Source organism: Hypanus sabinus, chromosome X1 (assembly GCF_030144855.1).
Source record: "Hypanus sabinus isolate sHypSab1 chromosome X1, sHypSab1.hap1, whole genome shotgun sequence".
NCBI classification, from domain to species: Eukaryota; Metazoa; Chordata; class Chondrichthyes; order Myliobatiformes; family Dasyatidae; genus Hypanus; species Hypanus sabinus.
The window spans coordinates 45098538-45242716 of NC_082738.1; the positions used below are offsets into that span (position 1 = coordinate 45098538).

The 144179-nt window shown below is 41.3% G+C and overlaps 2 protein-coding genes across 3 annotated transcripts; both read left to right on the forward strand.

The window, feature by feature from the left end:
• The first annotated feature begins 58905 nt into the window (after window positions 1-58905).
• On the forward strand, window positions 58906-119491 carry dhx8 (DEAH (Asp-Glu-Ala-His) box polypeptide 8). Of its 2 annotated transcripts, XM_059956528.1 has the most exons (23): window positions 58906-59140; window positions 60988-61073; window positions 62774-62849; window positions 63056-63141; window positions 69533-69636; window positions 74689-75015; window positions 76095-76239; window positions 76412-76615; window positions 77426-77513; window positions 78414-78511; window positions 79128-79275; window positions 80718-80899; window positions 81504-81698; window positions 89791-89976; window positions 91221-91431; window positions 93866-94047; window positions 101227-101367; window positions 102000-102155; window positions 105749-105886; window positions 106715-106843; window positions 107408-107604; window positions 110870-111049; window positions 118042-119491. In XM_059956528.1, exons 1-23 carry the CDS (start codon window positions 58987-58989, stop codon window positions 118259-118261), a joined length of 3633 nt encoding a protein of 1210 aa, XP_059812511.1. In that variant the 5' UTR covers window positions 58906-58986; the 3' UTR covers window positions 118262-119491. The 2 variants fall into 2 exon arrangements, with proteins under 2 accessions (XP_059812511.1, XP_059812512.1); XM_059956529.1 differs by lacking the exons at window positions 58906-59140; window positions 60988-61073; window positions 62774-62849; ... (1 more) ...; window positions 69533-69636; window positions 74689-75015 and adding an exon at window positions 75048-75954.
• LOC132384904 (general transcription factor II-I repeat domain-containing protein 2B-like) lies at window positions 95465-97937 on the forward strand. The gene is made up of 2 exons (XM_059956530.1): window positions 95465-97509; window positions 97595-97937. The coding sequence occupies exon 1, from the start codon at window positions 95858-95860 to the stop codon at window positions 96842-96844; it is 987 nt and encodes a 328-aa protein (XP_059812513.1). The 5' UTR covers window positions 95465-95857; the 3' UTR covers window positions 96845-97509; window positions 97595-97937.
• Window positions 119492-144179: the final 24688 nt, after the last annotated feature.

Genomic DNA, 144179 nt, shown 5'->3' on the forward strand with positions numbered 1-144179 from the left:
GCATATAAGTAACCTTCTGCTTCCCCCATGTCATTAATTAGCAAACAGAGTATTTGACTGTCACGCAACTGTATTAAAACTGAGGAAACATTTCATCACAGCTGCCTAAATGAAATATTTCCTTTATTTTTCCATTGGAAGCAACATTTTGTTAGCTGTTCAGAGGAGTTCTAGTCACAAATCTTCAGGTCATTCACAAAACCAGCACTCTGTCAATTCATCACCCAAGGGACATCAGTGGTGCCAGACTGGCAAATTTTCCCAACTATTGGATATTACTCTTACTAATACCCAAACAGACTTCTATTTCATATTTTACACGTCACAGTAAAATGGATAAGATTCAACTGAATGGGGAAGATCCAAACAATCCAGATAAAGGTGCAAATGAAGACACAGGGAGAAAAGGTAATATGGGGCAATGGTGTTAGGGATCTCAGAGAACCGAGGAACTATGTATACTGTAAGACCACAAGAGGAAAGAGGATTTCATGGTGAAAAGAGAGGGAGCAAAAGGATCTCAGAGGGTGAGAGAAAATCTTTTGGTGGAGAGTAGGTGTCTCAGAGGAGAGAGTAGATCACATGACGAGTGGACCATGAAGCAAGGGGGAAGGAATTCTTATCCTTCGCATTCTAGACCCTAATTCTGTGTACGATTGCACACCAGTTCCCAACAGTTTGCCAGCACTCTGGACCTTGGCTCAGAAACTGGACTAATGGGTGAGGCACATACCAGATCATTAGAATTTGTGTACAATTGGATGCTGAATTATCAGAGTTTTGATGTATTACCAATCATTTTGGTAGCAGTTTACATTCCACCTCAGGCCAATGCCAAGCAGGCTCTAGATGATCTGAGCAATGGGATCAACATGCTCAAAACAGTGCAATCCGACGCCTTCGCCATCACTTTAGGGGACTTTAACCAGGCCAGTTTGTAAAAGTCACTAAGCAATTACCATCAACAAATTACTTGGAACGCCAGAGGGAACAATACACTGGACCATTGTTATACCACCTTCAAGAATGCCTATCATGTTATTCCACGCCCACACTTCAGAAATTCTGATCAACTGAATGTACTTCTACTCCCCGAGTACAGACAGAAACTGAAGATTGTAGCACTAGTCGTGAGGGCCAAGAAGGTTTGGACAAGGGAAGCACAGGAGCACCTACAGGACTGCTTTGAATCGGTGGATTGGACTATATTCAGGGATTCATCTTCAAATCTGGATGAGTATGCTGCAGTTGCTACCGACTTCATTAAAACCTGTCTGGATGAGTGAGTGCCTATGAAAACACTGTACATGTTCAAACCAAAAGGCATGAATGAACCAGGAAGTTAATTGTCTGCTAGGCATAGCTCAAATGCCATCTCTAAATTTGCTGATGATACAGCCATTATTGGTAGAACCTCAGATGGAGATGAGAAGGTGTACAGGAGTGAGATATACCAACTAGTTGAGTGGTATCACAGCAACAGCCTTGAACTCACAATCAGTAAGACAAAAGAGCTGACTGAGGACTTCAGGAAAAGTAAGACGATGGGACATGAACCAGTCCTTATAGAGGGATCAGAAATGTAGAGAGAGAGAGCAAGTTCCTGGATGTCAAGATCTCGGAGGATCTAACTTAGTCCCAACATATCAATGCAGCTATAAAGAAGGCAAGACAGCAAGACTCCTAGTTCACTAGGAGTTTGAAGAGATTTGAAATGTCAACAAATAAATTTGAAAACTTCTACAGGTATACCATGGAGAGCATTCTGACAGGCTGCATCACTATCTGGTATGGGGAGGGGGGCTACTGCACAGGACCGAAAGAATCTACAGAAAGTGGTAAAATTAGTCAGCTCCACCTTGGATACCAGCCTCTGTAGTATCCAAGACGTCTTCAAGGAGCAGTGCCTCTGAAAGGTGGCATTCATTATTAAGGACCCCCATCACCCAAAACATGCCCTCTTCTCATTGTTACCATCAGGAAGGAGGTATAGAATCCTGAAGGCACACACCCAGTGATTCAGGAACAGCCTCTTCCCTTCTGCCATCTGATTTCTGAATGGACATTGAACCCATGAACACTACCTCACTTTTTTATATTATTTCTGTTTTGAACTATTTTAACATCTAACTATTTAATATACATATTTACTGTAATTACTTTTTTCTTTTTATATTATCATGTATTACATTGTATTGCTGCTGCTAAGTTACCAAATTTTTACAATCAGTGATAATAAATCCTATTCTGAAATATCCAGACACTCTGCTTAGATGTTTGAGCTTCAGTTTCCAAAATCATATTTTTTTGCAAATTTCATGGTAAAAGGTGATTTTATGCTTTGCTGTTTGACTTGTGCATAAGACAACATTATACTTTCATGATAGTAATAGCAGAGGAAATTTAACAGATTTGTTTTACCATGGTGGAAATCAAATTGGTTAAGTTGCAGTGGTAGTTTTGTTAAATCCATCATCAAAATGGCTCTTTTTCTGCATGAAAAGTTACCACTGTACTTTGTATCTCAGAAAACTGTCACAAGTGTTCTGAAGTGGTCTGTGAAACAAAGAGTAAATTACCACCATTGAAATCACCATTTCAAAAGCAAATTCTTTGCAGTGAGTAGAAGTGCAGTTGTTGGATGAGAGACTACACTTGGCATCTTTATCTTCATTTCGATATGGTACACAGTGGGGAGATAGCCATTATAAAGCAGTGAGGGAAAGGGTTGGGATAGAGCGGGAAAGTGATAAATGGATACAGGTGATGAGGGGTGATTGGGAGATGGAGGAATGAAGAGTGGAAATCACCACAGAGACTGGGAGGTGAGAGGTGGAGGTAGCAAAGAGCCATAGATGATGGAATCTGAGAGAAAAGGAATTTAGAGCATCGCACCAAATGAGGGAGGTAGTGTGGGCAGATGGGAACAGTGGGAGGAGTGTGTGAACGATGAGCAGATGAAGTAGGTGGGGAAGGAGAAAGAACCTTGGTGATAGGATGGTGGGATGGGAATGTGGTTGGGCGTGGATGGGAGAACCTGGGTAGATCACAAGGAGATAGGAAGGGTAGGGAGAGGGGGGAGCAAGTTACCTGAAATTGGAGATTCCACTTCCCAGGTGGTATGTGAGTGTGCCTCCAATTTGTGTTGGACCTCATCATGCCAGCGAAGGAGGCAGAAGATAAAGAGATTGGTGTGGAGGGGGATAAAATAGCACACACTGAGCATCCGCTTTGCTGAGCACCTGCGTTCCATCTGCCATGGCCACCTGGAGCTAGCTGTATAAATTCCCCTCCCTAATTCCACACACCCTGCCCTTTCTTGGCTTTCTTCACTGCAAGGCTGAAGCCAAATTCAAAGTAAAGGAACAGCAACGCATAATCCACTTATGACAAGTGCACCACACATCATGTTAGCTTGAGTGCCTCATAGTCAGTTGGTATATCAGTCTGAAACAGTGTTGAAGCTCGTCATGTTATGTAGATTGGGTATTACGAGAGTTGTGGGGCCTTCAAGATGAAACCTGGGTTCAGCTGGGTGAATCTTATCCAGTGCATGCTTTGCTAGGCCGTCATGAGCAGCCTAATCAGTGATCTGTAAAGGGATTGACAGTGACCATTCTCAAAAAGAGAATTATGAGGCTATCAGGCAGGAACTTGGAAGCTTAAATTGTGAATAGATGTCCTCAGGGAAAGGTACAGAAGAAATGTGGCAAATGTTCAGGGGATATTTGCGTGGTGTTCTGCATAAGTACGTTCCAATGAGACAGGGAAGTTATGGAAGGGTACAGGAACCATGGTGTACAAAGCCTGTAGTAAACCTAGTCAAGAAGAAAAGGTTCAGAGAGCTAGGTAATGTTAGAGATCTAGAAGATTATAAGGCTAACAGGAAGGAGCTTAAGAAGGAAATTAGGAGAGCCAGAAGGGGCCATGAGAAGGCCTTGTTGGGCAGGATTAAGGAAAACCCCAAGGCATTCTACAAATACGTGAAGAGCAAGAGGATAAGACGTGAAAGAATAGGACCTATCAAGTGTAACAGTGGGAAAGTGTGCATGGAACCGGAGGAAATAGCAGAAGTACTTAATGAATACTTTACTTCAGTATTCACTATGGAAAAAGATCTTGGTGATTGTAGTGATTTCTTGCAGCAGACTGAAAAGCTTGAGCATGTAGACATTAAGAAAGAGGATGTGCTGGAGCTTTTGGGAAGCATCAAGTTGGATAAGTCACCGGGACCGGATGGGATGTACCCCAGGCTACTGTGGGAGGTGAGGGAAGAGATTGCTGAGCCTCCGGCGATGATCTTTGCATCATCAATAGGGATGGGAGAGGTTCAGGAGGATTGGAGGGTTGCGGATGTTGTTCCCTTATTCAAGAAAGGGAGCAGAGATAGCCCAGGAAATTATAGACCATTGAGTCTTACTTCAGTGGTTGGTAAGCTGATGGAAAAGATCCTGAGAGGCAGGATTTATGAACATTTGGAGGGGTATAATATGATTAGGAATAGTCAGCATGGCTTTGTCAAGGGCAGGTCATGCCTTACGAACCTGATTGGCTTTTTTGAGGATGTGACTAAACACATTGATGAAGTAAGAGCAGTAGATTTGGCGTATATAGATTTCAGCAAGGCATTTGATATGGTGCCCCATGCAAGGCTTATTGAGAAAGTAAGGAGGCATGGGGTCCAAGGGGACATTGCTTTGTGGATCCAGAACTGGCTTGCCCACAGAAGGCAAAGAGTGGTTGTAGATGGGTCATATTCTGCATGGAGGTCAGTCCCCAGTGGTGTGCCTCAGGGATCTGTTCTGGGACCCCTGCTCTTTGTGATTTTTATAAATGACCTGGATGAGGAAGTGGAGGGATGGGTTAGTAAATTTGCTGATGACACAAAGATTGGGGGTGTTGTGGATAGTGTGGAGGGCTGTCAGAGGTTACAGCGGGACATTGATAGGATGCAAAACTGGGCTGAGAAGTGGCAGATAGAGTTCAACCCAGATAAGTGTGAGGTGGTTCATTTTGGTAGGTCAAATATCATGGCAGGATATAGTATTAATCGCAAGACTCTTGGCAGTGTGGAGGATCAGAGGGATCTTGGGGTCCGAGTCCATAGGATGCTCAAAGCAGTTGCGCAGGTTGACTCTGTGGTTAAAAAGGCATACGGTGCGTTGGCCTTCATCAATTGTGGGATTGAATTGAAGATCTGAGAGGCAATGTTGCAACTATCTTGGACCCTGGTCAGACCCCACTTGGAATACTGTGCTTAGTTCTGGTTGCCTCACTACAGGAAGGATGTGGAAACCACAGAATGGGTGCAGAGGAGATTTACAAGGATGTTGCCTGGATTGGGGAGCCTGCCTTATAAAAACAGTTTGAGTGAACTCGACCTTTTCTCCTTGGAGCAAAGAAGGATGAGAGGTGACCTGATAGAGGTGTAAAAGATGATGAGAGGCTTTGATCATGTGGATAGTCAGAGGCTTTTCCCCAGTGCTGAAATGGTTGTCACAAGAGGACACAGGTTTCAGGTGCTGGGGAGTAGGTACAGAGGAGATATCAGGGGTAGGGTTTTTATTCAGAGAGTGGTGAGTGAGTAGAATGGGCTGCTGGCAACAGTGGTGGAGGCGGATACGATAGGGTCTTTTAAGAGACTTTTGGATAGGTATATGGAGCTTAGAAAAATAGAGGGCTATGTGTAAGCCTAGTAATTTCTAAGGTAGGGACATATTTGGCACAGCTTTGTGGGCCGAAGGGCCTGTATTGTGCTGTAGGTTTTTTATGTTTCTATGAATATTCAGATTTTATACTTAACAATCAGGCAGATGCAGAGGTCACTTTGTTTTTATAGCCCATTCAAGACTCAAGCAACTGAGGGAGGAACAGGCTACTTTTGTGCTTTACTTGTCAGTGAGCCGCAGAGAGGAGCCCCTTTCCCAGGGCAGCTTAAGTAAGCACTTGATAAAGGCTTAAACTTGCAGACTTTATGCATAGGCTATGGTTTGTAGAGTCATTGTCCTGTAAACTTTGCACTTGCTTGGGATTAAAGTCAATTTTCTCTATGGTAAGCTCTTGACCTGATGAAGATTCAAGAACTCTCTCTCTCACTGCAGCCTCTTAGGAAGTAAGTGAAGCCACAATGAAATATTATTCTTGCTGATTTGTGCAATATTTCTACGTATTTTCACTTCAGTTTTAAAATGACGGTATAATTCTCTCTCTGAAAGGCACATCGAAACTGCATCAAGAAATAAATACAATAAAGATGTTTTCCTTGAGGGAATTTTGTCATCATAAAATTTCATTGGCGGTAAAACTAGATTGCTTTGTACTCACTGTGATCAGCATCTGAGCACCACAGATCAAATATGGGCCCAGTTTAGTAAGGCAAATCCCCTCACTGTACTGCTCCAACAAATCTTTACAGATATCAGCTTTAAAAGAGTACTTGAATCTGCGGTTAGTGTGACATTTCTATTTCCCACAACAGCATATCATCATGACCTCAATTTAGTGACTGTCAATTTAGTGTGAAATGATATGCAGTTTTATAATATGAACTTCCACCCACCCGCTGATTTCAGTTTTCCCAAACTCATTTGGCTTGGGATCATTACAGCCCATGGGGAAGAGAGGAGATTTTCAGGGCATTAATTTGGTTAGGATATGAATACAGGCCCCGAGGTGACAAGACAATGTTTTAATGTGCAGCCCCAGCCTCCAGAGAGAGATTTGTTCTGGTCTTCAATCATGGACAGAGTCATTGCCTGTTGTACCAGTGATCATAAATTGTTGCAATCCCTACAACAGCTCTGAAGGTTTATCCACACACAAGAACTGCCTCACATTGCTGGCTTTTGGAGTGCATAGAATCCCTGGTTATGTAAGGGTTCTGTTCCTGAGAATTGCCTGCAAGACGATTTCCCCATTAGTCAGAAATGCCTGTTGTCCATAGTAACCAATATTGTATGCTCTACAAACATTTATTCTAATTCTTTCACTCCATTGAATAATCACACTAACACTACTGATAATTAAATTAATGCAATATATGTAGCATCTAGTCCATAATGAATACCATGAAAAGCATTTTAGTACTATTATTACTAGCTTGGAGACTGCTTTAAAAATGTAAGGGAGAATTTACGTAAAGTTCTATTTCTGAACCAGGCCATTTATAACCGAGGGAGCATCTGTCTAATCCTTCCTTAAAAGAGAAAATTATGAAGAGCATTTAAATGGAATTAGAATAAAGGGAAGAAGAAGATAAACATACACATAAAACGGATGGGTAAAAAAATCCTTTCATGTCATAACTGTAAATATCTGTGTCATCAGTCTAGGGCATATTTGATCATGTCTGTATGTAGTCTAAGAACCTTAAGTGAACCATCCATGCCTTTTAAACTCTCTGTGATATCCACTTGTTACTCTACACATTCTGCAAATTACCTCAGCATGGACCTGGAATCGCAGTAGCAAATACGTAACGCTGGATATGAGGCAGAATGGAAAAGTATTGAAGCTGTCTGAAAAAACGAAGACATTGCACTACATGGTAGCAAGGTGGTAGGGTGAGTCTGTGAACTCACAATCAGCCACAATGACTTCAAGATGCAGAGAAGTGGTAGGACTTGAGTTGACAGTCATTCACAGAAGTAAGAAAGTGTAGTGCACTGAGGCATGTATTTGTCCTAAGAGGCCACATGAGTGGCAGTGGTGCTCTGTACATAGAATGTGATAACACTACAAACATATAGACCATACATTCTGAATGTACTGTATAGACTGGGTAACCAGATGAATGTACAGAAAGCAATGCCCTATTTTGTATTTCTTTATATATTGCTCATGAATAAAGATCATTTTTGAAATTAAAATACCTGTAAGCTAAAATGGGAATAATGCAAAATGGGACCTCAACCCAATCCAGCGAGATTGGGAATCTTGGTAATTATGATAAAGCCTTCCTGTTAATGGAAGGCTTTCTGTTCTCTTTTGGGAGCCACAGCCAGCCTCTCATCAGGTTTCCACCCCAATCTAACAGTCAGACTGAGAGGCTGAATCAGGAGCTGGAGACAACCCTGAGCTGCCTTGTCTCTTCCAACCCCACGTCCTGGACTCCCAACTGGTTTGAGCAGAGACTGCCCACAACAACCTCCAGTCACCCTCCACTGGCATGTCCCCCTTCGAATGCCAGAAGGAATACCAGTCATCACTCTTTCCTGACCAAGAGATTGACGTTGGAGTTCCTGCTGCTGAACAGTTGGTCCAATGCTACAAGCGCACCCCCACTCCTCCTCCCGCTTGGTGCATGGGTCCCCAGTCCGTTATGTGCAGTGCCTCCTGGCATCTCTCTCGTTGTGGGGCAGGGTCTGGCTTCTAGTGGATTGAGAGGGCTAAGGAACATTTTTGGGTTTCAGTCCATAACATTCTGGACAAGTCTCTCAACTGGGACTTTGAGTCTGGGCACTCTTGCAAGAGGGCAGCTAAACAGGGTCAGCAATCACACTTGTGAGTATGCATGTTCCAGCCAATTATTGTTTCATTGTGGTTGTATTTAACTCCCTTTCTCTTGTTTCAGTCTTGCTGAATCTCGCCCAAGACATAGTGACGGCAATGCTCCCTGCTTCCTTAGCCTACATTCCGGTAAAGATTACAGTTTAGATTGACACTGAAAAGGAACAGTATTAGCTTAGTATTAAATTACTTTGTCTGAACCACAGTAACGATGTTGGATTTTAGTCTGAAAGTTTTAGTTAGCGCCCTGTTGGCCTAGCATTTATTATTTTTCCTTTGATTCTGTACAATTCTTATTAAACCTCAGTGAACTGCTCATACTGAAGCTGTGTCAATCCCTCTGCAATTGGGCCATCTCCAAACACTGTGTCACTTTTAAATCTTATTATAGACAAGGTCCCTGAAAAGCCCACTGCATTGCTGTGCTGCAACACTAACAAAGAATAAAATGAATGAGCTCAGATATGATACAAGACATTGACAATCACACTTATTTTGTTCCTGTTAGGCAGAGCATTTACATCGGTCACCAACCACAAACCATAGTTAGCTAAGTTTGAAACCAAGATTGTGAAAGCACCCTCAAAAATGCAGCAATGAGCCAACGTCCTGAACAAATATGAGTATTATATTCAATTTCAGATATTGAGGCCATATTACAATGATCAAGACTACAATGCAAAGATTCTGATATAAACATAGAGAACACAATATACACCTTACATGGAGTACAGAATGGAGACACAAGAGACCGCTGATACTGAAAGTTGGAGCAAAGCACAATCTCCTGGAGAAACTCAGCAGGTTGAGCAGCGTCTGTGGAGAGGATGGGGGTAAGGAAATGTCTATGTTTTTGGTCAAAGCACTGCATTAGAATGTAATGCGGGATTTCAATCTGAAATGTCTACAAATCCTTCAACCCTCCCACAGATCCTGTTTGACTTGCTAAGTTCCTCTAGCTTGAAATAGATAACAGTAATGAACATGGGGAAATTGATGTGAAAGAATCTAGTATTAAACCAAGTTTATGTATATGCTCTGAGTAGCTAGACCTATTTGGACTCATGTTTGGATAAAAATATAAAGTGTCTTCATTACAGACACAAACTGGGCTGCATCAAATGAGGTTCCAGAGCAGTTGCACTCAAAGCATGATGATGATGATGATGCAGGATTATAAAGAAACATCACTTAGGTTATTGGCTATTCGTATAAGTGCAGTCTTTCTGGTTGACAAAATAGGAATCTCGAAGACCTAGCCCACAAATGGACAGTCTGACAGGATTATACCAACCAGAACATCATCATGGACTGGCATACAAGGCCAGTCTTGTTTGCCCACATAGACCACTACGGGAAAGGGATGGGTAAAATTTTGGTGTAATCTTGATTAAATCTTGAGTAAAACAGTTTTAATCAAGAGTTAGATTTTCCATTGCTAAACTTGCCTTGACTAAGTATTAGTCATCAACAACAATGTATTATTAAAACAGGATTGCCTAACAGATCGAATTCCTCTAATCCAGTTGTTAGGACAACCATTGTTCTTGAAGTAAACAGTACCAATATACTCCTGTGACATCTTGGACGAAGCCTCAATGTCTCGTTAACTTCTTTCCTCTTTAAAAACCTATCATCTATAATTCCATTATCAGCATTCTTCCTATCTTCACTTACTCTGCCCAAGCAATTGCGAGAAGAAGATAGGAAAGGGTTTAAGCTTAACATAACTCAAAGGGAGAGTAATGGTTTCTCTTCCATGTTAACTGCTAAGGCTAACAAAATGGTTTCTCTGTAGTTTTATAATGAAATGGCTTCTCTGTAATGTTAATCAATGATGTAATGGTTCTTTGTAGCTGTAAATGTTTGGGTTATAACTACAGATAATGGAGAACTAACCAATAAATGATTGTTGTGGTGTCTTGTATAGGGGGAACCAAGAAAGAGTTCGCGGTCTTTTTGGGGAGGCGAGTGAAGAGGACGGACGTGTGTGGGAGCAGTCGGGGTCCCAGGACAGTGGGTACCGGAATTCAGCGGTTCGGAGGTTGTCGGAGGCTTGAAGATTGTTGTAGACGGATCCGGAGGCGTGAGCTCCAACGTATTCATTTTCTTGTGCACAAAACTGATAAACTTACTGAATTGGCATCTTTATTTTATTTGTTTCTACTAACCCATCACCAAGAAATAATTATAAAGTGTAATCATTTAATTGCATATGGTGCACTGTCTGATATTTTATGTTGTGAGCTTGTACCGGGGTGCATCACACTGTATCCACATCAACGTGATTACACTGTTGGCGGGGTCAACGCCTGTTTCCCCTAGACGAACATGAGTCAATTGGTCTCGTCCAGGATTTGAATTTTGTTTGATACTGTGTAATTCGCCTGGCTTAAGTTAGTGGAGATGGACCCAGATAAGATTGAATGCTGGTGTGAGATCGAGGAAGTACCGGTTAATCGTGCCTGCGTATTAGGTGGGGTGGATATGCGTACCTCGGAGGAAGTGTTAATTCGATGTTTGAGTATGGTTAAAGCTATCGGTAAGGTCGAAATCGTAGCCAGAAACTTTGGTAAAATGGCGGACTCAGGCTTTGTGTTAGTGCAGACTCGTGCTGACGTCACGGCGGTGGGACTGCCAACGTGTATCGCTGATGCACCATCAATAACTCTGTCTGAGACGTGGTCAAGATATCGGCTTTTATTGACTGGAAGAAAGAACAAGCAGTAGTTGACCACTATGCTACATCCTGGAGAATGAGGGCCGGGCTCAGGCCTTGATCACCTTTATACCGGGGTCCGTGGGAGGAGCCACATGAGCAGTCAGCAGGGGGTGTGTCCAGACAGGTATATGTAGTTCACCACAATCGCTGACCTCAGTGAGGCAGGGCCATGGGGCATACACATTGTCACAGAGGAAGGGCCTGATGGGTCTGATGGGTCATCAGAGGAGTTGGCAACCGTTGGGGGTGGAGATTTTAGAGATCAGGTCCTATTGTTCCTGAGGGATGAAGGAAGGGAGTGGTCAGATGTGGAAAATTTAATTAGTCCCCATACCCCACAGAAGGGTGAGGGCTCTGAGTTGGCATCAGGCATTAGCTCCCTGGTGAACAAGGCAGCGGGTCCTCGTCAGAGGTTGAGAATTTTCTCAGGGAGGACTCCCACCCCCGAAGGTGAAGATGATTATGAGACATGGGTGGAGCAAGTCTCTCAGCTCCCAGGTGAGTGGCAGTGTTCTGAGGACGAAAAGCGACAGAGATTGGTTGAAAGTTTGAGGGAGGTGGCAGCTGAGATAGTAAGAGGCGTGAACGTTAACCAGCTCTCTGCTTCTCTGACTGAGTATTGGAGGCTTTTGGTCTGATGTGGAGCATGGTGGAGCTCTTAGGGGGGCTTCGGAACATGCGTCAGGAGAAAGGGGAAAAGCTTTCTGAGGATCTTTTCTGGATATGTCGATGGTTAAATTGTTTGAGACACCGGGGGGTCATTTCGGGGACTGAGGTGGATCGGATAAGGTTAGACCAGGTAGCCAGGGGCACACAGAGGCATGAAATGATTGCTATGAGTCTCTGGCAGTCCCGTAGAATGCTTACCCCCCATTCCTTTGTCCAGTTGCTCAGAGAGGTGAGGGAGGAGGAGGACGCATTGGAGTCAGTACTGTGCAGTCCTCAGTAGTAGCCCCTTGTGGTGAAGTGACTGGGGCCAGCTCCAATCGGGAGATAGTAAAGGGGGTCGGGGCAGAGTGGAGAACAGAGAAGTTGGGGGGTCACGGTAGGTGGGGTCCCTCTGAGGGAGGGGGATAGCACAAAGCGCCCCTACCTGAAGGGACTGACTGAACAATGGCCCGTGGGAGGCATGGGGTCCTGCAAGATGAGGCGTGTGTTATAACTGTGGGGAAGAGGGGCACTTCAAGTGGGAATGTGAAAGGCAGGGAGCCCCCCCGGAGAGCGAGTCCATGGGTATCCCAGCAGCAAAAGAGGTCGGAAAACTTAGAGGAGACCCAGCCTGGAGTCTCTGGGAAAACGCGTTCCCAGCAATGTGCCATGGGACCCCTGAGAGGAAAAGACCCTGTCCCAGAAGGATTGGTGGGGCCCTGATCCAGCGTGTCGATACGGATAGAGGGAATAGATGCAAAAACCATACTTGACACTGGGTCGCAGGTCATGTTACTGTACCATTCATTCTACGATCAGTATTTGCAGCATTTACCCTTGACACCCTGCAGTGCACTGGAAATTTGGGGTATTTTGGGGTACTGGTGGTTACCCGTATGATGGGTATTTGTCCGTGAGGCTGGAGTTCCTCGAGGCCGAGGTGGGAGTGTCTGGGGCTCATGAGGCCTTGGTGCTGGTTTGCCCGGACCCAGTTGTGACTGGAGGTGTGTCAATTCTGGTGGGGACCAACACCCCTGTGGTGCGGAGACTCCTGGGGGCCTGCAAGGAGAAAGCGGGTGAGGACTTTTTGGGAACCCTGTCGGTGCACCCAGTGTTTCGAGCTGCTTTTGAGGAAGAGTGTGGCCGCACTAGGCTGGACACGGAATTTAAAAGAGGAACTGTGTGGTGTGCCCAGTCAAAGCCCCGGGTGGTACGACCCAGTGAAGTATCACGGGTGATGGGGACCCCCAGTTTCCCCGGAGTGCCTGAGGGTGAAGCCCTTTTAGTGGACACCCCAGAAGATCTTGAGGGGGAATCGAGATTTCCAGCTGGTGAGACCTGAGCTGCAGAAGCTCTCGGTGGTGCAGGCACGCCGGGTGGTGGTGAACGTCAGGAACACCACACAACGGGAGGTCACCTTTAAGCGAGGGATGCCCCTGGCCTTTTTGTTCCCGGTGCCGGTGTTGCACGGTGAGGCTCGCGGGGGGAGGGCCATTGGAAAACAGGGATAAGTTGACCGTTGAGGCTTTTAACTTTGGGGCCTCATCTGTGCCATCGGGTTGGAAACGGAGGCTGGTGGAGAAGATGTTGATGCTGAAAGATGTTTTTCCCTTTTGCGAGTTTGATGTGGGTTGTTCCAAGAGAACTCGTTACACCATCTGGGTGACTGAGGACACCCCGAATAGAGAAAGGTCACGGCGACTGGCCCCTGCAGATGTGGAAGACGTGCGGCAGCATTTGTGTAAGTTGTAGGAAGCTGGGATCATTTCAGAGTCCCGCAACCCTTATGCGTCCCCGATAGTCGTGCCCAGGAAGAAAAATGGGAAGATTCGTATGTGTATGGACTATAGAACTGTGAATAGGCGCACCATCCCTGACCAGTATACAGTCCCCAGGGTCGAAGACACGCTGGCCTGTCTGAGTGAGGTGAAGTGGTTCAGCGTGTTGGACTTGAGGAGTGGATATTACCAGATCCCGATGAGTGAGGCTGATAAAGAGAAGATGGCGTTTATATGCCCTCTGGGATTTTTCCCAGTTCAAAAGGATGCCCCAGGGCATATCGGGAGTCCTTGCCAACTTTCAAAGGGTCATGGAGAAGACGGTGGGGGATATGAACTTGCTTGAAGTGCTGGTATATTTGGACGACCTCACAGTGTTTGGATCCACCCTGGAAGAACACGAAGCGAGGCGAATGAAGGTGCTCAACCGGCTGAAGGATGAAGGGTTAAAAGTTTCCCTGGACAAGTGCCAGTTTTGCCAGATGTCTGTTAGCTATGTTGCACACATACTCTCGCGGTTTGGAGTAGCTGCAGATCTGGCTAAGATAGGGGCAGTGACCACCTGGCTGAGGCCCCAGACTGTGAGTGCTCTGCGCTCGTTTTCGGGGTTCTGTGGATATTACCGAAGATTCGTGAAGGGCTACACCAAGATGAGTCATCCCTTAAACCAGCTTCTGCACGGCTACCCTTCTTTGGAACAGAAAGGGAAAGGGAGGAGAGGACAGGAGGTTGGAGAATGTTTGAACCTGTCAGAGCCCTTCAGGCAGAGTTGGGATAACCAATGTGAAGCAGCTTTTAAGTCACTGAAGGAGATGCTGACCCAGGCGCCGGTGCTGGCTTTTGCGGACCCCGATTGCCCTATGTGCTACACATCGATGCCAGTCGGGAGGGGTTAGGGGCTGTCCTGTATCAGGATCAGGGCACTGGGTTGAGGCATGTGGCATTTGTCAGCCGGAGTTTGTCGCCCTCTGAGAGAAACTATCCCACCCACAAGTTGGAGCTTCTGGTGTTGAAATGGGCGGTGGTGGATAAGCTGAATGACTATCTCTACGGAGCCAAGTTTGAGGTGAGGATGGACAACAACTTGCTCACCTACATCCTGACCTCGGTGAAATTGGATGCCACAGGCCACCGGTGGTTGGCAGCCTTGTCTGTATATGATTTCAGCCTGAAGTACCAGCTGGGGAGCTGGAATGTCGATGTGGATGCTCTGTCCCGACGGAAGCATGAGGAACTGGAGAGGGACGAGGAGTGGGAGAGCGTTCCTACATCCGGGGTGAAGGCCATGTGTCAGTTTGCTATCACTGTGCATACCAAGGAAAAGGAGAGGCCAGGTTGTGCAGTGGACCCACTGGGGGCATCCGATGATGCCCTACCCCTAGTTTACTGTGACCTGACTGCTCTGAAGACCCCGCAGCTGCCAGCCTTGAGTCCTGGGGAATTGGCAGCTGTTCAGCGAGATGACCCTGGCGTTGGCACTATTTGGTACGCAGTTGAAAAGGGGGATGTGGCGTGGGCGGAGAAGAGAAAACACGGCTCAGTGTCTCTGTTACCAAGAGAATGGCCTCGGTTGAGGTTGAAGAACCAAATTTTATACCGGGTAATGTCACCCCCGGACCAACCTCGGTGTTGGCAGCTGGTCCTGCTTGAGAAGTATCGAAGGGTTGTGTTGAAGTCACTGCGTGCCGACTCTGGACATTTGGGGTGCAACGACCTATGGATTGCTCAAGGACCGGATTTACTAGCCCCGAATGAGGTCAGAGGTCGAAGAATACTGCAAGTCCTGCACTCGTTGCATACGCCGGAAGACGCTGCCTGTGCAGGCTACTCCGTTGTTGCCCTGGCAGAGTGTGGGGCCTTTGGACCTGGTGTGTATGGATTTCCTGGCCATAGAACCCGATACCAGCAACACGGTGAGTGTCTTAGTCATCACGGACCACTACACCAGATATGCTCAGGCCCTTCCTGAGGGTGACTATGGTGGCAAAGGTGCTATGTTGGAAGTTTTTCATTCATTATGGCCTTCCCAGGCAGATGCACGGTGACCAAGGACGGGACTTTGAGAGTAGGCTCATCAAAGAGCTACTTTGCTGGGAGCTGAGAAATCAAGAACCACACCCTATTACCCGCAGAGCGATCTCCAGCCTGAGAGGTTTAATTGGACCCTGCTGGATATGCTTGGGATCCTGGAGGTTAGCAAGAAGAGCTGGTGGAGTCAAGATATTGGGCACCTGCTTCACTGTTACTACTGCACACGGAATGAAGCAACTGGATACTCGCCATATTATCTGATGTTTGGGACTGACGAGGGTGGAGTGCCGCTGAAGTGTTATTTGAAGTATGTGTCTGATATGAGGAGAGAGCTGAAAAGGGCTTACGGATTGGCTGGGGCAGCGCCGCCAAGCAGGATCAAGGAAATGAGAGGAGGTACAACCAGAAAGTGAAGTTCTCCCAACTCCTGCTGGGAGACAGAGTCCTCATAAGGAATATGGGATTACCTGGGAGGCACAAGTTAGCTGACTGTTGGGCAGATGTGGTGGAGAGTCAGATGTCAAACTTGCTGGTTTTTCGCGTGCGGCCCAAGGACGGGAAGGGACCTGTCAAGATTCTCCATCGGAACCACCTGTTGCCCCGGGACAAGCGGTGCAGGTAGATCAGGAGCTTGACTTGGCGGCTGCCCCTAGTACCAGGACTCTGTGTACACATGGGGTGGGGAAAGAGCCCACACCAGAAGAGACATGGACGAGCCCAGACCCTGTGAGAGATATTGATTCAGATGATTGGTACATGCTGCCATTCTCTGATGCCCCCGTGATGGAGGAAGAGACTTCTGGCCCTTCCCCCACTGGGTTAGGTGAGGTAAGGGGGGCTATTGATGGGTAGTTGGTGGTACCACAGGGCGCTGAAGGAGGGGATGTGGGGCCTGAACAAGAGACGGAGGATTCCAGGGTGCAGAGGGGTTTGAGTGACTGTTCACGGGAGGGTTCACCCCGTAGCTCCACAGGGTCCCCCATAGTGTCTGAGGTGGAAGAGTTAGAAGAGGGGTTATGCACGTCTCATAGAATTAGGAACTCCCCAGATAGGTTGGCCTATGTAGCACCATGGTCCTGAAAAACGTTGTCTCGTTTTTACTGTGTACTGTATCAGCAGTTATGGTCAAAATGACAATAAAAAGTGACTTGACTACGTAGCACCTGGGGAACAGGGTGTGTTCTCCACTGTTTTGGGAAGCTATGTCAATGCTTTCTGCACTTGGATTGGGCTCTGTGCTTTGCAGGAAGGGTTGACAAATTACTTCAAACGTCACGAGGGCATGACTAAATTCGGTGAGGGGAGAATGTAGTGGTTTCTCTTCCATGTTAACTGCTAAGGTTAACAAAGTGGCTTCTCTGTAATGTTATAATGAAATGGCTTCTCTGTAATGTTAATCAATGATGTAATGGTTCTTTGTAGCTGTAAATGTTTGGGTTATAACTACAGATAATGGAGAACTAACCAATAAATGATTGTTGTGGTGTCTTGTATGGGGGGAACCAAGAAAGAGTTCGCGGTCTTTTTGGGGAGGCGAGTGAAGAGGACGGACGTGTGTGGGAGCAGTCGGGGTCCCAGGACAGTGGGGACTGGAATTCGGTGGTTCGGAGGTTGTCGGAGGCTCGGAGGTCGTTGTAGACGGATCCGGAGGCGTGAGCTCCAACGTATTCATTTTCTTGTGCACAAAACTGATAAACTTACTGAATTGGCATCTTTATTTTATTTGTTTCTACTAACCCATCACCAAGAAATAATTATAAAGTGTAATCATTTAATTGCATATGGTGCACTGTCTGATATTTTATGTTGTGAGCTTGTACCGGGGTGCATCACACTGTATCCACATCAACGTGATTACACTGTTGGCGGGGTCAACGCCTGTTTCCCCTAGACGAACGTGAGTCAATTGGGCATACACATTACAGGAGTAAGAGAGAAGTACACAAAAGGATACTACAACAACAGCTTCTGTTGAGCTCCCAGATCAACACAAATAGCATTGGTACAGTTATGAAGTCAATTTGAAACTCAGTTAATTGGTTTAATTTGTCAATTCATTTGAATTCCTCTCAATCTTCTCTTTTAAAGGGGCAAGCATTTAGTACATGTAAATGGGCATGATGACACTGTGTAATATATGACCGTTAAAAATCAGAAACAGGTGTAATATCACTGGCAGATGTTGTGAAATTTCTTGTTTTGCAGCGGCAGTACATTGTAATACATAATAGGAAGAAAACTATAAATTACATTAAGAAATATGTATTAAAAATTAAATAAAATAAGAAGTGTAAAAGATCTAAAAATAGTGAGGTAGTGTATATGGGTTCATTGTCCATTCAGAAATCTGCTGGAGGAAAGGAAGAAACTGTTCCTGAAGTATTTAGTGTGTGTCTTCAGGCTCCTGTTCCTTTATGGTAGCAATAATAAGAGGGCATGACCTGGATGACGTGGGCCCTTAATGCGGCCTTTCTGAGTCATCGCCTTTTGAAAGTGATGCACCATCAATAACTCTCCGAGACGTGAGGCGAGATATTGGCTTTTACTGACTGGAAGAAAGAACAAGCAGTAATTGACCACCACACTACATCCTGGAGACTGAGAGCCAGGCTCAGGCCTCAGTCGTTTTTATACCGGGGTCTGTGGGAGGAGCCACAGTCAGTGGGAGGGGCCACAGGAGCAGTCAGTGGGGGGGGCGTGTCCAGACAGGTATATGTAGTTCACCACATTTACCCCCCCCCCCCTTGTTTTAAAAGAGAGTCCCCATGGAGCGAAGTTTCTTACAAGTATATTTACAGGTCAAGTCTATCAGGTGGTCGAATCTATCACTGCGATCTATGTAGCACCGGCTGTGATTGCACAGATGTCGGTGGTGCTTGCACCGGAGACGGAGGTTGTGCTGGCTCCGGCCTGACTTGAGGTGTCAGCCCACTAGGCGTCAGTAACCCCTCATGCGTGTGCGAGGCGCCTGGTATATGTGCGTGCGAGACGCCCGGTATAGGAGTGTTGTGAGGAGTCTGTGTAGGGCCTGGTGTGCACGGTGTCACCTCGGGTACAGGGTTCATAGTTACCGGAGAGTGTTCAGGGTAGTGGTCTGCTGCACCTGCGGGCGCCAGGTCGTGGATGGAGACCGTGTCCTCCCGCCCATCAGGTAAGACCACGTAGGGGTTCGCATGTCGAAGGTGAACCCTCTCGACCAGCAGGGAGTATTTATTGCTCCTCACATGTTTCCGGAGCAGCACTGGCCCTGGGGATGTCAGCCAAGCTGGTAGGGTGGTCCCAGTGGCAGACTTCCTGGGAAAAGAGAATAGGCACTCGTGAGGGGTGGCATTGGTGGACGTACACAACAGAGAGCGGATAGAGTGGAGTGCCTCAGGGAGGACCTCCTGCCATCGAAAGACCGGCAACCCTTTTGACTTAAGGGCTAAAAGTGTGGCCTTCCACACTGTGGCATTCTCCCTCTCCAGCTGTCCATTTCCCCGGGGATTATAGCTCGTGATCCTACTAGTAGCAATACCCCTAGCCAGCAGGTACTGGCGCAGCTCGTCACTCATAAAGGAGGAGCCTCTATCACTGTGGATATAGCAGGGATATCCGAACAGAGTGAAGAGCTGGTGCAGGGCTTTTATGACGGACATGGCAGTGGTGTCGGGGCAGGGGATGGCAAAGGGGAACCGCGAGTACTCGTTGATAATGTTGAGAAAGTAGACATTGCAGTCGGTGGAGGGAGGGGGGCCCTTAAAGTCAACACTCAGTCGCTCAAAGGGGCGGGTGGCCTTTTCAGTATGGTAGAAGTGCGGTTTGCACTCAGCGTAGATTTGGCAGTCCCTGGTCATCGTCCTGATGTCCTCAAGGGAGTACGGCAGGTTCCGGGCTTTCATGAAATGGTAAAATCGGGTGACCCCCGGGTGGCAAAGATCTGCATGGAGGGCGTATAGCCGGTCAAGCTGTGCACTGGCACGCGCACCCCGGGATAGGGCATCAGGGGGCTCATTGGGCCTGCCAGGCTGGTACAGGATGTCATAGTTGTAGGTGGAGAGTTCTACTCTCCACCTCAAAATTTTATCATTTTTGATTTTGCCCCGCTGTTGGTTGCTGAACATGAACGCAACCGAGCACTGGTCAGTCAGCAAGGTGAACCTTTTGCTGGTGAGATAGTGCCTCCAGTGCCTAATCGCTTCCACTATGGCCTGGGCTTCTTTCTCCACCGTGGAGTGCTGAATTTCAGGGCCTTGAAGGGTACGAGAAAAGAATGCTACTGGCCTGCCTGCCTGATTGAGGGTAGCAGCCAGTGCGAAATCGGAGGCGTCACACTCTACCTGGAAGGGAATGGTCTCGTCCACCAGCAATGTCCCCTTTAATGCAGCTGAAGGCCGCACAGGCCTCGGCAGAGAGGGGAAAAGTGGTAGACTTGACCAGGGGGCGGGCCTTGTCTGCGTAATGGGGGACCCATTGGGCATAATAGGAAAAGAAGCCCAGGCCCCGTCTGAGGGCTCTGAGGGTGTTGGGAAGAGGGAGTTCTACAGGGGGCGCATACGGTCGGGATCAGGGCCAATGACCCCGTTCTCCATCCGAGTCGGGTGGTTCTGAACACACACTTGTCCCTGTTATAAGTAAGGTTCAGGGCTTTGGCCACTTGGAAAAATTGTTGGAGGTTGGCGTCGTGATCTGGCCAGTCGTGACCACAGATGGTGATGTTATCCAGATAGGGAAATGTGGCCTTCAGTTGGTACTGGTCCACCATCCGGTTCATTTCCCTCTGGAAGACAGAGAAACCATTCGTGACACCGAAAGGGACGCGCAAGAAGTGATAGAGCCTGCTGCCCGCCTCGAAGGCGGTGTAGGGGCGGTCCTCTGGGCAGATGGGGAGCTGGTGATAAGCGGATTTCAGATCTATTATCGAGTACACCTTGTACTGAGCAATCTGGTTGACCATATCTGCGATGCGGGGTAGGGGGTACGTGTCAAGCTGCGTGAACCTATTGATGGTCTGGCTATAGTCCACGACCGTCCTATTTTTCTGCCCAGTCCGAACAACAACCACCTGGGCTCTCCAAGGACTTGTACTTGGCTCAATGATCCCCTCCCCGAGCAGCCACTGCACCTCCGACTGAATGAAGGCCCTGTCCCCTGTGCTGTACCTCCTGCTCTTAGTTGCCACAGGTTTACAGTCGGGGGTCAGGTTGGCAAAGAGCGGTGGGGGAGGGATCTTGATGGTGGAGAGGCTGGAAGTGGTGTCAGTAGCGCAGCTGTTGGCATGGTGCAGGGTACGATGTGTGGGTCAGTGTGTGTGTGTGGTCAGTAGCGGGGTATATGATGAAGTTCCACTAAACTGAGGATTCCTGAAAGTGAGTGGTGGGAGGGGCCCATCATATGCCATAGTCACACTTTTCAGGTGGCTCTGGAAGTCCAGCCCCAATAGCACAGGTGCACACAGTTGAGGCATGACCAGTAGCGCAAAGTTCCGATATTCTGTGCCCTGCACCACCAATGTCGCTACACAACCCACCCGGATGTCTGTGGAATGTGACCCAGAAGCCATGGTGACCCTCTGGCCATGTCACGAGTCTGCAGCGTTGCACCGTGTCCGGGTGAATAAAACTCTCAGTGCTGCCCGTGAAAAAACAGGCAGCTAGTCCTGTGCCCCTCCACCAGGATGTCCATCATTGGCCTTGCAAGCTGGTGTGGGGCGCTTTGGTCGAGGGTTACAGAGGCCAGAGTTGAACTGCTGTCTTGGTGGCCGGTAAGCACCGGTGGGTCGGGGGCGGGGCGATGTGGTACCGACAAAGATGGCCGCCCCCATGTCTCGCACAAGGCGGGCAGGCAAGATGGTGGCCCCCATGCCTCGCATGAGGCGGGCAGGCAAGATGGCGGCGACCAAGATGGCGGCCCCCATACCTCACACGCAGCGCTGCCTGAACCCACTCGTGGTTTAGACTTACTCTAGATAGTAATATTTTGTACTTCGTGGCAGGCTCAGTCACTGGAATCTGTTCCAAGTATGATTGGAAGTATGCAAGCCAGAGTTCAAAGGCAAGAGCTGCTTCGGAGTCTTGTGGATTAAGGTCTAATTTTTCTGGACATAAAATGCTGTCCATGTTTTAAACTTCCAGTCAATAAAATTGATGCATCATCAATAACTCTCCGAGACGTGAGGCAAAATATTGGCTTTTATTGACTGGAAGAAAGAACAAGCAGTAATTGACCACCATACTACATCCTGGAGACTGAGGGCAGGTCTCAGGCCCCAATCTCCTTTATACCGGGGTCTGTGGGAGGAGCCACAGGAGCAGTCAGCGGGGGGCGTGTCCAGACAGGTATATGTAGTTCACCACAGAAGGAGTCCTCAATGCTGGGAAGGCTGGTGCCTATGATGGAGATGGCTGAGTTTGCAACTTTCTGTGGCTTTTTCCAGTCCTGTGCAGTGGCCCCTTCATGCCACATGGTGATGTGACCAGTTAGAATGCTCTCCATTGTACATCTGTAGAAATTTGCTAGTCTTTAGTGACATACCAGATCTCCTCAAACTCCTCATGAAATATAGCCGCCGCTGAGTCTTCTTTGTAATTGCATCAATATCTTGGGCCCAGGATAGACCTTCAGAGATATTGACACTCGTGAACTCAAAATTGCTCATCCTTTTTGCTGCTGATCCCTCAATGAGGACTGGTATGTGTTCCCTCGACTTACCTCGCATGAAGTCTACAATCAATTCCTTGCTCTTACTGACGTTGAGTGCAAGGTTGTTGTTCCAACACCACTCAACCTACTGTCTCCTGTATCCTCCTCGTCACCATCTGAAATTCTGCCAACAATAGTTGTGTCATCGACAAATTTATAGATGATGTTTGAGCTGTGCCTAACCACACAGTCATGGGTGTAGAGAGAGTAGAGCAGTGGGCTAAGCATGCATCTGAGATGATAGTCAGTGAGGAAGTGATGTTATTTCTGATCCACACTGATGAGGAAGTCAAGGATCCAGTTGCAAAGAGAATTACAGAGTCACAGCATTTTGAGCTTTTTGATTAGAACCAAAGGTATGATTGTATTGAATGCTAAGGTGTAATCAACAAACAGCAGTCTGACGTAGGTTTTGCTGTTGTCCAGGTGATGCAAGAGCCAGTGAGATTGCACCACTCTAGACCTATTGTAGCAATAGGCAAGTTGCAGTGGGTCCAGGTCCTTGTTTAGTTGATTCTGGCCATGACCAACCTCTCAAAACACTTCATCACAGTAGATGTGAGAGCCGCTGGATGATAATTGTTCAGGCTGCTCACCCTGCTCTTCTTGGGCACTGGTATGATTGTCACCCTTTTGAAGCAAGTGGGAACCTCGATCTGCAGCAGTGAGAGATTGAAGATGTCCTTGAACTCTCCTGTCAATCGGTAGGCACAGGTTTTCAGTGCCCGACCCTATGTACCATCAAGGCCTGACACCTTGCGAGGTTTCACCTTTTTAAACGATGTTCTGACGTCGGCCTCTGACACAGAGATCACGGGGTCACCAGATGGTGCAGGAATCCGCACAGGCGTAGTTTTATTTTCCCTTTCAAAGTGTGCATAAAAGGTGCTGAGCTCATCTGGAGTGAAGCAGCACTGCCATTCATGATGTTAGGATTCATCTTGTAGGAAGTAATGGCTTGCAAACGCTGCCAGATTTGACGTGCATTCAATTCTGCCTCTAACTTCAATCAGAATAGTCTTGTTGTTCTTAAAATAGCCTTCTATAGGTTATACCTGGACTCCTTGTATAGTTCAGGATCACCACTCTTGAATGCCATAGATCTAGCCCTCAGTAGACTCCGAATCTCCTGGTTCAACAATGGCTTTTAGTTTAGGTATGTCCAGTATGTTCTCGAAGGCAAACACTCATCCACACAGGTCTTGATTAAGTCTGTGACAGCTGTGGTGTATTCATTCAGATTCAAAGATAAATCCCTGCATATTGCCCAGTCCACCAACTCAAAGCATTCCTGTAAGCTCTTATTTGTCTCTTTTGACCATGTCTTCTTGGTTCTCACCACTGGTGCTGCAATCTTTAGTCTCTGCCTGTACACTGAGAGTAGAAATATAGCCAGGTGATTGGATTTTACAAAGTGTGGGTGTGGGATGGTGATCAAGCTCCTCTACTTCCACAGGTGATATGTTGGTGGTAATTGTTCAGAGATCTTTTTAAGCTGGCCTGGCTGAAATCCTCTGCAATGATAGGGAAGGCATCAGAGAATGCTGGTTCGTGACCGTCGATCAGGGAGCTCAGCTCTTCCAGTCCCTGCCTGACATTGGCCAGAGGCGGAACACACACAACTAACAAGATGATATGGAAAACTTTCTTGGCAGATAAAATGGACGATATGTGTATTGTACGTGTATTGTTCTTTGTATGTGCAGCACCTGAGATACATTCTCAAACATACATTCAGGAATTTTGCATGTCTTAGTATCTCTTCACAGTAGACTATAAACCTACAGGTATATATATTCACAAACAAGAGAAAATCTGCAGATGCTGGAAATCCAAGCAACACACACAAAATGGTAGAGCAAACGTCGACTGTACTCTTTTCCATAGATGCTGCCTGGCCTGATGAGTTCCTCCAACATTTTCTGTGTGTGTGTAAGTGCTGAACAGAACTAGCTGTAATTATCTTAATAAGATCACAAGAAAAATAGCAAACAAAATTAATGACACAAAATTAACAGGATGAAATGGATGAATCTTGTGTTCACCAAACTCAATGGATTGGTTGAAAAAAGAACATTGCAAACAAATTATTGCCCATCCATTTGGGTTATCTAGCATAGTAAAAATATTATTGGGAAGCTTCATAGTTCATATTCTGCATTCCTTTGAAATAATACCACCTTTCTGCAGGCAAACTGTTAAAAAGGGCATCAATCTGCAGCTTTGTACAGTAATGAAACGGCATACTTTCTCAATTTGTGACTATCCCATGCACTGATTTAAGTCAATCCTATTTCACAAAATATTGTGTTATTGTGACCTCCAGAGCCGTTGGAAGAGTCACTGCAACTTTCAAAGTAAATGAGCCTGCAGCGGAGGCCATAGCTTTGTCACATTTTTAGCTGTGAAGTGACAAAGGGAGAGACAGATCTGATATCGCACATCCAGGTTAGCATAGTGTAGTCTCAAGAAGCCAGCACTTGAGTATTGATGGAAAGACAAAAACAGCCTGAAGTGTTGTCAGTTTGGACCATCAATAAAATATCTTTTTCATCAAGTTTGTGCCAACATGGTGGGAATACACAAAGCAATTTATCATGCAGCATTAATTAAGACAGATTGTGGCAAAGTCTTGTTCACAGACTCATAGCTTTAGCAAAAATGAGTACATGCACAGGCCAAGAAATCAATTCAAGATTTAATTCCTCACTACACAATTGGGATGAAATTTTGTAAAAGGTTGTGTGAAATTATGTATGGGCCTTAGTTTAATTACTTTTTTTCATTTAAATTAGTCTCCTCTGGCCCATAAAATGGCACCTTACAAAATTCTGCATGGTATAAATCCCATACACAATGCCTTCCTTCCAATCTCCTGAGTTGTGCAAGGCTCTAATGAGGTTCCGTGATGCCAATAAAACCTTGCTGAATCCGGGATCACACATAAGCAGACACTCCAGATGGGACTTGTGCTTTGCCCAATTTTTTTATTAGCACCAAACAGAAAATAGAAAGCACTTGCATTTAAAAAGCAGATAACTTTCTACCGGAAGAAATGTTTGACCTCAATGTCCCTAATGTAAATTATTTTCTTAAAATTTTAATTCTACCTTTATGTCCCCTTTATAGTCTAACTACGTGATGCACCATCAATAACTCTCAGAGACGTGAGGCGAGATATAGGCTTTTATTGGCTGGAAGAAAGAACAAACAGCAATTGACCACCACACAACATCCTGGAGACTGAGGCCGGGGCTGTGTCTCCAATCGCCTTTATACCGGGGTCCGTGGGAGGAGCCACAGGAGCAGTCAGCAGGGGTGGGGGGGTGGTGTCCAGACAGGTATATGTAGTTCACCACACTACTTCACTACTTCACCTAAAACTTATCATGAAAAGGGTAATTAAATACAGGGGCACACAACTATAAACACAATAATGTCTGCAGAGGCTGGCAATCCAAAGCAACACACACAAAATGCTGGAGGAGTTGAGCAGATCAGGCAGCATCTATGGAAATGAACAAACAGTCGCCGTTTTGGGCCAAGTCCTGAAGAAGGGTCTCAGCCCGAAACATCAACTGTGTTTATTTCGTAGATGCTGCCTAACCTGCTGAGTCCCTCCAGCAGTTTGTGTATATCACACAACGATAGTGTTTCTTGTCAGTGATTTGCATGGCTCTGTGTTACTAAATGAACAGTGAATCTTATCAATAAAATTTGAGCTGCTGTCCAAGGCTGCACAAATAGCAGCCAAATTGCTACTTAGAATCAAGGAGTGCTTTAGCAGATCACATGCTCTCCCACACAAAATGACTTGTAGTGAGAGTGGAAATAATCTGTAACTGGAATAAATGGTGGCAGATCTAAGACAAATGATAAAGAAACTGAGATGAGTGCTTCTTTCACAGATGGCACCGATATGCAAGAAGTAAACATGGAGAAAGAAACAGAAAGGAATTCGGAGTCAAGCACTGGGCTATATGTGCAGCATTGTAAAACGGTAACAGGAGGAATATGGTTCAGTTGAAATATTTTCCTTAAAGGATTAAGGAAGTCAAGTCTATGTTAGCATATGAAGCAACAATATTACAGTATCTCTCCTAAACTACTGACCCCTCTCCATCAAATCTGCCATTAAAAAACTTAATCCTGAACCCAATGTCCTATCAGCCTCATCTTTAACTGCACCCAGGCTCTTGCCTTAATCCCAGCTCACCTTTCTTCTCCCAAGTCCATGCCTGGGAAACTACAACCCTTGCTTGAATTCTCCATTTCTTTTATTGTGACATCCTATGTGATTTTGGCAGGAGTAATCCATTTGTCCTTGTCATTTTGTGATGTGATCATTGTGCTGTTTTTCATTGGTTCTATAGTATTTCTCCTTTCTACTGTAAATGTCTGTAACAAAATGAATCTCAAGGTAGTATATGGTGACATACATGTACTTCAATAATAAATTTACTTTGAACTTTGATCAGTCCAATCTCCAGCACCATTCCAACAGCACCCACTTGGATATGACTGCAATTTTTAAGCCTGGTTCCATTATTATCTACCCTTCCTTAGCTGACAAAACACTAGTAGTGTGCCACACTGTTATCTCTGCTATCCTTAGTAAACTGTTCTTGGCTTTTTACTTTTTGCCCTCATCATTATTTGCAATGTTGCCTCTATTTTTTTTTACAGCTGCAAGGACCAATCATTGCTCTGAGCAGGAAATTTTTACCCGGCCTGGAAACTGTGCACCACTTTATATTAATGTTGTATAAAAGAGAATTCCAGCTGCGCGGCAACGAAGACTATGTGCACGGGAACATTTCAGTTACTGCGTGGCCGCGCACTCACGCATCTTAGAGGTAACGGTGATCATCTGTGAAAACATGCTATTGGTTTTCATATTACACAGACAGAGACAAAGTGTTGTTTTTGGATTTGGAAGCCCGTATGTGTGCTCCACCAGGGTTGTTGCTGAGATCTTTACTACTTATTATATACAATAACAATATGGATGTGAATGTAGGAGGTATGATTAGTAGGTGTAGATTACGGAGAAATTAGTGGTGTTGGCAATAGTAAGAATGGCCTCAAGGTACAGAATGATACTTACGAGTTGGTAAGATGGGTAGAGTAATGGTAGATGGAAGTTAATCCTGATAAATGTGAAATGATTGACTAATAAATCTTGGACATACATAATAACTGACAGAGCCTCAGAGACAGAGGAAACTTGTGCTTGTCCAAAGACTCTTGAAAATGGCAACAAAGGTAGAGAAGTTGGTTAAGAAAGCATGAGTTATTTTCCTTCATTAGTTGGGACAAACAATATAAGAGCAAAAGGATATAGTACAACTTATAAAAAAACACTGGTTAGCCCATGGGTACTGAGTAATACTGGTGTCACACTTTAGGAAGAACATGATTGCACTTGAGAAGATATTGCCTGGGAGAGAGCAGTTCAGATGTGAAGAGAGACAATAAATTGAGATTGTTTTTCTTTAAGTGGAGGATACTGAAGGAGATGATTGAACTGTTAAAATTATCATGTTATCATCAATTATCCCTGTTGCTCCAATTGCAAGTGAGCTATATCTGAGGGTAGCATTAAAATGCTTGCTTCATCTGTTAAAATCTGAGCTCAGCGGTATTTCTTACATCCCTAGTAATGTAATGGCAACAGTGGGACTTAAAAGTACAATTTCTATTTGTACAGGATCTCTCATGACATCAGATAATGAAAAGTACTTTGCAGCCAGTGATATTACATATCACTGTTGTGAAGTAGGAAAGATTTTGGGCCTGATCAGGCTCATCTTAGACAGATAGTTCCTCAGAGAACTCCCAGCCAGTCCACTTTGACCAGCCCAATTCTCATCCTCATGTTTGTACACTGTAATGCAAAAGTCGTGGATGAGCATAAGGTCAGCAGCTGCTATCCGCCATGCCCGATCCAGCAACTGAGGTACTGATCTGATCTTTCATCAGTGTAGTTGCCATGTCTAGAATAAACAGGTGACCCTGTCAAAAAGTAGATACAGGAGAGTGGTTTATAATTTAATATTTGAAGGCAAAGTAACAGAAAAAAATTCCATCATTTAAACAAAAAAATTGGTTCATTGTAGCTGTTTCTAAATATTTTAAAAATAATTTTCCTTTTGATTTCAAGGAATCAAACAGTACACTGTCAGTAACACAAAAGTACAACTGCAGATGCTGTGGATCAAAGAATACGTACACAATGCTGGAAGAACTGATGAAAGGTCTCGGCCCGAAACGTTGGCCACTCTTTTCTCACGGATGCTGCCTGACCTGCTGAGTTCTTCCTGCATTGTGTATGTACACTGTCAGTAACTCTGGTCAAAAGGTGATTGGGATTTTCTATCTTGATTCATCAAGTTGACATAGAACCATAGAACATTACAGCACAGATACAGGCCTTTTGGCCCTTCTTGGCTGTGCCGAACCATTTTTCTGCTTAGTTGGTATAGGTATCTGTCTGTTTGATCAGCTTCTGAAAGGGTTCTCAAGGCAAAAGTTAAATGTCAATGCTCATCATTTATCTCAGAGATTAAAATATCCCTCATATGATTAGTTAGTGATTATAGAGGACTATGCGCTAGGCAAATTCTAGGCAGTTTCTAGAGTAGGTTACATGGTCGGCACAACATTGTGGGCCAAAGAGCCTGTAATGTGCCGTAGATTTCTATGTTCTATATGAGTCATGCAGACCATAAGGTTTCTGGGTTCAATCCCTGGTCTTTGCAGGATGAATTGATCTCTGTAAGGATGCTGCTATGTCTTTGGATTACAGAGTGTAAAGATCAGCTGCTCCCAGTTTGAATTGCTGTTAGGTTTGTACAAGTGTTTGAGAAGGATAGAGTTAGTCTTGGCCTTATTTCTTCACATGGACAAACAACCAGCTGATGCTCAGGGACACAATTAGTTTTTTGATGCAGGAACTGGATAATTTTTTCTTAGGGAATGGATGCTGAGTAATGACTGCTAACCCTGGGTTCTATATCAAATTCATGGCCAACCTTGTAGCAATTTGAAATTGTGTCCACTCAGGTTCGTGCATTTTGTGTATGTCAGCTGGGAGCAAGTTCAATGGTGGCTTGAAAAAGAAATTGAACAGAATATATCTGCTATGGTAAGAGCCCTGGGAAGTGAAACCAGCTGGATTGAACTTGCGTTGAACCAGCATCTTCTAGGTGGGTTGTAGCTAGTTACTTCACAACAGAAATCTACGAACCACTGTTTCCTGCCACTGCTGAGGATGTGAAAGCCCTTGAACCTTGTCTTATTAATTGCTTGGCTTTTTATCCCCTTTTAAAACTGGAGCTGGTATAGGGTTGCGTTTTGACCTTAACTCTTGGTTATGAGCCGTTTGGTTCTGTCTAAAGCAGGTTGCTTCCACCATTTCATATGCATGTGTTGCAGCTTCGCCAGGTGACTATGTCACTTGGAAGGATGTCTGTTGTTACTTCTGGCACACCTTAGGTATATGTACAAGACAAAATTGGTCACCTGGCTTTATGGCAGTGGCAGAGGGAAAAGTTTGACCTGCTGTAAGGTACAGACTGTGGGATAATACATTTCTGCTACTGATTATAACCCAGGGTATCTCTTTTCAGCTGCTGGACCTCCCCACTATTGAATACATTTACATGGATCACTGCCACAAGAAATCAGCACCCATCATCGAATGCTCCCACCATCCGGGCCATGCCCTCTTCTCACTACTACCATTGGCAGGAGGTACAGAATCCTTAGGTCCCACACCACCAGGGTCAGGAACAGTTAATACCCTTCTACCGTCAGGCTCCTGAACCAATGTGGATAACTTCACTCACCACTACTCTGAACTGATTCAACAATATGCAGACTTACTTTCAAGGACTCTTTATCACTCCTGTTCTCAGTATTATTTTTTTATTTGCACAGTTTGTCTTCTTTTGGACATTAGTTGATTGTCAGGCTTTGTCTGTTGATGTATAGGACATAGAACATTACAGCACAGTACAGGCCCTTTGGGCTGAATTCTGGCTGGCAAAAGACATAGCTTTTGGTAAATTCTATTGTTTTTTTCCTGTAAATGCCTGCAAGAAAATGAATCTCAGGGTAACATACGGTAACATACGTATACGATCTTTGGTAATAACTTTACTTTGAACTATTTGAACTTCTTTTGGATCTATTTTACAGTGTGTGCTGCATCACAATCATCACACAAAAGGACAGTCATTTTCTGTAAAACTGAAACCTTTCCACATCTTGAACTGTGTTGATGTCGCACCTTCCAATTTTTGATCACAGATACTCCTCCCAAGCTATTGTGCTCTTCTGTATGGCTTCTGTCTTTATTGATCAACTTCCCTTTGTGCTGTTATCACCCATTTCTGAAGCACCAGATTTTATATTCTGCTTCATCACATCAATGTCTTTCATTTCAGCAATTGTCTCCAATGATAGCACGACTTTCCTTTAGATAGATTACATGATTTTTCAGGTCAAAGGGTGTCTGGGATTGTGTCAATGGTTTCAGAGAGTCACAGCATGAAAAATTTTATAAACTACTGATATAGGGTGACCTCATTATTCCAGCTAGTTAAAATGTCACTTCTATTACTTCATACAGTCACATCAGTGGGAGAGCTCAATAGATCTGGCTATCAAAGCCATCAGTGTCTTTCATATACCTGCAGGCCTAAACTGACCTATAAAATCTGGCGCACTCCATTGGGTTAAAATGGAACCGTGATACTCAGAATGTATTTTTAAACTTTCCCAATAGTTTTTACCAAGCTATTAATACTGGAAACATATTCATTTGTGTTATTTTACTCTGAACCTCATCCTTCAAAAAATCCATAAAAATGGTTGAGATCTGAGATGTGGATATGAAGGGAATTCTTGGTATGAAGCTAGGCCCTCTAAATCATTTAGAAATTAGATTCATATGAATTATTTCATGTATAAGGTCTAACCTGATTAGAACACCCCACATTTGATTGAATTTCTATACCTAGACATAAGGACGCCTTAGTATCCATTTTTATAGATGCACACATAAGTCATTTCCACCATGGATGGTTCACGGCTGTGAAAGGAGGAGGTTTGGGCATGGGGCTAACAACCCCATCCCATAAAAACACAGAGCTGCAGAAACACCAAGAGAAGCTTCAAAGACCTCGAAGACCTATATAAAGTTGTCTGGTGAAAGCGGAAGCCACGGGGCCAATCGACCTTCGGCCCAGGTCAGTAGACTCTGGCGAGATACTGTCAGTGGCATATGCCCCAATAGGGGTGATGGGTGTAACCAACACATGAGCCACTTTGTACCCCTTAATTTGCAACAGCGTTCATTTCTGGTTATTTCAGGGCTGTTTCAAAATTGACCCAGACACTACCAGGCACGATTCCCCATAGTACTTTTGACATTTTTGCACAGTATTCATTCCAAAGCAAGCGGTGTAATCAGAAATGATACAAAAATTATTGCCTTAACCAAACTAAATAGGAGATGGAGCACTTCAATAAAGAAGCACAAAAATAAAGGAGCAAGCCTTGCAGTAAGTTGATCAAAGAGATTTTCTCTCTGACTGGAGGCCTGTGCCTAATGGTGTACCACAGGGATTGGTACTGGGGCTGTTGTTTTTTGTCATCTATATCAATGATCTGGATGATAATGCAGTAAACCGGATCAGCAAATTTGTAGATGACACCAAGATTGGGGGTGTAGTGGACAGCGAGGAAGCCTATCAAAGCCTGCAGCGGCATCAGGACCAGCTGGAAAAATGGGGTGAAAAATAGCAGATGGAATTTGAGGCAGACAAGTGTGAGGTGTTGCACTTTGGAAGGACAAACCAGGGTAGGATTTACATAGTGAGGGGTAGGATACTGAGGAGTTACTTCCTCAGCAGTTTGAACCGGGCACGACTGCGCAAGCGCGTGGTCAGCCAGTGACAACAGTGAGAAGAGTTTAAAAGGAAAACAGATTTATACAGTGGGCGTCAGCATAGAGGGAGACAGAGTAGGAAGGCTTTGGCTCAACAGGGCTTCGGCTATAATGGGTTGAGACAAGGTAGGTTATCTATGTAAAATACAGACAGAAAGAATGTGTGTGAGGCTGTGCACAGTGTCAGATGTGGGAGGTCCTGGAGACACCCGATCTCCCAGACAGCCACATCTGCACCAGGTGTGTCGAGCTGCAGCTCCTTAGGGACCAAGTTAGGGAACTGGAGATGCAGCTCGATGACCTTCATCTGGGCAGGGAGAGTGAGGATGTGATAGATAGGAGCTATAGGCAGGTAGTCACTCGGGGGCCTGGGGAGACAGATAAGTGGGTACCAGTCAGGAGAGGGAAGGATAAGAGTCAGATGCTAGAGAGTACCCCTGTGGTTGTACCCCTTGACTATAAGTACTCCTGTTTGAGTACTGTTGGGGGGAACAGCCTACAAGTGGTCGTGCCTCTGGCACAGAGTCTGGCCCTGTGGCTCAGAAGGGTAGGGAAAGGAAGAGGATGGCAGCAGTGATAGAGGACTCTATAGTCAGGGGGTCAGACAGGCGATTCTGTGGACGCAGGAAAGAAACGTGGATGGTAGTTTGCCTCCCAGGTACCAGGGTCCGAGATGTTTCTGATCACATCCACGATATCCTGAAGTGGGAAGGAGAATGGCCAGAAGTCATGGTAAGTATTGGCACCAACGACATAGGCAGGAAAAGGGAGGAGGCCCTGAAAACAGACTACAGGGGGTTAGGAAGGAAGTTGAAAAGCAGGACCTTAAAGGTAGTAATCTCAGGATTACTGCCTGTGCCACGCAACAGTGAGTATAGGAATAGAATGAGGTGGAGGATAAACGCATTGCTGAGGGATTGGAGCAGGGGGCAAGGATTCAGATTTCAGGATCATTGGGACCTCTTTTGGGGCAGGTGTGACCTGTACAAAAAGGATGGGTTGCACTTGAATCCCGGGGGACCAATATCTTGGTGGGGAGGTTTGCTAAGGCTATTGGGGAGAGTTTAAACTAGAATTGCTGGGGGGTTGGAACTGAACTGAAGTGACGGAGGAAAGGGAGGTTGGCTCACAAATAGAGAAAGCTTGGAGACAGTGCAAAAGGGAGGATAGGCAGGTGATGGAGAAGAGACACGAAGAATATTATGAACAAAGCAGATGACCTTAGAACATGGATCAGCACTTGGAGCTATGATGTCGTGGCCATTACAGAGACTTGGATAGTGCAGGGGCAGGAATGGCTATTTCAAATGCCAGGCTTTAGATGTTTCAGAAAGGACAGGGAGGGAGGCAAAAGAGGTAGGGGTGTGGCACTGTTGATCAGAGATAGTGTCACGGCTGCAGAAAAGGAGGAAGCCATGGAGGGATTGTCTACTGAGTCCCTGTGGGTGGAGGTGAGGAACAGGAAGGGGTCAATAACTCTACTGGGTGTTTTTTATAGACCACTCAATAGTAACAGGGACATCAAGGAGCAGATAGGGAGATATATTTAGTAAAGGTGTAGTAATAACAGGGTTGTTGTGCTGGGAGATTTTAATTTCCCAAATATTGATTGACATCTCCCTAAAGTGAGGAGTTCAGATGGTGTGGAGTTTGTTAGGTGTGTTCCGGAATATGTAGATAAGTCTTGATCTACACAATATGTAGATAAGTTTGCAAGAGGAGAGGCTGTACTTGATCTGGTATTGGAAAATGAACTTGGTCAGGTGTCAGATCTCTCAGTGGGAGAGCATTTTGGAGATAGTGATCACAATTCTAACTCCTTTACCATAGCATTGGAGAGGGGTAGGAACAGACAAGTCAGGGAAACGTTTAATTGGAGTAAGGGAAATAAGAGACTATCAAGCAGGAACTTGGAAGCATAAATTGGAAGCAGATGTTCTCAGGGAAACGTATGGAAGAAATGTAGCAAATGTTCAGAGGATATTTGCATGTGGTTCTGCATAGGTACGTTCCAATGAGACAGGGAAAGGATGGTAGGGTACAGGAACCGTGGTGTACAAAGGCTGTTGTAAATCTAGTCAAGAAGAAAAGAAGAGCTTAAGAAAGGTTCAAAAAACTAGGTAATGATAGAGATCTAGAAAATTATAAGGCTAACAGGAAGGAGTTTAAGAATAAAATTAGGAGAGCCAGAAGGGGCCATAGAGGCCTTGGCAGACAGGATTAAGGAAAACCCCAAGGCATTCAACAAGTATGTGAAGAGCAAGCGGATAAGGTGTGAGAGAATAGGACCAATCAAGTGTGACAGTGGAAAAGTGTGTATGGAAGCGGAGGAGATAGCAGAGGTACTTAATGAATACTTTGCTTCAGTATTCACTACGGGAAAGGATCTTGGCGATTGTAGGGATGATTTACAGTGGACTGAAAAGCTTGAGCATGTAGATATTAAGGAAGAGGATGTGCTGGAGCTTTTGGAAAGCATCAAGTTGGATAAGTCACTGGGACCAGACGGGATGTACCCCAGGCTACTGTTGGAAGCAAGGGAGGAGATTGCTGAGCCTCTGGCAATGATCTTTGCATCATCAGTGAGGACGGGAGAGGTTCCAGAGGTTTTGAAGGTCGCGTATGTCGTTCCCTTATTCAAGAAAGGGAGTAGGGATAGCCCAGGAAATTATATACCAGTGAGTCTTACTTCAGTGGTTGGTAAGTTGATGAAGAAGATCCTGAGAGGCAGGATTTATGAACATTTGGAGAGGCATAATATGATTAGGAATAGTCAGCATGGCTTTGTCAAGGGCAGGTCATGCCTTACGAACCTGATTGACTTTTTTGAGGATGTGACTAAACACATTGATGAAGGAAGAGCAGTAGATGTAGTGTATATGGATTTCAGCAAGGCATTTGATAAGGTATCCCATGCAAGGCCAATTGAGAAAGTAAGGAGGCATGGGATCCAAGGGGACATTGCTTTGTGGATCCAGAACTGGCTTGCCCACAGAAGGCAAAGCGTGGTTGTAGACGGGTCATATTCTGCATGGAGGTCGGTGACCAGTGGTGTGCCTCAGGGATCTGTTCGGGGAACCCTACTCTTCGTGATTTTTATAAATGACCTGGATGAGGAAGTGGAGGGATGGGTTAGTAAATTTGATGATGACACAAAGATTGGGGGTGTTGTGGATAGTGTGGAGGGCTGTCAAAGGTTACAATGGGACATTGATAGGATGCAAAACTGGGCTGAGAAGTGGCAGATGGAGTTCAACCCATATAAGTGTGAGATGGTTCATTTTGGTAGGTCAAATATGATGGCAGAATATAGTATTAATGGCAAGACTCTTGGCAAAGGCATTGATAGTGTAGATAATCAGAGGCTTTTTCCCAAGACTGAAATGGCTAGCATGAGAGGGCATAGCTTTAAAGTGCTTGGAAGTAGGTACAGAGGAGATGTCAGGGGTAAGTTTTTTACACAGAGATTGGTGAGTGTGTGGAATAGGCTGCTGGCAGCGGTGGTGGAGGTGGATACGATAGGGTCTTTTAAGAGACTCCTGGATATGTACATGGAGCTTAGAAAAATGGAGGGCTATGGGTAAGCCTAGGTAGTTCTAAAGTAAGGACTTGTTTGGTACAGCTTTGTGGGCCGAAGGGCCTGTATTGTGCAGTAGATTTTCTATGTTTCTATCAGTGCAGTAGGACAGAGGGATCTGGGGATCTTGAAAGTGGCATCACAGTTAGATAGGGTCATAAAGAAAGCTTTTGGTATATTGGCCTTCATAAATCAATGAATTGAGTACAGGAGTTGGGATGTTATGTTGAAATTGTATAAGATGTTGGTAAGGCCTAATGCAGTTTTGGCCACCTACCTACAGAAATTATGTCAATCAGACTTAAAAAGTGCTGAGAAAATTTACAAGGATGTTGCCAGGACTTGAGGACCTGAGTTATAGGGAAAGGTTGAATAGGTTAGGATTTTATTTCCTGGAGTGTAAGAGAATAAGGAGAGATTTGATAGAGGTATACAAAATTCTGAGGGGTATAGATAAGGTAAATGCCAGCAGGCTTTTTCCACTGAGGTTGGATGAGACTAGAAATCATGGATTCAGGGTGAAAGGTGACATGTTTAACGGGAACATGAGAGTAGTGAGAATGTGAAATGGACTGTCAACGGAAGTAGAGGATTTTCACATTTAGGAGAAATTTGGACAGGTACATAGAAAGTAGGGGTATGAAGGGATATGGTTCAGGTGAAGGTTGATGGGACTAGGCAGATTAATAGTTTGCATGGACTAGATGGGGCAAAGGGCCTGTGTCTGTGCTGTAGTGTTCTGTGTTTCTATGACTAGATGGGAATAACAGGCCCCCAATATAACCATATTATTATGCTAATTGTCTCTGGGTGATTCATTTTTTATGTTCAAATCATCTGCAGAAGTATCAGCCTGATTTTCCTTTGTGATTACAGATTTCCATGTATGTCTGTATCTCTTCCTAGTTGTCAGCACAGCGATGATATGTACAGATCTTGATGGGAACCAAATGTCACATTTCAGCAAATGGATTGGATTGCAAAATTGCCACAGCATTTCTTTTAATACTTATTTTTCCTGATTTCATGAATTTTTTAAGGAGCCTTGAGTAAGTAACCATGTCCTTTTCAGCACATGTTTGTAACAGTGGATAAATGTCCAAATGTCTATACAGGTCAACTGAACTCGACAATTATGTTTTAGAAATATGATAGTTATACGACCAGATTAAAAATGCAAAGTTATTCAGAGGAATAAATTCAAATGCAACCCCTGCAGCTAGGAAATGGCCGATAATAATCAAACTACACAGTGTATCAAATTTATTTGCGCTGCGACTCATGACTTAAACTACAATGATTCAGAAAGTGACTAATTTACCCAAGAGAAACTAGAGCTGGACATTAAGTCTTGACCCTGACACTCCTTGTGTGCAAGTAAAAAAAAACTATTGTTACTTCAAGATATTTTTGCTATTTTCTATTTCTATTTCAACAAATCTTATAAAATCTATTTTGCAATCCGGGCAAAGGTATTATTACATGAATATTACATGCTTCTCAATGAAAATGCCTTTGCTTTTTAGCCATGCTCATAAAGGCATCAAGTCAGTTATACAGTACAGAAGCCTACCACATCCGTGCCATCTCTTTGTTCATCTGCACAAATTCTATTTGCATTAAGATCACATCCTTCTATGACTTGCTTATTTAAATATCTATCTAAATGCCTCTTGTATGTAGTAATTGTAGCTGATTCTACCATTTCTTCTGGCAGCATGTTCCAGCTATCAACTACTCTCTATGTAGAAACGAACTTGCCTGTCACATACACTTTTAAAATCCTAACTCTCATCTTAAATCTATGCCCTCCTCCTTTGATACCTTTGCCATGGAAAAACGACCTTGACCCTCTACACTTCCGTTAGATCTCCTCTCAGCTTCCTTCACTCCAGGAAAAAGAGGTCCTGCCTTTCCAATATCTCCCCATAAATAAAGCCCTCTAATCCAAACTGAAGTGTTTGCAAAACAACAATGAAAATTAAAGAATTAATGAATTAAATAAAATTAATGAAAATTATAAAGCATGATGATTTGAAGGAACATTTAAAAAACACACTAAATCTGCCTCAAGCATTAAATCAGCAATAAAATACAATTCTTACATTAAAGTAGTTTTAATAAATCAGCTTTTGGGAAAATAAGTGGAAATGACCTGAAGTCTCAGACCTTGCTTATCAAAGCATACAGTTCCTTTGTAGATCTGTAAGTGGAATTAAATATGGCGTAAAAGTTCCAGTCTGAGTAAGATTAATATCATTTTGCAATTTTTTAAAACAGCTCTGTGCAAGGAGCTTTGCAATCCTTGTTCATTGACAAGGAAATCCCAAAACAATTATGTGTTATTTTTAGAAGTAAAATAAGATTAATAAATTTCATAATAACTTGTTTTGGTGTTATTTCTAACATTGCAGTTTGGAAAAGAATTTCACCATTTCATATGAAGACATTATCACCTTAATGGCTTGATTGATGGGGACAAGAAAAAAAACTAAGATACATCAATGAAAGTTGCTTTCTTCTTAAAAAAATGAACAATAGACATATCTGATTGGCACTATAATAAAAAAAATAAAGATTATTATGTTTCTTCTCAGTGTTGTATTTTCTGATTATATTGAGACAGAATTTATGTTTAAATCCATTTGTTCAGGTAATGTAGTGACCGTCATTAAATGCCCCTGAACTTAAGTGTTGCAAGGATCTCAAAGGGGAATCAAGGGTCAATTGCATGGCTCTGGGCCTGGCGTCTCATCTGGACTAGACTGGGCATCGATGGCAGACTTTCTTCAGTGAAGAAGATAAATGAACCATATAATTTTTTATGACAATTTTGAACTTTCATGGTCACTGTCACTAGCTTTTTATTCTAGATGAATTTTGTTCCTTGAATTCCTGAGTTGTCTTGGCTAGCTTTGAACTTATATGTCTAGATTAATAGTCCAGACCCCTGGCTACAAATCCGACTAGTTTCATACCATGTTCCTCATTATTTTTTAATTGATACGACTACCTCAAGCCCCGTTCTTAAATTCAATGATCTATCTGTTTCTTTTTGGTAATCTGATGCATAGAAACTCATCACTATACTGCTGAGCTGTAGATATAGAATCCACATATGCCAGAGAAGCTTACTACAGGGGACAGGTCATTTACTTGGAAGTGTGCAGGAGATATGGGTTATGCATTCAATGATTTTCTCAGACAGGGAGGAATGTCCGTTATTTTGTAATTCATTCTGGGTACAGACCTGTGTAGGTTTGGAATAGTGCACTCCATTGATTCTCACATAGCTCATGTTGCTGATACTAATAGGTGTAAAATTTCTGATGTAGGATTTATCAAGAGAACAATTGTAAGAAATTTCCTCTCCAGAATTCCAGGACTACACATTTAGAAGAAGGAAATAACATGAATAAGAATATCTATCTGGAGCTGTACTAGAGAACTGGATTTGCAGAGTCCGGGGGCTTCATGTGACCCATGGTTTGGACAAGGTTACCTGAAGCCAAGTGTGAAGAGCCGCTCATGTTACAATTCAACAAGCTGGCCAGTCACCTTAGGCCAAATGGAACCATTCTATGGATGCTCTTAGACCATACTGGTGACCGAGGCTAGGCTTCAAATGGTGGATATACAGTCCAGCATATGTAAATTAACCCATCATTGTGTGTCAAGTGTGCTCCAATGGAAGTTCAAAGTGTTATATTCTGAAAGCCCCTCACACATTTAATTTGTAACTCAGATTAATGTTCAAAGCCAGCAGCAGCAATTGATGAACAACCTCAGATACAAAGTAGAAGAATGTTATGATATGAATGACGAGTCTTTGCAAGCACCTACTGCTTGCTCTCTATTGTTTCTGTAAATACAGTAAAATATCAATTTGAACATTTTCAGGTGTATATACTTCGTAGAGGGACTTTAATACAAAAATATCTGACTAACATGAAGGTCAATTCACAAACTGTCCATCTATAATTGTCTCTGTATATGAACTCATCATAGCTTCAAAGTCACTGATGACCTGCTGAAGTAAATAACTGGTTCAGCATTATTAGCATGGGCTCACTGCTCATTCCATGATTGCCCTCTGCTGTTTCATCCAGAAATCTACGCCTCAAAAAGTTCCAACATTGTTTCCAAGCATTAAATGCAGCTCCTCAGAATGGCGGGGCCTGGGGTTGTACCTGCTGGTGTCCCCTGATACTCTTAGCCATAGTACAGCATAGTAGTGTAGCACTTAATGCATCACTTTACAGCGCCAGCGATCACCAATCTGGGTTCAATTCATGGCACTGTCTGAAAGGAATTGGTACATACTCCCTGTTATTGGCGTGGGCTTCCTTCGGGCGCTACAATTTCTTCGCACATTCCAAAGGCACGGGGTTAGGGCTAGCAAATTATGGACATGCTCTGTCGGCACTGGAAATGTGGCGAGACTTGTGGGCTGCCCTGCATATTCCTCGTTAATTTGATTTGACGCAAACAACGCAGTTCACTGTATGTTTGATGTGACAAATCAAGCTAACATTGAAGTCTTTATCTTTGAAGTGACTGGGTACCTGTGCTTCTTCAGGCACATCCAGTGACAAACTATCCATAATATTTGGATTTCTTAGTGATTTTGGCTGTGGAATGAACGATTAGCCAGGAGAACTAACTTCAAATAAGAGTTTAGGGGACGCAGATGGGTATTAATTTAACCTCTGCTGAAAAATGAAAGGCTGAAGTAAGATTAGACAATTTTAAAACATTTAATAGAAGAATGAACCAAATCCTTTGATCAAAGGCAGGTAGGTGAAACCCAGAAATACATAGAGCATGGCAATGTAAGCTTATAATTGTGTGACAGTGACAGTCTCTAGGGTTATTTAAACCAGTATTCCTTTAATAAAATGAACCATAAGCAATCAATGTGATAGTGGAATTCATGTATTATCACTAAGTGCCAAAAACATCCAAACATCCCTAAAGATTGTACCGCTGATGTTGATAAAAGATGATGAATGAGAATGGAGGAGTCAACAGCTGGGATAACACTAACTCCATTAAAAGGCATTAAATAGCATTTGAAGCCACATTAATATCTTCTCTGCTTTGCATTTTTTCTATAATTTTCTTGGTTCCCACAAGAGCTACAAACCTTGAGGCAAAGAAGCACTGAATTTATTGACGTGCCAAAGTATTCATGAAAACTCTGAGGCCTCATTCTTTGAAAAAACGTCACAAGAGAAAATTCCCCACAATCCCATATCACTGGCCTGTGCCTCTGATTCCCCAGGTATTGAGAGTTGGCAGTTTGGAAGGAATGAAGCACGTTCCATGCAGAACTATTTCTGGGAAGCTCAAGTGAGGAGCCTCTGATTGAGTTAATAATCTGCTTTCTCATCTGGGGGAAATAAGATATGGACAACTGAAACGCAGAGAGTATCAGCATTAACAGATGGGAGAAAAAAAAATCACAGGGAAAGAGATATCCCTTAAAAGAGCTAGTTTATTCCAAATTACTTGGCATAATAGTTTTATACCAGTTTGACAGATAAATATCTTTGTCTTAACCTGCAGGATGAGGTAGTTTAAAGATAGAAAAAACTGCTGATGCTGGTATCTGGAACAAAAAAAACACCAGTCTGCTGGAGGAACCGACAGTGGGTCGAACAAAATTTGTTAAGGGAAGGGAATGTTGACGTTTCGGATCAAAACCCTGCTTTAAATCCTGCAGTAGGGATTTCATCTGAAATATCAGCAATCTGGAATCTGGGGCAAGAAACAAACTGCTGGAGGAACCTGGTTAGTTGAGTGGGATCTGTGAAGAGGAAGGAATTGTCAACATTTCAGGCTGAAACCCTTCGTCAAGTCGGGTTTTGACCTGAATCGTCGACATTTTCTTTCCGACCAGACAAGAGAGATTAATTTTCAGACAACCCCAGAGTATGTTACAATAATTTCTTGTGAAACATTTTACACATATTTAGCTCATACTTTTTTTACATTGCCAAATTTCCTGTTGACTCCTGAAACTTGATTCTTGCTTATTGTTCCTCTGGACCTGACAACTCTGAAACTCTATTGCAAACCTGCCTCTTTACACACTCCATGAATATGAGGATTTTGCAACCTGTGCCCTAACTTGCATGCACTTCCATTTGTCTGTCACCTCGGCGCCCCTTGACTCACATCGGCTCCTTTAAGACTGAACTTAACACCTGCCTTTTTGAGCAAGCTTTTGGTCAACTGCCCTAAGCTTATCTTCATGCAACTTGGCATCAAAATTTGCTAATACTGCTGTGACAGCTTATGGAACATTTTAAGAAATTATTGTAAAATGGGGAGGAGAAGATAAATACTGTTTGAACCAGATGTTAAATTTGTATTTGTTTAGAGACTGGGATAGCAAAGTTCTACAATCCAAGACATCCTGAAGGTTGAAAAGAGTAGAAAAAGATAAAGTACATGTGAAGAGCTGGCTCAGAAATGGTGCCAAACTTGGGGCCTGAGCTCTGTAGAATGAAGGCCAAATACACTGAAGAACAACATAGTTTGTCAATCTAAGAAAAAAATGACTAAGAGAAGGGACTGTTGGTGGGCCGTTATTTAAGGAGTCATCAACCAACGATGAAGAGTGTGACTATGCTACAATTCAATCATAAATTTATTTTGATTTATTTTTGATTGATTTACTTTTAGAAAAGATACTTAACCTTTTACAGAAAGCTCTATAACAGCATCTTAAGATTTATACACCTTCAGCATTGACCTCTGTCTTTTGCCCCATGGTTCCTGATTGACATGGGGACAGAAACTAAGGCTAAGTTCAAAAGATAGAGGTCAGTAGCATATCTTAATCCCTACTCTTAAAAAATCGATAAAGAATGATGTAGTGATTGAATTTTCCCTTTGCACTCCACATCCTAATTTAGAGACAGGAAAATGCAGTTGGGAGATTGCCCTTTTAACTGGTTCCATTTGAATCATACATGACATGATATTACAGAATAAAAGATGATTGTGCATAAAGGGCCAACTGCAGTGAAAAGACTCAATTAAAAATGGAAAATAGGACCTATTCATCAATAAATGGATGAGCCTATGTTGTTCAAAACCGTTTCTCTTGCAAGGCTAAGTATTCCCAGATGGTGTGGCTCTAATTTTTTCAGTCTGTTTCAGTTGTAGAGGCATAACTCCCGCATACTATATCTTGGCAGCTGGGACCTTTTCCCAAGGCAAGTTTAAATGACCTGACAGCTGATGGGACCTCATTAATCAACAGGGGACACGTACAGGGTTATTTTTCTAAAGCAAAAATTATTACAGTAAATTGTTACTATTTATCATCCTCACTGACATGCTCAGTGGCTTGCCAGGTTAATGTACTATTCTTCGAACTTACTAACACTAAGTACAGCATGCTAGCATGGCTAAAATTCATCTATTAAATACATGTCAAAAACATGACAACAAGCCCCAGCTCTAATTGTGAGTGTCATCTTTGAATCAGTGTTGTCTTCTCTTTCATGGCAATTATTGGCCTTAATAAACTGCTTGATTTCTTGTGTAAGGTTTGAGTGTTTCAGATGAGAACGTCTGAAAGGACGTTGCTGCCTGGAATGTGACAAGTCGTACTTTTACTTGATTAGTGATGGTAACTGAAGTGATGAGTACATTTTTGACACAAAAGCAAAAAATACTGCATGTGCTGGAAATATGAAGTCAAAGATTTTGGAAATAGGTCAGGCACATCAACAGAGGGAGAAACAGTGTTAATTTCTACAGATCAATGATCTTCCATCAGAATATTTTTGGCACTGGATATGATACATCATCCTTCAATTTGTTTTGATTAAATAGAAATTCGTTAGAATTAACGAACACTTAAATAAGTCTGATGGCACCATTTTTTCATAGAAACATAGAAAACCTACAGCAAAATACAGGCCCTTCGGCCCACAAAGCTGTGCTGAACATGTCCTTACTTTAGAACTACCTAGGCTAACCCATAGCCCTCTATTTTTCGAAGCTCCATGTACCTATCCAGGGGTCTCTTAAAAGACCCTGTCGTTTCTGCTTCCACCACCGTTGCTGGCAGCCCATTCCATGCACTCACCATTCTGTGTAAAAAATCTTACCCCTGACATCTCCTCTGTACTTATTTCCAAACACCTTAAAACTATGCCCTCTCGTGCTAGCCATTTCAGCCCTGGGAAAAAGCCTCTGACTATCCACATGATCAATGCCTCTCATCATCTTATACACCTCTATCAGGTCACCCCTTATCCTCCATCGCTCCAAGGAGAAAAGGCCAAGTTCACTCAACCTATTCTCATAAGGCATGCTCCCCAATCCAGGCAACATCCTTGTAAATCTCCTCTGCACCATTTCTATGGTTTTCACATCCTTCCTGCAGTGAGGCGACCAAAACTGAGCACAGTACTCCATGTGGGATCTGACCAGCGTCCTATATAGCTGCAACATTACCTCTTGGCTCTTAAACTCAATTCATTGGTTAATGAAGGCCAATGCACTGTATGCCTTCTTAACCACAGAGTCAACCTGCGCAGCAGCTTTGAGTGTCCTATGGACTCAGACCCCAAGATCCCTCTGATCCTCCACACTGCCAAGAGTCTATATTCTCCCATCATATTTGACCTACTGAAATGAAACACCTCACACTTACCTTGGTTGAACTCCATCTGCCACTTCTCAGCCCAGTTTTGCATCCTATCAATGTCCCGCTGTAACCTCCGACTGCCCTCCACACTATCCACTATTTACTGCATGACCAGAATTTGTTTCCATCAGACCATAAGACCATAAGTTATAGGAGCAGAGTTAGGCTATTTGGCCCATCAAGTTTGCTCTGTTATTTCATCATGGCTGATCCATTATTCCTTTCACCCCAACCTCCTGCCTTCTCCCTGTATCACTTCATGCCTTTACCAATCAAGAATCTATCAGCTTCTGCCTTAATTATATACACAGTCTTGGCTTATACAACTGCCCCTGGCAAAGGATTCCACAGATTCACCACTCTCTGGCTAAAGGAATTCCTCTTCATCTCCGTTCTAAAAGAACGCTCCTCTATTCTGAGGCTGTGTCCTCTGGCCCTGGACTCTTCCCACCATAGGAAACATCCTCTCCACATCCACTCTATCAAGAGCTTTCACCATTCAATTGGTTTCAATTAGGTCACCCGCTTCTGCATTCTAGCTTGGTGGCCCAGAGCCATCAAATGCTCTTCAGTCCTGGAATTATTTTCATGAACCTCCTTTGAACCCTCTCCTGTGTCAGCACATTCTTTCTAAGATAAGGGGCCCAAAACCTCTCACAATACTCCAAGTGGGCCTCACCAGTGCTTTATAAAGTTTCAACATTACATCCTTGCTTTTATGTTCTAGTCCTCTTGAAATGAATGCTAATATCACATTTGCCTTCCTCACCATTGACTCAACCTGCAACTTAACCTTTTGGGAATCCTGCACAAGGACCTCCAAGTCCCAATGAGCCACACATTTTTGGATTTTCTCTCCATTTAGAAAATAGTCAACCCTTTTACTTCTTCTACCTCAGTGCATGACCATACACTTCCCGTCACTGTATTCCATCTGCCTCTTCTTTGTCTATTCTCCTAATCTGTCTAAGTCCGTCTGTAGCTGCTCTACTTCCTCAAAACTACCTGTCAGGGCAGGTAGTTTCAGGACATTTGAATCACTAGCTATGTTGTTCGGGAAGCGTACTTTATTCTCCTTCCCTCTTTTTCCTTAGAAAGCTCCAGACTTTGTTCCTGGACTTCAATAATTACTGCTGTCTACTTTGCTACCTCCCAAGGTAATTCTGTACACTGAAGATTTTACATAAATTGTCACCGTGGGTAAAGAATGGTTTTAGCCGACAGATTAAACATTACTGAAGCCGGTCCTGTGCTGCATAGACCCACAGGATCAGGTTCAAAGGTCAAGAAAACAGTCGCAGCACTGTTCTTGACCTTCTTGCACCTCACTAAAGCCTTTGATTCCATCAGTTGGGAAGGATGGTGCAGCAGTTGGGAAGGACCCTTTTCAAATTAGTGTGTCCACAAAAATTCATCTTGCTCTTATACATGATCTATGATGTCATGCGAGCCACAATACTGATCAATTGATCTGCAATAGAATCAATCTGAGTGAAGATTGTGTTAAGCAAGGCCTCATTGTCCTAATACATTTTGCAGATGCTGAAATCCAGAGTAACACACACAAAATGCTGGAGGATCTCAGCAGGTCAGGCAGCATCTATGAAGATGAATTAAACGCTGACATTTCAGGCTGAGACCCTTCATTTTTTATAGTCTTTCTTCTGTAATCTTGTCGTGGTATACTTGGATTCTCAGAAGGCCTTTGACAAGGTGCCGCAAAGGAGGCTGCTTAGCAAGATAAGAACCCATGGAATTACAGGGGAGTTACTAGTATGGGTGGAGCATTGGCTGATCAGCAGAAAACAGAGAGTGGGAATAAAGGGATCCTATACCGGCTGCCTGCTGGTTACCAGTGGAGTTCCACAGGGGTCGGTGTTGGGACCGCTGCTTTTTACAATGTATGTCAATGATTTGGACTATGGGATTAATGGATTTGCGGCTAAATTTGCCGATGATACAAAGACAGGTGGAGGAGCGGGTAGTGCTGAGGAAACAGAGAGCCTGCAGAGAGACTTAGATAGTTTAGTGGAATGGGCAAAGAAGTGGCAAATGAAATACAGTGTTGGAAAGTGTATGGTCATGCGCTTTGGTGGAAGAGATAAATGGGCAGACTATTATTTAGATGGGGAAAGAATTCAAAATGCAGAGATGCAAAGGGATTTGGGAGTCCTTGTGCAAGATACCCTAAAGGTTAACCTCCAGGTTGAGTCAGTGGTGAAGAAGGTGAATGAAATGTTGGCATTCATTTCAGGAGGTATAGATTATAAGAGCAGGGATGTGATGTTGAGGCTCTATAAGGCACTCGTGAGACCACACTTGGAGAATTGTGTGTAGTTTTGAACTCCTTATTTTAGAAAGGATATATTGACACTGGAGGGGTTTCAGAGAAGGTTCACGAGAATGTTTCCAGCAATGAAAGGGCTACCAAGTGAGGACCATCTGGCAGCTCTTGGGCTGAATTCCCTGGAGTTCAGGAGAATGAGAGGGAATCTCATAAAAACATTCCAAATGTTAAAAGGCCTGAACAGATTAGATATGGCAAAGTTATTGCCCATGGTAGGGGAGTCTAGGACAAGAGGGCACGACTTCAGGATTTAAGGATGTCCATTTAGAACAGAGATACAGAGAAATTACTTCAGTCAGAGGGTGGCAAATCTGTGGAATTTGTTGCCATGAACAGCTGTGGAGGCCAAGTCATTGGGTGCATTTAGGCAGAGATAGATAGGTTCTTGATTGACAAGGGCATCAAAGGGTATGGGGAGAAGGCAGGGGAGTGGGGATGACTGGAAGAATTGGATCAGCCCATGATTGAATGGCAGAGCAGACTCAGTGTGCCGAATGGCCTACTCCTGCTCCTATATCCTATGGTCTTATGATGTACAATAAACTTCCCATGGGGCTAGAGTTAATCTTGAATACTAATGGTGAACTGTTCAATATAAAGCAATTACCCTTCAGACGCAGGAACACCCAAACCTCAATAATCAAGCCTCAGTAGGCAGATGATGATTGTGTTTGCATGACCATAAGACACAGGAACAAAATTAGGCCATTCAGCCCACCGAGTCTGCTCTGCCATTCCATCATGGCTGATCCCGGAACCCACTCAACCCCACACACCTGCCTTCTTGCCATATCCTTTGAGGCCCCAAGGCAAGTGCTCCAAGACATTGTCAACACGTTCACTGAAACTTTGTACTCAACATTTGCAAAATAAGGGTCATCTACCAACCTGGCCCTGCTGCACCATAGTATGCTCTAATAATAAAGGCTCATGACAAGACACCTGAAATGTTGACCACTTCCTGTTTCTATTGAACCACCATTCACCAAAACTGGATATTGATGAATAAATTCACTACATCGTACCAATGCACCAGCACTGCCTTTAGTCGACTGAGGAAGACCAAGGTCTCAGGACTAGCATAAAACTCATGGTCTATCTGGCAGCTGCATATGCTTCTAAGGTCTGGATTACCTATGACATGCATTTCAAGACACTGGAAAAATGCTGTTCTTCAAATCTTCCAAATTTACTGGAAGGGTAAGTAAACCAAGATCAGTGTCCTCTCCATGATGGTAAGAGGTTTGAGTCACACTCGGTGAGTCACATTAGGCAGGCTAAGTTGTTCATGTCTGATGAATGTAAGACTATAAGTAGTCCCAATACTGACCCCTGAGGAACACCACTAGTCACTGGCAGCCAACCAGGAACCCCCCCCCCCCCACCTTATACACACTTGCTGCCTCCTGCCTATCAGCCATTCCTCTATCCATGCCAATATCTTTCCTGTAACACCATAGGATTTTATATTGTTAAGTAGCCTCATGTGTGGCACCTTATCAAATGTCTTCTGAAAATCCAAGTAAATGGCATCTACTGCCTCTCCTTTGTCCACCCTGCTTGTTACTTACTCAGAGAACTCTAACAGATTTGTCAAGCAAGATTTCCCTTTATAGAAACCATGCTGAATTTGACATACCTTATCATTAGTCTCGAAGTACCCTGAAACTTCTTCCTTAATACTAGACTGCAGCACTTTCTCAACCACAGAGGTTAGGCTAACTGGCCTATAATTCCCTTCCTTTTGCCTTCCTCCCTTAAAGTGTGGAGTGACATTTGCAATTTTCCATTCCTCCGGAACCATGCAAAAATCAAGTGATTAGAAACATAGAAAACCTACAACACAATGCAGGCCCTTCAGCCCACAATGCCTGCCAAACATGTACTTACTTTAGAAATTACCTAGGGTTACCCATAGCCCTCTATTTTTCTAAGCTTCATGTACCTGTCCAGGAGCCTCTTAGGAGACCCTATTGTATCTGCCTCCACCACAGTCGCCAGCAGCCCATTCCACACACTCACCACTCTTTCCTTAAAAAAGTTACCTCTGATATCCCCTCTGTACCTACTTCCAAGCACCTTAAAACTGTGCCCTCTTGTGTTAGCCATTTCAACCCTGGGGAAAAGCCTCTGACTATCCACACTGATTATTGAAAGATCACGGCCAATGCATCCATTATCTCTTCAGCACCTTCTCTCAGGACTCTGGGATGTAGTCTAACCAGTCCAGGTGACTTATCCACCTTAAGACCCTTCAGCTTGCCTAGCAGTTTTCCCTTTGTAATAGCAATGGCACTCTCTCCTGCTCCCTGACACTCACAGACCTCTGGCACACTGCTAGGGTCTTCCACAGTGAAGACTGATGCAAAATACCCATTATGTTCATCTGCTATTTCTTTGTCCCCATTACTACCTCAACAACATCATTCTCTAATGGTCCAATATCAACTCTCAATGCCCTTTTACTCTTTATATAACTGAAAAAACTTTTAATATCCTGCTTTATATTAATGGCTAGTTTGCCCTCAAATTTCCTCTTTTCCCTTCTTATAGATTTTTAGTTGCCTTTTGTTGGTTTTAAAATCTTCCCAATCATCCAACTTCCCACCCTTTCCTTGGCTTTTATGCACTCTTTAACTTCCCTTGTCAGCCATGGTTGCCTAGCCCTGCCATTTGAGAACAACTTTTTCTGTGGGACATATCTAAGCTGCACCTTGTGAACTATTCCCAGAGACTTCAGCCATCTTTGCTCTGCCATCATCTCTGCCAGTATTCTCCTCCAATGCACCTGGGCAAGCTCCTCCCTCATACTTCTGTAATTCCCTTTATTCCATTGTGATACTGATACATATATCACTATGGAGGATTTTAATTGTAAAAATATTTAACTATGATTTTAAAAATCCAGGCTGGAATCAATTTCTGATTAAATTGCAGCACATCACACTCTTCATCTCTGAATGATGATGGTTTAAATCAAGCTATGCTGACTAGATTCCTGAAAAGGACACTCCATTACAAACTCTTATGGAGGGAAATTATCAGGTGGACAGAGAAAAAGATTCAAAGATATACTCAAAGCTTCCCATCTCCACCATTTTTCTAGGAACATACAACTATGACTCTTCAAAGAGATGGTAGAGAAAATTTCAAGGCCATGCATCAACAGCACACAAAATCCCTGCATTAGTGTTAGAAGGAGTGGACCACCTGATCATCCACCCACCCATTAAACAGCCACCTCCTGGCTCTTCTGAGGTGGAGTCTGCAGTTCCTTTATTGGTCTCATCTGCCACAACAGGACTCACAAAACTGGAATGGAAGCAGATCTCCCTCAATCCTAAGCAAAGGAAGTTGGTAAGTTTGAAATGTGTGCAGGGAATTTGAACCAGCTACATCTTGTGTCATTGCTGAACTGATGCAAAGTGAATAAGGAATTAATAAAAAAGTGGTACTGTGCCAGAAGTGTCACATCAAGACTGAAGAGTAACAAAATTTATTGCTTTGCTGCAAAAGCCCACCCTAACCCAGTCCTGGGACAAGTCAGCCTTTTATAACACTGCAAAAGATAATTAGGCGTAAGAACTGATACTTTCATATGACAAGTTTATTTAAAGTTGAGCCTTTGAAAACACAATTTTCATTGGCGCTATCTTCAAAATGTAAACCCTATTACAGAGAAATGGGACAGGAAATACAATCTCCTGTAATAAGTAATTTCTTAAGTCATCAAATGGTCATTGACTTGAAACAACAACTGTCTCCATCTCCTTAGATACTGACTGACTTGCTGAGTACTTTCAGCTTTATTTCAAATTTTCAGTGTCTGTGGTTTTCTTACTTTTTGAAGTAATTTCTGATGTTAGATCCTGGGGAGGATGATATGATAATGGATTGCATGGCTGCTGCTAGCACTGTTGTAATCATGACATCAATAGATTATATTAATCTTGCTTCACTGCATGATAAGGGTATTGAATTTGTGAGATGAATTCTAACTGGGGAATATTGCTCACCAGAACTACAGCCACTGATCTCAAACCAGTGATGGGTGAATAAAACATAATCAGAACTCACAACACTTCCTTCATTTACAGGAGCTCTTAACCACAGGAAAATGTTTATTGCACAAACTTTTATACATCACCATATACCATAATGATTAGGGCATAAAAAAATCATAAGAGTTGAAAGAGACAGAAAGATGGAGAGGTTTAGAGAAGGAAGAAGTTGCATTTAATAAGTTTAGAAGTTTAGAATTAGAGAAGCACAGAAATCTCTGAGAGCTTTATCACAGAAAGATGTGACAAAGATCGGAGAGATAGACTGCTTTGCCGAGCATCTACACTCCACCCATCAGAACAAGTGGGAAATCCCAATGGCCACCCATTTTAATTCCAATTTCCAGTCTCATTCCGATATGTCCATCCATGGCCTCCTCCACTGTGGTGATGAGGCTACACTTGAGTTGGAGGAACAACACCTTATATTCCGTTTGGGTAACCTCCAACCTGATAGAATGAATATCGGTTTCTCAGAGTTCCAGTAATGCCCCCACCCCTCTTTACCATCTCCCATCCCTTTTCTCTCTCTCACCTTATCTCCTTGCCCGTCCATCACCTCCCTCTGGTGCTCTTCCCTTCCTCCCTTTTTCTTTCTTCTATGGCCTTCTGTCTCTTTCACCAATCAACTTCCCAGCTCTTTACTTCATCCCTCCTCCTCCAGGTTTCACCTATCACCTTGAGTTTCTCTCTCTCCCCCCCCCCACCCCCCACACTTTTTAAATCTACTCCTCAGCTTTTTTTCTCCAGTCCTGGCGAAACACCGACTGTACTTTTTTCCATAGGCGCTGCCTGGCCTGTTGAGTTCCTCCAGCATTTTGTGAGTGTTGCTCGGATTTCCAGCATCTGCAGATTTTCTCTTGTTTGGGAGAGATATATTCAGTTTTGAAACTTCCATGCAGTCCAAGCAATCGAACAAATCTGCACAAGGCTAGATTTAAAGACAAATCCAAAAAGCATGGGGTGGCTGAAAATGAAAACCCTGCATATGTTGTACATTTGAAATAAAATGGAAAACACTGGAAATACTCTGCAGATGAGGCAGTATTTGGGGAAAGGGAAATTTTAGGTTTGAGGATAAAAACCCTTCCTTGGATCTTTTCTGACCTTCTGAGTGTTTCTGGCATTTACTGTTTTTAAAAATACATAGGATAACTTTTTTTCAGGAAATGTAAAACTTCATCGTTGTCTGGTCTTGTGAGATCTCAGACATGCCTGTCACTTTTCAGGTCAGTCCATATCCATTTTGCATCAGCTCAGCAGTAGCATAATAATGCATTCTCCAACTCCCATTCTCCTTGGATACACACGCGTCAAATTTGTTAATGGAAATGCAGTGACGTCATTTGCCAGAGATGGACAAATATTTGAGAGAAAGTTAGAACCTATCATTGTGTGAAATGATACAGATCTTTATTAAATCTGTGTATTGATATTTGAATCCATCATTTTATTTATTGATTTTGCATCAGTTTACCATTAAGTGAAAAGCATGTCAAAACAAAGACCTGTTGTAGGATTGTACAATTAATGTACCACATGGGCAGAGAAAATTAACTAATGTCCTGGTTTTCTCCTTTAATGACCTGCATAATGTTTGCATATGTTTTAATTTCATTTGTTTTATAATTGGTATCAGTAACATAGGCTCAGAAAGGGCTGGAGAAACATGCCCCCAGTTCAGGCTGTGGGAAGTGTCATAGACCCAGCTGTAAGTGCACATAATACCTTGCCCTCATACAGACTAATACCAAACAGAATACCTAATTAATATTAAACACAAAGTACACTGCAGATGCTGTGGTCAAATCAAGACGTACAAAAAAGCTAGATGAACTCAGCAGGTCGGGCAGCATCCGTTGAAAGAAGTTGAAACCCTAACCCTAATGCTGCCCGACCTGCTGAGTTCATCCAGCTTTTTTGTACGTCTTACCTAATTAATATGTCAATAACAATAAATTATTCCATGAAGTAGGCAAACTCATCTAACATGCCAATGTGTGCCATACACAACAAGCAAAGTTAGATTCTAAAATAGTACAATTCATTAAAAATGTGCTCGGGCACTCAAGTGAGACATGTACAATTTCTTTCCATTACGATTTACGACCAACTTAGTAACCTGCAGAGATTTCAATCATTTGAACTCTTGCTGGAGCAGCTGACCACCAGACTGGGTAAAACAAGAACAGTATTTAGAGACTCATGAGAATTAACAAGGGCTTACATTAAATCGCTTATTTCCAATGGCATTAGACAAGAGGAGCCAACTAAATCCAACGGTAACCATTTGAAAAAGCTTGCTACCAGCACTATGTGTGCTATGTGGTATTATATTATCCCAAATGGCTGACATATTTATCATGGAGAAGGCAGATACTTTGGGGAAACCTCTGTACCATGGAAGAGTTGTAGAAATATGAGCATAATGAAAATAACTGGTCTGTGTTAATTGATTGCATGCTGGATGACATATTAGTGATGAAGTGAGTGTGGGCAGTAACACGCTGCTAATGTACAGGCTTATGCATATTTTCATTGTTTTTTTCAACATTACAATATCTACATTGACCTTTCATGTGAGGTGTTGCAAGTCCATCATTGCCTGAGCAGAGAGAGTTAAAGCTCCTTCTAGTTTATAGATTTTAAAAGCCTATCATGAATTTTTCAGCAATAGCATCCCCTCTTTTGATCAACACAATATTCATTACAAGTGAAGTTTCCAATTAAAAGTGCTCAGATCTGGGTGCAGTCCTCTACATGTGTTTCTGCGATTCCTCTAGACTGGGGTTCCCAACCTTCCTTATGCCATGGAGGCTTACCATTAACTGAGGATCCCCGAGGTTGGGAACCCTTACTCTAGACTTAGAGTTAAATGTTATTTTAAATGAATTTAATTCTCTTTTAACTTTAGCTGTCTGTGTCTGCGAATGAAACCATTCTGGTTTCAACTGGTCAAATTCAGGTTCTGTTGTTTACAGTTTAATACCATTTGTCAAAGTTTAAAATTAATGAAGTTTCTGTTTCCACAAATGCTGCCCTGAGAATTTCTGGCATTTTCTGTTTTCACTTCAGTTTTCCACCATCTGCAGTTATCTTTGCGTTTCCACTTCAGTTTCGGTACCTGACTCCAAAACTGTGATATAAATCTCACATGTCCTCTGACCCATTTGGCTGCTGAATAGGCTCCATTATTGCCTGGAGATCAAAAGAAAAGTGAGCTTTAATTCCCATAGCTGGCATTGGTGGAACTTGATATGAAGGTCAGCATTTTTATGGTAGCTTTCATGACGTCAGTTTATCACAAACTGTTTTACAGACCACGACCTACATTTGGGAGTCAATGCTGTACAGTATGTAGTGGATTATATGGTATAACCAGTGTCTAAATGAAATTGTGTTTGTCTCCTGAATTGAATGTTCTGAGCCTACTCCAATCAAGAACTTAGAGTTCTCTTAGTGTTGTTCTTTTTATGAATAGCTGCCTGCAGGCAAATCAGTTCCTGTTGAGCATGATACTTGTTCACCTTTGATGATACAGATTTATCAGGTGGGAAGATATATGCTTAATCCAGAGTTTCCCAACCTGAGATCCACAGATCCCTTGCTTAATGGTATTGGTCCATAGCATAAAAATAGGTTGGGAATCCTTGGGTTTATCAGTGTTACTCCAATGGAATTTAGAGTATACTTTAAATGTTATAATTTATAAGTGAGTATGAATGAATGTTTACTATCAGCATAATAGAGGAAACGACTCAGGAGGCTTCACAGCTAATTAATTATTGAGCCTTCTTAGCTTTGATAAATGCTTCTGATCCGCAAATAACTAGCATAATTTGACTAGTTCTGTAAAATTGCACTTGATGGCAGTGGGGTACATGTAAATTTTAGCATTTTTATACTTAAATGGTTATGTACAAAGGATTGTACCTTCTTGCTGTAACACATACTGTACTTGTCAAACTAATAATTTCATATTTTATCATATTCTCCAAAATTCTTAGAAGAGATAAGCTGGCACTTTTAAAAGGCATTTACTCACATTTGATTAATGTGAAGAGCTCAGTCGTGATTTTAGCTTGATTACAATTTTACACTGTATGTATGTTTAATGCTGAGTTATTGATGTTTGTTGTTTGGTTCTTTAAATTGGCTTAGTATAACCCCTTCAAGCCTTAGGCCAATGCCAATCTCATGCCATTTGTGTATTAAATCTTTGAACATAAAGCGCTTAATTCTTAGTTTTTCCATGTGGTTCTCCCTTCCACATTCTGTTCAGCTCTATAATGATTGGTTATAGCTTTAGTTGCTCTATTTCCAATTAGTGTTTATTGAGCACAGTTTCCCTGTATTCTGATTTCCGATCAAGCCATCCATGGGAAAAGTTACACATGAGTCTAAAGACATCTAAAGCATATACACCAAAGACAATGATAATCTTTGTCATCTTTCATTTTGATCAATGACATTTCCAAAGGGCTTTATACAAAGGCTTCCTCTTGGGCAGTGCCTCAGGATCATAGATGACTTGGTTCTACTCTAGTTTTGTGGGTTCTAAGGTGGCTAATGAGAAACCACCATTTTTCCGGATGAGGCAGGGGCTGAATGTCAAGGTAGCATGTGTGAGGGGGATGCTTCTTATTACGCGTGGCTTCTGATCCATGGCCTCAGTTATCTCAATATCATCCCAGAGACTTATTCTTCACTTTAAGTAGCCGTGAACAGTAGGTTTTCAGTATGTTCTTCTTCAACAAAGCTTCGAGCATACCCTGAATCATTTATTCCATCTACTTGATAATCCCTCCCGTGACAGAGCTCACGATAAAGTGTCTGTTTCAAAATTGGGAATGCAAACATCACGGCCTGACTCATAAACAGTTTCTTTCCCCAAGCATTGAGGCTGATCAACACCTCCATCCACTAACCTACCCCAGCACACCTTCAACCACCACTACTTTATCATTTTCTGTCAGAGTTACCTTATGTACAGACACTCCTATGCCTAGTCACTTTATATACATATAATCAATCTATGAAGATGAGCTATCTAGTGTATTTATATTCATTGTGTTTTTATTTTTGTCTTCTTAACCTTATTGTGTTTTTTTTGTGCAGCATCAGATGCGGAGAAACAATTATTTTGATCTCCTTTACACTTGTGTACTGGAAATGACGTTAAACAATCTGGAATCAATGATTACATATTTGCAATTATAAACCATGATGTTTTCAAGATGTCTGTACCAAAGTTTAAATATCTCAGACAAAGATTTGGATTAATTTCAGATTAAATGATGAAATTTGAGTTAATGACAATTTAGGCATTTTTCGATTGACTTTTGTTTCTGCATTTTAGGATACATTTCTTGCTGCTCAATTTCTCACATTTTGACAGACTGTATTACAAAAATTCAAATAAACCTTAAAGTTGTAAAGTATTAAATGTGTTTATATGAAGTCATATAAACAACACCTGAGGTGTAGCCGTGGATGAACCAGAAGGAACATCATCAGCTGAAGGCTAGATCTGTGGCGTTCAAGTCTGACAACCCAGACCTGTACCAGAAAACCAGGTATGACTTGCAGAGGACTAGTTCAAGGGTGAAGAGACAATCTCGAATGAGGTTGGAGGCGACATTGGATATACAACAGCTCTGGCAGGGTCTGCAAGACATTACTTCCTACAAAACAAAACCCAGTAGTATGAATGGCAGTGATGCTTCACTACCAGATGAACTCAACGCCTTCTATGCACACTTTGAAAGGGAGAACACAACTACAGCTGTGAAGATCCCTGCTGTACCTGATGACCCTGTGATCTCTGACTCAGAAGCCGATGTCAGACTGTCTTTAAAGAGAGTGAACCCTCACAAGGTGGAAGGTCCCGATGGAGTACCTGGTAAGGCTCTGAAAACCTGTGCCAACCAACTAGCGGGAGTATTCACGGACATTTACAACCTCTCACTGCTATGGGCAGAAGTTCCCACTTTCTTCAAAATGGCAACAGTTATACCAGTGCTAAAGAAGAATAATATGAGCTGCCTTGACGACTATCGCCCAATAGCACTCACATCTACAGTGATGAAATGCTTTGAGAGGTTGGTCATGACTAGACTGAACTCCTGCCTCAGCAACAACCTGGACCCATTGCAATTTGCCTATCACCACAATAGGTCAATGGCAGACACAATCTCAATGGCTCTTCACACAGCTTTAGACCACCTATAGACAACACAAACACCTATGTCAGGATGCTGTTCATCGACTATAGCTCAGCATTTAATACCATCATTCCCACAATCCTGATTGAGAAGTTGCAGAACCTGGGCCTCTGTACCTCTCTCTGCAATTGGATCCTCGACTTCCTAACCGGAAGACCACAATCTGTGCGGATTGATAATAACATCTCCTCTTTGCTGACAATCAACACTGGTGCACCTCGGGGATGTGTGCTTAGCCCACTGCTCTACTCTCTAAATACCCATGACTGTGTGGCTAGGCATAGCTCAAATACCATCTATAAATTTGCTGATGATACAACCATTGTTGGTAGAATCTCAGGTGGTGACGAGAGGGCGTATGGGAGTGAGATATGCCAACTAGTGGAGTGGTGTCACAGCAACGATCTGGCACTCAACGTCAGTAAGACGAAAGAGCTGATTGTGGACTTCAGGAAGGGCAAGACGAAGGAACACGTACCAATCCTCACAGAGGGATCAGAAGTGGAGAGAGTGAGCAGTTTCAAGTTCCTGTGTGTCAAGATCTCTGAGGATCTAACCTGGTCCCAACATATCGATGTAGTTATAAAGAAGGCAAGACAGCAGCTATACTTCATGAGGAGTTTGAAGAGATTTGGTATGTCAACAAATACACTCAAAAACTTCTATAGTTGTACCGTGGAGAGCATTCTGACAGGCTGCATCACTGTCTGGTATGGAGGGGGGCTACTGCACAGGACCGAAAGAAGCTACAGAAGGTTGTCAGTCTTGTCAGCTCCATCTTGGGTACTAGCCTACAAAGTACCTAGGACATCTTTAGGGAGCGGTGTGTCAGAAAGGTAGTGTCCATTATTAAAGACCTCTAGCACCCAGGGCATGCCCTTTTCTCACTGTTACCATCAGGTAGGAGATACAGAAGCCTGAAGGCACACACTCAGCGATTCAGGAACAGCTTCTTCCCCTCTGGACATTGAAGCTTTGGACACTACCTCACTTTTTTTTAATATACACTATTTCTGTGTTTGCACATTTTTAAGATCTATTAAATATACGTAATTGATTTACTTGTTTATTTATTATGTTTTATTTTATTTGTTATTATTTTTTCTCTCTCTGCTAGATTATGTATTGCATTGAACTGCTGCTGCTAAGTTAACAAATTTCGCGTCACATGCAGGTGATAATAAACCTGATTCTGATACTATTAATCTTAAAAATCTGTTTAATTTCTCTTGTGGGTGTTTATAAATATCCATTTCCTGTTCGTATTTATCATTCGAAAGTTTCCTTCTGTATAAAACTTATGTTGTACCTTGAAGTGGGGGGGGGGGGGTGATTGTCAGAGAAAGTGGTAATTAGCCAGGAAAGTGAGCTTGAGACACTGAATCAAGCTTCATGGTTCTCATAATTCTTTAATTCTCATAATTTAAAGTTTTGCAAGCACCTGTACAAACCCTGGTTATGTCCTACCTACGAATTTTGAACATGGTGGTCCAGAAAACATTTTTTTGTTTTAATGGTGGGGAAGGAGCCGAAGAGCAGGTGCTGCTGGCCCCGTGGAAACAACTCGGAGCCGATCGTCTCCTTTAACTGAGCCACGCTGCTCCGCTGCGGCCCCTTGCGGTGACGGGGCTGTACTTTCCACCCGAGGATCTCCGGAAAGAACCGAGTGGGAGCCGAGCAACGGGCGCAGCGTCATGAGGTGAAAGGTGAAAGTTGACTGTGTCTGCGAGAAGATGGCGACTGAGTGAAGAGAGGTTGATTTGATTTCTCGTACGGGAAGTTTATGAGGTTTTTCTCGGACGAGCAAGTACTGAGAAAGGCCTGGAAGATGGCGGAGGTGGCGCTGGAGGAACTGAGTAAGCTGGAATACCTGTCGCTGGTGTCCAAGGTCTGCACTGAGCTAGACAACCACCTGGGCATCAACGACAAGGACCTGGGTAAGGATGGCCTGCGCTAGGGTGGCCCAGGGGGCTTGTATCATTTGTTTCTCGACCCCTTCTTCGCCCTGAGCAGGGAATGACACCAGAAAGTGCTAGCAATACTCAATGGGTCAGGCAGAATATACGGAGAGCGTCCATGTTGCAGGAAAAACAAGAGACTGTGGATGCCGGAATCTGGAGGAGCCGAGCAACATTTGTTGGGTGGGTGGGTTGAGAGGAGTTGTTGATATCGCGATTTAAACTCTGTTTCAGGACTTGGAGGAAAACTTCAGCATACCTTGAGACTTTGCAGCGGAGTAGTTTCAGGTCAATGTTTCGATTTTCTCTGTTTATTAATGCTGCTGACCAACTGAATATTTCCAGCTTTTTTGTTTGTTTTTTATTTCAAAATTCTAGCATGTGCAATTAAAAAGCCGTTTCTCTTATTGCTGGGCCTGCAATTTCCAAGAGTTTCCATAAGGATGCTTTGAACACATTCTTTTTCCTCTGTCTACCTTGTGACAGGGTTTGGAATATAAGTGCTGGTGTTGGGGGATATAGAATGACATTACATCGCAAAGTAAATAACAATATCCTTTGGCTCTTGGTATTGGGGCTGTTGGCCTGCAAATAGACATTTAGGTTGGTTTGTTCATCATCCAGTAAATTTTGAGATTTTTCATAGTGCTCATGGTATTTTTTCAGCACTCAGGGGTGCTTGCTTTATATACTTTGGGTTTTGGAGATGTGTAGGTTGGCAGGCAGTGCTGCTATCTGATAGACCATGAGCTTTGTGCCAGATCTGAGATTTTGAAGAAAATCAAATAAAATCGTAAGGCGTTGGAGCAGAATTAGGGCATGTGACCCATTGAATCTTTTCCACCATTTGATCATGGCTAATTTATATTCTCCCCTCAACCCTATTCTCCCTGTAACCTTTGGTTACACTAATTTGGCCCTCACTAATCAAGAACCTATCAATTTCCACCTTAAATATACCCAATGATTTGGCTTCCACAACCATCTGTGACAATGAATTTCATAGATTCACCACCCTCTGGCTTAAGAAATTCCTCCTCATCTCTTTTCTAAGGGGACCAAACTCTGTCCTGTTGTGTTGAAGGGAATGACAAATTTCATCATTGCTGTCTGGCTTCACTAAGAGGTAGTTCAAGAAATAGAAAAAGTAGTCCACATTCTAAAGGATTTCACCAATGACCTTCACTGTCAAAGGGCAGGGTTGTACAGTGTGGGCAAGTTGTGGGTGTTGGGTGTAAGGCCCATCCTTTTGTGAACATGTCAACAGTGGTTTCAGGTGCAGCCTCTGGTGACTGGAAATGTCTATGTTTCCTGCACCTTGATTACTTCAGAATCTGCATGTGTAATTTGCAACCTGGATGTTCCAGACTGCCCCTGTGTCAAGAGGTTGTAGGTTATAGAGATTTGAGCACAAATTTAGTCTTTTGGAATTGTTGTTTTTCCAGTGGAGATGTCACATCCTGACTCTTCATATGGATGCTAATGTTTTCTTAACAATAGTTCTGTGAAGAATAGGGGAATCATTCCTGATGTTCTTGTCAATATTTGTCAATGAATTCTGATTTACTGGTCATTGATTGTTGACATCTGCATCTCCAACGATACAACAGGAGCTACCCGTGAGGAAAACACTTAAATTGGTGCATTGTGATTGTCACTTAGAGAATGTGTTTGTTTTTATTGTGCTCAATATTAGGGACAGAATCAACAAAATTTACTGTTTTTTTATCAAATGTAAGGCTAAATTTGATTTGCTTCCATTGAATTGTGCAGTGTTATGTGCTGGCTTTTTCAATATAATGTTTTCCTTTTTTTCCTTTTTCCAGCTGAATTTATCATCAGTCTTGCTGAGAAGAATATTACTTTTGATACTTTCAAAGTAGCACTGCTAAAGAATGGAGCTGAGTTTACAGTAAGTTCTGTACAGAATGATTTGTTCCTTACTGATGTACCCATCCCTTTTACACAAAAGGATGAAGAATGTTCCATAATCCTCAAGATAATCTGGCAAAAAGGGTCATTTTTTTGGACTGTGTTGAATCAACGGAAGTCTTCCTATAACCAGTCTGCTGTCCTTTTCTGCAGCACTGAAATATACTTTTAAGATGCAAACATTAGTGAAAGAGTGCTTTTGTAAAGTTTTAAACAGAATTGGTATTTCTAAATTCATAATTTTCTTTATATGCTAAGTATCAGCTATCAATGTACTTTCTGATATTTTCATTACTATAGACATTCTGTTTACGAATGCATCATAAATAACTGATAAAAAATTGTTAGCAAATATTAGTAAAACCTAAGGTGGTACAAGTCTGAAGTATAACTGCAAAATGTTAGAGAAAAATGTTAAAGATAAGTTAGCATCCGAAAGAACAAAGGGAACGTTACTTTTTGAAATATTGATAAAGGGTCTCCGCTAAAATGTTAACCATTTTGCTGACCAGTTTGTATTTTCAGCATTTTTGTTTGGTACTTGTATAAATTTTTCTACTACTTTGAAAAAATTCACTATAGTATTATGCAAAGGCAATGGAATTTTTGAAACATCTTTGCAATATACTGTATGCTGATATTAGAAATTCAATTGTGGGCGGAATGTATATTTTATAACTCATTCATTATTTCTGGTGCATATTGCCATCAACCAAAGATCAACAAAATCATAGACCAAACAGTGACAGCACCCCCTCCACTCTTATCTGCCTCTCTGTTACACCTAGAGCATCAACATCCCGGAACATTGAGCTGCCTTGCTTGAAACAATTTATGGACCTTTTCCTAATGCAATAAAGGGTGTAACATCTGTTTAAAAATCACACTGAAATACTAGTTCCAATTTATAAATGGAATATTTTTGTTAAATACATTCTCCTCTTAATGTCAAAACTTCTGAACTCAGAAATTGAACTATCCATTTTTTTAAACTGACGAATGACTAATCATCATTAAGTAGTTGGCTCATTATTTCTGCCTTTCTTTGTTGTCGTGGCTGGCCAAGTATTGAAGTAGAACAAATACAGAATGCTGGAATGAGTCAGTTTGCATCTGTAGGAGCAAAAGGTGTAAATTGGTGCTTCATGGCTGAGAGGGAAGAAGAAAGATTACCAATATATAGTAGTAGGTAGGGGGCTACAGGCTGGTATTCCAAGCAGGCAGGTTAAGGGGATGAGAGGGTGAACAAAGGGAAAAGAAAGGAAAATCTAGTGGACAAGTGAGTGTGAGGAAGGAGAGAGCCAGAGATGTAGGTTATCTGAAAGTAGGGCATTCAGTGTTCGTACCATTGGGTTGTAAGCTATCCAAGCCAAATATGAAATGGTCTTCCAGTTTCTGTTTGCCAGTGACAATATTATGGCAGTATTTCCTGTTTCCAGTCCTGATACAGGGGTTGAACCCAAAATGTTGACGTTCATCTTTTGGCTCCACAAATGCTGATTGACCCAATGAGTTCTTGGAGCTTACTGTTTTTGTTTGAGATTCCAGCAAATTTCTTTTGATGATTTGCAGATTTCTTGCAAATGTAGCATGTTGCTAAGTGTTAATCCAAGAAGTGACTTTTATTGTGGATTCTAATTGCTTGCACTAACTGTGTTCATAATTTCTGTTACTTTCCAGGATTCGCTCATCAGCAATTTGTTACGTTTGATCCAGACTATGCGACCTCCACCCAAGCCATCAAGCTCCAGCAAATGTAAGAAAAACAGCACCTTCCCTCTTTGTACATGTGCAGTAGAACAGGTTTCCAGAGATCTGTGAAATTTTAGAACACAGATGGAGGTCATACAGCCCGTCCCAACTGCTCTGGTCACTGTAAAACTGTTCATTTTGTCCTATTTTCATTTTTATTCTTAATGTTTATCTAATTCCTTCTCAATTTTTCTTAATACTTTCATGCAGCTGAATTACCAAAACAAAAATCAGAAAAAGAAAAAATGAAGGAGCTATTCCCCGCCCTTTGTATGCCGGATAATCCATCGATGCGGGTAAGTTCTGCATTTACTTTTACCCTTAATGGGGAACTTATTGGTTGATGTTTACCAGTCTTTAAATGCCTTTAACTTTTCCAGACAAGATGGCGCCAAGATGCCGTCTTTGATGAGGTTGTGGCTCAGACTTTTATCTTTTATCTTTTAGGTTTTTAGGGATGGTTTTGGGTTAAGTTAAGGGGTCAGATAGAACCTAGGGACAGTGATGTAGGGGAGCCAGAGCTGTCTGGTCCTCTGCTCCATCCTCCTCACTATGTTTGAAGGCCAGTGATGTGGATGTATGGTAAAAGGCATCTGTGGTCAGATATCAGACCAGCAAGGTCAAATGCTGGAGGTTCCCCCTAGTCAGCATGTTGTTGGCTGGTTCTGGGTTCAGAGTTCCATACGGGCAGGAGGCACAAGCGACAGTAACTCACTAGGTTCGCAAATCATTGAGTCTGGCGTACAATGTATAGTATTCAGGGTCCTCCTTCATCGTAATCAGTGAGACCTGGGGTCAGTACAATAGATTGAAACCCAAAGGTCAATCAGAAATCAAGGCCCAATGGCGAGAGATCCGAGTCTATGAATCTCTGCAAGTCCGCAGGGAAGTTGAAGGCCCAGTGTTTGCGAATCCTAGTCCGCTGGAGGTCCGAGGCCAAAGAAGATGGCCTGTTCTGGTTCGAGCACTGTGTGTGTGCGTGGGTATGTAGGTGGGTGGGAAGGAGGAACAGGGCTCGTTTTGCTGTTTGTATTTTGTCGCTTGTGTTTTGTATTGTTCTGCCTTGCGTGGTGGACGTGCTATCTTGACGCTGAATGTGTGGCGACAGTTGTGGGATGCTCCAGCACATCCTTGAGTGTGTTGGTTGCTAACACAAGCAACGCATTTCACTGTATGTTTTGATGTACCGGTTATAAATAAAGCTGAATCAGTTTTTAGGCATTCAACTGAGATTTTGTACATTTATTGGGGGGAGTGGTAACTGTTTGGCAGATTTATTGTTATCTTGTATTGAAATGGAAACAACAAATATCACTGGACAGCAAATTTTATGGAAGTGTGCTTGCTCAGAAATTCTTTGTGGTTGTGATGATAGACTGCTTGAAGCCCAACCCAAATATAATTTCAGACTACTTGTATCACGTAGAAATTTGGGGAAACATGAAATTAACTTTTATTGATAAATTGAATTTAATTGCATGATGGTGCTGACACTGTGCAATAGTTAACTAAGGTAAAACTGTTTTGATGATTTTTATTTGTATTCAGTGTCTAAGGCTTCTTGCTTAATTGTCCAACAATAATCAGCCAGCCAGAATTCCAGTTGCCCTGATACCATCTTTCCGTGACTTGTGATGTCCTGGTGAAACCTTTCACCATGCTCGTCACTGAAGTTAAGATTTGCAGGGAAGAAGTCTAAATGGAAAATGAATCTTTAGTGACATGTTGCACTTCATGGTTTTGTATGCTTGAAGCATGTTGTCAACCAGCTGTGCGTGGTTTGGTGCTCTGTGTTTGCAAAGACAAGTTTCAAAATCCCCAAATGCCTTCCATGCGATTTGGTCTGGTCCCACTGGAAGTTCTTTGAATTGCCTATCATTTGTGGACCAACAAATATGCCTGCCTTAATTTTAGCATCAGTTATTCTAGGGAGCATTTGTTTCAAATAGCAAACTCCTTCACTTTCCTCGTTCAGCACTTTCGTAAAATCGTTCATAAGCCTGATGACAGCAGATTTCATCCTAGCAGTCTTGAACCCAATAATTCAGCTTTTGTCTTTGATGAACCCAAATCTCTGGCCAGGTCATTTAACTCCACAAACACGAGGAAATCTGCAGATGCTGGAAATTCAAACAACGCATACAAAATGCTGGTGGAACGCAGCAGTGCCAGGCAGCATCTATAGGAAGAAGTACATTTGCCGTTTCGGGCTGAGACCCTTTGTCAGGACTAACTGAAAGAAGAGATAGTAAGAGGTTTGAAAGTGGGAGGGGAGATCCGAAATGATAGGAGAAGACAGGAGGAGGAGGGATGAAGCTAAGAGCTGGAAAGGTGATTGGCAAAAGGGATACAGAGCTGGAGAAGGGGACGGGAGGCCTAGGGAGAAAGAAAGGGGGAGGGGAGCACCAGAGGGAGATGGAGAACAGGCAAGGAGTGATTGTGGGAGGGGCAGAGAGAGAAAAAAAAGGGGAGAGAGGGAAAAAGGGGAGAATAAATAAATAAGGGATGGGGTAAGAAGGGGAGGAGGATCATTAACGGAAGTTCGAGAAATCAATGTTTATGCCATCAGGTTGGAGGCTACCCAGACGGAATATGAGGTGTTGTTCCTCCAACTTGAGTGTGGCTTCATCTTGACAGTAAAGGAGCCCATGGATAGATGTATCAAAATGGGAGTGGGACGTGGAATTAAATTTTTTTGCCACTGGAAGATCCTGCTTTCTCTGGCGGACAGAGTGTAGGTGTCGGAAATGGACCAGGTAAATTTGAGGGCAGGGTGAAAGTTGGAGGCAAAGTTAATGAAGTTAACGAGCTCAGTAGTGAAGGAAAAGTGGGGGACGGATACCCGTATAGGCTTGGAACATGGTCTGCTCAAATTTACCTGGTCATTAACTTTGCCTCCAACTTTCACCCTGCCCTCAAATCTACCTGGTCCAGTTCCGACACCTCCCTCCCCTTCCTTGATCTTTCTGTCTTCATCTCTGGAGACGGCTTATCTATTGACATCTACTATAACCCTACTGACTCTCACAGCTACCAGGACTATTCCTCTTCCCACCCTGTCTCTTGCAAAAATGCCATGACCTTCTTGCAATTCCTCCGTCTCCGCTGCATCTGCTCTCAGGAAGAGGCTTTTCATTCCAGGATGAAGGAGATGTCTTCCTTTTTCAAAGAAAGGGGCTTCCCTTCTTCCAGTGTCAACTCTGTTCTCAAACGCATCTCTCCCATTTCCCGCACATCTGCCCTCACCCCATCTGCCTGCCACCCCACTCGGGATTGGGTTCCCCTTGTCCTCACCTACCACCCCACCAGCCTCTGGGTCCAACATATAATTCTCCGTAACTTCCGCCACCTCCAATGGGATCCCAATACCAAGCACATCTTTCCCTCCCCCCCCCACTTCTGCTTTCCACAGGGATCGCTCCCTACGCGACTCCCTTGTCCATTCTTCTCCCCCCCCCCCCCCCATCCCTTCCTACCGATCTCCCTCCTGGCACTTATCCCTGTAAGCGGAACAAGTGCTACACTTGTCCTTACACTTCCTCCCTCACCACCATTCAGGTCCCCAGACAGTCCTTCCAGATAAGGCGACACTTCACCTATGAGTTGGCTGGTGTGATATACTGTGTCCGGTGCTCCTGGTATGGCCTTCTATATATTGGTGAGACCCGATGCAGACTGGGAGACCATTTTGCTGGACACCTACGCTCCGTCCGCCAGAGAAAGCAGGATCTCCCAGTGGCCACACATTTTAATTCCACGTCCCATTCCCATTCTGATATGTCTATTCATGGCCTCCTCTGCTGTCAAGATGAAGCCACACTCAGGTTGGAGGAACAACACTTTATACAGTCGGCCCTCCTTATCCATGAATTCTGCATGCGCGAATTCAACCAACCGCAAATCGCAAAAACCCGGAAGTGCCCTTCCAGCACTCATTGTTCGAGCATGTACAGACTTTATTTTGTCATTATTCCATAAACAATGCAGTATAACAACTATTTACATGGCATTTACATTGTATTAGGCATTATAAATAATCTAGAGATGATTTAAAGAATACGGGAGGATGTGCATGGGTTATCGTGGATCAGGATCGAAAAAAATTGGAAGTTCTCTTACTAAGTAAGTCGGAAAAAGTATATCCGGTACTATTTAGCCTCAGTTAATCAAACATTTGTTAGTATATAGTACATAATTTACCTTTCTAATGCATATAAAACACTAAGAATGTATGTTTCAGCGCCGGGCTCCAGTTCGATCGAGTGACAGATCGCTCCCGAGTGCGCTGTCCACCGTGCTGGGTTGATGTGGAGGATCAAAAACCCAAAACCTAATAATTAAACCAATGCATTGCTTAGTAATAATTGTAGCTTTCATTGTGGCAGAGCCTTTCTCACTTATTCTTTAAAGTTGTTCCGATCGTTGACCGACGTAGCCTAACGCTTTTCCATTGACTGATGGAGTTTCACCTCTTTCCGATCGCTTTATTATTTCCACTTTATTTTCAATCATGATTATTTTCACAAAGAGAAACACTGCGGATTCAGAGCTCTGATGCTGGGTCCTAATGTCCACAGCACTGAGACAGGTTAAATAAGGTCTGGGGTTCCGCTGGGTCCTAAGGTTCACCGCGTTGAGACAGGTTGAATAAGAGACTTGAGCATCCGTGAATTTTGGTATCCACGAGGGGTCCCAGAACCAATCCCTCACGGATAAGGAGGGCTGACTGTATTCTGTCTGGGTAGCCTCCAACCTGATGGCATGAACATTGATTTCTCTAACTCCCATTAATGTCCCTCCTCCCCTTATTTATTTACTCCCCCCTTTTTTCTCTCTCTGCCCCTCTCACAATCACTCCTTGCCTGTTCTCCATCTCCCTCTGGGCCTCCCCTCCCCCTTTCTTTCTCCCTAGGCCTCCCGTCCCATGATCCTCTCCCTTCTGTAGCCTTGTATTCCTTTTGCCAATCAACTTTCCAGCTCTTAGCTTCACCCCACCCCCTCCTGTCTTCTCCTATCATTTCAGATCTCCCCTGCCCCCTTTCAAATCTCATACTCTCTCTCAGTTAGTCCTGACGAAGGGTCTTGGCCCGAAACGTTGACAGTGCTTCTTCCTATAGATGCTGCCTGGCCTGCTGTGTTCCACCAGCATTTTGTGTGTGTCATTTAACTCTGATTGAGTTATCAGATGAGGCTCACTCGACATAAAGTGTTCCAAATCTGTATCAGTGTCATTTTTATTCCTGGCTTCTGCATCATGGCATCTTCTGCCTCCTCTAGACTCCATGTCTCTGGTGGCTTCAGTACAGCAAGACTGTTGCTATGCGGTCCCATGACAGTAGGGAGATTGGCGTATTCAATGTATTTCTTATTTTTAGCAGAGAAACCAGACACACTGGTCAGACAGAAGTAGCTGTCTGTCACATGATCCTTCTGTTTTCGCCATAACATTGGGACAGCAAACCGTGTTGCTTTCAGAAATACCTCTGTGCCAAGCTCTAAGATTGACAGCGCATGTTCTGCAACAAATGTGAGGACCTCAGGCTTTGTCTTGGTTGCCAAATTTACACCCAAAGTTAGAGCTCATAGACTTCTTTAATAAAAGGAGTCGTGCTTTATCTTTGAGATTTAAGCGTATACTCACCACAAATATAACAGAAAATATATTGGCTGTTGCAACTTTGGCGAGACATTTTACTATCACAGATACTCCTGTAGTATTCACAATATGCTATGCGCATCAATGTGGTCGCAAACCAATATATATGCAGACGCAATGCATAGAACAGTGTGTGTGTGTAATGCTTTTGTAGCCTTTCTAAAACCTGTCCTGCCATGCAGCATTTGCCCTGCCTAAGCATGCCTGGACAAGATAGAAAACCTTTCAGCTTGCATTGTGGGCAACATTTTAATTGACTTGAATCATGAATTGAAATAACAAATAATATGGGATTTTTACAAAATAGTGCTTTATTGGGAAATTTCATGGTATTTTCATGATCAACAGCCCAAAATCCATAAGATATACCTAAAAATATTCAGGAAGCAAAATCTTTGTTCTCCAGTGATTCAAAGTGGATGGGATTAGTATCTGAAAGAGAAAAGGCATGAACATTTTCGGGGTGCCCTTTCATCAGATTAGAGTTCTGATTTGAAGCAATTTGCAATTCCTTCCTTAGTGCACTGATCTCATTCTCACACTCAACAATGTGGACATCTCAAGTAATTTGAAGGAGTTGTTGGAATATTTGTAATATTCATGAATATTATAGTATTGCAATACTATTAGATTTACAAAGATGTCATTTTTGGTCAGTGCGTTTGAATAATTTTGACTTTTTTAGGTTTTTATCTTGGTATCACTGTAGGCACATTTAACTAATTACCACTTAATATTATGAAATAAAAGCCATTTTCTGTGATTTGAGATAGGACTCTTTCATGATCTATTACTGTAGACATCAAGTGATAGTCTTTCTGAGTGGCCATCAACTAAATTAGTATGTGCATTTCATGATATTCTATCAATTTAATTGCAACCCACCTAATTGTGTCCAAACAGTACAATATTCCATATTAATCTTAGAAGGGTGCACCCCATTGGAGATCTTGAATTATGTTGCATTTGAGGCAATCATGGCTTTTAAAAAGTCTTTTTGAAAAAATCTAAACTTACTCTTTGTTTTGCAGACTTTACTGGATGAAGATGATTTGAAAGTGGCTGCAGATGCATTGAAGGAACTTGAAGCCTTGATGCCATCAAAAAATGATATTAAAAAGAGTAGCAAACACGGGTACTTTTACAGTGTCCTATTAAACACATTTTATAATCTTTTTTAATAGACTAGGAATAGATACCAAATGATGTGTAATAAGTGGTCCTGACTGAAAAGCCCTAGGTCTGTTTACTCATCTGTATTGAGTTATTTTACAAAACCAAGCCAATTTCCCTTCACCACAACTTTCACCTGGTTCAACTTGTTCTCACATTGAAGTTTCTCTTTCAACTTTACTCCCTTCAGATCAAAGTTATAGTTATTGCACAAAAAAAACTACAATGACAGGCAGGACAGAAGTATCAACTTGTTGAGAAAGAGTACCCAAAATCATATCTGGAGCTTTCTTTCAAAATTAAGCCATCTAAGTAGAATTGAAATGTTTATGGGGAGACTTGGCAGAAAAAAAAATAAAGAAAAGTCCAGGCGTTATTTCAGAAGTTAAATAAATTGATGGTAGGATACTTTTCAAGTCAGTAAAAGGTTAACTTTGGCAGCCATTAGGCAGTTTTTACTTTTAATGAGTTATTGAAATATTGAACTCGAAAGAGCAGGACAGGCCCTTCAGTCCACCATATCTGAATTGAATGTGATGCCAAATTAAACTAATCTCATCTGCCTGCACAGGATTCATATCCCTCTAGTCCCTACACAGTCACATGCCAATCTGAAAGTCTTTGAATGCCACTATTGTATCTCCTTCCACCGCTAGTCCCTGCAGCCCATTCTAGGCACCTATTTGTGTAAATAAAAGAAAACATATTTTCCATTTCCCCCTTAAACTTTCCCCCTCTGATTCTATAAAACTATGCCCTCTAGTACTTGGCATTTCTATCATGAGGGGGAAAAGATTCTGACTGTCTACTATGTTTATGTCTGTCATCATTTTATAAACTTTATCGGGTCTCTCCTTAACCTTCACTGCAGGGAAAACAGCCGAAGTTTGTTCAACCTCTCCTTATAGCTCATACTTTCTAATCCAGGCAACATCCTGCTAAATCTCTTGGGCACTCTTTACAAAGCCTCCATGTGCTTCCTGTAATGGCGCAACCAGAATTGCATGCAGTACTGCAAGTGCGGTCTAACCAAAGTTTTATGATACTGCAGTATGACTTCCTGACTCTTGAACTCCAGGTCCTAGTAATGAAGGCAAGCATCCCATGTATTCTTTACCATTCTATCTTTTTGTGTTGCTATTTTCAGGGAGCAATATACATCAATGCTGTTAAGTATCCTGCCATTTACTATGATTTCCCCATACATTTGATTTTCAAAAGTGCAATGTCTCACGCTTCCCCAAATTCAAAGCTGCAAAGAGATGGCATGACAGGGTGGTGGGTATCTTTCATCTGCTATTTCTTTGCTCATAACTGTAACTAGTGGATATCCTGTATCCTTTGACTTCAGTGTCCACAAGTCCACCAATTTTCTTGTCTTACTTTCTGACCCATCTGCATTTTTGTTCAAGATGTTTGTATATCTCATTTACAGAGGACCCAGTATGGATCCCTGCAAAACACCTCTGGGCAAGTCAATTCTGAATCCAACTTGCCTGGTCACAGATCCCATGAATCTTAATTTTCTTTATCAACCTATCATGCGGGACCTTGTCAAATACCCTACTAAGATCCACATAAACATCCACAGCCCTATCCTCATCAATTATCTTCATTACCATCTCCAAAAAAAGCCTCAGTGATGTTTATAAGGCATGACCTGCCCCACACAAAGCCATGCTGTCTCTAAACAGACCACGTTCCTCCAAATGGGAATAACTTCCATCTCTAAGGATCTTTAATAGCTGTACTACCACTGATATGAGGCCTATAATTTCCTGGATTATCTACATTTCTCCTCTCAAGCAAAGGAATAATATTGGTATCGTGGAATAGAATTTCTTGGTGAGCAGTTGCTGCAATCAATCTGGAATCTGTTGGTATTACTGGGGTGACTTTAAAATGTAAGTGCATTTTGGCATGGAACCAATGAGTCAAATGTCAGCCCTGTGTCATAAACTTCCATGTAATTATGGGCAACTCTAAATTGGAACTACTTAGATGTGTGGACCATGGGCCCTTGCTGCAGAAAGTTCAAAGAACGTTTATTATCAAAGAGAAGGAAGGATTCAAGGGGGGGAAAGGGGCCACAGTGGTTGACAAAGGAAGTCAGAGATTGCATAGCAATAAAAAAAGAAGTATGACAGAGCTAAGGTGAGTGGGAAGACAGATGATTGGGAAATTTTTAAGGAACAACAGAACTTAACTAAAAAGGCAATATGGGGAGAAAAAATGAGGTACGAATGCAAGCTAGCCAGGAATATAAAGGAGGATAGCAAAAGCTTTTTTAGGTATGTGAAGAGAAAGAAGATAGTTAAGAACAATGTTGGGCCCTTGAAGAATGAATTGGGTGAAATTGTTAGGGGAAACAGAGAAATGGCAGAGGAATTTAATAAGTACTTTAGATCTGTCTTCACTGGGGAAGACACAAGCAATCTCCCAGATGTATGGATGGGCCAACGACATAGGGTAACAGAGGAAATTAAACAGATTGACATTAGGAAGGAAACGGTGATGAGTAGACTGATGGGACTGAAGGCTAACAAATCCCCAGGTCCAGATGGTCTACATCCTAGGGTACTAAGGGAGGTGGCTCTGGAAATTGCGGATGCATTGGTAATCATTTTCCAATGTTCCTTAGATTCAGGAACAGTTCCTGAGGATTGGAGAATGGCTAATGTTATCCCACTTTTTAAGAAAGGAGGGAGGGAGAAAACAGAGAACTATCAACCTGTCAGCCTGACATCGGTGGTGGGGAAGATGCTAGAGTCCATTATTAAAGATAAAATAGTGGCATATCTCGATAACAGTGATAGGATTGGGCCGAGCCAGCATGGATTTACCAAGGGTAAATCATGCTTGACTAATCTATTGAAACTTTTTGAGGATGTAACCCGGAAGTTAGACAAGGGAGATCCAGTGGATGCAGTGTACCTCAAATTTCAGAAGGCATTTGATAAGGTCCCACATAGGAGATTGGTGGGTAAAGTCAGAGCTCGTGGCATTGGGGGGAAGATATTGACATGGATAGAAAACTGGTTGGCAGATAGAAAGCAAAGGGTAGCGGTGAATGGGTGTTTCTCGGAATGGCAGGTGGTGACTAGTGGGGTGTCACAGGGCTAGGTATTGGGACCACAGCTGTTTATGATTTACATCAACGATTTAGATGAAGGCACTGAGAATAACATCAGCAAGTTTGCTGATGATACTAAGCTGGGTGGCAGTGTGACATGTGATGAGGATGTTAGGAGAATTCAGGGTGACTTGGATAGGCTGGGTCAGTGGGCAGATACTTGGCAGATGACATTTAATGTGAATAAGTGTGAGGTTATCCACTTTGGGAGTAAGAGCAGGAAGGCAGATTATTGTCTGAACGGTGTAGAGTTAGGTAAGGGAGAAATACAAAGAGATCTAGGAGTCCTTGTTCATCAGTCACTGAAGGTGAATGAGCAAGTGCAGCTGGCAGTGAAGAAGGCTAATGGAATGTTGGCCTTTATTACAAAGGGAATTGAGTACAAGAACAAGGAAATCATTTTGCATTTGTACAGGGCCCTTGTGAGACCACACCTGGAGTATTGTGTACAGTTTTGGTCTCCAGGGTTAAGGAGGGATATCCTGGCTGTAGAGGAAGTGCAGCGTAGATTCACGAGGTTAATTCCTGGGATGTCCGGACTGTCTTACACAGAGAGGTTAGAGAGACTGGGCTTGTACAAGCTGGAATTAAGGAGATTGAGAGGGGATCTGATTGCAACATATAAGATTATTAAGGGATTGGACAAGATAGAGGCAGGAAATATGTTCCAGATGCTGGGAGAGTCCAGTACCAGAGGGCATGGTTTGAGAATAAGGGGTAGGTTATTTAGGACAGAGTTAAGGAAAAACTTCTTCTCCCAGAGAGTTGTGGGGGTGTGGAATGCACTGCCTCAGAAGGCAGTGGAGGCCAATTCTCTGGATGCTTTCAAGAAGGAGCTAGATAGGTATCTTATGGATAGGGGAATTAAGGGATATGGGGACAAGGCAGGAACCAGGTATTGATAGTAGATGATCAGCCATGATCTCAGAATGGTGGTGCAGGCTCGAAGGGCCGAACGGTCTACTTCTGCACCTATTGTCAAAGTATATATACTGTATACAATTTTGAGATTTATTGTCTTGTAGGCTGCTATAAAATGAAGCAATACAATAGAATCCATGAAATACCCCACACAACAAAAATTGTCAAGGATCCAGTGTGCGAAAAAGAGCAAATCATGTAAACAATTTTTAAAAAGTAAGCAAGTAATACACAACATGAATCACAGAATCTTGAAATTGACTCCACAGCCATGGAGTCAGTTCAGCACTGCAGGCAATGCAGGAGCCTGATTGCTGCATCTGAAGATCAGTTTGTCCTTCACCTTTGTCTGGCTTGTCGCATAGTTCTGCTCAACATCAGTTTGTTTTTTTTGCTCTCGGGCCTGGGCCCCACTGCTTCAGCCTGGCTCAAAGTCTACCCAGCAATGGCCACTGCGGCCGTACCTGCAATCTGGAGAGTTCAGTTCGCCGAATCCTTCAGGAAAAATGCAAAAACAGCAGCTCATGCAGATGGCTTAAAAAGTACAACTCCCAAAGGGAAATCACAGGCTGCGGATTGCAGTGACCATAGCCCAGAAAAAGTATATTTAGTAGAATAGTTAAAGATTTTTTGCTGCCTGCAAAATGTTGCCATGTCTTGCCAGCACCAGCCTTGTCAATTGATATATTAAGCAGAATGTGACCAGTAACACTGATTAAACTAGCCAATGTAATGACAGTTTACCATCATAAATATTAGATGGTAATCTCAGACCTACTCCCTCTCCAAGAGGACATTAATTAGACTGATAAGCTACCCTTAAACTGGATTTGTGTTGATATTCAGGTCAGCATATTTCTGCCTTTCTCATGATTCTCTTCCGATGTTTTTCTTTGTCCGGTGAAATATTGTCATGATTTATTTCAAGTTTGTAAAAGTAGAATTGTTTTTAATTCGTAGCTCTGAAAAAGTAAAGAAAAAGAAAAGGAGTCGCAGTCATAGTAGAGACAGAGACCGGGACCGGAAGCGTCGTCGCAAGTCAAGGTCCAGATCGCACTCGAGAGACCGGAACAAAGGTAAATTCAGCAGGCGATCCAGAAGCAGGAGTCGGAGCCCAAGCCGAGATCATAAGGAACGTTTCAGAACTAGAGAAAAGAGCTGTGAGAAAAGGAAAGAAAGATATGTCGACAGGCCTCCACCTGAAGAACCATCTGTTGGTGAAATATACAACGGCAAAGTCACCAGTATCATGCAGTTTGGATGTTTTGTACAGCTGGAAGGTTTAAGGTATAGTAAGCAGCAGGTAGTGTAAGAAGTCATTACAATAGTGTGAACACTTGAGAAATTGGATTTGAGTGATATGATTATAATTTTTCAAATTAAAAAAACTTCAAATATGCTGCAAACTGTTTGACTATATTGATATTGGGTAAATGACATTTCAAGGCACGTGTCACAAATTCCCTTTTGCATCAGTTTCCTGCATGCGAATAAAAATTCCCAAATCTTCAGTGTTTTAATTTCTGTCAAATAGTTTCTTACAGTTATTGCTGCAAGGAGGAGTGTTTTCCCTTCCATGTATACTGCTCAGCCAATGCTTCCAAGTTCTGGATGGTGAAAGGAGATATCCAGATGTGCTTAGAACAAAAGGCTTGTTCTTCCCTTGCAAAATAATAGCCAAGCTGTCTCCTCATTTGTTCAAAAGGATTATTTAAGTTATAGAGGAAAAATACATTTGGAATAATAATAGACAATTGTTTAAGTATTTTGAGATTGAAATTTGTAACTTAAGTCTTTAGAGCTGAGCTTTGTGTTCTTCCAATTCTATAAGTTTACAAGGCTCAAGTTTGCTCAAAATTAATTTTTATTTATGATAGTTTCATGGGGAAACCATTGCTTTGCATTCTGTAGGTAGAAGGAAGCAAAGTATGTCATACATTGACTCAAGTGCAACAGGAAATGATTGAAGCCTATTTCTCTATCATGTTTTAAAATATTTGTTAAAATTATTACTGGGAAATGGTGCCCTAGATTCTATGTACCTTGGAGCATGATTTGAATTCATATGATTTTGTAATATAATTCTGTGTCGATTTTGTCTCTAAAATTTTAATACTATTACTGATTTTATGGAAATACTTAAATGAAAATTGCAAACCTGTCTATTGATTATATTTTTTTTATCTGTGTTTTTCTTGGATGTTTCAGATACCAACCGTTCCTCAGGTGTGTTTCAATGTATTAACTGTTTTAAGAAATGTAGAGCTTACAGTATTATTTGAAAATACATCATTCACCATGTAAGTAGAATTATGTATAATTATTGTGGTCAACTTGCCAGTAATTTTTTTCATTGCGCTTTTCAGAAAACGATGGGAAGGCTTGGTGCACATATCTGAGCTTCGACGAGAGGGGCGTGTAGCCAATGTTGCTGATGTTGTTAGCAAAGGTCAAAGAGTAAAGATTAAAGTGTTATCATTCACTGGGTCCAAAACAAGCTTAAGTATGAAGGTAATTATTTGCAATTTTGAATATTTAAATGAAGTTCAAATCTGGTTAAAGTTTGACCCATGCCCAAGTTGGGGAGGGGATGGAAAAGACTATCTGACTTTAAATTTGAAATCCAAGAAAATATCATTTCTGCTTTGATTTTAAATTTTTCTGGTTTATTCTGGCTCATTAGGATGTAGATCAAGAGACCGGAGAGGATCTAAATCCAAACCGACGGCGTAATGTTGGAGGTGAAAGCAATGAGGAAGCTGCCATGAGGAACCCTGACAGACCTAGTAACTTATCATTGGTGAACACTCCTGAGGTAGAGGATGATGTTTTGGAGCGCAAACGTCTCACAAAAATCTCCGATCCAGAGAAATGGGAAATTAAGCAGGTAAGACCCTGTTCAGAGATTAACCTATCAAATGGCAGACATAACGGATTTTTTTTTTTAGCTCAATTTGAGCTGGTGTTTCCGAAGTGATTGATTAACCTGAATAAAGTGTCAGTAAAGTTTCTGTATTTGTATATGCCTATCATTGGGAAGCACTACGCCAATCTGTTAGATCCATAGGCCCCACATTGCCACCTGAAACTTCTACACGTTGTACATGGATGCAGAGGCTGAGTGTGGCTGACTCTTGAGGTGTAACAAGGTCATGGCAGAAAGTAAACCACTAATAGCATAGTGCTGAGGCCCTGTCTCTGGGACACTGCACAGCCTTCAATAAAAATAAAAGCTGACAAGCTCTTGCCTCCTCTGAAAGCTGTAAAGTTCAAATATATCAAGAATTCAGAAACCTATGAAAAGATAAAAATTACTGCAATATTTTAAATGCAAAAAAAAATTAATTACTTTCTGTTTTCACTGACTTTTCAAGCTAGGAGGCACTATAAGTGAGATCTCAATTTCTGTGCCTGGTTTGGCTGGGAGAGGAACTGGGAGGTAGATTTCTCATTGGTGGTGGATACTGGTAACAACATAGGGCTCCATTGTTTGACTCCAGCAGTGGAGCAGTGAAGGATGCACTGGGATCTGTTACTAAGCACGTCTATTTGAGTGAGTCTGCCAAAGTTTGGGAGTGACAGAATGCCATTGTTTTCTTTGGAAACAGGCCGGCAGCAAAGCTTAACCATGGTGTTTTTAAGGACCAATTACATTTGATTGCTTCTATAATATTTTTCTCCTTAAACGATATTTCAGATGATTGCAGCAAATGTAATCTCCAAGGAAGAGTATCCAGACTTCGATGAAGAAACGGGTATCCTGCCTAAAGTTGATGATGAAGAAGGTATTCACCATTTTTTACTTTACAGCGTGAAAAATGTATACTAATCGTTAAATCACTTTTTCCATCTTTGTTTACTTTGTGCTTGGGTTTCATCACAATGAATTTACAGCTATTCCTTCAGCTGCTTGGGTCTTAAATTCTGGAATTCTCTTCCTAAATCAATTTTATCTGACCCACAGTCTCTGTTGTGTCTCCTCAACCTTAAGCCAACACAATCCTTTTAAGATACTCCTTTTAAGATACTGTGTAAGATTTTTCTGGGTATAATAACATTTATATGCCATGATAAATTGTGTTTGTAAATGTTCGTTAAGTGCTTTGACAATGTATTTAAAGCACCTTTTCTCAATCAAAGGTGCTGATGGTTATGCTACACACACAAAATGCTTCGAAGGGTCTCGGCCCGAAACATCAACAGTGCTTCTCCTTATAGATGCTGCCTGGCCTGCTGTGTTCCACCAGCATTTTGTGTGTGTTGCTTGAATTTCCAGCATCTGCAGATTTCCTCGTGATGGTTATGCTGGTGTGTTCTCACTCCTGTAAAATTTATTGTTACATTTCTAACTTTTTATTCATGATTTTATTTTTAAAAGTTGCCTTTTAACTATAAGCAAGCTTTTGGCTCTTCAGTGTACAAGAGGCATTTTGTACAAATTGAGTTGTTTCTATCAATTTTGTGCTATGGTAGATCATGACACATGCAAGGAAGAACATGGGAATTAGACACTGGACTTCCCAAGTAACGATAAGATCCTTCTGAATAGATTAGTGTAGAAGAAGCAACTTGATCAATAGGATGCCAACTGTGGCTTTACATTCAAAATCAAATTTTAAAAATCTACTTGACTTTTATTTTGTGGAGCTCTGAAACATTGCGTGATTTTCTGTACTGTTTTTCAGATGAAGACTTGGAAATAGAGCTTGTGGAAGAAGAGCCGCCATTCCTCAGAGGGCACACCAAGCAGAGCATGGACATGAGTCCTGTTAAGATAGTAAAGGTATTCAGAGCAATTAAATCCAGAAACTCAACATTTATACATATATGCTTTAAATAGAATTTGCAAAATGTTTTTCAACTTCCACTTCTTTTGAAGCATTTTGCTGCTTTATTTTTAATGTAATAAATTAGAAATTAATCCACACTTTACCATTGAGGCATGAATGTTCCTATGCTTTTAATTGTGACAATTCTGTAAGTGCTATTTTGTTTGTGAGGTAATGCATTATTTGCAAAGAAATTCTGAACTCATTTGAATTTGGAAACTACAAGTGCTGTATTTAAAAACAATTGAGCCAAAGTTTCGCAGAGTATTCCTGATTGTAAAATTAATTTTTGCAGAGGTGTAGGTAGTGATGACAAAGTGAGATTATTTCCTGAAATGCATTTTCTGGCACAATTTGTATGAATTTTCAAACCTCAATTGTTTGTTCTGCTAATGAAGGGTCTTTGACCTGAAACATTATCTCTATTTCCCATTTCAAAGATATTACCTGACATGCATTTTCTTGTTTTTATTTTGGGTTTCTATTTTCTTCATTTTTTAAAATTCACATTTGTTGGGTACTATGAATGTTTTCCTTAATTGCTAACCTGCTGGTTTATGTTTGATTTAGAACCCTGATGGCTCTCTGTCTCAGGCTGCCATGATGCAGAGTGCTTTGGCTAAGGAAAGGCGGGAAATGAAGCAAGCACAACGAGAGGCAGAAATGGATTCGATCCCAATGGGACTCAATAAACATTGGGTTGATCCACTACCTGATGGTATGCTGATGGCTAGAATATTTTCCTTGTGCAAAGGATGGGGATAATAAAATATTGATTATAAATTGTGACTTCTGCTGATCCTGTATTTCAGTAATTGATTGTGTAGTGTTTTAATGGTTTTCTGGTCTAAGTTACTATTGGGAGAATTATTAAAAGATTGTAGATTTTATTTTTGTGTTTTTATCTGCTCAAAGTGGGAATCCGAATAAAAATAGGGTTTAGTATCACTGGCATACTGTATGCCATGAAACTTGTTATTTTGCCATGAAATTTGTAATTTTGCAGTAGCAATACATTGCAAGACATAGTAAAAATATTTTTATATATACTTATTGCAATTTGATTAAATAAATAATGCAAAAAGAGAGCAAACAAAAAAACCCCAAAAAATAGTGAGGTAGTGTTCATGGGTTCAATGTCCATTCAGAAACCTGATAATGGAGGGGAAGAAGCTGTTCCTGAAACTTCAGGCTCCTGTACCATCACCTTGATGGTAACAATGGGAAGAAGCCATGTCTTGGGGTGAAGGGGGTCCTTAATGAAGGATGCCACGTTCTTGAGTCATCGCCTATTGAATGTATGTTTGATGCAAGCGCCCATGGTGGAAGTGGCTGAATTTACAAATTTGTGCAGCTGTTTCCGATCTTTTGCAGTGTTCCCTCCATACCAGACAGTAATGCAACCAGTTGGAATGCTCTCCATGGTGTTTTTGTGGAACTTTGCAAAAGTCTTTGGAGGCATATCAAGTCTCCTCAAACTAATGAAGTACAGTGGCTATCCTGCCTTTATGATTGCATCAATATGTTGGGCCCAGAATAAATCTTCAGAGATGTTGACACCCAGGAACTGACCAACCTTTCCACTGCTGATCCCTCGATGAGATCTGCTGTGCGTTCCCTTGATTGCCCTTTCCTGAAGTCCACACTTAATTCCTTGGTCTCTCTGACATTGAAAGGTGGTTGTTGTAACAACCAGCTGATGTATCTCGCTCCTGTACGCCTCGTCAGCTTTTGATGCAAGGATTAGAATCTTTTATGCCACTTGATCATATGAAATTATCAAAGGTGAAGTTGCAGGACAAGGCACTGGTACTTGGTATTAGTAATCTACCTCTCTCCATTGCCTCAGTGCTAAATCTTTTGCAAAAATTGTTTATGCTTTTCCTGAAGTGGTTAGTTATTGTGAATATTATGGCAATTTTGTGACCTGACTAGAAACCAGCTGTACACTTTTCGATTTGGTGTTTTATTGCTGTAGATGGAGAAATATCTATGCTTAGAAATTTGACTGGATTTGAACTCGATTGCTGTTGAAAAAAGAAGTACCTTGCTCACTAAAACTTTTGCTTCTCCCTTTCTCTGAATAAAATTTCATTTTAATCTGAGTGAAATAAATTATTGCAGTTGCTCTAGATATAAAATGATGGTCTTTCTTTCTAGTTGATGGCCGACAGATTGCAGCAAACATGAGGGGCATAGGAATGATGCCGCAAGACATACCTGAGTGGAAAAAGCATGCCTTTGGAGGGAACAAAGCATCTTATGGACGTAAAACCCAATTGTCAATTCTTGAGCAGAGAGAGAGCCTACCAATCTACAGACTTAAGGAGCAGTTGGTTCAGGTATAACATTTGCAATCTATCACATAAATGTATATATTTTCAAATGTCGTCTTACTCTGTGTGAAAATACTGCAATGAAGTGTTTTAAAAAGGAAATTCCTTGTCAACAGGTTTAGTAATTGCTGTAACACCAAAGAATCTGTTGCTTTCGATTGCAGCATCTGCAGTCCTTTTTCTCTACTGCCTTTGATTGCTGTAATTGCAGGCCACCAGGTGGTGCTATAGCTTTACATCCCTGGGCGATGTTGCTCTTCTCCCGATCTGAGTAACAGCATCCATTAAATCCATTAAAAAAAATAAATTAATATATTTTTCAGGGCTTGTTATACTTAGGAGCATGTTATTAATTTAAAGCTTGAATAGTTTGGTCTGATAAAGAAAAAAAGCCAGAACAATATTAATTTTAACATTTTCAATGTACAACTGGTTAGTTATCTACCTATAATACTACTTGGTAAACAACTTTGAAGTGCAAATATATTGCTTGATTTATCCTTTTGAAGCCTGGCACATAACTGGATGTTCCTATATGGGGCACCTTTTCTGATAAAAATTCTTTTGGAAAACAATATTTTTGGTAATGAAATGCTTTTTTCTTTTGTAGGCTGTGCATGACAATCAAGTCCTGATTGTCATCGGGGAGACTGGTTCTGGTAAGACCACTCAGATAACCCAGTACTTGGCAGAGGCAGGATATACGACTCGAGGCAAGATTGGGTGCACACAACCAAGGCGTGTGGCTGCAATGTCAGTTGCCAAAAGAGTGTCGGAAGAGTATGGTTGCTGCTTGGGTCAAGAGGTAAGCTGAAATCGTCTATGTTAAAATTTGAACTTACATAAATTACTAGATGCTACTATTTTTAATGGTTAGCCAGTTATTGTCATTTGAGGTTACTAAGATAAATTGCTTTCAGATTTAATGCTCTAATAGTGTCTCCTTTTTCCACATTTTCAACAATTTTTTTAAGTATAAACAATAATATATTTTAAACATGCAATTCTGCAGACGCTGGAAATCCTAAAATAAGTTTTTCTTAAAGATAATACATTATCATTTCTATAAAAATTACCAAAAGTTAACCCCACCAAAATCCTCCACAATCTGTGTCTATCACTATGCCATTACAATCAAACCTGTGGATCTTTCCTGGTTCGGTGAAAATGCTGAAGAGCATGTTTGGAACAGCAAGCACCAAGTATACCCAAAAAAATATGATGCAAGTCAGGTGAAGCTGCAAGTCTGCATGCTGAACAGCAGAGGGAAGCAATCCACAATCAAAGTTTTTTTCAGTCGCTTAACCACACTGATCAAAATAGTCGACACAGCCCGCAAAATTCCCCGTTCTCACTCAAAACACACTTAGTCAATCAAGACAAAAAATACTTGTAGTAAAAATGAATAATTCAATTAAAACAGTAGTCCACAACATTGCATCACTAACACATAAGCAGTCACCAAATAATTACGTACTAGCAAAACAGTGACCACCCTTCTCGTTGAGGCATAACATGAACAGTGTAGTCAGTCGTGCAGTGTGATTCTTGTTGCATACTGTGTATGATGCCAGAGATGGGACATTTAGTCCATTAGTGTAAATATGATTACAACTCCAATCACGAGTAAGAACTGAACGACCACCAAAATAAGATGCAAGAATAAAAACATACATACACTTTTCACTGTAATCTCAGTCATTTACTATCTGTCATTACATGAAAGTCGAAGACAAAATTGCTCACATCTTTAGGGGAAAAAATCTTATATCTCTGGATAACAGAAATGCAGTGAGATAATGGTCAGTCAGCATTGATCTATTCTTTCCCTAATGTTGGACCACATGCTTTCATCAACATCACAGAATGTCCTCCCCAGTGATGCAGTAGGGGAATTGCCTAATCCAGCTCTGGCAGTCTGATAGGGTGATTATCTGACAAGCCTCAATCATGACGTCAACATTTCATCATAAAGGTGCTTGCTATAGACTTTCAATCTCCAGGAGGAAAAAACTCTTCAATAGGGTTGAAGAATGGGAGTATGATGGAAGGAAATCCATGGACATGCATGTGTGAGCCTGAAACCAGTCTGTCATTGCAGATGAGTGGTGGAAAGATACATTGTCTCATATGATGACATAGTGTGGGACATTGACCCTGGCATCCTGTTCCCCCTCGGAATCTGAGGCTTGTCTGTAAAGCCCATCAAGGAATGTGTTAAGATGTGGGGTTGTTACATGACCCAATCATTAGGATGTATGTTAGAACGTTAGTGTCTGGTATGGCTGCACACATGGTAATGTTTGAACCTCTCCAGCATGGTACCTGTTGCCCTTTGCCCTACAACATTCCTCCCTCACCTCCTTGTCTTAGACATATTGAAGCTAACTTCATCAACCTAGATGAATTTATGTGGCATCGCATTGAACTCCAGCTCTGTAAATCCTCTAAATACAGTAGAGAAGACAAAGTGAAACACATGGAAGAGTGTATGAAAAGGAATACAGTACAGTGGATACTGGTTAATTGGGACAACTCTTAAAGAACAAAAACCAATCGAGAAAGTGGCAAGGATTCACTTTGTTTACTTGGGACCTTGTCACTTGTGACAGGAGACTGTTGTCAAACAGTTTCTAGCTAGTGTCAGTCACATGCAATTGTGCAGCCGTTAGACATGACACAGTGCTCGGAGCAAGTAGTTTTTAAATGGTGTGAGTTGCGTCAGTTTGTGTTCAGAAAACAGTGATTTTTGTCTGATAGTTGGCAAGAAATATACAGTAAGACAATTCCGAACTGTTTTGCTAATTGCAATTTCAAGCATTCAGGTTTGGGAATGCCAGAAACAGCTGGGATTAAAAATGAAGCAATTTCACTACTTCAAGTTAGGAACTATGAAGAATTTTGAAGGTATCGACAATCATCTTGAATGTTACAATGAAAATAAAGATTTGTAGGATACAGTCATCAAAAGCATTGTATGAAGGCAGTCCATTACCTGCACTAGGTCTACGCTAATTTTGTTCATTACAGTCAGTCGAAAGAACATGATAACTATGAGGAACTAATACAGAGTTTTGTAGTACTGTAGTAATATTAATATTAGTAGTTTTCTAATTTGTTTGTTATTTCATTTTAATATATAATTTGTTACTCAACAGTAATTTGTCTTTTTTATAAAAATACCTTTTTACCTTTTCTATGAAACTTAAGCTAATTGGGCCAAAATGTACTGGTTCCAATGTGTCCCAAATAACCAGAATGCACTATACTACTTTGTAAAACTTGTACAATATTGACAACTTACCTGTACATACAGATACCTTGGCTTCTTAAACCTATCACTGTTTCTAGCAAAGGGCACTCTAGATCTGTTTTATTTTGATGTGACATTTCAACATATAACCATATAACAATCACAGCACGGAAACAGGCCATCTCGGCCCTCCTAGTCCGTGCCGAACTCTTAATCTCACGTAGTCCCACCTACCCGCACTCAGCCCATAACCCTCCACTCCTTTCCTGTCCATATACCTATCCAATTTTACCTTAAATGACACAACTGAACTGGCCTCTACTACTTCTACAGGAAGCTCATTCCACACAGCTATCACTCTCTGAGTAAAGAAATATCCCCTCGTGTTTCCCTTAAACTTCTGCCCCCTAACTCTCAAATCATGTCCTCTCGTTTGAATCTCCCCTACTCTCAATGGAAACAGCCTATTCACGTCAACTCTATCTATCCCTCTCAAAATTTTAAATACCTCGATCAAATCCCCCCTCAACCTTCTACGCTCCAATGAATAGAGACCTGACTTGTTCAACCTTTCTCTGCAACTTAAGTACTGAAACCCAGGTAACATCCTAGTAAATCGTCTCTGCACTCTCTCTAATTTATTGATATCTTTCCTATAATTCGGTGACCAGAACTGCACACAATATTCTAAATTTGGCCTTACCAATGCCTTGTACAATTTTAACATTACATCCCAACTTCTGTACTCAATGCTTTGATTTATAAAGGCCAGCGTTCCAAAAGCCTTCTTCACCACCCTATCTACATGAGACTCCACCTTCAGGGAACTATGCACTGTTATTCCTAGATCTCTCTGTTCCTCTGCATTCCTCAATGCCCTACCATTTACCTTGTATGTTCTATTTGGATTATTCCTGCCAAAATGTAGAACCTCACACTTCTCAGCATTAAACTCCATCTGCCAACGTTCAGCCCATTCTTCTAACCGGCATAAATCTCCCTGCAAGCTTTGAAAACCCACCTCATTATCCACAACACCTCCTACCTTAGTATCATCGGCATACTTACTAATCCAATTTACCACCCCATCATCCAGATCATTTATGTATATTACAAACAACATTGGGCCCAAAACAGATCCCTGAGGCACCCCGCTAGTCACCGGCCTCCATCCCGATAAACAATTATCCTCCACTACTCTCTGGCATCTCCCATCTAGCCACTGTTGAATCCATTTTATTACTCCAGCATTAATACCTAACGACTGAACCTTCTTAACTAACCTTCCATGTGGAACTTTGTCAAAGGCTTTGCTGAAGTCCATATAGACTACATCCACTGCCTTACCCTCGTCAACATTCCTCGTAACTTCTTCAAAAAATTCAATAAGGTTTGTCAAACATGACCTTCCACGCACAAATCCATGCTGGCTACTCCTAATCAGATCCTGTCTATCCAGATAATTATTAATACTATCTCTAAGAATACTTTCCATTAATTTACCCACCACTGATGTCAAACTGACAGGTCTATAATTGCTAGGCTTACTTCTAGAACCCTTTTTAAACAATGGAACCACATGAGCAATATGCCAATCCTCTGGCACAATCCCCGTTTCTAATGACATCTTAAAGATCTCCATCAGAGCTCCTGCTATTTCTACACAAACTTCCCTCAAGGTCCTGGGGAATATCCTGTCAGGATCTGGAGATTTATCCACTTTTAAATTTCTTAAAAGCGCCAGTATTTCCACCTCTTTAATTGTCATAGGTTCCATAACTTCCTTACTTGTTTCCCACACCTTACACAATTCAATATCCTTCTCCTTAGTGAATACTGAAGAGAAGAAATCATTCAAAATCTCTCCCATCTCCCTCGGCTCCACATATAGCTGACCACTCTGATTCTCTAAGGGGCCAATTTTATCCCTCACTATCCTCTTGCTTTTAATATAACTGTAGAAACCTTTCGGATTTACTTTCACCTTATTTGCCAAACCAACCTCATATCTGCTTTTAGCTTTTCTAATCTCTTTCTTAAGATTCCTTTTACATTCTTTATATTCCTTGAGCAATTCCTTTACTACATGCTGCCTATATCTATTGTAGACATCCCTCTTTTTCCGAACCAAATTTCTAATATCCCTTGAAAACCATGGTGCTTTCAAACCTTTAACCTTTCCTTTCAACTTAACAGGAACATAAAGATTCTGTACCCTCATAATTTCACCCTTAAATGACCTCCATTTCTCTATTACATCCTTCCCATAAAACAACTTGACCCAATCCACTCTCTCTAAATCCCTTCGCATCTCCTCAAAGTTAGCCTTTCTACAATCAAAAATCTCAACTCTAGGTCCTGTCCTGCCCTTCTCCATAATTATATTGAAGCTAATGCTATTGTGATCACTGGACCCAAAGTGCTCCCCAACACATACATCTGTCAGCTGACCTATCGCATTCCCTAACAGGAGATCCAACACTGCCCCATCTCTAGTCGGTACTTCTATGTATTGTTGCAAAAAACTATCCTGCACACATTTCACAAACTTTAAACCATCCAGCCCTTTTACAGAATGAGCTTCCCAGTCTACGTGTGGAAAATTAAAATCTCCCACAATCACCACCTTGTGTTTACTACAAATATCTGCTATCTCCTTACACATTTGCTCTTCCAACTCACGCTCCCCATTAGGTGGCCTATAATACACTCCTATCAGTGTTACTACACCTTTCCCATTCCTCAATTCCACCCAAATAGCTTCCCTAGAGGAGCACTCTAATCTATCCTTCCAAAGCACCGCCATAAGATTTTCTCGGACAAGCAATGCAACACCTCCTCCTCTGGCCCCTTTTACTCTATCACACCTGAAGCAACTAAATACAGGAATATTTAGTTGCCAATCACACCCTTCCTGCAACCATGTTTCACTAATAGCTACAACATCATAATTCCAGGTATCAATCCACGCTTTAAGCTCATCCACCTTTCTTACAATGCTCCTAGCATTAAAATAGATACATTTAAGATACTCTCCACCTCCTCCTCTCTTTTCATCCCTAAGAATGCATTCAATTTTATTATCCTTTTCTTTCTTCTCCCCTACATCTTCGGGCTGAGTGCATCCCTTCTCCATCACCTGCCTTTCCTCCCTCACACACTGTCTATTTACTTGCTCTACTGGTGAACTAACCTCCTCTCCCATAGTTTCTTCCTATCAATCTAACATCCTATCAATTGTCATTTACCAGTGGTACGAATATTTGAGAAGATGGTGCAATCTGCAATTACAGCTGTCTGTATTTCATGCAAGCGTATGGCATCGTTCACTAGCACCATCAGAACTGAAATGTTCTTGTCCAGCATTGAACACTTTTGGCTCATCCACCAGCCTGAGGTCTTCTTTCAGTTCTATGAAAAAATAAGTATACTTCCACCGATGACACTTACTGTAGCACACTATTTATAGAGGGAAAAGTATTGTTTCTTACATGTCAAAACTTAGTTACGTAACATATTGGTGTAAATCTGAGATGTTGTGTCTCAGTGATTCTCATTCCTGAATGTCCAGGTAATTGATGTGGCACATTAGACTGCACCCTTAGACTAGCCTCATGCATGGACAGGCTATGGTGTAGGACATGGTCAACAATAGTTGTTTCTATGTCATTAAAGACCTCTGTTCTTTGCAGTCCTCTCCCATCGGCTCTTTCAGCATGCGTCTGATCTCTTCCCTGTTGTGCTTGTGAATGTCTTCCGCTTTTGTTTTCCATGTTCAAATAAAGCAACCACACCACCAACCACTTTTATACGTTTGAGTATCTGGTGTATCAACAGAATCTCTGATTGATTGCTGTCAGCTTGGGGCATTTGATTGTGATTTGCTTGATCCGATGCTTCCAATTTATTTTTGTCTTCTGGTGACTGCTGTGTCTCATAGTTTGTAAAAAGCTCAATAGCAATTGAGACTGGTGTACATGCAATGAGAAATAGTTGATTGTTGTGCTGAGGTGGTAGCTGATTTGCTCATAATGGAGTTTAGAATCAACAATAGCAGGAGGGCTGGAGGGATTTAATGGGTCAAGCAGCATCCATGGAGGCAAAGGGATGGTCAACAGTTCAGTTCAAGACCCTGTGTCAGGGCTGACTCACTGAGTTCCTCCAATAGTTTTTGGTCCAGATTCTAGCATCTGTCGTCTCTTGTGTTTCCAAACTAAGAGTAAAATGATAGCAGTCTAGGCTGAACCATTTTAGTCACAATTTTCACATTGAAATATTGTGTGGCTTTTGGCTAACAACTGAGATCATTACCATTACAGAAGTTGGCCTTCTCACCATGTGATATGAAGAAACAACCAAGAATACCAGATAACAGTGAATGCATTTGGGCCAGAAAATGTCCTGGTTGTAGTACTGATGACTCACATTTGAGAATTAGCTGTGCCTTCCTCCAAACCTTTCCAGCACAGCTACAGCAGTACCATCTTACAATATGAAAAATTGGCCATTTATGCTCAACAAATAGGAGAAATCCATTCTTGCTATTTACTTTCCCAGTCATCTCTCAATTACGGTAATGAGAAGGCTCTGTAACAGTGGCATTTACTCACCACTAATCTCTTAGTGCATCATTTGTTTGAGTTTCATCAGGATCACTCAGCTCCAGACCTCAATATCACCTTGGTCCAAAGAGGTGAATCCCATTGGTTAGATGTGAGTGACTTACTCTTAGCATCAAGGCATCACGTAACTTAATATGGCATCAAGCTGCTCTGGTAAAAAGGTACACAGGCATCAAGAAAAACTGTAATGGTTATTGAAGGCCAATTGTGCCAGTCCAGAGGCCTTTCAACAGAAGTTCCTCAAAGCAGTGTCCTGGTCCAGCCACTTTCAGCTGCTTCAGCAGTGAACTTCATTCTAATGTTTATGAAGTCAGAAATGAGGATGTCAGTGATGAATGCACAATGTTGAAGTGCATTTGCTACAGCCTTGAAAATGCATTTGGCGCCTTCATTTGTCAAGATCTGGATAACAATCATTGTTAATAAGTGGCATAACATAACCATTTCCAAGTATTCCACAATCAGCATCCTGGGGATCATTATTGGCCAGAACTCAACTAAACCAGACAAATAACTGCCATGGGTTCTGGAGCAGGTCAAAGAGGTGGGTATCAGAAATGAGCGCAGCTCCAACATACTGAGGCAGTGCAGTTCATACCTTAATTAAAGCTGAGGGAAATTGGATGCAGTAGATTCATTCTTGTTCTTGTGTGCCCTGCATCTTCCATGTTGCAAAGTTAAAGAAAACCAATTTCGGTGGATCATGCAGAGTCAGTCTATAAAATTGTAATGATTTTGAGTGTGCTGGTGTGCTCCATTAAGTGGTGCAATTCAAGTTGCTTTGACCTTGCTCACTGTGGCAGTTCCTTCCATTCTTCACCCAGGTTTTAGTTTGTTTTCTCAATCTGTTGTGTCATGAGTGAAACCTTGTACAAGTTAACTTTGCAGTAGCAGCTTTTAATTGATGTATATCTCAGAAACAGTACTAAGTAATTTTAAACTGTAAAAATTTTAAGTAGTAACAATAGCTGGTAGGAATGGGAGAGAGCATTCATTTTCACAGTTTCTATTGAATGTTGTAGGTTGGTTACACCATTCGATTTGAAGATTGTACCAGTCCAGAAACGGTAATAAAGTACATGACTGATGGTATGCTGCTGAGAGAGTGTCTAATAGATCCTGACCTGTCTCCATATGCTATCATCATGTTGGATGAGGCTCATGAGAGGACCATACATACTGATGTTCTATTTGGGCTGCTGAAGAAGGTAAACTATCTTTTTTTTCTTGGTTGAAAACCCATTAAGTGGTGAACATTACATATTAAACTCCTGAAATAAGTCAGACACATAAGTGCATCAACTAGCTTGTCAGTAAAAACTAGTCTTCCTTAGTACTACTTTTACTTAGTTGATGCAGAAGTCAAAAATTAAGATGTGACTGGCTCACAGATCAGACTGAGTCAATATAATTTGAGAGATTTGGATGACGCCTTAAATTCTGAAAATGTTTAATTTTACAACCCTTCTTTAAAGCTCAATTTAATTGCATCCTTGAAATGAGCCAGTTACCTATGCTTATCTAATATGTCCATATAAGTCAAGTTTGTATTGTAAAGTTACATAAATTAAGATGGAGTTGCAGATTGTATATAAAATGATTTTTTTCCCCAGTTTATTCTGTTGCCCTCTTTACTCTAGATCAGGGTAGTGAACATTTTTGATAGCGTGTCCAAATTTGCAATAATTTTCTTGAAAAAAATGTTCTCTTGTGTGCTATACCATGATAATTTTGAACAGAAGTCATCATTAATGAATTAGTAACAATAATTATAGACTTCTGAAGGAAAAAGGATGAGTCCTGTTGCTTATTTATGTGTATTCATTGTTTTTCTATTAGTAACAGTTTAACAGCTACAAATTGAAATGAAACATTTTTAAAAACCTTTCCTAAAAGTAATCTTTTTTCTTAGAAAAATTGAAAAATAAATATTCATGGAGGTACTAAACTGCATACGGAATTTACCATTATTATCACTGAGCATCCAGTGTTCACTCACAAACGACAGTAGAAAAAAATAAGCTGAGCCAAGCCATTGCCAACTGGCCAAGCCATTAACTATCCAAATGCAAGTACACCAAATCTGTGAGGATTTCACAAGATGTCATCCAGTGTCATGTGTTCTCACAACACTCTAGCTGGCAGTAAGCTGGTGTGAGATGTTTACTATGAAACATCTTGCTGCTCTCCTGTTTAAAAAAAATCATTGGCTGCTTCATCTGGTGGTAAAGATGATCATTATGTATCCTTCTATTATGGGTAGCATTTAAAGAATGTCGCATGCCACGTGCCAACAAAAATTTTTTGTGCCATCTTGGGCACATGCCACAGGTTCCCCACCCATGCAGATGTTTTTGTAATGTAAAGCAATAAATCAATCTGTTATGTTTGTTTAATTATAACTTGTTTTTTTCTATTTTAACATAAGTTATGTAAATTTTCTTTTCTGTAGACTGTTAAAAAGCGTCCTGATATGAAATTGATTGTAACATCAGCTACGCTGGATGCTGTTAAATTCTCCCAGTATTTCTATGAAGCACCTATCTTCACCATTCCTGGTCGAACATACCCAGTGGAAGTGCTCTATACTAAGGAACCTGAGACCGATTATCTTGATGCTAGTCTGATTACAGTGATGCAGATTCATCTAACTGAACCACCAGGTATTAAGATCTAGTTACTAAACTTTTTTATGATTCTGACCTGCTGCTCTTCTGAAAGGAGAACAGTACTGTAGCTCTTTGACCTACTACGTGTGCACAGATCATGTTGCTAGTCTAACTAATGCAATGTGACACCACATTATTTATTTATCGAGATGCAGCACGGAATAGGTCCTTCCATCCCTTCAAGCTGCGCCACCTAGCAATCCCTGAGTTAACGCTAGCCTAATCGTGGGTCAATTTACTTCCTAACCGGTATGTCTTTTGGACTGTGGGAGGAAACCGGAGCATTCCACGGGGAGGTCGTATAGGCTCCTTGCAAGTGACATTGGAATTGAACTCTGATGCCCTGAGCTATAATAGATTTGAGCTAACTGCTACACGACTGTGGCACTGCAAGATTTGCATCCCTCTGTTCCTTACCTGTTCATATATCTATCTAAATGTCTCTTAACTGTTGCTGTGTACATTGTTTTATGCAGTTAATATTGGAGATTCTAGATTGTTTTTCTAAAGTCTAAATAATCTTAAGGTTTAAATAGCATAAAAGTTCAATTTATCCATTATAATCTCATGCTAAGTTAATTGAAGTTGGCATGGATTTAGCAGTAAAATAAAGTGTGAGGTGAAGAACAATCAATGTTACTAAGGATTTAATTGTATGTAAACTTCATTTAAATATACCTGAGCAACGACATACAGAAATCAGGAGTTTGCTTACAATTTCTGCTACCCCAGAAGTGTCAATATGCTGTTGTCTCCTCTGATAGAGACAGTTATCATTCAAATGAATGCAAGTTGTTTTGTAGTGTAATAAATGCTAATGACAAAGTTGTGACTTGTTTGTTCATAAGTAAGTGACTTGGTGGCTGCAGGTTATTAGTCAGGCCAGTCCAGCGTTTTCAAAATTACGCACCCTGGAGAGCGTTTTAGAAAAACTCCGTTTACGGTGGACTAAAACGCCGTTTTAGTGTGGACGGAGGGTCAAAACGAAGAGAAAGAGCTTCGGTTACGGATTTATCCGGTGTAGTGTGGACGTAGCCTTACTCTCTGTTGCATGCTCATCAACAGTCTTGACTCTAAACCCAATTTTCAACTGCCACCTACACAATGGTTCATTTACATTAACCAATTAACCTATTTAACCAGTACATCCGTGGGCTACATCCACACTGCACTGGATAGATCCGTAACCGAAGCTTTTTCTCTTCGTTTTTACCCTCCATCCACACTAAAACCGCGTTTTCGTACCCCAAAACCGGCCATTTCATTGTTTTCTTGAACGCAACCTAACAATTTCAGAACAGACAGTAATGAGACTGAAGCCAGAAGAGTTAGAAATGTACTCACCAAATACTTTCACCCATGACTTACTGAATAAATAAGTATACTCACTTTGCCCTGTTTTCTGTCCTTGCTTGTATGAAGGTGGTTTACCTAGTTATGCAAATACTTCTCTGACAGTGGATGTGTAACAGCCTAATGTAACATTGTTTGGAAATACTATAATACTGATGATAATACTGATGCAGACATGTTTTATACATTTAACAAGTGGCTTTATTAATGCAACAGAGTTAGTTAGTTAGTTTTTCAATGTTTGTTGTCAGCCAGGTCATACTGTCCATGAACTCTCTGTCGGTTGCCTCGATACACTCCAGTATTTGTTTTATCTTACTTTAAGTCCTCTTGCGCGAGAGCCAACAGGTGTCCGTCGTTTTAAGTTTTTCTAGTCTGTAACTGCCAAACGTGCACCGTCTTTCATGGCGAGGTTCGACACCAAGCATGTTGCTTGTTTTCAGTAGATGTGTCCTGCGCATGCGCAGTAAGAGGAAATTTGCCGAAATATCCATTTCAATGTGGACAGACATATTTTTAAAAACGCATAGTGTGGATGCCTATAATTTTTTACGCAAAACCGGTTTTTTTCAAAATTATCCGGTCTAGTGTGGACGTAGCCTTGGGATGTGAATGTTAACTCGAACACTCAGGTGAAATCCACATGATTGTAGGGAAAGTTTGTAAACTCCACAGAGATCAGAACTCAGACCAGGATGCAGGAGCTGCAAGTTAAAACTGTAACTGCTGCACCACTGTGTTACTCCAAGTTCCTGTGTGAATGAGCATGCAGAGTCCTTGAACAAGCAATAAGTCTCATCTGTTTTCCACTGGCTGGAAACAAACAAACCTTTTTCTTCAGTATTTTGGTACATAAAACCTGATAAACCATCAACTTTCCAACCCACTGATCAAAGTGACCTCAAGCCTCTTCAGACCACTCTGTCCGGATCTCTAAGTACATTTATTGACTTCATAGATGAAACTGTAGGCTATTAAATTTTTTTTCATTCAAGCTTAATGTGTACCTAAATGATTAAAACTTTTAATCCACTTTAAAAGTCTGTACTCTAAATGTTACTGTTGTTGTTGTTAGGAGATATCCTGGTTTTTCTAACTGGTCAGGAAGAAATTGACACTGCATGTGAAATTCTGTATGAGCGAATGAAATCGATGGGTCCTGATGTGCCAGAGTTGATTATCCTGCCTGTCTATTCTGCTTTGCCAAGTGAAATGCAAACTCGGATTTTTGATCCAGCCCCACCAGGCAGCAGAAAGGTAAAAATTCAATCTATCAATTTCATTGCTAAGTATATTAATTATATTTTATCTAAATTAAAATTATCTTGCATTGAGTTGGGAATGTATTTTGAGTAAAACTTTAAATGAGAGCTCCTTGAATATTTGGCCATTAGTTCTTCAGGAAAATGAGGTTTAATTCTTTGAATTAACTTTCATCTAGCTTTTCTTGCATGCGTCATTGAAAAGAGACTTATATCTGTAAAATTTCATTGGTTATCTTGTTGCCTAAAGTAACTAGCAGTTAATGTCCCTTGAGAAAACTTAATACGAGTAGGAGATGGTCATATGGGCCATTAAGCCTGGCTTTTCAACAAGTTGATATGGTTTTGGTTTTAACTACTTCGCCTTCCCACCTGTTTCTCACAATCTTTAATTCTCTTATTTTCCAAGAATCAGCCTTGATCACATTCAGTGATTCAGCCTCTACTGTTTTCTGAGTAGAGAATTCCAAAGAATCATGACCTTTAGAAACAGGGAATGCCTTCCTGTCTAAAATGAATAAGCCTTCATTCTCAAACTATCGTCCTAGTTTTTAATTCCACAAGAGATAAAACATTGTCTCAGCATCTATACTGTCCAGGTCCACACGAATCTTGGATGTTTCAATAAGACCATCTTCCAAATCTTCTAAATTTCTTTGAATATAGAATCAGAATCAGGTTCATTATCAGCAGCATGTGATGTGAAATTTGTTAACTTAGGAGCAGCAGTTCAATGCAATACATAATATAGAGGGGAAAAATAGAAACATAGAAAATAGGTGCAGGAATAGGCCATTCGGCCCTTTGAGCCTGCACCGCCATTCAGTATGATCATGGCTGATCATCCAACTCAGAACCCTGTACCTGCTTTCTCTCCATACCCCCTGATCCCTTTAGCCACAAGGGCCATATCTAACTCCCTCTTAAATATAGCCAATGAACTGGCTTCAACTGTTTCCTGTGGCAGAGAATTCCACAGATACATCACTCTCTGTGTGAAGAAGTTTTTGCTCATCTCAGTCCTAAAAAGCTTCTCCTTTATCCTTAAATTGTGACCCCTCGTTCTGGACTTCCCCAACATCGGAAACAATCTTCCTGCATCTAGCCTGTCCATCCCTTTAGAATTTTATATGTTTCAATAAGATCCCCCCTCAATCTTCTAAATTCCAGTGAGTATAAGCCTAGTTGATCCAGTCTTTCTTCATATGAAAGTCTTGCCATCCCAGGAATCAATCTGGTGAACCTTCTCTGTACTCCCTCTATGGCGGGGGTCGGCAACCTGCGGCTCCAGAGCCACATGCGGCTCTTTTACCTCTGTGCTGCGGCTCTCTGTTGCTTTGGGAAATAATTGGTCTTTTGCAGCATCCGCGCCCATGGGGGCCAGGTTGAGGGAGGCTTAAAAACAAGGCTGTTTAGTTCGAATAAAGTTATTCGACTGCAGTTTACTGACTGCGTGAGCACACCGCTACAACGTGTTTTTATCGCTATTAATATACGTCACCACTGCCAATACCTGACACCCGTCAGTGCGCGATTTCTTTAATTTTTCGATCCAAGGTAGGCCAACTATGGAGAATTCTAAAAAAAGAAAAGTGACTGAAGAAAACAGAACGTTTAATGATACGTGGACAGATTCATTTGCTTTCACTGTTGACGAGACTGGTTTACCGGTATGCTTAATATGCAATGAGAAACTAGCAAACAACAAAAAGTCAAATGTTGCAAAGCATTTCTAGAATAAACACGCAGCCTTTGCTCAAAAATATCCGGATGGAGATGAGAGAAAAAAAGCCGTTTCGGAACTGATGCGGAAGGTTGATCTGAGCAAAAATCATTTCAAGCAATGGATGAAGTCCGGAAAACCAACGACATACGCTAGTTATATTGCCGCTCAGGAAATAGTCAGGCACGGGAAGCAGTTTACAGATGGTGAATATATAAAAGAATCTTTCATTAAGATTTCAGACTTTAAAAACAAGAGTGAAATTGTGCAGAAAATCAGGGATATGCCCCTCTCTGCAAAGACTGTCAAAGACAGAACCATAAAAATGGCAGAAGACATCACAAGACAGCAAATTAAAGACATCAATTCAGCTGTGGCCTACTCTATTGCCTGTGACGAGTCTAAAGACAAAGGTGATATTGAACAAATAGCGTTGTTCTGCCGGTATGTAAACTCTGCCGGGCCACAGGAAGAACTGATTGAGTTGATACCTCTAAAAGACCAAACACGGGAGGTGGACATCTGTGAGGCTGTCTTGAATTGTTTAAGAGCCAAAGGAATAAAGACTACCCACCTGGTGTCAGTAGCTACTGATGGGGCACCGAATATGACGGGAACGCACAAGGGAATTGTGGCTTTACTGCAGAAGTCGCTGGACAGAAAGCTGCTGATTTTTCACTGCATCTTGCACCAAGAGGCACTGTGCGCTCAAACATTTCCTCCGGAATGCACAGAAGTAATGGATGTTGTCATTCAGATTGTCAATAAAATAATGGCAAAAAGTTTAAATCACCGTCAATTCCGTTTGTTACTGGACGAGCTGGAAAGCGCATATTCTGATCTCCTGCTGCACAACAAAGTCCGGTGGCTGTCCAGAGGGGAGGTGCTGAAACGCTTTGTCACATGTCTGGAAGAAGTGAAAACTTTCCTGGGCAGCAAAGGGCTGGAAAAGCTACACTTCATGGTAGACATGACAGCGCATCTGAACACGCTGAACACAGCTCTTCAGGGGAAAGGACGTACAGCCCTACACATGTTGGAGGAGTTTTGGCATTCGAGCGCAAGTTGACAGTGCTTGCCAGAGATTGACAGAAAGGCACATTGTCTCACTTCCCCAATTTGAGAGAGTTCAAACAAGGTCACGACATGATAAGTTCGGAGTATTTACATTCTGCAATCATCGCAATGCAAACATCGTTTGGGAAACGCTTCTGTGAGTTCAGAGAGGAAAAAAACACATTATCCTTCCCGGTCACTCCCCCAAGCATCGATTCATCTCTACTGAATACGACTGCATTGGCAGGTGTGAGTAAACCTGATCTTGAGATGGAACTGGCCGAAATAGCCGACAAAGACATATGGGTGTCCAAGTTTAGACGCTTGACAGCAGACCTTGAAGATGTTGCCCGTCAGAAGGCCGTTCTTGCTCAGAATCACAAATGGAGTGATATTGAAAACCTCCCTAACCGGACAAACTTGTGTTCGAAACATGGAATGCTATCCCCGACATTTATGTAAACATTAAAAAGTATGCGCTTGGAGTCCTGTCGATCTTTGGATCCACATATGTATGTGAGCAGGTGTTCTCCAACATGAACTTTATTAAAAACAAACATCGTGCACGCCTCACAGATGACAGCTTGCGATCCTGTGTAAAGATGAAGGTGACGTCATACAGCCCTGATGTGCAGATGCTGTGCGCAGAGGTCCAGGAGCAGAAATCCCATTAACCAAGTATGATACATATTTTAATTGCCTATTATTTTAGGAATATTCATATTTTTTCATTGTTCAGTGAAATAGTCCTTTTATTTTTCAGGTTGACACCTGGCTGACGTTATTTTTGGTTTGCTGCTGGCGGAAAATTTAAGTTCAGCGTTTTTCATAAATACAAGAAGAACTCAAATAGACATTGAGTATTTGACTTAAAAGTAACCTTCAACCCAACGTCTTTTTTTCGGAGTTCAAAATGTTTTTGTGGCATGCAGAAATGTAATTTCGTTTTCTCTGCAGGAGTTCATCAATTTCATAAATGCAACACATTATAGTTTGTTTATACATAGCATAAAGGCAAAAAAAACGTTGTATGCAGTGTTATTTCATTTTAAATGTCAAACGGGTTTTGCGGCTCCCAGTGTTTTCTTTTCTGTGGGAAACGGGTCCAAGTGGCTCTTTCAGTGGTAAAGGTTGCTGACCCCTGCTCTATGGCAAGAATGTCTTTCCTCAGATTAGGGGACCAAAACTGCACACAATATTCTAGGTGCAGTCTCACCAAGGCCTTGTGCAACTGCAGTAGAACCTCCTTGCTCCTGTACTCAAATCCTTTTGCTATGAATGCCAACATACCATTTGCCTTTTTCACTGCCTGCTGTACCTGCATGCCCACCTTCAATGACTGCTGTACAATGACACCCAGGTCTCGTTGCATCTCCCCTTTTCCTAATCGGCCACTGTTCAGATAATAATAAGTAAATCAATTACAATATATATAGAATAGATCAAAAACCATGCAAAAAACAGAAATACTGTTTATTTTTAAAAAAGTGAGTTAGTGTCCAAGGGTTCAATGTCCATTTAGGAATTGGATGGCAGAGGGGAAGAAGCTGTTCCTGAATTGCTGAGTGTGTGCCTTCAGGCTTCTGTACCTCCTACCTGATGGTAACAGTGAGAAAAGGGCATGCCCTGGGTACTTTGTAGGCTAGTACCCAAGAAGGAGCTGACTAGATTTATGACTCTCTGTAGCTGCTTTCAGTTCTGTGCAGTAGCCCCTCCATGCCATACAGTGATCTAGCCTGTTAGAATGCTCTCCACCGTACATCAATAGAAGTTTTTTAGTGTATTTATCGACATGCCAAATCTCTTCAAATTCCTAATAAAGTATAGCCGCTGTCTTGCCTTCTTTATAACTACATCGATATGTTGGGACCAGGTTAGATCCTCAGAGATCTTGACACCCAGTAACTTGAAGCTGCTCACTCTCTCCGCTTCTGCTCCCTCTATGAGAATTGGTATCCGTGTTCCTTCGTCTTGCCCTTCCTGAAGTCCACAATCAGCTCTTTCGTCTTACTGACATTGTGTGCCAGGTTGTTGCTACGGCACCACTCCACTAGTTGGCATATCTCACTCCTGTATGACCTCTTGTCACTAGCTGAGATTCTACCAACAATGGTTGTATCGTCAGCAAATTTATAGATGGTATTTGAGCTATGCCTAGCCACACAGACATGTGTATATAGAGAGTAGAGCAGTGGGCTAAGCACACACCCTTGAGGTGCGCCAGTGTTGAACATCAGTGAGGAGGAGATGTTATCACCAGTCCGCACAGATTGTGGTCTTCCAGTTAGGAAGTTGAGGATCCAATTGCAGAGAGAGGTACAGGGGCCCAGGTTCTGCAACTTCTCAATCAGGATTGTGGGAATGATGGTATTAAATTCTGAGCTATAGTTGATGACCAGCATCCTGACATAGGCATTTGTGTTGTCCAGGTGGTCTAAAGCCATGTGGAGAGCCAGTTAGATTGCGTCTGCTGTTGACCTATTGTGGCGATAGGCCTTGTATGCTCAGACATTCCTCATAGGACAGTCTCTTCAACATAAAGCAGTTTTCTCACAACTGTTTCCACTGAAAGTACTTCCATCATTAAATAAGGAGATCATTAGTATACTAGTATTGTAGGTGAGGTCTTATTCCCTATATGATTTTTAACTATAACTGCCTAGTTTGATGCTCCATCCATCTTGAAGTAAATGGCAAAATTTCCATGACCTTCGCGTTTATCTACAGAGCCTCTATACTGTGTTTCATGTTCAAAGACATTCAGATCTTTCCGCACAGCAGCATTTGCTATGTCTGTGCCCTTGAACAACATTCTCTTTTTTATTATTCCAACAGAAGTGGATAACCTCTGATTTCTCAATATATTTGTTCTGACATATTTTTATCTATTCGTTTGCACTACCTGTATCCCCTTGTATCCTCAGCTTTCTTCACACCTATCTTTGTATCATTAACACATTTTGCGACAATATATTTAATTCTCTACATCTATCTTATTGATAGTCATTGTAAACAGTTAATGCTCCAGTATTTGCTGTTACAGCTTGCCAGCCTGAAAGTGACCCAATTCTTGTTTTCTGTTAGTTATGCAATTTCCATCCATATCAAAATATGTAATGTCAAGTGTTAATTTGTGCATTTCCTTTCCTGTGGTGTTTTGCCAAAAACCTTTTTGAAAATCTAAATTAACAACTTCAGCTGGTCCCAGTGTCCATCCTGCTGGTTACATCCTCGATAAACCCCAATAAATTTGCCAAGCCTAATTTGTCTTTAATAAAACTTTGACTCTCTAGTTGTATTGCACCATATGTGCTTGCTCATACATAGTCCACAGGCTTCTTTAGTTCCCCTTTACCTGCTAACCTTTTGGCTTTTAGTCTTCCAAACTTCCTCCCTTCCATCAACACTCATTTCAAGCAACTACTCTTGTTATTGTGACCTGCTACAGCACCTGCGGATCTTAGACTTTTATACACAAGGTGCTTTTAGATGCCTTAGACAATAGCAATTGTTGACAGCTGTATTGAGATCCATGGTTCAAAGTTCAAAGTAAAATTCATTATCCGAGTACATACACGTCATCACATACAATCCTGAGATTCTTTTTCTGTGGGTGTACTTAGCAAATCTTTAGAACAGTAACTGTAAAACTAAATATCAGGAACTTTTTACTGTAAACAAACTGCAAATGCAAATATAAATAAATAGCAATAAATCATGAGCATGAAATAACAATATAACAGTCCTTAAATGAGTGTAGCTATCCCCTTTTGTTCAACAGCCTGATGGTGGTGGTGTAGTAACTGTTCTTGGACTTGGTGGTGTGAGTCCTGAGGCACCTGCACCTTCCATCTGAAGGCAGCAGAGAGAAAAGAGCATGGCCTGGGGGGTGAAGACCTTTGATGATGGATGCTGCTATTTTCCAGCAACATTTCATATAGATGTGCTCAATGGTTGGGAGGGTTTTACCCATGATGTACTGAGCTGAATCCATTGCATCTTGTAGGATTTTCTGCTCAAAGTCATTGGTGTTTCCATACTAGACCTTAATATAGCCAGTTTGCACACTTTCCACCACACATCTATAGAAGTCTGCCAAGGTGTTTGATGACATGCCGAGCCTCTGCAGATTCCTGAGGACATAGAGGTGTTGTCGTGCTTTCTAAGCAATAATCTTTATATGGGTCCAGGACAGGTTCTCCGAGATAGTGACACACAGAAATTTAAAGTTACTGATTACTGGCATGTGGGCCTGTGATTTCTCTCTCCTGGTGGATTAAGATGAGATGAAAATAGCCATGTTATTGCTCCATCTTTTAAAATTTAGTCATCCAGATATGTTTTTTCCTTTCCTTAATCTTTTCTGTCATAACTAACTTCTTGTTTAAATTACAGGTTGTAATTGCCACTAACATCGCTGAAACATCATTGACCATTGATGGCATCTACTATGTTGTGGACCCTGGTTTTGTTAAGCAAAAAGTTTATAACTCCAAGACTGGTATTGACCAGCTAGTGGTGACTCCAATTTCACAGGTTATACAAATAACTTTTAAATTTAACTTATTGATAATATTTACTTAGTAATTTTTGTTAGAAGCAAGGCTGACATTGTGCATTAAATTGATATGCATCAAATGCCTTTCAGGGTTCCCTGCAGACTATACAATCATTATTTCTTAAAACAAAAATCTGGTTTAGTATTCAATGCTGTGCTCTGCTGAAATTTGAATTTTATTTACTGGTTATAGTTTGAAAACTATCAGACGCTCTCTGCTAATCTTCCCCAGTGGATGGTGTCATATCCAAGCTTGATCCTTTTTGATTTAGGAGCATAAAGACATTCAAGAAACCAGTTAGGAGCTAGGAGGCTGAAGCTCAGCTTGAGTAACTCCTGTAAATTGCAATATTTTAAAATAATGTGACAGATCAGCGAGAGGTAATGGGGAAATTCAAAAGATTTTATTTTCATTTGGGTAAATGCTCTTTCAAATTATGCAAAAGATAGTGAACAGAAAAAAATATATTTTAAAATTAAAACATTAAAAAAGCATTTAAGTATTTTTAAAAATTAAACTCTCACTTATTCTTAAATACTGTGTGGCTTTGTTGTGCAATTTTAAATATTGACTCCATTTCCAGGTTCTAATATTATCCATTGTCCTTAGGCTCAAGCTAAGCAGCGTGCTGGCCGTGCAGGAAGGACAGGTCCTGGGAAATGTTATAGATTGTACACAGAGCGTGCTTATAGGGATGAAATGTTGACCACAAATGTTCCTGAAATTCAAAGAACTAATCTTGCAAGTACTGTACTTTCACTTAAGGTAAGTTAAATATAAATTGCAGTTGTATCATAAAACATTTTTAAGTTCTCTATGCATTAAGGGGTAATTAGAATTCTTTCCCCACCTCTTAGTGACACTGAATTTTGAGCAAACTGCATCTGTGTCATAAAAGTAAAGAAAGTTGCAGTACAAAAGGAGCCCTTGTTTCTAGTGATTCTTTATGGCAGAAATCAAAAACCATGACTTCTCTTGATGCAAATGATTGTTCACTGGATGCAATGATATTTACCTCTATTAACCCTGGTTACAAACATTCAATGATGAGGTCATTTTTAATTGTACTTGCATGAAATACATTGCCTTATCACTTCATCACAGTATTAAAACATATAATTATTTTTAAATCCTGGACAGTTGGCCCTCCTTCTCCGCGGGGGATTGGTTCCAGGACCCCCGCGGATCGCAAAAAATGCGGATGCTCAAGTCCCTTATTTAACATGTCTCAGTGCGGTGGGCCGCCCGCAGTGTTTCTGTTCCGGAAAAACTTACTTTATTGTCACCGAACAATTGATACTCGAGCATACAATCATCACAGCAATATTTGATTCTGTGCTTCGTGCTCCCTGGAGTACAAATCGAAGTAAATATATAAAAATTTAAATTATAAATTATAATTAGAAAATAGAAAAGGGAAAGTAAGGTAGTGCAAGTCAGGTCTGGATATTTGGAAGGTACGGCCCAGATCCGGGTCAGGATCCATTCAGCAGTCTTATCAGAGTTGGAAAGAAGCTGTTTCCAAATCTGGCCGTACGAATCTTCAAGCTCCTGAAACTTCTTCCGGAGGGAACATGGACAGAAAGTGTGTTGGCTGGGTGGGTCGTGTCCTTGATTATCCTGGCAGCACTGCTTTGACAAGTGAGTCCAAGGATGGAAGAGTGGTTTGTGTGATGTGCTGGGCTATGTTCACGATCTTCTGCAGCTTCTTCGGTCTTGGACAGGACAACTTCCATACCAGGTTGTGATGCACCCTAGAAGAATGCTTTCTACGGTGCACCTATAAAAATTAGTGAGGGTTTTAGGGGACAGGCCAAATTTCTTCAGCTTTTTCAGGAAGTAAAGGTGCTGGTGGGCCTTCTTGGCAGTGGACTCTGCTTGGTTAGACCAAGTCAGGTCATTTGTGATATTCATCCCAAGGAATTTAAAGCTTTTGACCTGTTCCACCAGCGCACCACCGATGTAGATGGGGTCGTGCAGTCCGCTACTCCTTCTGAAGTCAACGACCAATTCCTTCGTCTTGCTGATGTTGAGGGATAGTTTATTGTGAAAACGATTGCGATTGAAAATAAAGTGGAAATAATAAAGTGATCGGAACAATTTTAAAGGATAAAGTGAGAATAATAGAGCATGTGAAATGCCCTGCCCCGATAAAAGTTACAATTATTACTAAGCAACACAGTGGTTTCATTATTGAAATACATATGTTTCTTAAGTGTTTTATATGCATAGAAAGGTAAAATATATACTATATACTAAGACAAACATTTGACTAACTGACGCTAAATAATACCGGATGTACCTGTTCTGACTTGCGTACAAATCCAACTTAAAGACCGCCTGTACTTTAAATCATCTCTAGATTACTTATAGTAGCTAATACAATGTAAATGCTATGTAAATAGTTGTTATACTGTATCGTTTAGGGCAAGGGTCGGCAACCCGTGGCTCCGGAGCCGCATGCGACTCTTTGATCTCTGTGCTGCGGCTCCCCGTAGTTTGTTAGTTTTTGAAATGTAATTCGAAATTTGAAGATTATGGTGATCTTGTACAATCTAAAAACGTTGTGGCGACCCATTTCCTGGCACATCCGAACCGGCTCACAATTAGCCACCATTCCGGCTAAGGGAGATAGCCTACGGGGGTTTGTGAGTACGTGTCTTTTGGAGCATCCGCGCCCACCGGGACGGGTTGAGGGAGGCTTTAAATCAAGGCTGTTTAGTTCGAATAAAGTTACATTTGACTGCAGTGTCTTTATTTTAGCGCTGCATGTAGCGCTATACCGCTACAACGTGTTTTTGATCGCTATTAATATACATCACCACTGCCAATGCCTGACACCCGCCAGTGCGCGCTTTCTTTTAATTCTTCGATCCAAGGTAGGCTAACTATGGAGTAACCTTCAACCCAACGTCTTTTTTTCGGAGTTCAAAATGTTTTTGTTGCATGCAGAAATGTAATTTCGTTTTCTCTGCAGGAGTTCATCAATTTCATAAATGCAACATATTATAGTTTGTTTATACATAGCATAAAGGCAAAAAAAAACCCGTTGTATGCAGTGTTATTTCATTTTAAATGTCAAAGGGGTTTTGTGGCTCCCAGTGTTTTCTTTTCTGTGGGAAATGGGTCCATATTGGCTCTTTCAGTGGTAAACATTGCCGACCCCTGGTTTAGGGAATATTGACAAGAAAAAAAAGTCTGTACCTGCTCAAACAACAAGTGCTGGAGGGAGAACTTCCGGGTTTTCCTGATCCGTGATTGGTTGAATCAGCGCATGCGAAACCCATGGATTAGGAGGGCCGACTGTACCATATCTTTCCATCTGAAGAATCTTGGAGCATTTCAAACATTTGAAAATGTGTAGAAATATCTGACTGTGTTGATCTTAGAAGCAGAGATGGGATGGAAATGGGACTCTTGGCCCACCAAGTCCACATCAACGACCCATTTTCACTATTTTACATTAATCCCAATTATTTTTATTCTCCCAACATTCTCATCTCCTCCTAGCACCTGTCTATACACAAGGGAGTATCAAGTCATAAGATTCTACAACGTGAAAAAACAAGCCCTTTGGCTTAACTAGTCTGTGCCAATTGTGTTGTCCTTCTTCCAGTGTTGAGCCTGTAGCGCTCTAAACCCCTCCTTGTTGCTAAGTGCTAAAATAATAAATTTGCAGTAATCTAATCTACCAATTTGCATGTCTTTGGGATGTGGGAAGAAACTGGAGCATCCAGCTAAACCCTCGGTGGGCGTGCAAACTCCACACAGACAGTATCCACAGTCAGGATTAAACCCCTATCTTTGGTGTTGTGAAGCATTGTCTATTAACTGTGCCACCCTTATATACTAATTCTGTATTGACTTGGATCTGCTGAGCACAGCAGTTTAATTTAAAAGCATGGTGGAAGTGAGGAAAGTTCTGTGGTCCAGTATCTACACCAGGTGTACAAATTCCAGTTGCTCATGCATACTTGGGGTGCATTACCCTGGTCAGGAATCAGAATGCCCTGTTGAGATTCGGTTCTTCATTAATATGTATCCAGTACACTGAGCTTGAAATATGCACAACTGTTTGATGGGATTGTGAGTAGTTAAAGACCACAATTTGATTCCAGTTTTGATATGTAAAAATAATTGTTCCAGGAAATTTGTGTGGCTGGTAACATAACATTAGAACTAACACAGATGATTTGAAGGGTAAATTGTGTATAGTGAAATTTATAGTACTTTTCATAATTTAAGCAAAATTTGTGGAAGTTTAAACATGTAGGCATAAAAGCTTTTATTGCACTGACTTAATTTGTTTTACTCATGTGGTCTGTGCTCTTTCACAATGCGACCTCTCTCCTTCTCAGGCTATGGGAATCAATGACCTCCTTTCATTTGATTTCATGGATGCCCCTCCTATGGAGACCCTCATCACAGCCATGGAACAGCTGTATACATTAGGAGCTCTTGATGATGAAGGCTTGCTGACAAGGCTTGGGCGTAGAGTAAGAAGATCTTATACATTCCTGATTTTCTAAAAACAAAATGCCTTTCCCTTTAAATTTTGACCTGAAAACATACTTTTACCTTTAATTACAATTGCTGTTATAAGGATGAGTTTAAATCATTCTACAAATTTCACTATTTTGTAATGGAAAGTATATCAAGTTATTAGGTAAAGTGAACATTAATGATTGAAGTGTGTTCATTTTAATATCAGTATGTAAGTACTAAGCAGGAAGTGATTGAAGTGAAGCTCATCACTTCTCATTTAGGTCCATTTATTACTCAATATGTAGGTCAGTCATGCAGCTATTAACCTTGCAGTGTTTGCTGATGTCGTTGTGATAATAAAACTGTCTTCTATAGAACAGGATGAGATGTGTCTGCACAATTTTTCAACGGCCAAATTGGCTGGGTGGACAAGGTGATCAGTCTTATTAAATTTTCTGTTGATTTAAGTTTTTGTATTGATTTTATTTTGATTGATTGACAGAGCTGAGCTATGAGCTCATCCTGATCGAATGCTGAAGTCTTTCAGGAAAAGGATCTATAACATAAAATATGCTGTAAATAACTCGTATTGTCTTGCAGAGCCTGAAATCGTCTTTTAGATGTATGGGGCATGCACTCGGCATTTACTGAGCTTGATGCAGTACACTTTTTGAGATTTTATGGAATGTATGATTGGCGAACAAAGAATTTGCTTTAAAAAAAAGTAATGAGCTGTATTGCATCCTAGTCGACTTTCAATGTAATAAATTGTGAGGGAAGTTGAATTCTGTTTCATTCCCGTATTAAGTTGTTCAGTTTTTTCATGTCGTTCTTTTTAGATGGCAGAATTTCCTTTGGAGCCCATGCTGTGTAAAATGCTGATCATGTCTGTACATCTTGGCTGCAGTGAAGAGATGTTGACAATTGTGTCTATGCTGTCAGTGCAGAATGTATTCTACCGACCAAAGGTAAGCAAATCTACTTGGACTGATCATTGAAAGTACTAGTGGAATTGCTGTCAATTGCAAATGTACTCTACTGGACATAGATGTGAAAATTTGAATTTATAGATGCTATTGTTTTCCTTCAAGCTGTGAATTTCTGGGAAAAAATATTTTAGAGAGAAAGGATCTAGACTCATCATTTGTGTGCATTTATTTTTATTCTGAAAGCAAATGTAAGAGCACAGTAGCTCAAGTGGTTTGGTCTTGTAAACTAAGTGCTTCTATTACAATTGAAAATGCTTACTGCTTGTCAAAATAAAATGTGCATTGCATATCCATTGTCAAATGTTACAAGAAAATATTTGAGCTACAGCAAGGGTTGTGTCAAAAGAAGATCAACAAATGAGTTATTAATCATTTTCTCTTCATATGAGTTAACCAATCTGTACATTTAAAGTTCCTTTGTGTTTATTCCAAATTTCCAGTTTTTTTTATGGGTTTCTTTTCTGTCTTTATATTTAAGCAGTTGTAGTTGTCAGTCCCATTTGCCTTTATTCATTTATTGGTCATGTGTCATCCCTTACTCAGGATAAGCAAGCACTTGCAGACCAGAAGAAGGCTAAGTTCCACCAGGCAGAAGGAGATCACCTCACCTTGCTTGCTGTTTATAATTCTTGGAAGAACAACAAATTCTCCAACCCCTGGTGTTATGAAAATTTCATCCAAGCACGTTCCCTTCGCAGAGCCCAAGATATCCGCAAACAAATGCTGGGCATCATGGACAGGTAAAGGAAATGTCGTACTTGCAGCATGTTTCTTAAAAGTGAATTGAAACTAAAGTACTCAATATATACAAAGTCATTGGAATTCATTTGAAATGCATGGCAGTTCAAATCATATGAAGTTTTACTGGATAAATCTTTGTTTTTCCTCTGGTAGAATAGGCACTAAACAGGTAACACTGCTCCCTGGCCATTTAACCATTAACTACAGGAATTCTGTCAAAAACAATTTGACATGCCTCTCTTAGAGTTCCGTGTTTTGTTTCTATTATGTAGAGGAAGTGGTTTGCTTTCCAAGCAGCACTTAACTATGTGCGCATGGCATTAAAAATACTTTATTCTTTGAATCTATGCCCTACAACTTCATGCTATTTATGCAGTCCATGCGCAGTATACTGATAACAATAATTCACAAAAATAATTAGAGTAATTGTGGACATAGGAAGAGTAGGCAATGGAATAATCTGCAACATATGCAAATTTTAAAAGGTTTTATTTACTGGCATTCATAATGTTTTTATCACGAAAAAGGTGCACCATTTGCCTTAATTCTTTTGAAGTACAACTTGATGGCTGCTGCCAGAAGTTAATGGTTGCAAGCATGCTCTGTTCTATCAAGAGAAGAAAATGAGAAAAACTTACTATTGCATTCTAGCACTATATAAGTATGTTCTATAAGAAATTTAAGATAGTTTCTTGCAAGCATTTCTTGTTCAGTAAATGCTGCTTGGGACAGTTCTGTGAACTGCATAAGTTACTTTTAATGAAGAATAGACCCAATTAAAACTTCAGAGTCTTATCTGAAGGTTTTAATTACAATTTTAATTAGCATAGAATAATGAAAAATAATAGTGTATGGCTTATCAAATTGTGCTGTCAACTCTAACTTAATTTCTGTAGTCCTTTATTTCTCCTCTGAATCTAAATAACATTGTCTCTTTCAGTATGCAAGAGTAAAACATTCCATGTTGTGGTAGACATATAGAATAAAAGGCAGGGACATTAGGAGCATTGATGTACTGAGAGACCTTAGGGTGCAAGTACACGGTTCCCTAAAAATGGCTACACAGGTTGATAGGGTAGTGAAAATGCATTTGGTATGCTATGCTTCATGAGCCAAGGCATTATGTACAGGAGTTGGGGCATCATGTTGCAGTTGTACAAAGCAACAGTTAGACTGCACTATTGTGTACAGTTATGCTTGCCACACAAAAGGAAAGTCGTAGTAATAGAGAGAGTGCAGAAGAGATCCACTGGGATGTTACCTAGAAGAGACAGCTGTTTGTTCTTACTGAAATGTAGAAGGCAGAGGAGTGACCATATAGAGGTTTATAAAATGAGAGCATAGATGGTGAGTTTTTTTTTTGTTCCTAAGACAGAAGTCTAGAACTAAAAAGTTTAAGGTGGGGGGGGAATCTTAAAGGAGATCTATGGGGTAAGTTTTTCACAGAGGAGGTGGTGGAGGCAGATATAATTACAACATTTAAAAGGTGTTTGGACATCTACTTGGGTGGGAAAAGGGGTATGGGCCTATGGGATTAGAGTGGATGGACGTCACAGCATGGATGGAGTGGGCTGAAAGTGCCCAATTCTGTGCTGTCGGGAAGGAGGTACAGAAGCCTGAAGGCACACACTCAGTGATTCAGGAACAGCTTCTTCCCCTCTGCCATCGGAATTCTAAATGGGCATTGAATTACCTCACTACTTTGTTATTTCTGTGTTTCTGTGCTACTTATTGTAACTGAGCTATTTAATGGACATATATGCGCTTAATGTAATTATGTTTTTTTCTCTATTTATTTTTCATGCGTTTCATTTTACTGCAGCTATTAATTAACAAATTTCACAACATATGCCAGTGATATTAAATTCTGTACATTTCTGATAATAGGTGTAAAAGATTTTTCTTACTTTTGGAATGATTCTATATTTATGTTGCATTGTTTCAGTTTTAAACATTAGAAAGCCTTTGGTTATTTAGAAAACATTAAATAAATGGCTTTCCTCCCCACAAACAGTGTCAGGTTTTCAAAACTTTATTAATTGCAGCCTTGTGTTCTTTTCATCATTACAGTGACTCTTCATCATGTGCTTTCTAATGCACTATTATTCTTTTTGTGGCTATGTTACATTTTCCCATCACTTAGCTTAGTGGTGTCAACAGGTTATTTTATTTCCTCTTCTCTTCCCCCCCCCCCCCACCTCCAAATAATTGAACTCAAAGTGATCCTGCAGATTTTTGGAGCATGCCAACTCTTCCAGTTTACTTCTTCAAGGAACATTAATTTGTTTTATTCTGCTTTCCATTGCCAAGATCTTTACTTTGTGTTTTTACAAATGTAATTAAATATAATAGGTGCTCAGAAAAGTTAATAATCTTTTGATCACTTTTACCAGTATTATAGTTTTGATCACTGTCTTCTAATGAAATCCCTGCTATCAAATGGTGTTGTGTAAACATACTCAGTTATGAGTGCAAAATTAAAGTTACCCATCACCCAATGATAGAATGCAGTGATTACTGCTACTAGTGATCAGTGCATTGGTTTATTTCTTTGTTCATAACATTACAAGCTCTTGTTTTGACTTCCACAGAGTTTAGATCATCTGGCTTCTCCATCATCCCAATGTTTGTGAAGCATTACTTGTCAAGGCAGATTAGCACCAATGCCTGCTCTGTTGATGTACCTCTAATTCTAAAAGTGAAGAGGAATATTTGTAGTTTCTTTGAGTTTCCAGCCTTCCTCTCTTTAGCCTGTACAAGGCCATAATCTCACAGTGCATGCTCGGTTATGGCTGGTGATACTGTCACCTAAATTTCCTATAATAGCCAATGATATTTGCTGAGTGTTGAAGACTTGTGCCAAACAGCTATCTTTGCATCCAACTTTCAAGGGATCCAAATATGTGAAGTACTTTGTCATGTTTCTCTCCTTTTAAATCTCTATTTTGCATCTGTTTAAGCATGTTCTCTACCACCTCCCCAGCCCAGATGTGCTGTAAAAATAGGGAGAAGCGCTGTCGACGTTTCGGGCCGAGACATCGACAGCGTTTCTCCCTATAGATGCTGCCTGACCTGCTGTGATCCACCAGCATTTTGTGTGTGTTGCTTGAATTTCCAGCATCTGCAGATTTCCTCGTGCTGTAAAAATGATAGGTTAAGTGAAAGTCTAGGCAAGATATTTGAAGTAAATTCATACCTTCTGTTAAGTTCTTTCGCACATTGTCTTGTAATCATTTTGTAAGTTTTCCTTGCATTTTCACACAGACATAAACTGGATGTTGTTTCATGTGGAAAAGCTACAGTGCGAGTTCAGAAAGCAATCTGCAGTGGCTTCTTCCGCAATGCAGCTAAGAAGGACCCACAAGAGGGATACCGTACATTGATTGACCAGCAGGTGGTGTACATTCACCCTTCCAGTGCGCTCTTCAACAGGCAGCCTGAATGGTATGTAGTGGTGATGAGGTAATCACAATACAAACCTCTGTATGGACTGACCAGGGTGGTTGGTATGGTTCATATTTTAGTGCTGAAGTATGTTTACTGAGGACAAAAATATAATCCTTGAGATTTAATTTCTGAAAAATCTTAATTTTGCTCATTAGCAGAAACTTAATACTGCACAGGAAGCCATTCATACCATTGTGTTCATGTGACCTCTTTGCAGAGCAGTCCTTTCAGTCTGATTTTCCCCATTTATTTTCTTTTAACCTCTTCTTCCTCACATGCTCAATGGTCTTTTGCACAGTACTGTATTTGTCAATATGGAGCAGAAAGCAAATCTGAAGGGAGCAAAAGATGTTAGGAATGGTGAAGGATGTTGAAAACTGCTCTACATACCATCCTTGTGCATTTAGAGAAGAAGGATGCTTATGTGAGAATGCTGTTCTTGAACTACAGTTCAGCATTCGACACCATAATTCTGTCCAGGCTCAGGTACCTCGGCCTTGACCCTACCTTCTGCAGCTGGATTCTGGACTTCCTGACAGATCGCCGGCAGGTGGTAAGAATGGTCTCCCTTACCTCTGCCCCACTGACCCTAAACACAGGAGCCCCTCAGGGCTATGTACTAAGTCCCCTCCTTTATTCCCTGTATACCCATGACTGTGTCACCACCCATAGCTCTAATCTGCTAATTAAATTTGCCAAGGACACTACGTTGATTAGCCTAATCTTCAACAGTAACGAGGTGGCCTACAGAGAAGAAGTAATCTCTCTGACACAGTGGTGTCAAGAAAACAACCTCTCCCTCAATGTTGCAAAAACAAAGGAGCTGGTTGTGGCCTACAGGAGGAATGGAGATGGGCTAACCCCTATTGACATCAATGGATCTGGGGTCGAGAGGGTGAACAGCTTTAAATTCCTCAGCGTTCACATCACCGAGGATCTCACGTGGTCTGTACACGTCGCTGTGTGGTGAAAAAGGTACAACAGCACCTCTTTCACCTCAGACGGTTGAAGAAGTTTGGATTGGGTCTCCAAATCCCAAGAACTTTCTACAGTGGCGCAATTGAGAGCATCCTGACTGGATGCATCACTGCCTGGTATGGGATGCCTGGTACTGGATGCACCACTGCCTGTCCTCCCTCAACCGCAGGATCTGCAGAGAGTGGTGTGGACAGCCCAGCACATCTGTAGATGTGAACTTCCCACTATTCAGGATAGTTACAAAGTCAGATGTGTAAAAAGGGCCCGAAGGGTCATCAGGGACCCAAGTCACCCTAATCACAATCTGTTCCAGCTGCTACTATCTGGGAAATAGTACCACAGCATAAAAGCCAAGACCAACATGCTCCGGGACAGCTTCTTCCACCAGGCCATCAGACTGATTAAAACGCTGATTTGAGTGTATTTCTATGTTACATTGACTGTTCTATTTATTATAAATTATTGTAAATTACTATGATTGCACATTGCACATTTAGACGGAGACGTAACGTAAACATTTTTACTACTCATGTATATGAAGGATGTAAGATTCAATTCAAGCTGAGGTGCTGTGGGAGAGGTGGCAGAGAAGTAATGCCTGGAGTGGGGGTGTGGTGTGGGTGCAGACACACTCAGCCCTGAGACACCAGGCAAGGTCACTTGATTCCAAACGCTTGGTTTATTGATCAATACAGAAAGTCGCTCTGGTGCTTCCTGCTCCCTCCCCTCTCCCTTCCCCATTTCCTGACCATGATGCCCCTCTCCTTGCCTCTTTTCCAGTCAGTCCACAATGGAGACCTACATCAGAATCAGGTTTATCATCACTCGTATATGTTAAGAAATTTGTTTTTTGCAGCAGCGGTACAGTGCAGTGCATAAAATTACAGCAGTACTGTGCAAAAGTCTTAGCATCCTAGCTATATATGTGCCTAAGACTTTTGCACAGTACTGTACTTACACTAAGGGTAGTTTGCTAACCAACTAGCCTATCAGCACTATTTTAGGATGTCAGAGGAAATTGGAGAAACCTTGCAATTACAAGGGGGAAAGTGTAAACTTCGCACATTTCTCACTTGGGGATCAGTAGTGCCTGCACTACTGAGACTATGAATCAACAAAACCTAACTGATGCATTACCTGAAGCCCAGACTCTTAATACAACTTGCTATTGACTGAAAGATGAGATTAAATTGTTACCTGACTTGTTTTCCTCTGGGTGGAAGATCGAGTAGAGGAAGAACATGGCATTGACGTTGTTCAATCTGTCCTCACCTTGGTGATGTGTGTATGGTGTTACTCTGTCCAGCAAAAACCTCTGCACATTTTAACTCCTGTTGTGGTCACTGCTCAACAGCTTTTTGTGGTAAAGTGTGTGTGTGTGTGTGCGTGTGTGCGTGTGTGCGCGCGTGTGCGCGCGTGCGTTGGCCAGCATGGGAATTATTCTAATTTTACCCTCTTTCATGAAAGTGTCAGATCATACTTTAACTTGAAGAACTCCATTTTGAGCCATAATCTAAATCCATAGCCTGTCACTCATCTTATGATTTTGAAATTTTGCCTTTCATAATAAATCTTTTGAAGGCTGTAATACCATTTCAGTAATATGTTCAGAACAGTACTTGGCACAGCAAATACATTCTCATCAGTATTTTTGCAGAATTTATTTCTCATATTTGTTTCACATCATTGGCCCTATAATACACTGCAGCCTTTCTGGGTTGAACTGCATCTGCCTCCAGTATTCACACTTCATTAAATAGTCTTCTAGCGTTCTTCTTAACAGTTTTCCAGTTTTTTTTTTAAGTTTGTATCATCAGCAAATTTTAGTATCAAACCTTGCTAGGTATGTCCAAATCTGTACTGAATTAGTAGTAACTGAGGCAAAATATTTATTTACATGTTACCACCAAACCTTTGCTTTCTATTACACAAAGATTTCTTTTGTAAGTATTTCTATACTGATCTTGTTTTTTTAATACTCTTCACTTGCTCATAAATTATTTTGATATTTCATTTCCTGATAACTTTTCTCATACATCCTTTCATCCACTTTAATCTTTGTGTTTGCTGTCATGTTATTACTGTAGTGTTTCTGAATGTTCCTGATTGAGTAGTGTGATCTCTCTTATGGTATAACCTTTCCTAAGCTAGCATTCTAGGTAGTTTTTCTATAGTGGTTCTATAGTAAAAAGTTCATTGAGGGTATGTGTTTGTAAACAGTTTACATTACCCTACTGCTTACATATTTTTGGTATTTATAAATATACCTAATGTCACTTGAAAGCTTGCTGAATAAAAGTATTATCTAACATACAGAGCTATACATGACATGAAGTTCATGGTGTTGAGCAGTATTAGTGATGTGGGACTTCACCGCAGTGGAATTCCATGCTCAAGGGTCAACAAGAGGAAAAACTGGCTTGAATTCCTGTAATTGATTGCTGTCCACATGCAGAATGTAGTGTTTAGATGCCAGATGTGCCATTTGTGAGCAACATCTGCTTAGCAATCATCCCATTAATTTTGAATGATGTGCTGACATTCACTAGACTCACCAAAAGCTTAGTAAGAAAAGACATTGGAAAGCTTTATCTGCAGTAGGCTTGTATACCAGCTAGAGTTTACATCATTTGTGTGGAGGTAGACAGAGAATATTGAAGTATTGGAACCACACACACAAAATGCTGGAGGAACTCAGCAGGCCAGGCAGCATCTAGGTAAAAAGTACAGTCAGCGATTTAGCCCAAAATGTCGACTTTACTCTTTTCCTAGACGCTGCCTGGCCTGCTGAGTTCCTCCAGCATTTTGTGTGTGTGTGTTGCCCAGTTTTCCAGCATCTGCAGATTTTCTCTTGTTTGTGATTAAAGTACTGGAGGTGCATTGTAAAATAAAGGAAATATTATTGGTGACATTATAGTGAACAGAAGTAAACTTCTTAAGTTTAACTTCTTCATTTAAAATGGCAGATAAAGAGCTGTTCCGCAAGGCCATTTCATGGTTTGTGTTAGTATCACCAGTAATTGAGAGTTTAACTCTTTTTTTAATAGGTACCAAAGGGAAATTAAAAATGGAAATGTAAATAACTGCTTAGTTGTGAGTTTTGTGCCATCTTTCAAACTTATTGGGAATTGTGCTACAATTGGCCAAATTCCAGTTTGCTGAATCACAGAGCAATATTCATCTTATTAACAATTCTGATTTTAAGAACAGTTTCTAAACGTTAAAGTGCATGCAGTAAATTCATCACTTGTACCCACCTCTTTGAATTAAAAAAATGATGTTTGCATGTAATACATGAGTCCCCACTAATAAAACTGATGCACCCTGAGTGTGAAATTGTGCCTTTGAGAATTTTGTCTCAAAGTAGACTAGAAAACGAGAAAAAAAATCACGTAACAACATCTAAAACTGTTTTGTCAAAATGACTCGCATAGATTCAGTGCTGTTTCCTAATTCATTCCAAGGAGCTCCACAGGTGCATTATGTAAAAATCAAATTTACCACATGAAATATTAGGACAAGAAAATCTGAAAGCTTGAGCAGAGATAGATTTAAATGCCTCTATAAGATGAGAAAGATGGAAATGTGGCGTAGAAATAATAAAAGGCCAAATATAGTTGTCTTTAAAAAAAAGTTTCAGTTGTATTAAAGTTGTTCAGTTGACCAGAAAATCTGCACTAGAAATGTTGGTAGTGACTATCACACACTGCATCAGGTACAATGAGATGTACAGCTAACTGAAGGAGAGATTGTTGATGGAAACCATGATTATACTTTTCACAAAAAAGCCTTCTCCGAAGTCCACTCCACTACACCCCTCACATATTGGAGATCATGGAAGTTTCAAATTTCTTGGCTGTTTTTTTTTTCGCTTCATTGGTGGAACTCCACCAGGAAAGGTAATTAGAAGAGTAAATCCAAAACTTAATCTAAAAAATGATGTAATTGGCTTGTTTTAGAATGCTGTGAGAGATTGGAAAGTGGATATAGTAATAGAACTAATTAGCAAGCATCTACCTATAACATTCTGGTAGTTTTATGCAATTCTAATTCCATGAAAATTTATTTTTCAATGCTGAAGTTTCTTTTAATTGGCATACAGATAATGTCAGCCCATATTCCATAGTGGATTATGGTATGGTAAACCCTTTGGGCTAAGTGAGTCACTTCCCCATTTATTTAATTGATTTGCTTCATTTGGCAGCCTGGTTTAACATTCTGTCTACACAGCATGAATATTCTTGTGCAGATGGCTATTTGCAAATCTTTGTTTTATTTGAAAAAGAAGTAATTCTTTATTTTGTAACCTCAAAAATTTTATGCCTTATGACTTCTGAAAACTACATATAAACTCAATATAATGTTTAGTTTTTTTTCTGTGTACATAAGTTGCAGTTTACTTTCCAATGTTCAATTTTCAAAAATGTTTTTCCTCCTTGTCACATCCTTAAATTAATTTTCACCTAACTGGTTGGGGGTCATTCCATTTCCCTAGTTTGGGCAAAATCCTGCTAATCCCAGATCTTGTTCTGGGTGGGCATCCTCACAGGAAGAAACCTCAGTTTACGAAAGAATACCTCAAAAATGTGAATAATCTGTTTCCTGCTCCAGCTTCACACTGGGCACCAGAACAAGCCTTAAGGTAATGTCCTGAACAAGTACGACTCCATAAGTTCAAGGCTTTCCTAGTGGGCTTGTTCTGTTGTCTGGAATGAAGCTAGAATAATGTCTTTATTTTTGAGATTCCCGCCCCCATGATCTTTTTCCAGTGGTGGTAGATCCTAATTAATAAATCATTGTGCGCGAAGTTGCACAGTTCATTTTAGCATAATATTCAAATCAAATTGTTTTCATAGTATTTGTCAATGTCAACAATGTCAATTAAAGTTGGTGTAGGAAAGCATGGTACTATGTCCTTGACAGTACAGCATTTGGCCCAGGAAATGGAGAGATGTAGCAACAAGGGAGGTCCTTGTTTGCTCTACACCTTTTTGACGATCCAGTTGGTCCTCTGCACTTTATTCTTTCAAGTATTCATCTCAATCCCACCTGAAAGCTGTAATTGAATCACTTTCCACTATCTGGTCAGGCAGTCATTCCATACTCTTAACATTTGTTACATGAAACAATCAAAAGGTATTGGAAAGAGAAAGAGATAAGTAAATTGATCTGTCCAGAAAATGACAGGTCGTTTTCCTGTTTTGGAACTCACAACAGGCTTAGACATGTCTTAAGTACAAAACAGTTTTATTGCACATTTCGTTACCCCAGGGCTTCTGAAAATGTGGCATAACCAGTTATAATATTTTTAAATTGCAAAATATGGCCTTATTGTGCATAGAATGTCTGTCAGTATAAGGTAATTGACTAGGTGGTCTTTTTTTTATTATCAGTTAGGAGTAAACCACTGTGAGAACTTCCTTGCTTCTCTTTGAACAAGACATCTTTAGATTTTGGCATGAGAAAGCTGTCTTGGCTTTATCCTATTCACTCATTTTTAAAGGCAAGGTCCCAACAGTACAATACTCACTTAATGCTTCAGTGATATGGCAGCCTAAATTGGATTCAAAAAGAAGAGACTGGAAACTTCGGATTTCCGGTGTTGTCTTAAGTGAAAACACTGAGCCAAAGTGGTAACATAATTCCCAACAGTATGGAGTAGACCTTGTACTGCATCGTTGTGTATTTCCTTTTTTAATGGCAGTGTTCTTTGTGGCATTTCTTAATAAAATTGCCATTTTGTGTTAAGTTGCAAGAAAGGGTTCATCAGACATAGCTCACATGAATGTTCTTTTGTTAACGGAGGGAAGAAACTTTGAGCCCAACAGTCTCAGCTGACCTCCCGATTCCAAAGACAATAGCACCACATCAGTTCTCCTGCCTGTTCCTACATTTAATGACTCATTATTAAAGTTCATTGGTCAGAGTCCATTGTTAATATAGATTTAGATTCTTTCCTTGAATTGTTCATAATCTCCTATGAAAAAACATAAAATATTTCTTTCTTTCAGGGTTGTATATCATGAACTTGTGTTAACTACCAAAGAGTACATGCGAGAAGTGACCACAATTGACCCCCGCTGGTTGGTGGAGTTTGCACCTGCTTTCTTCAAAGTATCTGATCCAACTAAACTCAGCAAACAAAAGAAACAACAGAGGCTGGAGCCCTTGTACAACCGCTATGAAGAGCCCAATGCCTGGAGAATTTCTCGAGCATTCAGACGACGTTAGGCTGCTGGTCATCTTGAGGAAGGTGATGGAGAGGCAGCATTGAAAATGAATGGGTGAAAAGGGGTCTGTATACTTCACCCTTGGAACTGGAAATTGGTGCCTGGAATATTTAAAGCAATTAACGCTGCTGTATAATTTGTTTTTAAAAGTTTAAAAAAAGAACTGCATAGAAGCTTTTTATACAAGGAAATACTCCATCTCTTGATTTATTCTTCATGTGTCATAGTGATGCAATCTGTCACATGTAAACTTGGTTTAAAGCTGCAATCTTGTGTGCCTGCATAATATATAATTATAAATGTTTTTTTTTCAATTTGGCATCCCCTTTATCTTCTACAAAAGCAGAGTTACTTCGTGGACACTTGCACAAAACAGAATAAAGAATATGTTTTACCATTTTTCAAAAAGCTAATGTTTAAAGATTCGTTAAAGTGCAGAGCTAGCTTTAACATCAACCCACTTTTTTTCCTTTAGTTTTGCTTTGCACAGAAGGTCCGGTACTTTTTTTAGTCACTCGAGTTTGACTTGGGAGTTTTAAACTTGATTGAAATAGATTAAATGTTTATTTGTAAAACATTGCTTTTCTCATTACATTCTTAAAAGACGTTGTACCAGAGGAATGCCGGATATTGATGAGTTGCCCAGTGAACGGAGTGATACGGATGTTTCTTTTGTTTCCATTTAATTTCAGAAAGGAATGTCAAATACTGTACTAACCTTCGAAATGTTACATTTTCTATTTTATGTGTAGCATTTGGTCCTGATAGATGTTTTGCAGTGCAGTTATTGCAGCAGTGAGAACGAGAAACAAGGGAATTTTTTTACATTATACGACATGCCAGTTTTATTTACAAATTAGGTGTATATAAATTGATATTTCATGTATGTAAAAAAAAAAGTTCATTTTTTATTTGTGTTGTATGTCACAAGTACAAATAAAAACAGCTGTATATTTTACATTCCTCGATATATTTTTCATGCTACTCTAGTTCTTTTGGACATAACTACAAAGTTATAATTACAATGTTGTAACTTCATTCATCCAGGCAGGAACCACAGGGCCACTTCATCATTGCTCTGTGTGCTAATATGTGGTTACTGCCTGGAAATGCACTTACACATTTCTTTTTGCATGGTAATTACTGTTAGAGTTTTGGTTTTAGGTAATGAATATTGACTGTCAGAATGTCAAAGTAAATAATGCAGATGGCACCATTAAACTTTATATAATGAAGCTACCTAGTGGTGTTAACTTGATTACTGGGAAAATAACTTATGCTTGGAGCTATCCATGAAATATCCTGTCTATCTACTCACCTTTTGTCCTATGGTTCTGTTTGCTTTTACTTTCTGAAGATGATTTTCAATATCTACAGTTTTTTGAATATTTCCACTTGCAGGAGATAATTGGCATGTGTTAAAATGCACGATAAAATGCATGTTATGTTTCTAACATTTTTGGAGTCCGTTTTAGAAGTCAATATGGATTTGTTGCTGAATCTGAATTGACTTTGCATGTAATCAAGGCCATTTGTCTGTCTTTCATGCTGGAGGTCCAGTTTTGCGTCAAGACCCTTCATCGGAATTGGATCTGATGTGTTTTGAAGAAGGGTCTTGACCCAAAGCATTGATGTTCCATTTCCTTCCATAGATGCTGCCTGACCCACTGAGTTCCTTCAGAGTTTAGTTTGTTGCTCCAGATTCCCATGTCTGCAGTCTCTTGTCTCCATTTTATGGAATTATTTTAAGAGTTTACTCTGGGATCAAGTAGCTGCAAGGATTCTAGGTGTCAGGGTGGAGAATCAAGTTGAAGGTTCTGCATATGGATAAGCCTGGTGCAGAGGCATACCACCATTTTATTAGGGAGAAGTGGCAATGAGGGATTGTGGTGTCGGTATTTTTAGATTTAAGTTATTTTAATTTCCTTTAAGTGCTTTGTTTTTATTCTTGGATTATTTTTATATTACTATCTTTAACTGTTTGTTTATTTTTAGTAGCTTTCAAATGTTTTTGAATATCTGAAAGCCCCCTGCTATCAAAGATTAGGAATGGGTTAACCCTGGGAGATGCAAGTTAAATATACCGACCTGAGTTATAGCCACAGTCAGCAAATTGTGAGCCACCTTTTCTTCCCTCTTGCTTTAATTTTTTTCATATAAAATGTAGCCCCTGGCTGTTGTGCAGAATTCAGACTGGAAATTGTTCTTTGTGAGTAGATCAATATACTACATGGGTAATTCAGGGAATCAGACACTTTTTATGAGGTGGCATCCTGACCTATAATGCTCAGAATACCTGGTTCTAGCATCTAAAAGACCGAGTAATTGAAGCAACCGGTTTTGTTGCATTCCTTGAAACTCCTGAGTTACAGAATGAAATTACTGCGATGAATTTTTCATAGTTATTTCAACTACTTCACACTTCTTAACTGAAGTGAATTCCTTGTTGCCAATTAGTTCTGGAATATCATTTTTAGTTCTTAGGTTGCTGAAGACATCCATATCTATTATAGCAGCAATTGAGAGTAACAATAAAGACAGATTTCCAGTTGAAAAGTTGAACATCAAGGTTTAGATATTCTGCAAAAAGGTCTGTTTTATTTCAGATGTCCAGCATCTGCATATTCCTTTGGTCTCAGGCCTACCCTCATTCTCTTTATTGGTTCCACTCTTTCGCCTTCTCTGCAACTTAAAGTATATTTGTTCTGTGAATCACAATTTCTTGCTGTGCATGCAGTTAGACATGTTGCCTTTTTTTCAGCATTTTTTTTAAACTTCATATTTTCTACCTCTTTTGCTATGGGAAGTGTGAGACCACAATGTTTATGTAAAAACAAAATACACAGGAGTTCTGCAACAGTGAAACATTAATGTTGAATCCTCGAGAAAATTCAGTTCCTTTGCCAGTGGGTTTTAGGGGTGGATAAGAGTGGAAGAGGAAAAGTTTTAAGTAGGTTCCAAATGTATGGGAGGAAGAAAGTTCATAGAAGCAAATCAAGAAAAAAAAATGTTTGGCATGCCAAACACCCAGTCAGCAAGCTTGGGGAGAGGTATGGAAGATGGGAAGTGTGATTAAGAGTTTGAAGAATCAAGATTGGCAGATGATTCAGAGATGGGAAATGTGCACTATGAAGGGACTTAACTGTGAGGAATGGGCAATTCGAATTCAAGATTGAACAGGAAACCAGAATTAATAAATTAGATAACTGTTTTTCTGTTTCCATTTGAATTTTGGCTATTTAGATAGAATTGTTGAGAATCTAGAGCATTGAATCAGGTTGATGTACCATCCAAGCCACACCCCACTCCCTCATTTAACTGCATCATGTTGTCTGACTCATCACATGTTTCTGTTGATTTGATGTAGATGCATTACTACTGGTGAACTTAACCACTCCTAATGCTAGTGAATTCCACATTCCTAACCATTCTCAAGTTTCTCTTGGCCATTTGATGGTAGCTCATATTCACACCCTAGGTCAGGTCCTCTCAAACCTCCTAATACAAGACCTCAGCTCCTAACATACTTGCCTAATATGAGCCATAATATTTATCTTACAAATTGGCATTTTTCTCCCAATATCGAAGTTACTTTTCAAATGTCATTGGAGGCTCCTATCCAAACGTTAGCTAAGCGTTAGGGCACCTATTGTAAAAAAAAATTCTCTTTTAGCTAACCATAAGCCCAAACTTGCTTTTCAAAACACCAAAATAATTTGCTTGGACATCCTCAAGTGCAGGAAATTCATTAACATTTTGCTGTCCTGTAAAGATGAGATGATTTGGCTTTGATCCATTGTCATCAAATGACTCTACTAAACTGTAACAGTAAGCTTTTACCTCAGGATATGAAGAGAACATTTAAAGGATGTTGAGTCCTTTGTGTTGATTGATCATGCCATATACATGTTTAAAAAATTTAATGTTTATGTAGCTAAAATTTAGTAAGATCCAAAACCTTAAACTTTTTAGAGTTTGCAAGGACTTAAATCAGAGAATTGTCAGAATTTTTTTTTATTACAAGGACCTCATTTGACACCTTAGCAACTTTTATAAAAACAGTTGCATGTCTTGTAAAGCTGTTTTTTTTCTTGAATCATAGGAGCCAATCCACTCATTTAACCTGCTCTAGTTATAATTAGTAGCAAATATTCATAATTCTGTATGTTCTCTTTGACTCTTTGAGACAGGAGTGATTTATGTTCATCTTCCATATTATCACATCAGTCTACCATCTTGTGACAAAATGAAATGGCATACTTTCTGATACAGTCCTGCTACTATGGGGATAAAAAGCACTTACAAGGTAAATGTGTAATTACTACACTTGCATATGAAAATGTTTAGATTTCTTCAATTCCTTTCCCCTTCTAAGAACCACAGTTCTTTGGGTGTATCAATATTTATTGAAAAATGACATTGGCTGAATCCAGTTTATTTGTCATTGTTTATATAAAGTCAATTGAATGAGCTGGTTTGTTGGTTCTGTACATTTTCTGAAATGTAGCACTTGGCTGTTTATGTGCTTGAGGGTGGTTAACTTTTTGGCCTCTGCTGCTGTTTACCCTGTGTGCAATCAGTTTATCACTAAATATAGGATTTTTCTTTTTTTTTATTTAGCCTTGTTTTTGGTCCTCCGCCCAATTGATTTGCTAACTATAAACACATCTTTAACTCTTTATTTCTCAGCTTTATTTCTCTTTCTGAGCTAGTTGGATTCTGAAAGAAAGGTGGTTTGCAGCCCATTTGAAAATCAGTGTTAAATATAGTCATTTGGAAATGCATATTTAGCTCAGTTTAAGCAGAAACAAAACATGTGTTTTGCACTAAACGTGGGGTCCAAGTATGAATAAGTTAGTTGAGGTGAATTATGTATAAATCTAGGATGCTTTTCCTTTCTTGCAGCAAACATATTAAGATTGATGGCTATGCCTTAAGTTAGGTGGCATATTAATTACATAAGTATAATACTGGCAATGAATTAGTTGAGTTATAGTCTAATCCATAAAAGTAGGAATGAAGCAAATCTTGTGTTTATCTTTAAATTCAATCCAATCTCATGCATTGGATAATATGTTTATGTAATTGATTTAAAAGCTTAAGTTGAGGGGATGCCTTGTGTCCAGCCTGGGTTTACAGTTCAGATCAAAGTTATGGAGACATGCAACAGGCACCTAATTGTGAATGCTCGTGGTCAATACATGCAATTAATGTGAACCACTTCAGCAAAGGAACTGATGGACTGGTTTTCGGGAGTCAAAGAGAGTCACTGTCACAGGGAAACTAGCCTCTGACTGGCTTTTATTGCTACAGTGTGGCTGGTTAAGTTTCTGATCAATGGTAACCCAGATTTTGTTGATGTGAGATTTGACAGTAGTAAAACTATTGAATGTCAAGGGCAGATACTGTTATTGGAGATGGTCATTCATTGGTATAAATTTTTCTTGCCACTTCCCTTTTATGAACCCCTTCAGCAAAGGAGTTAAGGGGATCATCTTTGGTGGCTTTTAAGGACCCAATCACAGCTAATTCAATTCACTCCATTCCACACAGTATAAACTCAATTGGCTGAAGGGCCTATTTCTGTGCTAAACAGCTCAATGCTCTAAGAGCATAAGAAAGATTAAATATCTGGATTCTTGAGATGCTCCACTATTCTGTAAAATCATGGCTGATCCAATCTTGGCCTCATACTTGCCCATTTTCTCCTTTGACTCTTTGATGTTCATAATTCATAATATCTTTGCTTTCTTGATACTGCTAAATAGAGAAGATTCATGCCCCTGCAAGAGAGAAGTTCTCCTCATTTCTGCCTTAACGGGAAATGTTATGCTGATACTGTGCTCCCTGATGCTAGATGCCCATACTAGGGGAAGCTTCTCTCACTATTTACTCTGTCAATCATCTTGAGTGCTACAATAGGTCAACTGTCTCTAAAATTGCTCTCTTTTTTTCCCACAAACATACCCCGATCTTTTGGGCATGTCCAACAACTAATTGCTTTATAGATTTTACATTCTTCATATTCTCTTTCTCCATTAACCTGTCAACAAGGTAACTTCATCGAAAGCTTCTCCCCAAGACAACCCTGGCTTCACCCTATCAGATGTATTCCCTTTATCCTACCGGTCCCTGCCCCATTCTCTGTGCAACTTTAAAAATTAATTTATTTTCTCTCGTTCCTATTTCACACAAAGGAATGTCAGCCTGAAATATTAATTCTGTTCCACGGGTGTTACATGACCTAAGTGTTTTTATTTAGAGGTAGAGTGTGGAGCAGGCCCTTCCGGCCCAACGAGCCGCACTGCCCAGCGACCCACCTATTTAACCCTAGCCTAGTCACAGGAGAATTTACAATGACCAGTTAATTTACTAACCGGTACGTCTTTGAACAGTGGCAGGAAACTGAAGCACCTAGAGGAAACCCCACAGTCCCAAAGAGACATACAAAATTCTTACAGACAGCACCGGATTTAAACTCCGAATTTTGACACCCTGAGCTATAATAACGTCGTGTTTGCCGCTATGCTACTGTGAAGTCCTGGAATACAGACTTACAGCCTTGGTAGTTTCTTCTTCAATTTTCACTTTCAACCACAGAATCCAGTATATTTCAGTAAGAGGGACTCTTGTTTTTCTGAAATCCAGTGAATACAGACCCAACATTCTTGTCCTCTCTTCATCTTGCCAAACTCTTCATCACAGGAAGCAGCCTAGTGACCCTTCCTTGCACTGCCTCCAATGCAAATATGTTCTTCCTTAAACATGGAACTGAATGCTGCACCATCCTCAAGAGCTTTGTAAAATTGTAGATTGCGATACATGACAATGACAAAACATGCAAAGTCTTAGTGGTATTCATGAAGTATTGTTAAAGTTGTGTGTTGCTGATCTAACTACACTTCTAACTAAGCATTTGTATAGCTAAATTCTAACATTAACTTGACAAAGTGGAAGATTGCTGAAGTATATTCTGCCTGCATAAAACAGGCCAAATGTTCAGCCTGGTGACCTTTCCTTACAATTAGCATCCATCAGCCTATTCCCAAACATTAACAAAGTGAAGGGAAGGGTCGTTGAGCTTATTGAAAGGTGGGGCAAAAGTACTGACCTTGATGTCGAGGCAGATTTTGACTGATGGGATGGCAAGAGCATGAGTAAAACTGGAGTCAGTGGGGTCAAAGAAAACATTCCATTACCTGGAATCCTTCCCTGCTATAGTGTAGCACTCAGCGCGACACTATTACAGCTTGGAGTTCAGTTCTGATGCCATCTGTGAGGAATTTGTACATTCTTTTTGTAACTGTGTGGATTGTGTAGCTCATTGAGCTGGAAGGGCTGTTCCATGCTGTATCTCTAAATAAAAAAAATAAAATGAAGGAAGATAGTTGTGGTTACTGGAGGTCAAAAATCCCGATCACTGGATAGCACTGCAAAAATTCCCCTGGACGGTTTCATAGATCCAGCTATCTTCAACAGCTTCTACATATAAAGAAAGTGACAAGAAAAATGTATACCAATGAATGGCAAGCAGAGACCATCTCCAATATCAGGATCTACCCTTGGACATTCCTGTCAAATCTCACATCAACAAAATCTGAGTTACCGTTGATCAGAAACTTAACCAGCCACACTGTAGTAATAAGAGGCAGTCAGAGGCTAGATTCCCTGTGCCAGTGACTCTCTCTGACTCCCGACAGCCAGTCCATCAGTTACTGTACACAAGCAAGGAGTGTGACGAAGTGCTCTCCCTTTACCCCAATGAGTGTAGTTGCAACAGTGCTCAAAATGCCAGGACACCAACTGCCACCTTAAATTTTCACTCCTTCCATGACTGGTGCACCATGTCTGTTGTGTGTACAATCTATAGGACCTTCCAAATCCCAACATCTGCCATCTAGATGGGTAGTAAGCAACACTTTAGTATAGAGCATCAGAATGAAAGTTAAAATACTTTGGTGAAACAAACTTTATTTTAACCACATACTGTATAACCAGGTACTGTCAGCTTTAGCCATGTCATTCAAAGTACCAAAAGTTGAAATTTATTAACAACCTGGTTTTCTGCAAAGAAGTGCAGCCAGTAGATTTGCTGTGTCACAGCTCCTGCAACCCGGGTTTAATTCTGAGCTCTGGTTCTGTCTGTGTAGATCTTATGCATTTCCCAGCAGGTGCCCTGGTCTATTCCCACACCCCACAGTGATGTACAGGCTGCTAGGTTAATTGGACACTGCACATTGCTGCAAGTGTGCAGATGAGCCAAAGTAGCTGGGGAAGTTGATAGGGATTTGGGAGAAAAAAATTGGATTAATGTAAGTAGGCACTTAATGATCCACAGAGAATTCTGGGCTGAAGAGCCTGAGTTCTATGATTCTGACTGCGATTCTATTACTCAATCAAACTACAGCAAGCCAATAATGTTTCTGCATTTAACATATGGGGAGTTGGACAGTAACTTGTGGTTATTCGCCAAATCTTTTTCAGTCTTCGGAAGTCCGGCACACTCAATGTGTGACAATTAGGGGCAATGTCAAAACATTCCATCATTGATGTTATTAATTCACTGCACAATGAACTAATTAGATCTTTAATGCAAATTTGCCACTCATTTCCACACCAGCTAGTGTGGAATTTACTTTGTTTTGTTTATTGACTGCTCCGACCACAAAAAAAATCGTTTCTATGTTGTTTGCTGATGAATCATACAGTACTTGTCCTTCGTCTCTCCCATCACCCAGCCAAGTTCTTCTTTATTCCCTAAGTAGAATCTCCATCATGCATTGTATACATTGACAAAAGTCGAAAGGTGGAAGACTGAAGAAGGACAAATACCTTTGCATTTTTTCCACAACCGCTTAGAAAGAAATACAAAATTCAGTTTTCAAAGGACTAATTTACTGATCAATATGTCAATTATTACAATATTTTATTATACACACCAGTGAAAGTGATGTGACAACAGAGAACAGATGCTGCTAGGATCAAGCATCAAGGATAATGCCTCAAAAATAAGGTATCCATTGTTAAGGATCCCCATCATCCAGGACATGCCCTCTTCTCATCAAGGAAGAAGTACAGGAGCCTGAAATCACACACTCAAAAGTTAATGTAATTTATAACTTTTATTAGTATGATCTGCTAGAGCAAAACAACAGATTTCATGACATATGTTGGTGATATTCAATCTGATTCTGAGCCCTGTTAAGCATTCCCAGTATTTGCACACTCCATTGCTAGGCCTTAAGATCCCATTGCATTCCACCATGAACTTTATTTGCAGTGCTGTGAGATCCATGGATTACCCTATAGGTAGGATAGCATTTCATGAAATGTCACTTGACAAAATAAGAAGACTGTTTTGGAGAGTTTTCTTGTTGCAGGCAGAAGAAAATTAGAACAATCCCTATCTTCAACTAAGAACGCGGACTGAGTAACCCTTGTTCCTAGGAGGAACAAGTTCTATTAACCCTCTCACCACTGAGACTACAATGAAGAAGCTTAAAATACCTTGATTCTCACCATTGATGTAAAAGCAAATAAAGACTAGACCGAACAGTGACAAGAAACCCTGTAATTCTCATGGTTATCTTGACTATATCTCTTCCCACCCTGTCTCCTGTAAAAATGCTATTCCCTTTTCTCAGTTTGTTCACCTCTGTCACAACTGTTCCCAGGATACAGGCTTCCAATCCAGGACTTCAGAGATGTCCTTCTTTAAAGAACGCTTTCCCTCCCTCCCTCCCTCTATCAATGTTGCCCTCACACACATCTCCTCCATTTCCTGTATATCTGTGCTCACCCCATCTTCCCGCCACTGTAATAGTGGCAGAGTCCCTCTTGTCCTTAACCTACCACCCCAGCAGCCTCTGCGTCCAACACCTTATCCTCCACAACTTCCGCCATCTCCAAAGGGATAGACAATAGGTGTAGAAGTAGACCATTCGGCCCTTTGAGCCTGCACTGCCATTTTGAGATCATGGCTGATCATCTACTATTAATACCCGGTTCCTGCCTTGTCCCCATATCCCTTGATTCCCCTATCCATAAGATACCTATCTAGCTCCTTCTTGAAAGCATCCAGAGAATTGGCCTCCACTACCTTCCGAGGCAGTGCATTCCAGACCCCCACAACTCTCTGGGAGAAGAAGTTTTTCCTTAACTCTGTCCTAAATGACCTACCCCTTATTCTCAAACCATGCCCTCTGGTACTGGACTCTCCCAGCATTTGGAACATATTTCCTGCCTCTATATTGTCCAATCCCTTAATAATTTTATATGTTGCAATCAGATCCCCTCTCAATCTCCTTAATTCCAGTGTGTACAAGCCCAGTCTCTCTAACCTCTCTGCGTAAGACAGTCCGGACATCCCAGGAATTAACCTTGTGAATCTACACTGCACTTCCTCTACAGCCAGGATATCCTTCCTTAACCCTGGAGACCAAAACTGTACACAATACTCCAGGTGTGGTCTCACCAGGGCCCTGTACAAATGCAAGAGGATTTCCTTGCTCTTGTACTCAATTCCCTTTGTAATAAAGGCCAACATTCCATTAGCCTTCTTCACTGCCTGCTGCACTTGCTCATTCACCTTCAGTGACTGATGAACAAGGACTCTGAGATCTCTTTGTATTTCTCCCTTACCTAACTCTACACCGTTCAGATAATAATCTGCCTTCCTGTTCTTACTCCCAAAGTGGATAACCTCACACTTATTCACATTAAACATCATCTGCCAAGTATCTGCCCACTGACCCAGCCTATCCAAGTCACCCTGAATTCTCCTAACATCCTCATCACATGTCACACTGCCACCCAGCTTAGTATCATCAGCAAACTTGCTGATGTTATTCTCAATGCCTTCATCTAAATCGTTGACGTAAATCGTAAACAGCTGTGGTCCCAACACTGAGCCCTGTGGCACCCCACTGGTCGCCATCTGCCATTCCGAGAAACACCCATTCACCGCTACCCTTTGCTTTCTATCTGCCAACCAATTTTCTATCCATGTCAATGTCTTCCCCCCAATGCCATGAGCTTTGATTTTACCCACAAATCTCCTATGTGGGACCTTATCAAATGCCTTTTGAAAATCAAGGTACACTACATCCACTGGATCTCCCTTGTCTAACTTCCTGGTTACATCCTCGAAAAACTCCAATAGATTAGTCAAGCATGATTTACCCTTGGTAAATCCATGCTGGCTCGGCCCAATCCTATCACTGCTATCTAGATATGCCACTATTTCATCTTTAATAATGGACTCTAGCATCTTCCCCACTACTGATGTTAGGCTGACAGGTTGATAGTTCTCTGTTTTCTCCCTCCCTCCTTTCTTAAAAAGTGGGATAACATTAGCCATTCTCCAATCCTCAGGAACTGATCCTGAATCTAAGGAACATTGGAAAATGATTACCAATGCATCCGCAATTTCCAGGGCCACCTCCTTTAGTACCCTAGGATGCAGACCATCTGGACCTGGGGATTTGTCCGCCTTCAGTCCCATCAGTCTACTCATCACCGTTTCCTTCCTAATGTCAATCTGTTTCATTTCCTCTGTTCCCCTATGTCCTTGGCCCATCCATACATCTGGGAGATTGCTTGTGTCTTCCTTAGTGAAGACAGATCTAAAGTACTTATTAAATTCTTCTGCCATTTCTCTGTTTCCCCTAACAATTTCACCCAATTCATTCTTCAAGGGCCCAACATTGTTCTTAACTATCTTCTTTCTCTTCACATACCTAAAAAAGCTTTTGCTATCCTCCTTTATATTCCTGGCTAGCTTGCGTTTGTACCTCATTTTTTTTCTCCCCGTATTGCCTTTTCAGTTAAGTTCTGTTGTTCCTTAAAAATTTCCCAATCATCTGTCTTCCCACTCACCTTAGCTCTGTCATACTTCTTTTTTTTTAATGCTATGCAATCTCTGACTTCCTTTGTCAACCACTGTGGCCCCTTTCCCCCCTTTGAATCCTTCCTTCTCCGGGGGATGAACTGATTTTGCACCTTGTGCATTATTCCCAAGAATACCTGCCATTGCTGTTCCACTGTCTTTCCTGCTAGGATATCCGTCCAATTAACTTTGGCCAGCTCCTCCCTCATGGCTCTATAGTCCCCTTTGTTCAACTGCAACACTGACACCTCTGATCTGCCCTTATCCCTCTCAAATTGCAGATAAAAACATCATATTATGATCACTACCTCCTAATGGCTCCTTTACTTCAAGATCGCTTATCAAATCCTGTTCATTACCTAACACTAAATCCAGAATAGCCTTGTCCCTGGTCGGCTCTCGTACAAGCTGTTCCAAGAATGCATCCCGTAGGCACTCTACAAACTCCCTATCCTGGGGTCCAGCACCAACCTGATTCTCCCAGTTCACCTGCATGTTGAAATCCCCCATAACTACTGCGACATTACCTTTGCCACATGCCAATGTTAACTCCCTATTCAACTTGCACCCAATAACAATGCTACTGTTTGGTGGCCTGTAGACAACACCCATTAGGGTCTTCTTGCCCTTACTGTTCCTCAATTCTATCCGCACAGACTCCACTTCTGATCCTATGTCCCCCCTTGCAAAGGACTGAATCTCATTCCTCACCAACAGGGCCACCCCACCCCCTCTGCCCAAATTTCTGTCCCTACAATAGCACGTTCATTTCCCAGGTCTGATCCCCCTGCAGCCATGTCTCCGTTATCCCAACAACATCATAGTTACCCATTTGCACCTGAGCTTCAAGCTCATCCACCTTATTTCTGACATTTCGTGCATTCAGATATAGAATTTTTAGCCCATTTCTCCTCTCTCATTTAAATCTCTGCCTATTGTGCTTAACCCAGCTCCCCGAACTCCCATCGGGCTATACACCCCTAGAATTTTGTTGTCCTTCCTAAACAGCCAGCCACTAAGCATACAGTTACCACCCCCACCCCATTTTCTGCGGGGATTGCTCCCACTGCGATTCCCTTGTCTATTCATGCCTCAACATTAATTTCCCTCTAGGCACTTACCCCTGCAAGTAGGCTAAGTGCTACTCCTGTCCACACACCCCCTTCCTCACCTCCTTCCAGGCGAGTCAACACTTCACCTGTGAAATTGCTGGGGTTGTCTATTGTGTCAATGTAGGCTTTACGTTGATGAGACCCGTTGTAAATTGGGGGACCACTTTGTCAAACACCTCCGCATCACCCACCACAAGCCCAGTGGCCAAACCTTTTAATTCTGATTCCAATTCCCATTCCAACGTGTTGATCCATGGCGGCCTCTTGTGCCAAGATGAGGTCATCCTCAGGGTGGAGCAACACCTTCCGTCTGGCTACCTTTCAGCATGATGGTATGTATATCAATTTCTGCTTCCGGTACACAAATTCACCCCCTTCCCCACTTGACCTTTTACTTCCTTTCACTTGCCTATTACTTTCCCCTGGGGCCCCTCCTCCTTCCTTTTCTCCTATAGTCCACTCGCCATTCCTATCAGATTCCTTCTTCTCCTTTGACCTTTCCTATCCATTTGGCTTCACCTATCATCTTCCCCATCCCCCACCTTTTTATCCAGGCATCTTCCCCTTCCTGATGAAGGGTCTCAGCCCAAAATGTCAACTGTTTACTCTTTTCCATTGCTGCTGTGGGACCTGCTGAATTCCTCCAGCTTTTTCTGTGTGTTGCTCAATATTTCTAGCATCTGCAGTCTTTCTCGTGTCAATGATATCAATGATGCTAAAGTCAATACACTTATCAGGCCTGGTGGCGAGAAAAAAAGCTGATAGCAATTTGACCTCCCGACTATAAAGCATTGCTACTGAGAGTGGCATTATCTAAACTGCATTTAGCATTTATAAATATGGTAGTAAAATTTTAACAGACAAAACAAATTCAAGGAGAAGCTCCACGATATCTTAATTATTTTTCTGGGCATCTGCTGTTAGACATTCACTTCATTTAGATAAGCACGCCATCTGTAATTGGTTATGTTGTCATATAGCAACGATAAGGGTTGATTATTCTCTACAGAAACAAGTTACAGCAATGCTTGAAGAGATATATTTGCCAATGTCACACCCGGGATGGTAGATTTTGACAGTGTTACTGACCTTTGTTAAAATGATAAATGAAGATCTGTGAAACCATGTGAGCAAGGGAGAAGACTGAGCAAGCTAATACAAATAAAGGACTGGTTAAGGTTTAACAAGCCTGCTTAGTGCATGTCTGAGCACAACTTGTCATGAATTATAGGTCATTTTATACAATGTAATCATGTAGGTTGGCACAGTAGTGTAGTGCCAGTGATCGGAAGATGTCTGTAAGGAGTTTGTACGTTCTCCCCGTGATTGCGTGTGTTTCCTCTGAATGTTCCAATTTACTCTTAAAGACATTTGTGTTACGGGTAGTAAGTCGTGGGCATGCTATGTCGGCACTGGAAATGTGACACTTCCGGGTTGTCCCCAGCACATCCTCAGACTGTGTTGGTTGTTGATGCAAATAACACATTTTACAGTATGTTTCAATGTTTTGATGTACAAGTGACAAATAAAGCTAATCTCTCTCTAATATGTTTCTTTGTCTCTGCTGTAAAGGATATCTTCACTCAAGAAGGCAATGTTGGTCCACTTCAGCCAGAATTTTAATGTTAAGCTTCTGTGTTGGATGGGAATTTGGGTTAGATAGAGAATGCTAAGTTTTAAAATGCTTCAAGATCCGTGTAGAGACATTGAGATAGGCTCCCTCACTGGGCACGAAAAGCTTCAGATTCCCCAAAGGCTTCAGTTCACCTAAAGTCCTCTAAAGAGTCTGGTCTTGATGATTCATCAGAAGACTTATTATTGACCACCTTTGTTCCTTTTCTGATTTAATTCCTGATGTAACTTGTTACTTCATTCAATCCTTTATTTCAGTAAGGGTGAGAAGATGATTCCCTAATTCCCCATTGCAGGCCTCCTCCACTTCCCCAATTAGCAAAAGTAGCCAGAAAGAACTTGACACAAGTTTCCTGGCCTCAAAAGTGGTTCTACTGCTCAGCTTACTGTGTTAAACAAGTGTGTAAGTATTCATTTCAGACAGAGCTGTCTAAGTACATGAAGGAGAAAGACTTGGTGATTTTGTGAGAGAGAATAGGCTAATTGGGCTGAATGGCCTTTTTAGCAAGCTCTCATGGTATGTAAGTTGAGTGATTACTTTAACAAACCTCTAAACACCAATTAATTCTGAAAATGAACTTAAAATACAATCTTCTCATGGATAAAGAGGGCATAGTTATAACAGTTAAAGCCATATAATTGAAATTGTGTTCATAAAGTCATTTTGTCAGATCCAAGTAATTCAATCACTTTCTCTATGTCATTTAAGATTTCGTGGACTCGTTGCTCCTATAAAGTATGATGTCACATACACTGAGTGTTGAAATACTGACTAATGTTAATGATTATTCACTGTGAGAATGGATGCAAAGTTAGGAATGAATGTTAATGAAAAAGTCAGCACTTTATTATATGGTTTGTGTCATAAACTAAATGGACAGACTTATTTTTAGAGATGTGCAGTGGGTAGGGATGTTGTTTTGAGTGTTCTTCTGCTCTGGAGTTGCTCATATTAATTTTTTTTCATCATGTTAAAAGATTGCAGCAGCTCTATCCATATGGTAAGAGCCAGAGGTTGAGTCCTCTCGGGGAGCCTGGAACAATGGTGTTCTGTGATCAGCTTGTGTTCCCAAAGCATCAGAGCAGTTATTTGGTGCACTGCTCCAAGTTCCTTTGGAAATATCATATAAAGGACGAGAAATCTGAGCACAAATACAGAAGTTTTTGGTTTCCATTTGTACTTGTCTCAGCATTTCCATTTCTATTAGCATCAATGCTCCCAAATGTTGATCCAAGATGCAGATTTATTTATCACATGTACATCGAAACATACAGTGAAATGTGCCGATTGCATTAACAACCGACGCACCCAAGGATCTGCTGAGGGCAGCCCGCAAGTGTCACCACACGTTCTGTTGCCAACATAGAATGCCCACAGCGCTCAGCAGAGCAACACAGCACAACAAGCAACAAAACGACAACAGCAAAACAAGCTCCTTTCCTCCCACCCACCCACCCACAAACGTATGCTGTCTTCTAACCCCAGGACAGGCCACCAGTCTCCAGTGGACTCAGATTCTCAGACCCTGGGCCTTCTACTTCACCAGTGGGCTCATAGAGATCTGCAGACTCGGAGCTCTGGCCATTGGGAAATTAAAAGCTAGTAATATTAAACCTGATTCTGATTCTCTTGCATGGGTTTAGTTTCGATGATGTTTCATCGATGCTGGATCTGATCTTTGCCGCCAGAGGCTGTAAGCGAGTCAAGAAATCAACAGAGCTCTATTCCCCACCGCATCGCCGTCGACCAACTTCCTCATTACACTGGTACCTTGCACAGAATGCAGGGTGAGCTCTCAGGAATGATGTCAGCATTATAAGGAGTCATTATAGAAGTTGGTGTACCAGGGAGCCAGTGTGAATCCCGGCCGCTTGCAATGAGTCGCCCACAGCTCTGTGGCGAGGCTGCTTCTGAGGTCACGTGCTGGATGGGTTGGGATAAGCCTCTCAGTGATTTCTCGATAGGGAAGGACGATGTGGAATTTTCCGGGCTGGGGAGAGCCTTGTAGTCATTCAAGCACAGGGAAAGAGCAGCTTCTGTCACATCCAATAGGAGATGCAGGTAGTCTGACAGAACTCAGTACAGGTGCTGCCAATCCCTGGCGATGTATTCACTCTCTGGGCAGAGTTCATCCACTCTGCTGGCTCAATACCAGTCCCCTCAAGGTGTGGTAATTCATTACTGGGCTGATTCATTCCTTGTTTCTGTCTTCCTACATTCCATTCTCCCTCATCCTTGTCTTTAACTTTCCACAAACTTTATTTCATTGGTCTGAAACATTAGCTCTGTTTCTCTCTATGGCTACTAGGCATTATCAAGTTTTTCCATTTTTATTTCAGAATCCAACCCTGTAGTCTCTTGCATCAGTGCTATCAAAAACAGTTCGGACAATCCATGCACATTATTGTTATTTGTGGCCCATTTGCTACATAGCAACTGTCACTGGACTTCATAGTAAGTCATTAAGATGTGAGATGCTTTTAGGCTGGACTGATAATAGCGTTATATGAACTGAAACCATGCCTTCTAATCAGTAGAATTAAATCAGTCATACTTTGCCTTTACAATTGGCATTGTTCTAGGAGCCCAATTACTGGCCACTGGTGCAATGTAACGAATATTTCTTTACCCATGCAATCTCCAAAATCAAATAAGTCATTTACTTTTTTTTCTGCTTTTTTCCACTGCCTTAATTAGATCTATGGCCATCTTGAAGAAAAGACTTGCTTGTATATTATAAACGCAGGAGATTTTGTAGAAGTAACACACATAATTTGCTGGAGAAAATCAGTAGGCAGCACCAACCATCAAGCATTCCACCTGTAACACAGAGATCCTGATGGAAGAGCATATGCTTTTCATATATGAGGTCTTGGGTTCAATCTGCACAGGTGACCTTGAATCTTGCTAATGACCCGGGTTCAATTTCGCCACTGTCTGTAAGGAACTTGTACGTTCCCCCTGTGACCACGTGGGTTTCCTCCGGGTGCTCCAGCTTCCCCACGCAATCGGAAAACATACAGGCTTGTAGGTTAATTGGTCACATGGGTGTAATTGGCTGGTGCAGGCTTGATGGGCCAGCATGACCTGTTACCATGCTGTAACTCCAGATAAGTTATCCATAAACTGCAATGTGATAACAATCAGTGATGTCAGCAAATCTTCAGTGGTGCACCAAAGTTTTTAGCGAGACACATTCCTGAGTGAGCAGATAGAAGCATAGAACATAGAAACATAGAAAAACTACAGTACAATACAGGCACTTCGGCCCACAATGCTGTGCCAATCATGTACTTTAAAAATTACCTAGGATTACCTATAGCCCTCTATTTTTCTAAGCTCCATGTACCCATCCAAAAGTCTCTTAAGACCCTATCGTATCCATCTCCACCACCGTTGTCCATTCCACACACTCACCACTCTCTCCGTAAAAAACTTACCCCCGACATCTCCTCTGTACCTACTTCCAAGCACCTTAAAACTGTGCCCTCTCATGCTAGCCATTTCAGCCCTGGGAAAAAGCCTCTGACTATACACATGATCAATGCCTCTCATCATCTTATACACCTAGTGCCTTGGATTGGTTGATTATCCACTTGAGACATGGAACCATGGACACCGTGGAACTCCTTTTGTATTGCATAGGATGTCAGCCTAGATTTTTCTGTTCAAACCTCTGGAGAGGACTTGAAACCTTAACCTCTGAGACAAGAGTGATGTCAACAGCTAGTGCATTGCACATGAACTTGATCAGGATATTGATTTTCAGGAGGGAACTATCAGTTCTATCTTATTTTAAATCAGGGTTTCCAAACCAAATGACAATGTTGGATATTTTCAGTATTGTTCACAATCTAAGTAGCAGTGACTCCAACAGCTAATGCTTCAGAAGGGCAGCAATATATGATACACCCACCTTCCCTTTCTTCTGGTTTCACCTATCACCTTTCAGCTTGTACTCCTTCCCCTCCCTCCAACTTCCTTATTCTGGCATTTTCCCCTTCCTTTCCAGTCCTGATGAAGAGTCTCGGTCTGAAACGTTAACTGTTTATTCCCTCTCCATAGACTTGCATTCCTCCAGCACCATTGCTCAAGATTTCCAGCATTTGCAGAAGCTCTTGCGCTGATAATGTACATTTTGACGTAATTTGCTGACATGCACTCAGGATAATGGGAGCATCTTCAGAACCTGTGTGACATGTTGATTAAATTTCATGCAATGAGAGCAGGTTCACAAGGATGATTTCAGGAATGAAAGGGTTATCATATGAGGGGCGTTTGATGGCTCTGGGTCTGTACTCACCGGAATTCAGAAGGATGAGGGGGATCTCATTGAAACCTTTCGAATGTTGAAAGGCCTAGACAGAGTAGATGTGGAAAGGATGTTTCCCATGGTGGGAGAGTCTAGGACAAGAGGGCACAGCCTCAAGATAGAGGGGTGCCCTTTCATAACGGAGATGCGGAGAAATGCCTTCAGCCAAAGGGTGATGAATTTGTGGAATTTGTTGCCACATGTATCTGTGGAAGCCAGGTTGTTGGGTGTATTTAAGGCAGAAATTGAAAGGTTCTTGATTGGACATGGCATCAAAGGTTACGGGGAGAAGGCCAGGAACTGGGGTTGAGGAGGAGAAAAAAAAGGATCAGCCATGATTGAATGGCAGAGCAAACTCGATGGGCCAGATGGCCCAATTCTGCTCCTATGTCTTATGGTCTTATAATCAGCAATAATCAAAATGAGAAGCTGTTACTCTAGCAATAGCATTCATTCATAAACATGTCTTACTTAATAAAATACTTGCAACTGAATGAGACAGATATTCATTTAATCATTTATTGAAAGTGCAGGACTTCTTAATATTTAAACAGTTCTTGGAATTCAGTAAGGTGTTCAGTATAACTGAGGCTGTTAACGCTGCATTTCCTACAAACTAACCCAGTTGCTTCTTTTTTCACAGCTTATGTTACTTGAATTTAAAATGTGATCCATGTGTGGGTTGGGTCCATCTCTATTCCAGATGTAGGGATGAGCTTGATCTATTGTTGATGAAAATCACTGGCCTGTATTGTGTTTAGTGGCAACTGCGATGCCTTGAAATAGGGTTCCAGAACTGAACAATGTGTTTTTGGCAAGTTCTGAGTTGTGCTACATTCTGCCAAATCCAAGTGGATTGTTTTCAGGACTTTTCAAATGATGTGCTTTAGATGGGCTTTTCATTAATTTGCAGGGCACTGGATCCTTAAGATGGAGCATTCTTTTCTTGGGGAGCTGTACAGAGGAAGTACCATTTGCCAGGAGAATAATGAACTGATGACAGACAGCTTATTTATTCAGCGAGTCCCTTCAGACAAAGGCCTGTGCTTTGTTTGAAATTATCCAAGCTGATTTATGAGGAAATGTCTGACCACAGCAAGTAACACACCATAAGTCTGCCATGCGTATGATTTATATCTGTGGAAACTTCCGGACACCCTTTCACTTCAAGATACTACTTGCTCGTGTAAATGAATTCCCCTAGGTTTATGATAATGATATCCTAGCATAGACTTAATTATGATGTAATGAATTGTTGAATTTAATCATTCTAGCAGCCTAAACTAGACAACAACAATAATGTGTTTTTAAATAGAACCTTTAAATTGTCCCAGGGTACTTCACAGCAGTACTCAACGGAGTTTAGAAGAATAGGTGGGGGTGGGGGATCTCATTGAAACCTACTTGATATTGAAAAGCCTGGATAGTGTGTATGTGGAGAGGACGTTTCTAATATTGGGAGAGTCTAGGACAGGGGTTCTCAACCTACCATTAACAGATGGGTCCGTGGACCCCAGGTTGGGAACCCCTGGTCTAGAATCAGTGAACACTGCCTCAGAATATAAGGACATCCCTTTAGAACAGAGATGAGGAGGAGTTTATTTAGCCAGAAGGCAGTGAACTTATGGAATTCATTGCAACAAATGGCTGTGCAGGTCAACTCATTGTGTATATTTAAAGTTGAAGTTGATAGGTTCTTGATTAGTAAGGTGTCAAGGGTTATGGGGAGAAGTCAAGAAAATGGGATTGAGAGGGAAAATAAATAAGCCATGCTCAAATGGCCAAATCTGCTCCTATGATGTTATGGTGTAAAATATGAGATTCAATCAGATAGTGACACTAGAGAAAGTCTTTCAGCCCACGTACTGGCTCTTGGTAAGATGATCCTGTCTGTCCCAATCCCCTTCTTTTTCACTGCAGCCCTGAACATAGTTCTCTCACATACCTTTCTAATTTCTCTTCAGAAGTCCTAATTGAATCTGTTTCCTCTTCCCTTGCAGTTTGTGAATTTAAAATCCTGCTCATATTAGCACCTTCTGCTAAAATTTTTAAATCTATGTCGTCTGGTCCTCAGTCCATCCACCAATGAGAAATGCTTCTGTTCATCTGCAGTTAGAAGAACATGTGAGAAGAGCTGAATGAAAGCCTGAGCTTGGATGTAGGTTTTAAACAGCAAATTAAAGAGGGAAGAGGGAGACAAAGGGCGTTGGAGAAGATTCAACCACCCAGGGTGGAATGATTAAAATCAGGAATGCTCAAGCAGGTGTGGGTAGGGCTCTCAGTACCAGTAACTGTGGTGTTAACTGTTCAGGTTAACAAAATGGCTTCTCTGTATTGTTATAATGAAATGGTTTCTCTGTAATGTTACTTAATGCTGTAATGGGTTTCTGTATCTGGAATGTTTGGGTTATAACTGGAGATAAGGGAGGAACTAACCAATGGAGAATTGTTATGCTATCTTGCATGTGTGAGCTGAGCGGGAGTTCGTGGTCTTTTTTGGGAGGTGAGTGAGGAGGACGGACGTGCGAGGAGCGGACAGCGGTTCCAGAGCGGCGGATACTGGATGTCGGCGGTTCGGATGGTAGCCGAAGGCTCGGAAGGTCATTGTGGATGGAACCGGAGGCGTGAGCTCCAACGTATTAAAATATCATGTGCACAAACTGATAAACTTACTGATTTGGTGCCTTTAGGTTATCTGTTTCTACTAACCCATCACTAAGAAATAACTATAAAGTTGTAATTATTTACTCACCTTTGGTGTATTGTTTGATATTTGTGTTGCAAGCGTGTACTGAGGGGGCATTACACCATATTTACACCAAAGTATTGCCTTATTGGTGGGGTGATGGCAGTTCACCCTTGGCGAACGGGGGTAAATTGGGGGCATGGATGCTTCACAGGGAAGCATAGATATCTTGATGATCTGTCAGACTGCAGGTTATAGTAGTGAGAACTTGTGCTGTTCATCGACTTTTCTTCCCAGTGAGTATGTTATTCATTTTATTGGACCTGACTGTCATCATTTGCAGCCAGTAGCAAGATGGTGGTGAGCTGCCTTCTTGAACCACTGCAATTTCCCTCACAAAATACATCACTTTCTTTTTGATGTTCGTTATCTTGACAGGGGTCATATTTGGATCAAGACTTTGATGGGGTTAGATGATGATTAGCCTTGGGGAAATCTAAACTGGGTCTCAGTGTATAGGATATAGAACATGAAAGATTTGATTTAATTTTTATTAGAGAATCAGCACAATAACAGGCACTTCTTGCCCAATGAGCCTCCACCGCCCAATTACACCCATGTGGCCAATTAACCAATGAACCTGTGTGTCTTTGTAATGTGGGAGGAAACCCACGTGGTCACAGGGAGAAGATACATACTCCTCACAGACAGCAGTGGAAGTGAATCCAGGTTTCTGGTTCTGTAGTAGCATTGTGCTAACTGCCACACTACTGAGTCACCAACATTAAAGAGGGTCAGGCCCCCCCAGTCCACAACTAATTAAATGCCCCAACTAATCGGGGTATAGGCGGGTTATGCCGAGCTAAAGTAATAAGGATATAGATGAGTTATTGGCGTTAGAAGGTACAGTCAATGACATCTTCCATGAATTTGATGACTGAGTGTAAACTGTGTGATAATAATCTAGATTGGATTTGTCCTGGTTTTTTTTTCATGAACAGGACATATGTGGACAATGTTGGTAGATTCAAGTATTGTAACTGCACAGGTATGGTTTGGCTAAACTCATCGTTAGTTTTGGAGCTAAGTCTTTTGCACTGCAAGTGGAACATTGTTTGGTCTTTTGACTTTTGCCGAATCCAGTTCTCTCAGCCTTTTCCCAACAAATCAAATTGGCTGGAGGCTGCTTTTCATGATCATGATGCTCTTGAAAGAAAGCCAAGATCGGTTAGAGTCACCACTTCATGATTGTGAATGCTTCAACTTTTTCATTCTCATCCAGTGTTGGGAATGGGGATGTTCTTGGAGTCTTCCCTTTTGCTGTTTAATTGGCCACCACCATGACCAGCTGTGGTTGGATTGCAAGGTTTTGATCTGGTCTATCGGTTAAGAGAGTGAACTGTTAGGATTTGAATCCGGATATTGTTGTTCTTTCAACTGTTGTCTCTATTCTCTACTGCAAGTGGGCAATAGTAAAATTATCAACACGAGGTTCTGCGGATTATGGAAATCCAGAGTAGCGCACACTAAATGCTGGAGGAATGCAGCAGGTCAGACAGCATCTATGGAGAGGAATAACAAATCCTGATGAAGGATCTCGGCTTGAAAGTCAACTGTTTATTCCTTTCCATAGATGCTGCTTGACCTGCTGAGTTCGTCCAACATTTTGTGTGTGTTAACAATAGTAAAGTTAATTGTTCTTTAAGTCTGTGATGATCAAGAACACTGCTGCGATGAACACTATGTAGCATTCATTGTACGATGCTTAAGTATGATAATTAGCTAGATTATGATTCATAGTTAGGCCCAAAAAGCTCTGGGAAACTTGTGTCATCAAACTTTTCATGAGTATCCATACAGATCAATTGGTTGAACAATCGGAGATCAATGAAGATGAGTGTGTATTTGATATCATTCCTGTATTATGAATTGCTGATGCCATTTTCAGTTTAACATTGTACATTCTGATGTTGCTCATGACAGTACCCGTAAAACATAACCCTCTTTAGATTGAGTATTGATAAGGTCCTGATGAAGGGTCTTGGCCCAAAACGTCAACTATTTACTCCCCTCCATAGATGCTATATGACTTGCTGAGTTATATAGAAACATAGAAAACCTACAGCACAATACAGGCTTTTCGGCCCATGAAGTTGTGCCAAACATGTCCCTACCTTAGAAATTACTAGGCTTACCTATAGCCCTCTATTTTACTAAGCTCCATGTACCTATCTAAATGTCTCTTAGAATGCCCTATCGTATCTGCCTCCACTACAATAGACAATAGAGAGTAGGTGCAGGAGTAGGCCCTTTGGCCCTTCTAGCCAGCACCACCATTCACTGTGATCATGGCTGATCATACCATTGCTGGCAGCCCATTCCACGCACTCACCACTCGCTGAGTAAAAAACTTACCCCTGACATCTCCTCTGTACCTACTCCCCAGCACCTTAAACTTGTGTCCTCTTGTGGCAACTTGTGGTATTTTGTTTGTGTTCCTCAAGATTTGCAGCATCTACAGAATTTCTTGTGTTTATGAGAATTGATAAGGGTCTCATTGCCTTTTTGAGAATAATATTCAATGAAGTGTCTAAAAAAGTCATATTCAATATCCCTATATTTCCAGGGGCTTTGGTAAATTCTTGACAAATTGAAAAATTTTATAATTCCCCTACCAGTTGTGTACCTCAAGTGACTAGATACAAATTTTCATTCTCTTCGCTGCCAACAACAAAAACAACACTGTTTTGTTCAGGAGTTCTTTACCTTTTATTTCTCCATCTTTGATTCACAGGAAAATCCTCTCAACCTGAGCATTCTAGGCTAGGTGAATCAAGGATTTTAGATGATCTTGGGAAAATAGTATTGGTTTAAAAATCTGAAGAGTCTTGTCCCATCAATTTTAGAAATGATGCTCTACTAGGAAGCTGGATGTTTTGTTTTAAACCTCATACATTTCCAATTATGTAGGATTGGAATGTAACTAGGAGAATTGGCTAGTGCAGGCATGGGCAAACTACCGCCCGCGGGCCATATGCTTTTTAATCCGGCCCGCAGAACTTGATGAAATTATATTAATAAACCTTGTTAACATTTATTCCCCCCGCAATTCTGGCGTTTTCCCAATAGATGACGCACTCTATATACATTTGTGGTGACCCATTTCCTGGCACATCCGAACCGGCTCACAATTAGCCAGTGTTCCGGCTAAGGGAGATAGCCTGCGGGGATTTGCGAGCACAGAGCTTTGGAGCCTCTGCGCCACGGGTGGCAGGTTGAGGGAGGCTTAAAAGTGAGGCTGGGGATTTCGAATAAAGTTTTTTTCTTCGACTGCAGTTACCGACTCCGTGTCGTAATTTTAGCGCTGCATGTAGCACACCGCTACACATTGACCTTTGTTGAGGTGCAGCGTATTACTCCACATTTGCGCTTTACTCTTTGTTCGGCTTGACCTATTTGTGTGAACAGGCGTTCAGCGTCATGAACATCAACAAAGCCAGCCACAGATCCAAGTTAACTGACCAACACCTCAGATCCATCCTGAGAATCGCCACAACAAAACTAAATCCAGACTTTGATGCGCTGGTTAAAAAGGGAGGCCAACAACACTGTTCCCACTGAAATTAAAAATAAGTTTCTTCGTTGTGTTATGTAAAAAATGCATTTGAAAATATTTTTCTCAATAAGCCTTACACATTACATGTCATTTCTGTTAAGTGATGGACATGAGTAGTGCGCAGGTGCACGTACATTCTCAAAATAAAAAATGAGCTCCAGATCAAATAATGTGCTCTGCATACTGGCGCGCTGTCACTGTTCTGTCTTTGTGCTGGTCGTTGTTGAGTTTTGGCACGGGACAATTGAATAAGAAGGAGTAGGACAAGTAGACCTGCATCTCCTACCGTTTTTGAAGTAAAGACAGTCAGGAGGAGAGTGATGATGATAATATCTTGAAGGATAACAGAATTTTCAGTGCTTTAAAATAATAACTGTTACTATTAAAAAAGCTGTATTTTATTCATTTAATTTTCAGTGTTTTAAAAGTCATTTCAATAAATAGCTAAATACCATGGGACTTCAAAGACAGATATTTTGTTGTAACGCATTTGTCCATTTTCAATTGAAATTAAAGCAAATGTTTTCTACTTATCCCATGATATTTTATTTTCTCTTATGAGGTGTATTACCAAAACACTCCGTCCAACTGCTCCTGTCAAATTTTAGAACCCTTTGTGGCCCACAAGTCAAAAAGTTTGCCCACCCCTGGGCTAGTGCTACTGAGAAAAAAG

What these genes read in the sequence shown, in the direction of transcription:
- LOC132384904 (XM_059956530.1), top strand. Translation starts at nt 95,858, where the DNA reads ATGCGGAAGGTTGATCTGAGCAAAAATCATTTCAAGCAATGGATGAAG.
- dhx8 (XM_059956528.1), top strand. Translation starts at nt 58,987, where the DNA reads ATGAGGTTTTTCTCGGACGAGCAAGTACTGAGAAAGGCCTGGAAGATG. An exon ending in AGAATGGAGCTGAGTTTACA is followed by an intron (nt 61,074 to 62,773) that starts GTAAGTTCTGTA and finishes GTTACTTTCCAG; the next exon opens with GATTCGCTCATCAGCAATTT. An exon ending in AAACAAGCTTAAGTATGAAG is followed by an intron (nt 76,240 to 76,411) that starts GTAATTATTTGC and finishes CTGGCTCATTAG; the next exon opens with GATGTAGATCAAGAGACCGG.